At 41.3% G+C, this 144179-nt stretch overlaps 1 protein-coding gene across 8 annotated transcripts; it reads left to right on the top strand.

Moving 5' to 3' along the window:
* Positions 1 to 24974: 24974 nt before the first annotated feature.
* Positions 24975 to 108142, top strand: LOC148021701 (SEC-C motif-containing protein / OTU-like cysteine protease family protein). 8 transcript variants are annotated; one of them, XM_087697199.1, is made up of 13 exons: positions 24975 to 25088; positions 45764 to 45853; positions 46021 to 46121; positions 46222 to 46297; positions 79465 to 79566; positions 79660 to 79809; positions 79897 to 79958; positions 81924 to 82008; positions 82093 to 82206; positions 82435 to 82501; positions 107192 to 107307; positions 107392 to 107486; positions 107614 to 108142. In XM_087697199.1, exons 2-13 carry the CDS (start codon positions 45812 to 45814, stop codon positions 107735 to 107737), a joined length of 1134 nt encoding a protein of 377 aa, XP_087553325.1. In that variant the 5' UTR covers positions 24975 to 25088; positions 45764 to 45811; the 3' UTR covers positions 107738 to 108142. The 8 variants fall into 8 exon arrangements, with proteins under 8 accessions (XP_087553325.1, XP_087553319.1, XP_087553326.1 ...); XM_087697194.1 differs by adding an exon at positions 25192 to 25685 and having other exon boundaries at positions 24988 to 25088; positions 81924 to 82206; XM_087697195.1 differs by adding an exon at positions 25192 to 25669 and having other exon boundaries at positions 24988 to 25088; positions 81924 to 82206.
* Positions 108143 to 144179: the final 36037 nt, after the last annotated feature.

Genomic DNA, 144179 nt, shown 5'->3' on the forward strand with positions numbered 1-144179 from the left:
GATAAAGGCACAATTGGATGAGTTGAAGATCAATGGTAAGTTGATATATAAGTACAAATGAAAGAGTGTAACATCCCCCATGCCCGCGTGCCCCATACGAATCACCCCCTTTAAATTTTTAACTTTTTTTAAAAAAAATTCTCCCTCTCTCTCCCCTTGCCGTCTGCATGGTGGGGAGAGAGAGTGTGTGTGTGAGTAAAGGGGGAGAAGGGGGCATGCAGCCCCCCCAAATGGAGGGTGGCGCCACCTCCCCCAACCTTATAAGAAGTCCTCCCCCCCCTCGTTAGGGAGAGTGCAACCTTCCCCTCCCTCCTGCATCATCACATCCCCCCCTCTGTTTACGGTAGTGGCAGCGCCCCCCTCCCTGTGGTCTCGACAGGCAACAAGCCCCCCCTCGTCATCCTGGACACCCCCCCCCCCCCAAAAATATATATATTATGATAGAATACTAGTCATTGATTTTTTTTTAAAATTCTTGGGAAAGGTTATTATAAGAAGGTAAAAGTAGGATTTACACGATAAGCTCTTTGCATTGAAAGGAAAACCAGGACTATGATGAATGACCTTTATATGGTACATGTATGAGAATAGAAAAGATGGGAACTTGCATGCATAAAATGATAGATTTTGCATGGTTTTTCACACACATAAAATAATAGGTTTTACTCACAAGGAATGATGAATGGAAGTTAGGTTTTGTTACATGAAATAGTAGCTTTCATCTTAGAGGTTTAGTCGCATGATCATTAACAAAGGTTAATAGGTTCCATGTTGAAATTTGCATGCATTGTCATGTATAGACCTGCATGATGAAACTATATTTAAGCCACATCGCATATATTGAAAAGCAAGAAAAGATAGGGTCGCGTTGGAGGTTGCATTGTAATGCATCCTATTACATAGAGGTTCACTAAAGGCTTAATTTTTGCCATCAAACTTGGATCTTGTTCGCAATATCATAAAAAAACATAGGAATGATATAGGTAAAACTCGTTATGTAGATTTATGTCAAGAAGTTAAACAAATATGGCTTTTAGATTTCATACATAGAATAGGGGTCATGATACCCTTAGGACCCCACATGATATTAAAAGGGGGGAATGCATATCTCAAGGAATGTGTTATTGCTTTAAGTGCTCCATGTGGAAGAGTGTTGAGTCTAGCAAAAAAATTCTGCATAGTACCGCACTAAGAGAGATGGAAGGCATGCATGCATCTCGACTATATCCTGAAGGCCTAGGTGAAAAGTCTTGCGTTGCCAAGTGTGTTAACTTTACTTGGTTAGAGAGAGATGAGTAAAGAACTGGAAGAATAAAAGGCTCTTGGATGGGTTGCGAATAAGGCTTGTCCGTTGCCTTGGTTGACCAGTCAATGCTTTGAGTTAGGACTAAAGTTATCCCAAGAAAATGCCCAAGGGGAAGAGAGCTTCAAAAGAAGTTAAGAGGTCAAGTATAATTGCCTGCGAATTGTTTTATCGATCTTGCTGTAGACTATCGTAAATGGATATGTTCCTAGCTTAATAGAAGCTGATGACCTAACTCTAAATGGATTGTTGACCCAAGTTATGCTTGGTTGTTTGAAAAGGGTATCTCCAAGTGAATATTGACTGGTTGTGTTGGTAAGAGAATGAGGTAATGTATCAAGGCTTGTAAGGTTGGCTCAAAATGAAAACCTAAAAGAGGTTGAGCTTGGATCATCCATTCTTAGATTGTTGGAGGCAAGTGCATTGGAAAATGTTTTGAGCAACCCAAAGTTTAATGCCATGAAGAATAAGGTGATCGAGTCCACATTAAAAGATGTCTCTAATGAGTTTTTGACAAAAACAACTTGACAAAAACAACCCATGAAACTTTAGTATTCAATCAGGGCATCATGTATGGTGGCTTGTTCCATTTAAAGTTCCCAAGGAAACATTTGAGGTGCTATATCTTTCTTCATGTCCATAAGTATTCGAGACATCATCGGTCACTAAGAATATAGCAAGATGTTCTCAATCAAAGGGTATAGTGAATATATATTGAATGGCACCTTGTGGGAGACTTAAAGACTTTGAAGTGCATTTGTGGAATCTATAGTTGTGCAAATACAAGATTTCCATACCTTATATTGCTTAACCAAGAGGGTGGAAGGAAAGGATGGAAAGTAGAATTAGCAAAGAGTGACAAGTGTTACACATGCATGTGAGATAAAGAGTGAAAGTGCTACACAAACATGTGATAAAGAATATCCCACATGGAAGCCTATCCTTAACATTTCATTTGATCATGTTCATATATGTTCATTGCATATTTTTGTTAGGATTATGGAGAAGATTATGTTTGAATATGTTTTCCTTGTATATAGAATGCAATTGGAGAAAGAAACCATTTCAACGTATAAGAATGTGGAGTGATTGTTATCAAAGATCACGATACACAAGCATCAATTAACAATTGAAAAGGATGAGAAGAGATCAAAAAAATTTGGTAACTTTCCAAAGAAACCTTGCTTTCAAGAAGCCAAAGCCATGAAGTTTCTTTCAACACCTATTGATGAGGAAGGAAATGTTATAGTTCATAGGCCGCAAGACTATAATGGGTGGAAAATATTGTATGATGCGGTTCCTTATCGAAGTAATGAAGGAAAAAGAAGGCCTAGAACAAGTCAAGTCTTAAATTAGTCTCAATAAATTGCCTCTTACTTTGAAAGATGGTGTTCAATGATCAAGATAAGAAAGAGTTTATTGATATTGTATATAGTTTCTACAAAAATATGGTGCATGCATGGGGTAAACGTTCTATCACACATCACATGGTACATAGTAAGTCAATATTTCAGAAGCATACAAGTTGTATAAGTTATTTTAAATATTTTTATTCATATGTGACATATACCTTTGAAGCATATTTTGAAGGTATATTGGCAATATCTTATAGAAAAGGGAAGCATTAGAGTTTGTTCCACACAAAGGACAAAAATTTCATAATGGATACCAAAGAAAAATTGATCAAGATGGAGGGGTGAATGGATACAATCCAATGATCCAATTACTATCCTTGTGATATAGGATCATAGTGGCAGATGAAAGCAAATGAGAGTGTTGATGGATTGGTTACATATATTATTGAATCACTGTGTACTACTACAAGAGTGTGTTATGATGCATTAAGTACTAAAGAGAACCATGCTAAATGGATAGAAATAAGGTTTTGATAGGGCAACAAATGGGTTCAAAAAGAACTAAGATTTTCATATGAAAGAGTATTCAATGTACACACAATTTAGAGAGAGAGAGAGAGAGAGAGAGAGTATGTGTGTGCATGTGTTTATTTTTTGAATTAGTATCAAAGTCTAAGCACTATATATTAAGATTTCACTTTTTATCTTATCCCTTTAATTTTTAAATCTATTGCTATACATGAAAGATGACTAGGCCTTAGGTAGCTGCAAAGAAGCTTCTCCTGAGAGACCCATATTATGTTTATCTTAGTGAGGCATCTACTAACTCAAATGCAATATTTGACAATGGTACTTCTTAGCTTGATAGCAAAACACCCCCTTCTCAACCTAACCCATCAAGAAATATAGATAAAGGCCAAGTATAGTGGCCTCTAGAGAAATCAAGAAGTATTGATACTCTTTTGATGTTCCAAAGGCTAGCTTGTTAAGACTCATTTGTGAGATTGTGCAAAATCTCTGCTGACCAAAAAGAAAGTAGTAGATGGTTTTTATGACATGGTTAGGATAGACCCAGTCGCTTCATAAAAGAATGTTTTCATTTTTTGCAAGGGGCTATAGAGGCTTTTTGGGTAGACTTAATGGGTGATGCTCAGTGTAGTGCAATTTATGCGAAATGTGTTTCTGTAACCCCCAATGACTTTCAACTTATAAGAAATCTTTAGGGAATGAAGAATGCCTTTACTCCAATGAAAAAAATATTGTTTGTAAAGTTACATTTTTTGAATGTGTCCTCCATGTGCATAGAACATATGCCTTATTCTAACTAAAAACTATTGTACTAATTTAAATGTATAAACAAAGTTTTTGCTTTTGGACTTCACTCTCAACTTTAATGTGAGTCTTCTTGATGCATTTTTGCTACTTAATGATAATATTTGTTATGATTGTTGATTTTAACATGTAAGATATATGAAAAGTCACCATATCTTGTTAGACACTTTATTATTGATGCTTATGATCATAAATTGCAATGTCAATTCTTTGATTATTAAACCATCCATAATTTTCAATAGCATAATTTTAAAATATATAACCATATTGGAATGCAATGAAACTCTAGATGTATAGCCCTTAGGTGGCCAAGACCACACCGCCTTTTTGGTTTTTAAAAATGCCAGGAGGGCCCTAATCTAAAGTTTGGCATTTCGAGCCATTTTTCGTGCAAGACCTTGCTATCATCTTGAGCCATTGTCATGGTAACAAAAATAACTCTAGACACCATAATTTGAACCAACACCCTCCCAATATTTTTTTAAACAAAAAAGAAGTGATCTTGACTACCTAATAGGTGCATTATGAAGTTTCGTCACATTTCAATGAAGGATTATGTATTTATGATCACACATGAACTATGTGTATAAAGTTGCATTTACTCAATTTATAGTTTTAATGGGTTAAAATTCAATCTTCTTCTCATTCTTACATCTTACTTTCATTCTTTTCTCCATTCTCACATCCCCAACTTTCATCTCTCCTCCATCCCACCATCCTTGATCTTGCATGGTGCATACCAAGCAAGCCACTTGCCGTTTCACAATGAAGAATGGATGCATGGTCCTGCCTAGAGCATATGTGGAGCCTCTTTTAAGGAAGTAGATGCTCCCCCTATGACACAAAGATTGAAAAGATGGAGGTGAAAGGTGGAGTGGAAGGTGAAAGCATGAGTAGAAGCAAGAAGAGAGCAAGAGCTATGAAGGTTCAAGCAAGAATAAGGAGACTAATGTGTGGGAACTCCAACAGTTACAATGTATGACCTACCTTCACTTATTCTATTGCCACTAAAATAAAGAATAATGTAACAACAGTAGGCATTCGCCACCTACAGTGTACTCATATGTAGATGCTATATACAAGTAAATGTAGGTGGCTAGGCATAGATGGCCTTTAACCCACAACAAACTCCTACTTAAAGGCAAATGTGCCTTAGTGAGGAGTTTAAAAAAGAGAGGAAAGTAAAACACACATATATAATGCAATAGGATGAGGAAAGATGTCATCTCATCCTATGCCTATCATCTTCCTAACGAATCATAGCATTCCAATGGGACTTTTACTAAGTAGATCTACAAGATTCATATATGTAGGGATTTTGACGAGCTCAACAAACTTGTTCTTTACCACCTCTTTTGGTGAAGTGATAGTGTGCCTCAATGTGCTTTGTCTTCACATGGAAGACTAGATTATTGGTCAACTGAATGGCACTCATCGAATTTGAATGCAATGTAGGAGTCATAGTCATATCAAGTTCCGCAACAACCAAGCCTAAACATTGGGCCTCCTTATAAGCCTTAGTGGATGCAATGTGTATTTGCACCTTGGACATCCAAGAGACAACACCTCGAACATAGATAAAGACATAACCAGAGGTGGACTTCCTTCTATCTACATGTCTTGCATAATTCGAGTCAATGTAGCCCATGACTCCTATATCATGGCTACCATACCAATTACACATATTTGCAATGTTTTTAAGTTATCTCATGATACTTTTCATGGCATTCCAATGTTACCTGCTAAGTGTAGCCAGATAGCATGCCATAACTCCCACTACAAATGCTATGTCAAGGAGGCTAGTGGCTATCATAGAATACATCAAACCACCCACTATAGATGTATAGAGAACCTTGTCCATCTTGGCTCTTCGATCATCCTGACTGTTAACAATTGGCTTGATTAACCTTCACATGAGAAGGTAAAGGACAATAAATAGACTTACCATTCTGTATATGGAATCACTCAACTACTCCTTGAATGTGTTCTTTCTTAGAGCAATTGTGCATAATGCGCATACCAAGTATGTGTGAGGCCTGCTCCATGTCCTTCATCTTAAAGCTCTTCTTGAGTTGAGTCTTTAAAGCATCCAACTCAGCATCAACATTACCAGAAAATAAGTGTTCAATCAATATAAAGTACCAAGACAATAAGGCTACCATCATGTACCTTCTTCATGTATAGACACAGATCCATATCATTGCAAGAATACCCATGTGAATGCATAAAAACATCAAACTTATAGTACCATTCTCTAGGTGCTTGCTTAAGCCCATAAATACTCTTCTTCAATTTACATGCTAGATGTTCCTTTCCTTTTTTCATAAAGCCCTTTGGCTACTATATATAAATATCCTCGTGCAGATCTCCATGTTAAAAAGGCATCTTAACATCCATTTGATAAATATCTAAGTCCAATTGAACAACCAAGGCTATGACCAAGTGTAGAGTAGCATCTTGACCACATGAGAGAATATCTCATTAAAATCAACTCTCTTTTCCTGCTTAAAACCCTTAGCAACCAAACTAGTCTTATATGCAAGCTTAGGGTGACCAGGGCTACTGTTCAACTTATACACTCACTTGCATGGTAATGCATGCTTTCCATCAAGTAAGGAAACTAAGTCCCATATATGGTTCTTCTGCAAGGAATTAAACTCGGACTACATAGCTCTCCCAAGAATGAGAATCATCTCTATGTATAGCCTCCTCATAGGTAAGTGGCTCAGTATAGTATGTGACCATGACATAATCCTTCAAGGGGGCTTATAATAAATAGGAGGTCATGAAGCTCTAATAGAGCATCTCAAAACTAGTTGTGGGGCATGTATATTATGTACTCTCTGTCCAATATCATGATGTTGTACAACACACAAATCTTGGGCCATTATATCATCAAAAACTCTAGTAAGATGCCTCATTGAGATTGGTTGTACTATAACAAGAGTCTCCTCCCGAAAGATCACCCTACATATCTCAATCACCTGCTTTGGTCGCATATGCATCTTCTTCTCATGAAAAATAACATCATGGCTGTGGATAACCTTCCAAGCCTATGGATCCCAAAGATGATAGCCTAGATCACTTATATCACCATATCTAAGAAAGATGCATTTGATGGACAATGGATCCAACTTATTGCGTTTGTCTTTGAGAATATGACAAAATGCCTCACATCTAAAGACTTGTAAGTGTACATATAAGGGAGATTTACCAGACCATACCTCCTTTGCAACTCTATCACCAAAAGCATTGCATGCAGATCTATTAATGAGATGCATGGCACTAATAACTATCTCAGCCCAAAAGTGCTGTAGTAAGCTTGCATGACTAAGCATCTTACTTTTTCTTGAATATACTTGTTCATGCTCTACAATACCATTCTAGAGTGGGGTGTATGGGGCATTCAATTGATGCTACTTGATAGCCTTCTCATCATAGAGCTACTCAAAAGCCTTAGAGACATATTTACACCCATTAGGTCCAAATCTTATGTGAATAATTATCTATAAATGTAACAAATTATTGCATGCCACCCAAGGACTAATAGGACATAAGCCCATAAACATCAAAATACAAAAGAGCTAAATGTAACAAAATATTGCATGTCACCCAAGGACTAATAGGACATAAGCACATAAACATCAAAATAAACAAGAGCTAAAGGCTTATCCGTACACATAGAATCAGACTTCTTATGTGAGTTACAAGTCTGCTTGCCATACAAACCATGATCGCATGAATCAAAACAAGAATAATCCAAGGGTGAGAGGTACTGCAAACAGATCAATCCTTCATTCCTTGACATGCGCCCAAGGTGATGATGCCATAGATATACATGTGAAAGATTGGTCATAGGAAAAACACAGTCAACAGACCCATAGACAAGAAAAGGTTAACATTTACATATGCTTCTATTCTATGTAGATTCTACATTGTAGTATGAGTGACAAGACTTAACCAAAGTCTCTCTCACCAAATGGAGGACTTGCACATCCTAGAACATGACGACATGCTAAGTACTACAATATTAGTAATATGTGTAGAAGGATTAGTGGGATAATGATAGTGAGATTGATCATTATTGGCAGTAGGATCATATGTAGTAGGATCGATAGTGGAATGAGATTGAGTACAATAAGCAAGGGGTTTCATGAGAAGGTGTCGATGGAGCTAGGACCACACGTCTCTAGTTTGGTGATGTGGATGCCGCAAATGGATAAGGCTCCCAAGCCCTTGTACAAATTGCTAACATTATCAAATAGCTCTAAAGTGAGGGTCATCTTGTAGGTGGTGTCCTCTCATGATATGGTAGATATTTGGGCATACCTAGATATCATCCAAAATTACCTACTAAAGGCACATGATGAGCAACTCCTGACATTGACTCTTACAATTTCTTTATTCATGCATAGGTATGATGACTTGGAGATTGTATTGCATGAAAGATTTGATGATAGAGAGCACTAAATGAGTTACTGGCTGATCTCCTCCCTTGATTCAACCAAAGGAAGCATGGCCCAATCCACCATCCATGACTCACTTGTTGGAGTTGAGAGTTGAGGCCATCATGATGGTCACTACTTACTCACGAGCCAAGGTTTGTATTAGATTTTGATGAAAATGTAGGAGGAGAGAGAGGGAGCTTGAGCTCTTATAGGACACACAACACACAAGGAATGTACACAAGATAGGAATATGAAAATCCTAGTCTTTCTTTGTTTGCTTCTTCTTCTTCTTCTTCTCTATAACATTCTACCAAGAATAAAGACAGAATACACTACACATAATATACAAGTGGTCCATAGTCTAAACATGCTAATTACAAAAATGACTAGATATATATCTTGTAACTCAGGTAGGTGGACTAGGTGTAAAGTATAATTAGAATGATATGTCAATGTAGGTACCAACCAAGTCAATGATATGAATGCAGAACCTAGGTACATGAGTATCAACTCGTGTTGATCTTTACATCTCAACATTCCTTCTCAAGCTCAAGTCCACGACCTGTACTCCAAGTAAGCTTCAAAATTGTTGAAGCTTTTCTACTCCTAGGGCCTTAGTGAAAATATCTACAATCTCCTCCTCTATGCTCACATATATGAGAACAATGTCACTTGCTAAGACCAAGTCCTTGATATAAAAGTAATATTTGGTTCCTACTTAATGCTACTCATGTTGTCACAATAAATGATAACCCTCTTGTTTATATATATATCCCCAAATCATCAACTAGATTTTTTATCCATGCTATCTCTCACATGTTGCCATAGCATCATCCCTATACTCACTATGAGCACAAGAAGCTATAAAAGGAGCAATAAATAATTATTGTGTTTCTCTTCTCTTCCTTTGCTTGCTTTCTCTTCTTCTCCCTTCCCTTGGTTCTCCATTGGGTTTCCAAGCTTACCATGCTCTGAGGTAACCTTGCATTCTTTCATTCATTTTGTATTGTTGCATCCATGATTGCCTAGCTTTTTGTCATGTATGTACCCTGAGATGTTACCCTTGGGATGTACCTCATGCTCTAAGCTAGTTGTCAAACAATTAAATACATTACTAGAATATATTAGCATCTCTTGTCTTTTGATAAGTATTGTCTTGATGATACACTTGGTAGTCTTGTTTTGGTTAGGTTGTGACTATCATATATGCAATGCTAGCATACCCTTGTGTCAAGCTCAAGTGTGCTGAAACTCAACTATTCTGTAGAGTTGGTGCATTCTACTTGCACCTTGTGACCACAACCAAAACTTGGACCCAATTACAATGGGTGAGATATTGAAGAATCCCATGATGTACAAGAAAATGGTGGGAAGTCTAATCTTCACACTGTCACCACGCCAAATTGTAACTATACACTTGTCTTGAAGAGTCAGTTTATACAAGTGTCTCACAAGCCTCATTTGGATAATGTGAGATGTACCTTGTAGTACCTTGAGGCTACATTGAATTATAATATCTTTTATCCTCTCCCCTTTCTTTTGTTCTTCTGGTTTGCTTGCTTGTGTAGGCGGCACCTCCTGTTCTCCCTTGTTACTCATCATTCTTTCGCTTGATTCTTCTCCTTTGTGGTGAGGTGGGCTTTGATGCGGTGGGCTTTGATGTGCAGCTTGCTCTTTCCTGACTCCAGCATCCTTCATTGCTTCATCTATGATGGCTGTCAAAACACCACCATATCTAATTGTGGCTGCCTTTGCAGCAGGTTTCTTCCTTGTGCAGCATGCAGTTGAGGCAAGGGATTCTGCTCCTGCTGGTGCTTCCGCTGGAGTGAGAAGGGCAGCTGAGCTTTGAATGGTTTTCTGCACGAACATGAAGTCCCTCTACCACGACCTATGGCTAATCTGTCACCTTCCATTACTACATCACTGCTATCAGCATTGATTGTCTCTTTTAGCCAGAAAATCTATGAATGCTACTTTTGGGCTAGAAAATGGGGCCGTCATACACGTGTCTGAAACATGGCACACGTGGAGGACTCAAACCCACACAAGTCACTCTTTAATAGTTCAGTACCATCATTATGCACAGTCACTATAATTATTTCTTCAATCTTTACTTTTCCTTCACCTTCTTTCCAATCAACATCCTTATACTCCTTATCTTTTCAAACTCGCTTCCATTTGTAATAGTCCTTCTTGATATGACATATTTTACCACAAAGGAGGCATTCAATGTCTTTCTTGGACCTGGATTTTCTTCATTTGGTTGTCGTACATTTTAGTTCTTACTATACATATTTCTTCCTAAGTTGCCAATGCTTGATCGTTTCTTCCTTGTCCATGGATTCTTGTGTATCTCTTCAATCAATAAACTATCCATAACATCACTAAATTTCAACTCACCTTTTGGAAATGAATTACTAAAGGTGTCTCATGATGCAAGTAAGGAGCATAGCAAAGAGATTGCCTTAACCTCATCTTTGAGCTTCAACATTTTGAGCTTGCATCTAATTAAATATTATTCAATTTATTAAGGTGGAAGGTGATCATAGAGCTCTCACAAGTTAAATAACTTTTTTCTAAGATATACCATATTAGAGGTAATTTCCTTCTCATAAGTGTCAAATATCTTTTTCCATAAGTCATGTGTAGTGGTCTCATTCATAGCTTTAAAATGCATAGATTCTACGAATTGCAACCTAATAGTGGATTTGGCTAATGCATCGAGCTTTGATCACTCATCTTCAAACATATCTGTTGGTTTTGCATATATGCCTCTTATGGGCCTCAATTGCTTCTTCTAAAAAAGGATATAGGGTCCTATCCATTGTAGATTATGAAGCCATTTGTGCAAAATAGTAACTAACTATCAAGTGACAACCACAAAAAAATCAACATATTTCACCACCACAAAACCAATAGAAATTTTGCAATACCTATTTGGTATAACCAAAAGTAAGAGAAGATAGAAAATGAGCCAGTCCTAGCAATAGTGCATATATCATTATCCAAATATTCTGAAAATCACTATATACAGTCAAAACATTGTATTATTGCATCAATACTTCCTCAAAGCTATAGCAATATAATAGTATCCAATTATTCAAAAGTACATCAATAGACTGATCCCCTTGAAACCACTGTAGTATATCAAAGAATAATATTTTTGCTTATTCACGAGCAAATATGCATGGACAGTATAATAATATACATAGCTTATGAATTGTTACAATATATACATCAAAGTCTCTACTCTAGTAATGCTTGCTATATACAATAGCAGCCAATAACAAACTCCAAAATTATGGATTTTGTAATCTACAACTTGTATTAAGCCACTTGCAGCTTGAAACTACTTATTTCTAATAGTCTTTCAACTAGTTGTGAATGCCCAATAACCTATATACAACATCTCTATAGTGGAGACTATAAGCCTTGACCTATTTTATAGGTTCTAAACGACCTATGCAAAATTGTTGGAAAAGATGAAACCTCGAATAGCCTCAAATCAAAAAATGAAGTAGACTAGGCCCTTGTAGACCATCTCAATGACTTCTTTGTGTATGCCGAATCTCATGCAAAGCAAAGATTGTGGATACCAATGTTGGAGATGTAAGGAGAATAGAGATCACACACACACACACACACACACACACACACACACACACACACACACACACAAAAGACATTATGTTTGTGGTGCCTCCCAATAGCTCTCTTATGAGCAACACCTTATTGTCTTATTACTCAAAGAATAAAGAATAAATAGGCTAAGTAAGATGGGCAACCAACCACATTGGGCTTTACCCCGATATCAAGATCGATTTTTCTGTAGTGAATCAAATTCAAATTGCATAGCCCTCTCCCAAGAGTGACTATCACCTCTACGCATAGCCTCCTCATAAGAAAGGGGCTCATAAGAATTTGTCACCAATACATAATGTATAGAGGACTCAAAATGATTAGGAGGACATGAGGCTCTAGTAGAGCATCTCAAAATTGACTATTAGAGCCTATATTACCGGTCTTCTCTATCTAGCATCATAATCCTGCTCATCTGGCCACTACATAATTAGCAGTTGTAAGTTGCCTAACCGGGGCTGGCTATATTGTAATAGGAGGCTCCTCTCGAAAGTGAAGGGGATGCAATGGCAGTGGAGAAGGAGAAGAGGAAGATGCGGGAGAGAAGAGCACACACAATGTAGGTGTTGCCAAGAATGATATGACAGCCTTATTGCTATCTCATATATATGAATAAAGAATATGGGCTATCACTGTACACGGGCAAGCCCAAGGACCTTTTACCCCAACAACCATTGAAGGGGATGCAATGGCAGTGGAGAAGGAGAAGAGGAAGATGCGAGAGAGAAGAGCATACGCAATGTAGGTGTTGTCAAGAATGATATGATAGCCTTATTGCACTATCTCATATATATGAATAAAGAATATGGGCGATCACTGTGCAGGGGCAGGCCCAAGGGCCTTTTACCCCAATAGCCTCCCACTAAAAGGCCAATGGGCCAAGGAGTGAAAAAAAAAAAGGAAAAAAAAAGAGACAAGGTGAGGAATAATGACATTTCACCCAACACCCAATCGGAAAGCGAGCTGTGCAATAAGCATGAACCTCTGTGAAAGAAGAGTCAAGCATCCCCAAGTCCATGACATCCAGGAGACAAGCGACCCCACAGCTCCATACAGTAGAGCAATCCAAGAATGCTTCTCATGAAGCAAGCACAACTCATGAGTGCAAGGCTGTAATGCATCACCATCAGAGTAGCACATAGCATTAGCGCGGCGCATAGGACATAGCTGAGACCACATAGACTCTCCAAAGTCAATCATAAAAGAAGGGCCAGCATCCCGGACACATGTCAAACAGGGTCTCAAGAGAGTATGTGGCCTCAGTGAAGCAGAAGACTGACATACAGCTGTAGCATCAACTATAAAGCGCAATGAACGTGCATCAAGAGGCTTAAGAGATGTTTGTGTCTCATAAAAGGCAGCATGACGGTTGCGTATAACCTGCTGGGCATCCAAATCCCATAACTTGTATGCTTGAAAGTCACTGTCTCCATAACCAAGGAGGATACATCTACGTGACATAGGCATATCTGGCATACATACAAATGCATGGCAGCCAAACATCCTCAAGTAGTCATAGGAGGGTCTCATGCCACTCCATGCCTCGTGTGGTGTAATACCATCCAAACTCTGACATGGCATCCTATGAAGCAAGTAGACTGCCGTCATAAGGGCCTCAGCCCAAAAGCCATAAGATAACCCAGCTGTGGTAAGCATAGAAGAAACCTTTGACTGTAAAGTTAGGCACATGCCATGAGCAATCCCATAATACCATGGGCATAAGAAATCAATGCCACATAGCTGACAATAGGACTGAAAGTTGGGAGAGATAGCATGACTCTCATAATCCATCTGCAACAAGCACCTAGACTTGAAACCAACAAAACACAAGGGGTAGCATGATCCACGAAGGTCACAAAATGTGACACTCCACCGAGTGACTAGGAAGGCATAGGTCCATATACTGCAACATGGACAAGATCTAGAGGAGCATGCCTCACACGATCGCCATAAGCCAAGGGGGCTCTGCAAGGACCACAAGAAGAATCAAGGCAAGCATCAAGATTTGCATGTGACATAGGAGGCAGCAATTATTCTAAAGGAGACAAGATCTCCATCTCTCTGTGGTGCATATGGCCTAGGCGATAATGCCATAACAATGCATGTGGTATCTGGATAACTACAACCATAGAATCTCTCACATGAGAGACATGCACTGGGTAATGAGAACCAACTCTAGAACCTTTGGCCAAAACCAAGCAACCACGATAGATCTTCCATGACCTATCTTGAAGAGAAACAATATATCCTGCATTATGCAACTAACTGACATAAATCAAGCTCTTACTGAGCATGGGAACATGTAAAACAACCTTGAGCATAAGAGAAGTCCCATCAAGCAAAGCTAGGTATATATCCCCTGTACCAAGAATAGCATAAGTCTACTCAAAAGACCCAAAAAAATGCATCCATCAAACTCCCTGTAAGTAGAGAATCATGCTCTATGTGGAGTAACATGACAAGATGCCATAGAATCCAATAGCCAATCTGAGGCGTAGGCCGTATCACTGAGCAAGAAAGTTATAGGGAAACTAGATGACATGAGTACATGTTCAACTACATCATCATGGGTAACAACATGTACCTCACCACTAGTAATAGTGGTAACAACCGTTGCATCTCCTATATCTCTGACTCTCTGCTCATGTCGAGTCCGTCTCTGTCACTACTGCTCTCTAATCCATCTAAAACATTTTCTTTTAGCATGCCCAAGCTTCCCACAATGGAAGCACACATCTGTAGAAGAAGAAGAAGAAGGTGAAGCATCTGAAGCCTCATCAATAGGTCTATCCAAGACATCTGAAGATCTCAAGGAGTGTAGGGCTATTCCAATAGAGAGAACCTACTCATCAAGACAATTGTCTGCAAGTACATCAGTGGTAGAAGCATGTTGCTGCAAGGACTCATCCATCTGTAACAGAAAAGGGAATACAGAGGTATCAAGCAAAGATGCAGAAGCTCCCATATGAACAAACCTCGTAGGTAACTGCATGGCATAACCAACCACAATAGTGTAAAAGCCAAGACATTTGTCAAAAGAGCATATGGTATTCAGCCATGAAATCAACCCATAATCATAATGGCAAACATGACTCTACAGTACATCAGACCACATAGTAGCATCCAAGTCAATGCAAGACCGGTAAGTGGCATAAGATCCTGCAATGGTCAAGCTCTAGGAGAAGCCCAAGTATCTGTACAACAACATCCAAATAAGTGGCTCTATAAAGTACATGTCAGTAGACAAAGTGCATAGCCATGTAAGCATCAAGAGCGACTGTTCTCTAACTTGTATGGCAAAAGCAACCCAACTAGCATAGAAGGTAGGCAACACAGAAGCAACAAAGCCATAACTGCTAAACCCAAGCATTGTCAAGAAGTCCACTGATCAAGGAGTAACCCGAAAATAACCAAGCATCAATGAGCAATGAAAGCTCAATAATTAATTGCCAAGACAATGGACCAAGCACTGCTCAAACATGTACCCATCCAAGTAAATCCAAGATCCATAATCAGGGCATTAAGAGCCAAATAGCATCCAAGCTGCATAAGTGATAAGCTGACCAAATACAAATTGCTCCACAAAATTCTCAAATGCAAGTCGATTCAAGCCCAAACATCTACCATACTATAGCCGAACCCAAAAGCATCCACATCAGCATCAGTCCCATAATAGGTAGCATGGGGCATAAACCTTATCAAGTGAAATGCCAGTTGCAAAGAAAATGACAGTGAACCAAAAATCGAGCTCTATTCTTTGCTCAAGAAGCATCCGGGAGCATAAACATCAAAGTGGTATCATCTAAATACATCAGCATATCATCCCAAGTAGTCGGGAGCACCTGTAGACCATAGGCATAACCAAACTGGAGGTAAAATAACCTATCAACCAAGGTAGCATAAATTCCAACCAACAATGAAGTTTTCGCATCCAAATCAAGGCTCAATAGCTCTCAAATAGCATATCCGAGCATAAACCATGATGACCAAGCATCAATACATCCAACAGGACACCCAAATGTCAACAAAGAGCATTATGCATAAGCCGTCCCTGATAAAACCTTGTTGCTGCCCAAACAATGTACAATAGTAAATCCCTGCATAAATCAAGCTATAGAAGCTCAAACCAAGTCCCAAAGCATCTCAAAACATTGGGCAAACATTCCCAAAGCATCTGGGCATCAAATACCAAGCCTCGAGAGCATTACATAAGTTAAGAGCATGACATTTTCTTGCTGTAAATCAAACTCAGATCTGTTGCAAAAAATTCTATGATCGGAATTTGGAAGATCTGACATCACCATTGTGTCCAAAGCGTGCCAAAAGCCCAAGTTAGACTCTTATCTTGCCTAAATGGAGTTCCAGATGCCTAATATATGAGAAAAAATGGGATTTTTGAGCCAGATTTTGAAACAGGCGCAAAAAAATGTGAGCTGCTACTGTGGGGCTTGCTGGTTATCCTGAGGATAAGGGAAAAAATGGGGCATACAAGGTGCCCAATGAAGCCAAGGAACACTTGCAAAGAGCCTATGAGGGCTAGGGAGAGGCTGGAGATGAAATCTTACCTCTGGGGGAAGAAGCCATGGCTGGCATTGAAGCTCCAAGCTATAGGTCTTCAATCCGGGCAGAAGTAATGTCGAGCCAAGCTCCATGTTCAAGCTTTGATCCAAAGCTCTGATACCAGTTGAAGGGGATGCAATGGCAGTGGGAGAGGCAAATGCAGGAGAGAAGAGCACACACAATGTAGGTGTTGTCAATAATGATATGACAGCCTTATTGCACTATCTCATATATATGAATAAAGGATATGGGTGGTATCACCCTACATACATCAACCACATGCTCTGGTCCCATATGCATCTTATCCTCATGAAATACAATATCATGGCTATGGATAACCTTTAAGATCCCAAAAGCGATAGCTCATCTTACTTGCATCACCATATCCAAGCAAGATGCATTTGAGGGACTTTGCATTTGTATTTGGAAATACGACAAAAAGTCTCACATCCAAAGACTCACAAGTGTGCATATGAGGAGGATTTACTAGACCATACCTCCTCTACAACTCTACCACCAAGAGCAATGCACCTAGATTTATTAATCAAATGAACTGCAGTACTTACTATCACATCCCAAAAATGATGTGGTAGGCCTGCCTAACTAAGCATACTCTAGACTCTTTACTGAATAGTTCTATTCATGCATTCTACAATGCCATTCCGAGGTGGGGTGTAAGGTGTGGTCAACTAACACTTAATACCCCTTTCATCATAAAACTACTAAAATATCAAAGAGACATATTTACCACCATTGTCAGATCGTAGGCATTTCATCCTATGTCCAGAATGATTCTCAATAATAGTAAGAAAGCATTGAAATGTAGGCAAAACTCCTCACTTTTGCTTTATGGATCAGGCCCAAACTTTATGTGAATAATCATCAATAAACATGGAAAAATATTTAGCAACACCCAAGGACTAACAGAGCATGGGACCACAAACATTTGAATGCACAAGAGCTAATGGCTCACCTTGCATGTAGAACTGGAACTTTTATGTGTATTAGGAGTTTGCTCGCCATATAAACAATAATCACATGAATCAAAACATGAATAATCCAAGGGTGGGAGATACTCTAAACAAGTCAAGGCTATCATTCCTTTAAGGGATATATGCCCAAGACAATGATGCTAACGAGATACATGTGGAAGATCAGTCATGACCAAAACATGATCAACAGATCTAGATACAAGTAAGGGATACATATTGCCAAACCTGGCACCTTTAGCAAAAATGAGATTGCCACATATAATCTTCCAGGCAAAATCACCAAACAATACATAATACTAATCATCATGCAGCTATCCAACTAAGATAATACTTTTAATCAAAGTCGTGACATGAATTCTATCATGCAAAACAAATGAAGTACCAATACCAAATTGTAGTCTCACATCACCTATGCCAAAAATTTCGCATACATGATCATCACCCATCCCATGATTGCCAAGCACCACCCTCAATCTCAATGACATTGAAATAAACCTTCTTAGATAAAGACAAGATAATAATGGATTTGCATAGCTTATCAAGCTCATCCCAATCATCTCTATGCCAATCTTTTGACTTTATTCCCTTGGTTTTCAATGGCCTAACTTGTTTCTTTTGCACCAATACCTACCAATTTTGGGTCTTCCAACACTCGAAGTTATTGTCATCCAACTTTTCTATGCTAAAGATACCATTGTCATAGGAAATATTTGAAACACTTGCCATTATATTTGCCAACCAAAGAGAGTACAGGCTATTATAATAATAGTAAATCAGTCCCAAAACTAAGCCAAAAGGCATAAAATAGGAGGAAGAGTGAGCAGTACATAGTTATTCATAAGTAGGAGGTAGTAGAGTGTGCAATGCAAGTATTTGCTCTCAAAGAAACTACTCACAACTGAATTTCAGCATGGTTGTCCATAAAACTATAGTGAACAAGTGTAAAATTATAGGCAAAATATCAAAATGCAAAGCTTCCACTACCAAGGATATCCGACTAGTAATCGGGATATACAATGCAACTAGCAGTGCAAGAAAGAGCAAAAAAACACGAAGGTACCATATGTCATCAGACCCAAATATATTAGATATATAGATGAAATCCCAAGCAAAAGAGTAGCATGTACATAAGACATCTCCAAACAACAACAGAGATCCACCAATCATCAACTCACTCATTGCATATGAATAGTGAAGCTCAAGTACATAACCAAGCATGCATCCAAAGTTGACAAACCCTTTTGACAGAAGCAAGTATTGAGTGTACAAACCAAAGCAAAGCCAGTCCACAATCATCAATGTGTACAATGATAGCATAAACTAAAACCAATTGAGCATATATTCATAGGCAAGTGACTTCCACTATCTCGAATAAACCAAGCTCTACAATGAAAAATATCATAGTACTCCCATAAAAATAAATCCGGGATTTCCAAGAGCAATGCAAAGCTCAATACATGTGTCTCATAACATTCAAGTGCCCAAAGTTGGAAATCAATACATTCGAGAGCATATACACATAATAGGCCTTCAAGCTCGTAAATGGGAAACAACTAAAGCAAATAGCCATTGCAAATATGTATCCAATGGAGCTCAAATTCAAAGCTTAGAGAGCTTAATATGAGCATATCCAAGCATAATAATCAATACAAAGCATCAAGACATCCATGTAGTATCCCCAAACTACTTGTAGGCATTCAATACATAAGCTTTCAACCTGTAGGCTTGCTATCCATAGGGTATAATAGCAAAGAACCCTTCAATGATGGAACTATTTGAGCTCTAATGGATCTAAAAACCTTTCCCAACCATCAAATCATCAAGCAAGCATTAAAATAGCACCATATAAGCATCAAAAGCATTCAAATACATGCTTCTTAAATAGTATATAGCAAGTCTATCCTCAACAATAGGTCAATGACTAACCTTAATCTCTTCAAAACAGTGCTCAAATGGAAGCCTTTAAGGTCAGGGAGGATACCAACTAAATGATCAACGATCATGTAGCTCAAGTAGGAGCCATAGAAGCTAGAGCAAGTCAAGAACTGTCTTGTTCAAACTAATGCAAATCATATTGGCTATCAAGGGGCCCATTGTTGCTATGCTTAAAGCTCACTTAACAAGGCTCAAATGGTCTAAGGAAAGGCCTTGATCAATGCTAGAAGGCGTGGAGCTGATCCAAGGAGAGATTGAATTGATGCATACCTCATTTAGTGGCTATCATGAAAGCTGAAAATGAAGCTCTCTTCTCGAGCTAAAGTGAATGTCGGTGAAGCTCCTTGAATGCTTATTTTGATTCCAGTTGAAAGGTGGAGCATGAGTGAGAGCACAACAAAAGTAAGAGCATGCAAGAGCTATGGAGGTTTCAGCAAGAGAGAGCAAGACTATGTGTGAAAAACTCTAATGTTAGAATGTGTGACCTGGCTTCTCTTATTCTACTGTCATAGAAAGAATAAAGAATAAAGTGACAGTGATGGGTGGCTGTCACCTGCTATGTGTATAGGTGTGCAAGCACTATGTACAAAGTAAATGTAGGTGGCTAGGCATAGGTGACCTTTAAAACCCAACAAATTTATTCATGTTAATGGTTTGTTCCATGAATAAAACAAAGTCTAAAGAGTTATATTGAGAGTAACAATGAGAGCAAAAAGATCGAGAACACTTTTACTTATAATATTATGGTAACAAAGAACACACATGCTTATATGAAAGAACCATTGGAAAGTCAGATAGAATTTAGCACATCTACATACATTGAAAAGTATTTACGAAAGGGCAAAGATATCATACCCCCTTGAATGACACAAAGAAAGCAAGTGCCATAAATATCTTGTTGCTACATCATCTTTCATTTTGTGCATCTTCATCTCATTTTGAGATGTGGCAAGTACAATAGTTGGACTCTTCAACATTGAGATGTTCAAGACAAAGGATTGATCACATTCCATTGCCATAAGAAGGTTTATCCATGACATAAAAAATGTGCAATTATATGTGTTCAACATAGAATCATGAAAAAACATAATTGAAGCATAGTGTCGAGAAGTGCATAGTACATTTTTGAGTGGCATGCAAACAAGCACACAAACACACGATTCCTATTATAGAGGATTGGGGTTGCATTTATCCTATTGTGCAAAATAAATTCATCTATTTGAACAATGCAACATGTCACCATCATAGTGTAATGGCAAATTTATAAAAATAAGAAATAAGCAATACAACAAAACAAATGAAGAAGAAACTCATCTTGCTCTTTGTAAAACTTTATGGCATACAATGTTTGTGATGGTATGTGTGTCTATAATCTTGTTTGTCAAGAAAACTTTAACGCAAAGGGGAGACCACCCAAGAGAATGCAACATATAATTGACTGTTAGAGAATATTAGTCTCCCAAACTACAACCCAAATAGCCCAATGCCTATCCTTGAGAGTTGTTGATAGCTGTAGCAAAAGCAAATCAAACAGAGCATTATCTTCTTATCATGCTGAATGGTAGACCTACTAACGTAGGAATAAAAGTGATCCTAGATATGAAAATTTTATTGCGAGTAACAATTGCTACTTCTAAGATTTTTATATGGAATTGTCATGATATAAACTAAGGACCATTGCATGGTTCCATAAAAGGATTAAGATTTCTCAAGAGTATGATAGGGACAATCTGTTTGAGCACTCTATAATATTCCACATCTGTAATCAACAGATTAAAGGTACTCAATAGTGTAAAGGAAGGAATTAGCATCACTCATCACTTACGAAGTCATCAATAGAGTACGCATGAACATCCCTAGTGATTTGCACAAGGCAATAGCATTCAAGACGTCAACATCTTTGTTACATGAAGCTAGGATATCACTATAATTTATATCACTATAAATATGCAAAATGAGATCATCCATATCAACATTCTATAAAATCATTTGTAAAGGAATGGGCACCTGGTTAGCAACATTTGAAGAATTCCAACTAGTCCCAAAAGCAAGGAGCCAATCAATGAAGTGTTGTATCTATGGTTAACACATTGTAGTGTTACTTGCATATTCTAATTAAACTACAAAACATGGATTTGATCCCAAAGAGGAGAAGAGAGAAGTGTTGCATCTATTTTCTGCTCATAGCTCCCTTTGGAATAACTGACAAAATTTTTCAAAATTTACCATCTAAATTATATTATGTTTCCTCACAATGGCATACTATATCCCATCATATTTCTCAAAACCCCATCTAGTGCCTCAAAAGTGTGATAACGCATCATTGTTGGCTCATTCTAGATAATAAGGGACGCAACTCTTGGCAACTTCATGAGGTACCCTCGTCTTAGAGTTTTGCAGGCAAGTAATTGTATAATACATGTTTTGCACAACCCACTTGGATTATCTAAAAATAACCATACTTGCCTTTGAGAGCTCATAACCTCGAGCATAATTGAACATGAGCTCTTTTGATACCATTCAAATTGGACTTCATTGAAGAGCCTACATTCTATTGATGCATCATGTCAATATTCATCTCCTTGTGGGCTAAATGATTATCAAAGGCCAAAACAAATTATCTATCTATTTAAGGCATTTCTCAAAATTGTCTAAGATTTACCCATATTGTCACAAGACGTTTTCCAAATGCAGTAATCCCACGTTAAAGGCTTTTTTCTAAGCACAAAAAACTTCTCCTCAAGTGAGTATCAATCCATGGATAATATCATCTATCAAGTCCACCTTCAACTAGCCTAGGCCATAGGCTTGAAAAACATCAACAAAGTTACAAAGGATGCATGAAAGTGTCATTATATCTCAATCATTACAACTTCCTCCATGTACATATGTCATTCACAATCACTCTCTAACAAACCATTGGCTACACAAGCCACTTTAAAAGACGGATCCACACCACATCAACCACATGCATGTCTTCAAGAGATTTACATCCCTCATAGACAACGAGGAGCATAAACATGTAATAAAGTTGACCTATGAAAGGGGGAACAAAATAAATATGACCACATGTATTATCCTTTTTTGGTCAAAATCTCCCTTGTTGCACCCCAAACCCATTGGACACAAAACTCCTAGTACAACAATCCATTTGCCTCAGGGTCTTCTTGATTCTAAACAAACCAAAGTGCAAGGGTTGTTCATTGAATTTTTTTCATTGCCAAATAGTTGTCTAATGTCTTCATTGTCATGTTCTCCCTTTGCAAGTGTATTTGCAAATGTTGGACATATAGTTTTCATTGTGAAGCTAGTAGTCATAGATGGTTGAGAATGCCTTCAAAGCAAAGCATACATTGCATCAATATATATCTAAATAATCAACAATAACACTTTCAAAACCATTTGAAGGACTCAATGAATTGTCATCCGCATACTTATTGTTGCCAAGCTAATGGAAGCTTTATGGGCTTATCAAATAGCCTATAAGACACATATGAGATTATTGCCACCATTTATGTTGAGTTCTTAATCTCTAGCCTATGAATAGCAATGCAATAATAGTGCTAAGTTGCATTGGTACTAACCAAAAGTATATTTTGTAGCTTCAATACAACCATTTATAATGTATAACACCTTAGTTATCGTAGAATTACTAATCTTTTAAATGAAAGAAGTCTTTTGTACAAAATGTTATTTCATATGAAAGATATGCTTTCCCTATATAAATAGGAGCTCAGAGCTCAAAGCTTTAAGTAACCAATATTATCTTCTAGGGTAGCATCTGAAAAGCTTCATGGATAAGGTATGCACATTTCCCCTCCACCATGCACATACTATTTGTTGTGAGATAACCACATGGACCATCCAAACTACCACATGGACTAGCAGTTCTGTCTTGTTTGATGAGATGGCTATATCTATTTTTTATCTCATAACCTCTCTCTGTCTCTATCTCTCTCTCTCTCTCCCCCCTTTAAAAAAAACACACACAATTTAGACTATGAGCAACCATAGTCAATCATAATTCACAATACCCCTACTATAAAAGGAATGTGCCACAGAGAGAGAGAGAGAGAGAGAGAGAGAGAGAGAGAGAGAGAGAGAGAGAGAGAGAGAGAGAGAGAGAGAGAGAGAGAGAGAGAGAGAGAGAGAGAGAGCTTCCATATTTGAATTTATGTTGTACTAATTTGCTTGGACACTAATGTGAATGTTTTTGTATGAATGAACCATGGATCATAAAGGATCACAAAAAGGATAAAATCTTAGATTGCAAGATTAGAGGGCTTTTGAACAACTCCTCCTAGCATCTATAGAAGCAATTAATTCCTATTTAGCCTTCTATACTTGTGCCTTGTGTCTATGTTGATATGTTGGATGAAAAACAAGGCAAAGGCAAACATGTCTTCTCTATCTATTGCATCCCAAAGCTTGCTACACCACATATTATTATTAATTGTTCAAAACACATTGCCTAGGACATAATGAATTCAATTCTTTTGAAGGAGAACTAACCTGGGTTAACAACTATCCGAGTAAGAGCAATTGATATTGCTTGCATGATTGGGCCGATAGTGGCCAAAACTACAAATTAAATGGCCACACATAAATAAATTTTAACTTTGATCAATCATCAAATCAATGTGAAGTTCGATTTGAACACGACACAAATCCATCACTTGTAAGTGAGGAAGGAGATCCAAAGCAAGCACACACATTCTCTCTTCCTTTTGTATATGAAGCAATCAAGCCATGCAAGCTATGCCTCACACATGTTGCTCCTTTGAGTTGATGATGGCAGTGCCATCAACCTCCTCCCCCTATTTAAACTATTATTCTAGATTGGTTTTAGATTGGACTCTCTCTCTCTCTCTCTCTCCCCTAGTAGAATTCTAAATCTGCTTGTGTAATTACTAACACATGCATGTTACGTAAATGTAAGCCTGTCTTCATCTAAATACTGCACATGTTGTAGTCCCATTTCCTCATTGTATTACATTCGATTTTCAATGAAAAAAATTTGAGCTTTTCAAAGAGAGTGCAATTCAACCAAATCTAAATCTTCTCTTCCTCTCATTCTATTTTTGGGTTTTAGCAAAAAAGATTCAAAACATCATGAACAAGATGTGGTTTGGGGTCATCCTTGTTATGGCACATAGAGGTATTGTCTTTTCTCAAAGTGTAATAAGAGTGTAGATTTGAGAGGTTTGGGAGGCTCTAATCTAATATTGGCTTAAAGCTTAGGAGTCATAACAATATGTAAGATATAATAAATATGATTTAAAAACATGTACGGTAGCAACACTATTTAATACGATATTACATATATGATAAAATAAAATGAAATGAAATAATATATAAAATCACTAATATAATCCTAAATATAGAATTAGGTAGATAAGACAGAAGAACACATTTTCAAAGTACACTGATCAAACTGGCCTATGTAAAATACATATTACGTGATGATTGGAATGGAATGGACTGAAAGGATGTCTCCTGTAGCAAAATCAAGACTGTCGCAAGGGTAAGCTCTCTACATGATCTCTCGCATTTCTCTAAGATTGTGGCGCTCTACATCTTCTTGCACAGCAACGCTCCAAGTCACGTTGTCTGTCTTGACGACGCAGTTTCGGTTTCTGGCACCTCTGTCGTACATCTTATGGTCGTGTAGGTGAATTGATCATCCTGAAGATGGCTCTTCAGAAGAGCTGCTAGCGACAAGCCTCTAGACCTGGCTCTGATGCGAGAGATAATTCGACAGATGGATGAAATGGCAACATCAAAGAGTGGAAGATCAAAGTAGACTTAGCAAGCAAGTCAGTTTGATATAACAATACTCAAATGGAGCAAGATGCAAGGACAGGATGGTAGTGTTATCAGTATAAGACTCAATTGGAGCCGGCAAGATAGTGGTACTGGAATAACGCTCAAATGGAGCAAGATGAAATGAGAGCGAGACACATTACTTCCGTGAAGGGCCAAGAATGATTCCATTTCCAGCAGCCTCTTGGTTCTCTCCACCTATTTTAACTTATGTTGTTGCTCGAAGGACCCCGGCCTCGATTGTTTCCATGACCCGTTGCTATGGCATTTGGGTTGTGTCAAGTGAGTTTCTGCTAGGGTACGTTGCCTCATCTTAAGTTTAAAGAGTTTTTGTCGGGAGGCCATACACCGGTCTGAACTCTGTACAATACTACAAGGTGACCAAGTGGGAACCATTCTTCATCCGCATGGTGCCACATCATTCATCACCACCCTATTCTGCAGCAACCAGCCTTCATGCCACCTTTGTGCTACCATGACATCTCCATCGCTCTACAATTCCAGCCCTGTTGCAGCCTGTTCTGAAAGCTGGCAACATCTGTATCAGCTGCCATGGCATTTCATCATTCACTGCAGTTGTTGTTGTGGTTCCATCCTGAAACTCAGGATTTTCTGTCTTCTGCTGCTGCTATGTGATCATTATCAGCTGGCAGGACTGCTCCCAACATCAGTAATATCACCTACAACATCCAGCTCTCAGCAGCATTCACTGCCCTGTCTGCTGCCAAAATGCAAGTCTTTATGACCTGGACTGTTGCTGCTAGCCAAAACACAAGAAGAACACGGTGACGATGCACTGAATCATGCTATGAGAAGAAAAGTTGATACAATGGAGCCGAAGCTCAAAAGATGACTGCACTGTCCTGTCTGAATCAGGTGGCAGCACCTGTGGGAATTTGCACAGTGAAGGGAGTGAAATACAGTCCTCTAGGCAATGGGCTATTAAAGTAATCACTAAGTAATCACCGGAAGGTAAAGGACAGCTGTTAAGGGAGTGAACCGAAGTCCAATGTCATCGGAGATGAGGGAGATGATCACTAGTTCTCGAGGGAGCGAATTGCAGTCCTTAGATACCGGGAAGTGAGCCAAGATGCGAAATGCAAATGCTAGATGCCTTCTGACCGCCAAACGCAATGGTGGATGATGATGTTAGCTGGTGGAGATTGATGCTTGGGCAAGGAAAGTTGATGTCTGATGTCCTTGATCAGTAAATGCAAGCTGCATAAGTGCCACTAGGTAGTAGCAGTGATGTCACCAGGTACAAAAAGTACCTCCAAGCTGCCAAACACAAGATAGAGATGACGCTTGATGGGTGGAGGTTGCTGCCTTGCAGAAGATTGATGCCAGATGATGGTGAAGATGTTCCTAGTAAGGGAGGAAGGTTGCTAGTTGTAGAAGACCTCCAAACGTAGATTTGATGATGAGGGAACAAGGTGCTTGAAGAAGAAGGTGAAAGGTGGTGTGAGGCAGCCGTGAGCCTTGAACTGTAATGCCCTTTAGAAGGGGTGGAGAAGCTAGAGAAAGAAGGGAAGGGTATTTGAGTGATAGAAGAAGAGGGTTGAAGAATGATTAAAGTGGATAAAGAATGAATGAAGTGACAGCCTATTTATAGGCATAAGCTGTCTAGGGTGGCACACTACCGAGTGGGTGCCCACTGAAAAAGTGATCAAATGAGGACACCAGCTCTTTTCGGAGCTATTAGTGCGAAACCCTTAATGAACTGTGTAAATTGAAGAAGTGGTTTCTCAAGACTCTCTCTCAAGCCCAAAAAGGGATGAAAAAAGAGGAGGGAAGAGAGATATGAAGAAGATATAGAGGATCTCGGAGATCCAAGATTTCCACCTGAAAGGTAACTTGTAGTAAGGAATAGTAGATGAGATGAATTGTGGAACTTGACTCCACCTCAGGAGGAGAGAAGCCACTAGCTCTGTAACTCCATGTTGAAATGAATTCAAAGGCCTCGTTACAAAGTCGCAGAAAGAGTAAATGGTGGGGAAGAACTTCATAATGAGTAGTTACCCCCTCTAAGGGTGTAGATGTAGGGGCTCCCTTTGAAGTCGACGAAGTAGGCGCCCCTCTTTGAGGATAAAAAGAGTATATCCCCCTTCGAATTCCCTTCTATGAAAGATAGGGAATCTAAATCATGGACTCTGAATCAACTGATGACAAAGGAAGTGCTGTCGGTAAAGGGTGGGCTTATGTGGAGCCAAGGGTAGGCAACAATTGGTGTCTCTCAATGGAGTGGATTGCTGGAGCCGAAGTAATGGAAGGTGTTGAACATCCATCGTCTCTCGAAGGAGTAGACTAACATGTAGATGGTAGCCAACAATCATTGACTCTCAGTGAAACGGATTGTAGAACCGTGGGTTGTCAAGGTGGCATTCTTGAAACCCTAGAAAAAGTAGAAGCAACCTCTGTAGTGCATTGCAGTAGTTGCGAGGAAGCCATGGCATCGGATGATCTTCCTTTTACTCGATAGGACTTAGTGCATATCGGATGTGTCTTATTGCTTGAAGCATAAAAATTTGAAAGCCAGTGTAGAATAAACTTTGAAGGGAAAGGTGGCACGAGTGCTTAGGGAAAGGCACATATACTTTGGCAGTGTAGGGAGCAAAGGTCCATGTTAGCAAGCGTCGGTGGGAGGTTTGTTAATACCAGAAGAGAAGCACCTAGTGCTTTGTCCATTTGCTCGTGGAGAAGTCATAGCATTGGAGTGTCAACCCGTAAAAGGGAGGGTGGATGGAAGAGGAAGAGAAGGGTATCTTTGTCTTCCGTTGATGCAACGGAAGTGAAAAGGAAAATCAGTAGATGATGCCAAACCGGCAATCTATCTTTGCCTTCTACGATGAATAGGGTCTTTAGCTCTCTGAGCTCTTGCGCTTTGATACCATGTTAAGATGTGTGATGGTGTAGAGAGACAATAGGGTTTGCAGGGAGAAACACAAAGTGTGTATGGCAAACACAGAGAGAAGAGAAACTCAGAAACACAAGAACACGATGATGATGCACTGAATCATGCTATGAGAAGAAAAGTTGATACAGTGGAGCCGAAGCTTAAAAGATGATTGCATTGTTATGTCTGAATCAAGCGGCAGCACTTGTGGGAATTTGTATAATGAAGGGAGCAGAATGCAGTCCTTTGGGCAGTGGGCTATTGGAATAATCACTAGAAGGTAAAGGACAACTATGGAGGGAGTGAATTGCAGTCCTTTGATGCCATCGAAGATGATCATGTCTAAAATAACAAGCATGCTCTAATACCATGTCAAAATAAGCAGCAATGTAGAGAGACAATAGGGTTTGTGGGGAGTAACACCACACAGAGTGTGTACGGCAAACACTGAGAGAGGAGAGACTTAGAAACACAAGAAGAACATGGTGATGATGCATTGAATCATACTATGAAAAGAAAAGGTGATACAATGGAGCCGAAGCTTAGAAGATTACACTGCCTTGTTTGAATTAGGCGGTAGCACCTGTGTGAATTTGCACAGTGAAGGGAGTGAAATGCAGTTCTTTGGGCAATGGGCTATCGAAGTAATCAATAGAAGGTGAAAGATAGCCATTGAGGGAGCGGACCGTAGTTTTCCAATGCCATCGAAGATATGGAAGATGATCACTAGTTGTTGAGGGAGCGAACTGCAGTCCTTTGATGTGGGGAAGTGACTTGGGCAGCGAAACACAAATTCTAGAGTTGGCAAACACAGGGAGAGCAGTCCAAATGCTGACGCAAGGTGGATAATGATGACGTTAGATGATGGAGGATGAGCCGGGCTGCAAAAACGCAAGTCCCAATAGCCTCTGTGAGACAGACAAGTGACGCTAGGTGACGGAGGAGAAGCTAGGTTGCAAAAACGCAAGTCCCAACAACCCCTATGATAGACAAATGATGCCAAGTGATGGAGGAGAAGCCAGGCTGCAAAAACGCAGATTCTAGCAGCCCCTATGATCAATGAGTGATGAAATTACAAACGCTTGATGACGGAGAGTGTTGCTAGAGGCTAGGATACGACGCCAACTTGGAGATGGTGGCGCCAAGCAAGGAGAAGGCCTCCAACTTGAAAAACATAGGTGAAGGTGGAGCCTGATGGAGAAGGGTGCTAACGTCAAGTAGATGATGGTGACGCTAGGTGGAAGATGCTCCAAACGCAAGGCCTGATGTTGGAAGAGGGAGCCTGAAGCAGAAGAGGAAGAGTGAAGGCAACCATGACCCACGAACCACAATGTCCTTTTGAAGGGGTGTGAGGGAGTGGAAGGGGTTGGTGAAGGGAAGGGTGTCTGAAGACGGAGGAAGAGGGGTAAAGAATGATTGAAGCATGGTGAGAGTGGTAGAAGTATGAATGAAGTGATTGTCTATTTATAAGCATAAGCTGTCTAGGGCGGCACACCACTGCATGGGTGCCCACTGAAAAAGTAACCAAAATGTGAATACTAGTTCTTTTTGGGATTATCAATGAAAAACCCTAAATGAAGTATGTGTGAGAGTGCGCAACGGAAGAGGAAATACGAACACGGAGGGAGAGAGACAGAGAAAGCAGAAAATAAGGAAGAGAAATCTGCACTGACTGAAATGAATGCTGAATACACTGAAATGGACTGATCAGTCCCTGCACGCAGCCCACAGCGTCAGTGAGGGCACCAGATCAGGCTGATGACGATGGCAGCACCACCACGGGGGAGAAGGAGTGTCGGAATCTACAAGAAGACAACTGACCAAGTGGGGAGGGGGGCTGCCAATATATAGGCAACGGACAAACCCTAACCCTAACCCTAAAATGGGCGCAAACCCTAAAAGTGCCCTAAAATGGGCGCCCCATAACAGTGACCAAAACGGTGGCCGGGCAGCCAGTGGCTGCCCACTAAAAGAGGCCAAAAAGAAATACACAACCTAAGACAGGCAGTCAAGAGTGACTAGCCTCCCCCATCATAACACATGATAGACATGTCAGAGCTCCTAATGTCCTCGTCTGACTCAGACTGAGGCTCACAGGCAGGAGATGACAAGGCATGACAAACATGACTGCTAACAGTATGTGAATTGAAGAAGTGGTTTCTCAACACCCTCTCTCAGGCCCAAAAAGGGATGAAGAAAGAGGAGCGAAGAGAGATACGATGAAGAAGAAGAGGATCCCTGAGATCCAAGATTTCCACATGAAAGATAACCTGTAGTAAGGAATAGTAGATGGGATGAACTATAGAACCTGACTCCACCTTGGGAGAGAAGCCACTAGCTTCGTAACTCCATGCTAGAAGGAATTCGAAGGCCTTGTCCTCACCAAGTTGTAATTGAACCTCCAAGGCCCTGATCTAGGCGGTCTGTGAAGATCCTGGATATCAGAAGGAGAAATGGCTGCTTGAGACAACTATCCCAAAAGAGTAAAGGATAGGCAACGAGCTTCATGATGAGTAGGTGTTCCCCTTGAGGGTGGAGTTGCAAGGTCCCCCTCTGAAGCCAAACAAGTAGAAGCCCCCTTTGAGGGTAAAGAGAGTATAGCCCCCTGTGAATCCTCCTCTACGAACATGGATTACGGACTTTGAATCATCTGATGACGAAAGAAGCGGCACCCGTGCCAAAGAAGGTATCTGGGGTATCGAAGATATCCAAGAACTCCTAGAGGTGGTCTCTCGAACCTGAGTAGTTGAGGGTAGGAAAAAGGGAGGCTTAGGTTAAGCCAAGGGTAGGCAATAGTTGCTGTCTCTCAATGGAGCGGACTGCAGAGCCGAAGTAATAGGTGTCGAACAATCACGGTCTCTCAAAGGAGCGAATGTGGAGGGGACGATAGCCAATAATCATTCTCTCAGTGGAGCCGATTGCAGAATTGCGGGTTGTCGAGGTGGCATTCTTGAAACCCTAGAAGAAGTAGAAGCAACCTTTGTAGTGCATTGTGGCGGTCTCAAGGTCGTGGTACCAGTCGATCCTCTTGTGGCTCGAAAGGGCTTAGCGCACATTGGATGCATCTTATTGCCTTGAATATAAAAATCTGAAAGCCAGTGCAAAATAAACTCTGTGGCCCAGAAGGGAGAGGTGGCACAACGAGTGCTGGGGGGTAGACGCATATACTTCGGCCGGGTAGGGAGCAAAGGTCCATGGTGGCAAGCATCGGTGGGGGTTTGGGTGATTTCGGAAGAGGAGCACCTAGTGGTTTGTCTATTTGCTTGGGGAGAAGTCATGGCACCAGAGTGTTAATCTGTAAAAGCGTGGGTGGGTGGGAGAGGAAGAATCTCTGTCTTCTATTGATGTAGCGGAAGTGAAGGGCAAAATCAATAGATAATGCCAAACCTGTAACTTGTCTTTGCCTTCTCTGATGAACAGTGTCTTTAGCTCTTTGAGCTCTTGCCCTCTGATACCATGTCAAAATAACAGGTATGCTCTGATACCATATCAAAATAAGTAACAATACAAGGAGAGAGCAGGGTTTGTAGGGAGTAACACAGAGTGTGTATGCCAAACACAGAGAGAAGAGAAACTCATAAACACAAGAATATACTGAGGATGTATTGAATCATGCTATGAGAAAAAAAGCTGATACAGCAAAGTTGAAGCCCAGAAGATAACTACATTGTCCTGTTTGAATCAGGCGGTAGTACATGTGGAAATTTGCACAGTGAAAGGAGCGAAACGTAGTCCTTTGGGCAGTGGGCTATTGAAGTAATCACTAGAAGGTGAAAGACAGGTATCGAGGGAGTGGACCGTAGTTCTCTAATATTGTCAAAAATGTGGAAGATGATCACCAATTGTTGAGGGAGCGAACCGTAGTCCTTTGATGCAGGGGAGTGACCTGGGCAGCAAAATGCAAATCCCAGAGTGTTGGAGCTCTTAAACACAGGGAGAGCAGCCTAGATGCTGACGCCAGGTCGATAATGATGACTTCAAATGATGGAGGATGAGTTGGGTTGCAAAAACGCAGGTCCAAGCAGCCTCTGTGACAGACGAGTGATGCCAAGTGATGGAGAAGAAGCCAAGCTGTAAAAATGCAGGTCCCAACAACCCCTGTGATAGACGAGTGATGCCAACAAGTGATGGAGGAGGAGCTAGGTCGCAAAAACGCAGGTCCCAATAGCCCTTGTGATGGATGAGTGATGAAATCATTGATGCTTGATGATGGAGACTGTCGCTAGAGACTGGGATGCTGGCGCCAACCTGGAGATGATGATACCAGGTAAGGAGAAGGCCTCCAATCTGAAAAACGCAAGTAAAGGTGGAGCCTGATAGAGAAGGGTGTTGACGCCAAGCAGATGATGGTGATGCGAGGTGGAAGATGCGCCAAACGCAAGGCTTGATGTTGGAACAGGGTGCTTGAAGCAGAAGAGAAAGGGTGAAGGCAGCCATGAGCCACAAACCGCAATGTCCTCTTGAAGGGGTGTGAAGGCAGTGAGGGGTTGGTGAAGGGAAGGGTGTCTAATGACGGAGAAAGAGGGGTGAAGAATGATTGAAGAGTGGTAGAAGTATGAATGAAGTGATTGCCTATTTTTAGGCATAAGCTGTCTAAGATAGTGCACCACTATGTGGGTACCCACAGAAAAAGTGGCCGAAATGTGGATACCAACCCTTTTTGGGGTTGTCAGTGCGAAACCCTAAATGAAGTGTGGGAACTGAAGAAGTGGTTTCTCAACAGATCACCACTTGTTAAGGGAGCAAACCGCAGTCCTCAGATGCTGGCTAGTGGGCTAGGATACAAAATGCAAATGCTAGATGTCTCTTGATTGCCAAACACAATGGTGGATGATGACGTCAGCTGGTGGAGATTGACGCGTGGGTGAGGAAAGTTGATGTGCCTGATGCCCCTGATTAGCAAACGTAAACTGCAAAAGTGTCGCAATGTAAAAAAAAAAACACCTTCAGGCTGCCAAACGCAAGATATAGATGACACTTGATGGGTGGAGCTTGTGGCCAGTGGTGGAAGACTGCCACTGGAAGATGGAGGAGATGTCGCCAACAAGGGAGGAAGGTCGCCAGCTGTAGATGACCTCCAAACGCAGACCTAATGATAAAGGAACAGGGTACTTGCAAATGAAGGTGAAAAGTGGTGTGAGCTAGTTGCGAGTCTCAAATTGCAATGTCCTCTGAAAGGGGTGTGAGTAGCAGAGGAGAGACTAGAGAGAGAAGGGAAGGGTGTTTGAGTGACGGAAGAAGAGGGTTGAAGAATGACTGAATTGGGTAAAGAATGAATGAAGTGACAGCCTATTATAGATACAAGCTGTCTAGGGTGGTGCACCACTGAGTGGGCCTCCACTGAAAAAGTGACCAAAATGAGGACAACCACCCTTTTTGGGGCTATCAATGCGAAACCCTAAATGAAGGGTATAAATTGAAGAAGTGGTTTCTCAACAAGTGTGATCCTACTACTATCTTGCATGAACTATGGCATCTTCATCATTGCGCCTTGTACCATATTGTAGAATTTCTACACCTTAGTAGCGGTTCATTGTACAAGTTACTTTATTTCCATCTTCATTACACATTTCCCTTTATCTATACAGCCAAGTATTCTATTCGAATAGTTTGTTTTTTGTTTGCATGATAAGTTCACTTTTCTTGGCATTGTATCCGAGCTAGGTGCTCACTTGTCATTGAGCTACCATTAGCATTGAGCCAATACGTGCACATGAACCAACTCTTGCTATCTCAACTCTTCGCCATGATGGAGAATTGTCCATAGCATTCTTTATCATCCGAGTGATTATCACTGCTATTGAGTAATGGGGGCACTTGCAGTGTTGGATCTTCTCTAGCTTACCACATGAGCAGGCCCATGTCTCCTACAACTTTCTGCACAAGGCCTACTACATGTATTCCTCCATTTTCTTCTTCCTATCCTCATCGTCTAGCATCTTTGACCTATTTGTTCTTACAAGGCCAGAGGGACATGCACTTCAGTTGAAGAAGCCAGCTGATGAGAATCCAAAGCTCTCAATTGGGGGAGGAAAAACTGTTTTTGGGATGATTGGCAATTGGATGACTTTACCTCAGCCAAGCCCAGTGGCAGGTCCTCATAGGGCTTTGTTTTGTATGGGCCGCATTCTTCCTTGTTGCTCCATTGATATACATGTGCAAGCTGTAAGCCACCGTATAGACCTAGATCTGTACCAATATGTAACCTATAATGGATAGATGTGGAGGCACAAGATCTTGATCAGGTATATTTCCTGCTGCTTAAATATTAAATTCTTCTTCAAATGATCATACTTTTGGTGCATCACATTCTTAATTCTCACTATACACATCTGTGTGGTGATGGCACCATTATCTTCTCTATTTTGTATCTCACCCTTTACCTACCTATTTGTACTTGGACTCTCATCTCCATATGACATATATTTGGCTCAAGTATTAAGTTCTTGTAAAACTCAAATATTAAATGTCCCAAAGTGTCCAGGCATCCACATTTAATGCACCCAACGTGTTTGGGTGCCACGTGAGAGTGCCTGGGTGCCGCTTTAGACAAATGGTTGACTCATGGGTCTATAAGTAAGGATCTATCCAGCCACTTTGCATGTCTTGCAACCATCATTCTACAGTTGATGCTATAAAGAAATACGCAAACACAGAATACAAACGCAATTGTATGGAAAAGCATATCGATAAAAGAGCTCAGTACAGTTAGTGTAACTTAGAGATAGTAAATATTGAAGATGAATGAATAAATACAATGCTCAATGCAACAAACACACTATGCAAGGTGAATAGTGAACATTGAACTCGTGTCTTTGAAGGACTCGGGCAGAGGGTGTGAGTTGGAAAGAGTGTCATACTCTCTATGGATCCTGAAACGCAGCAGATAGCCTCCGAAAGTGTACAGCAGCAGCTAATGCAGATTTGGAGAGTCTGGAACAGGCCAGAACATGACTGAAACAGCTCGAACAGTGGGCAATAGCAGGAGGGAACAGTTTGGAAGTGGTAGACCACTGCTAAAACTGAAAATGCAGCTGAATGCAATGATGTGACAGGCTGATAATAGCAGGTGGACACAGCAAATGCAGGCTGTATGATGACATCAACAGACAGGCAATAGCAACATATTTGAAAACACAGCCTGGGCTGATCTGCAACAGCAAAACACATTATTTTGAAGGCTGCCTTGCTGGAGGAGAAGGCTGGGAACTGTTGCCTGATGGCTGATCAGCAAATGGCAGCTGAAAACACAGGCCTGGACAGCAGCAAATTGACGCCAACTGATAAAGAAGGGCTGGATGTACGTGCCAAATGATGGACAATAACCTTGAATTGAGATATTTGCTAGAAAGAGGTGTGGACGACAGAGAATAGGAGCCATTAATTTGCAAAACAAGGATTGGGGCTGAGTGGTGGGCAACCTGTCTACTGGATGTACGTGCCAAATGATGGACAATAACCTTGAATTGAGATATCTGCTGGAAAGAGGTGTGGACGATAGAGAACAGGAGCCATCAGTTTGCAAAACAAGGATTGGGGCTTAGTGGTGGGCAACCTGTCTATTTATAGAGGAGTAAATCCCCCCAACTTAGGGTTTGGCGTATGGGACATAGTGGCCATTTAATAAATCTTCTAGTAATAAGCATGTTTTGTGAAACCGGCCTTCCTTCTCAGATAGGGTGGTAAATAACCTAATTTAACACTAATTACAATAAGTAATTAAATCACATAAACTGAAATGCACACTTTACTACTTTAATCTTGGACAATGGACAGCCTGTTGGCCCCGAAATTCGCGCTCCTTGTGGAATTTCTTATCTTCAATTGTGAATGGATGGAGTACAATTGAGATTCTTTGATCTTCTTTGCTAATCCAAGTGCCTCTTGCTATCAAAACTGATAAGCAAACCTTCAAATTAATTTGCCCCTTGGTTTGCTTGGGGATTGGCATTCACCTTGCTTCTTGAAAGACAGATTAAGCCCCAATCTGATATGGGTTGGTTGGTCTCTTGAATCTCATTGAAATTTTTTAATTTTAATTGATGGAATTCAAGTCTTAGGCCGTCAATTTCAAGCATGTATCTCGAGATGACTGCCAAATCTTCTTGTTGTAAATTAGAGTTTACATTAGAGATTGACTGAGATCTCTACCTTTGAGGACTTAAACGGTTGGATTTTCCTGAGATAGCTTGAGAGATGGCTGTGGGATGAGAGAGAATGCTGTAGAGGGAGAAATTTCAAAGTTTCAGTGTCAGAAAGGTTGAAAAACTGCTATTGCCGTGCTCAAACAGCCATGGAAGATGTCATCTATAGCTTAGGACTACCAAAAAGATTACTGCCTGTCCCCATCTGCACTAGAAGGACCTTGGACTGTTGTCTTCTGCACATGGAAGGCTCCAAATTGTTGTCACCTATTGTAGAACTCGTCCTTGGTGATTGCAAATCACATTAGTAGCATCTCCTTGCGCTCTAACATTCTCCTTCTCTCTTATAATGGTTGGAGTAGACTTTTGCCAGCCCCCAAAACGTTTTTTCCACTTGCACGGGCAAGTTTTGCCAAGTGGTAGTCTTCTAATTCCATTTTTCAACATTATCCGACTTATTAAATTTATTTTTAAAATATCAATATTAAAAATTAATATAATAATAATTCTAATATCTAAAAAAATAATTGCATAATCCAATAATTAAATTTGCCGGGCTAATTTGTCGTCCAAGTATCCCTAAGCAGTTATTAGATCTTAGATTGACATTAATTAATTAATTAATGTCCAGCATCTAATGTCACCATTGATATTAGTGGCCAATAAATTGGTCTAAGCCAAAATTTGACATCGGGTACCACCTAGTATTTGTCACATATAACTTATTGTAACTTTTGCCTTTAGTCACCAATGAATATTTTGGGATCCTAGGTTCCACAATGTGAAATAATTAACTTGCACCTCACATGTGCTGTAAAGAAAAATACCCTAATACAGAAACATAAACAGAAACCGTACGACAAAGCACAGACTGATAAAAAGAACACAGTTAGGGTTAGGGTTAGAGTAACTCAAAGACAATGAACACAATGAATAAATGAAATGATATGACTACTAATAATACGATATTTATGCAGCAAACACACTATGCAGTGAATGAATACTGAACCTCAAACTCGTGTATCTCTAGGATCAGGGCAGGGGTAATGAGCTGGAGAGTGTGCCATACTCCGAATAGATTCCGAATCGCAGCAAGGCAGCCTTCGGATGTCGAACACCAGCAAACGCAGCAGTGAGAAGCTAGATCTGATGTAGACAGCAGTGAGGAGAGAGAAAGAATAAAAACGGAGCCTACAGGAGAGAGAGATTGAAAACGCAGGCAGGACAGCCTACAAGAGAGAGAGACTAAAAACGGAGCTTGTAGGAGAGAGAAAGGCTGAAAATGCAGGCAGGACAGCCTGTAGGAGAAAGAAAGACTGCAGCGACTGCAGACAGGAGAGAGAAAACTGTCAAGGTGGCAGCTGGAGCCTGCAAACGCAACAGTTTGGTGGCGTGGCAGGCTGTAGGACAGCAGTGGAGATGAACAACAGTCAGTTGCCAGACAGAAACAACAGCAATCAGCATGTGGAGGGCTGGAAACAGGCGCTTGACTATAGGGAACAGTGATGGACAGCAAGGACTGAGATGTCCTCCGTGATCGGGGTGTGGGCAGCAAGCTGGTAACACATGAAACCTGCAAAAACGAGATAGTGAAAGAGTGGAGGGTTGGCTGCCAATTTATAGAAAATTAGGGTTCTAGATCCTCTCCCACTTAACTTTCTCGATCCGCTCCCCGTTTTAGGGTTTTGGCTAAAATAAGCCTAGAATAAGCATGTTTTGGGACTGTTTACGTGGCTAAGTGCATTTCTTAGTACAACACCCCCTCTTAGGCCCAAAATAGAGCAAGAAAAGTAGGCTAGCCTAAATTTTGATTTACCCGAAGATGTCCCATCCCAAAGCAGCTAAGGCATCGGACAAAAGGTACACGTTGGCTGCCCAGTGACCTACCAAGACTACAGAGGCAATGAATATCTTACCAAGGGAGCCCAAGTGATCACCTCAGAGAGGTCAAGGCATCGGACCAAGGGTGCTCGTCAGCTGCCCAAGGGCCTACCAAGGCCTACAAAGGCGGATGGAATCAACAATGGACTTGTTTGTATTGTATTGTATTGTTTTTTTTTTTTTGAAAATAATTTTGAAAACACATAAGTAATATAGAGGCAGCAGCCGAGTAAGTGATAGATAGAAAAAGATAAAGAGAGTTTTAAACCCAAGTTATTCACAAAACTAGCAAGCCAATCCCTTGCACTGACGAGGATAAGTGCTTAAGGATGATAAAAGTGAGTGTATGTGCCAATCATGTGTTGAATATGTGAGAGGTGAAAAAAACGGTGGGCTTAGCAAGACAAGCAAGTAAGCAAGGGTAGGGAAACTGCCTTTAGGAGAACTGCCATGTGTTACCTTGAGCCTGAATCTTGACCGAGGAGTTGTTTCCTATACGGACCTGCTCGACTGCAGGGGCTCGGATACGGAAAATGTCCTCTATAGGAGTCATGTGATGTATAGCTCCATTGTCCACAATCCAAACTGGAGCTGAAGTGCTCGGCTGTGACGAGTGGGCCTCTGTTAGTAAACTCGTCGGGAGGCAACTCACAGATGTGGGCGAGACTCGCATCTGATGTCTCTATGGAGACGATATGGGCCTTTGTAGACCAGTCAGACAAGCCCTCTGGAGTTGAGAACGTTGTCGACTGAGATGATGTGCGATGGCAGTGTGAGTCTGACCTTTAAACTGCCCCTTGCCATCACCCTGCTTCCCTTGCTAGGGGTTGCCCGACTGAGGGGCGGGGGTCTAAGACTTAGGTTTTGGTGCTGTGCCTTGTGCCTTTGATTGACACTCGTCGTCAAAATGGCCAGCCTTTTGACAATGTTGACAATACCTATTCTTTTTAGGTACATTCTGCCACCCAGGTTTGAGTTGTGACTGGGAGTTTCCTTGAGAATCCCCAGATTGATTTAGCTTTTAAGTTTGATTTTGATTTTGAGTGGAGGTTTGGTTTAGTTTGCCCTTCCCTTGTTGCCCTTTCTGAGAATGAGCAAGAAGAGTCCTCTTTGAAGAGGAATTCATATGAAACTGATCGAACAACCGTGCGTAACGCAACAACTGACACTCAAATTCATAGAATGTAGGCATGGTAGGCTTTGAAACTATCCCTTTACAAAATTGAAGTATTTCTTGGGGAGTTTATTTAGGAACAATGTGACCTGATCGTCAGAGGACTTAGGAGTCCCCGTAGTGGAGAATTCAGCCGAGGAGACACCGATACTCAGCCAACTTGACTTTTAAGTCATTCCGGTTAGTGATTTTGAAAAGGTGAAGCTCATGGTCAAGATTAATACGACGGGTCCTATCGCGACCTGCATAGTAGTCAATCAAGTGTGCCCATCGCTCTGACGCTAAGTCAAAATGCTGAAGCTGAGAATGAAACTTTGGCAATAAGCCTTGCATCAGCTTGACAATAGCGGAGGCATTCCTAGCTTTCCATGAGCAAATGACCTCGTATGAAACAAATGCGGGATCAGGTTGGGGTTCCAACCCTTGCACTAGATCCCATAGGTTTTGTGAATCAAGGACATGTCTCATCAAATTCGATCAAGTAGTAAAGTTTGACGCGTTAAAACGAGTCTTGTCATTAAATGCATTCTTGGCAGAAGATGAGCTAGAACCAGGAGGCGTCAGGTGGGTGGAGTAAGATGATGGTGGAAAAGATGGTGGAGGTGAGAGTATCTGATAAGAGTAAGGAGGGGAAAGAGGTGGGTAGATAGAAGTAGGCTGTGAGTGTCCAATGAGTGCCGATTGATGTGGAGGCACTGGAACATGAATGTTTCCATACGGTGCCGGTGTAGGTGGAGGCACTGAGACACAATAGCCTTGTTCAAAGTAAGGCTGGGACACAACATTATGACTAGAAGGTCCACTAGGCAATGCCATGGAGGCAAACTGTGGAGGCAACTGATCCACACTCGAGAGAGACTGAGTGGGATACCCAGGCTGTAATGATCCCGAAAGTGTGTATGAGGTAGGTGGAACACCACCCGACTAAGGGAAGGATGAGGTCCTAAAGGATGTCCCCATGTTTCCATAACTCCCCGGTGTGATGTGCGGTGCGACATGAGGTATCAAATGGAAATGTAAATGGTGTACATGGAAGTGGTGAAGTAGCGGAAGAATGTGGTGGGATGGGTGGGTTTTGAAAGTGAGGTATATGAGGTACAGATTCTTTTTGTTCATTTTTATCATTTAAAGACTGACAATGAAACTGTGAAGATGATGATACACCATGTAATGAAGTGAAAGGAACACCAAATTCAATCTGATTATGTGAAGTAGACGGAAAAGAAGAAAGGACAGAAGAAGAGTTACCTGGCTTTTTCTTATAATCTCCACGACGTGTGTTAACATACAAGAATTGGTCCTCTAGAGGACCTTTTCCGTAGTCAACAGAATGGACTCTTTCTTCCATATGATCTCTACGAGTATATTGCAAAACAGAAGAGGTAAAAGAAGAAGGCACAAAAGACAAATCAAAAGTACTTTGCACCGGAGAGGACGGAAGAGTGTGGAAAAAATGGAACATACTCCGGAACTTGCTCTCCAAGAGGGGGGCCTATCCCTGATGGAGGTCTCAACGGCCCTGCAACATCATAAGACTTACGGCAACATTTGAAGAGTGAAATCCATGCATACCTTCATTTAGAAGCTTTTCTTGAAGGGCAATCCTTCGGTCGAGCTTCTTAATCTTCTTTTGTCGATAGGCTATGATCAATTTATATTCCTCAAAGGTCAGCTTGCCTATCTTTTCTTCCATGCACTAAGATGTTTCTCCCACCATGTCGGAACTTTGTGGAGCAAGCTGATCGGCTCACTCTCGCTCGGTTCTCGGCATAGGTTGATCTGGAAACTGAATCGGTGTTGATATGTTCAAAGTCATTTGAACCTATTGTTGTTCTTGCTTCTTGCGAAGAGCTTTTAGATCAAAGGCCTAGGTTTCTCAGAGAGTACCACGCTTTGATACCATGTAAAGAAAAATACCCTAACTTAGAAACATAAATAGAAACCGTACGACAAAGCACAGACTGATAAAAAGAACACAGTTAGGGTTAGAGTTAGAGTAACTTAGAGACAATGAACACAGTGAATAAATGAAATGATATGACTACTAATCATATGATGCTCATGCAACAAACACACTATGCAGTGAATGAATACTGAACCTCGAACTCCTGTATCTCTAGGATCAGGGCAGGGGTAGTGAGTTGGAGAGTGTGTCGTACTCCGAACGGATCCCGAATTGCAGCAAGGCAGCCTCCGGATGTCGAACACCAGCAAACGCAGCAATGAGAAGCTGGATCTGATGCAGACAACAGTGAGGAGAGAGAAAGAATGAAAACGGAGTCTGTAGGAGAGAGAAAGACTGAAAACGCAGGCGGGACAGCCTGCAAGAGAGAGAAAGACTAAAAACGGAGCCTATAGGAGAGAGAAAGACTGAAAATGCAGGTAGGACAGCTTGCGGGAGAGAGAAATACTGCAGTGACTGCAGACAGGAGAGAGAAAACTGTCAGGGCGGCAGCTGGAGCCTGCAAATGCAGCAGTTTGCTGGCGTGGCAGGTTGTACGACAATGGTGCAGATGAACAATAGTCAGTCCCCAGGCAGAAACAACAGCAATTAGCATGTGGAGGGCTGGAAACAGGCGCCAGACTGTAGGAAACAGTGATGGACAGCAAGGGTTGAGATGTCCTCCGTGACAGGGGTGTGGGCAGCAAGCTGGTAACACCTGAAATCTGCAAAAACGAGATAGTGAAAGAGTGGAGGACTGGCTGCCAATTTATAGAAAATTAGGGTTCTAGATCCTCTCCCACTTAATTTTCTCGATCCGCTCCCCGTTTTAGGGTTTTGGCTAAAATAAGCCTAGAATAAGCACTTGTGACATTTTGGGGTTGTAATAAAGATCTAATCAAGATATAATGCATTGTTAAGCTCAACAACTGCATCCTCACCCTTGATGTCCACTTGTTGCCGGTTGCTTCATATGCTACCAACCTAGCTGCTGTTGCCCCTTATGACATATGTGTCTTGCTCTCCAGCAATCTATCCAATTGCCACTTAATTGTTGCCTTGTTGCTTTGACTTGTGCTGGTTGTTGGTGACTAGTCTTTAGTTGACCGTGTGGCATTTTCAGCATTAGAATAACTGCATTTTACAGCTATTGACCGCCCTGGCTTATGTCATCATTTAGATTCTGGATAGTCAGCTGCCTACATTTTCACCTGTTCATACTACTGCCTACATTTTCTCCTCTAGAGGCTGTGTTTGCTGCTGCTGCCAACTTCTCCAGGACTGCTATAGATGCATTTTCGTCTCCTCTTGTTGCAGTGGCATCCTCCAACTTTGAGCTTTGGTGCTGTGTTGTGTCAAGATCATTTGGAGGCTTTTTCCATCAACTCTTTATTAGTATGCCTTATTTTGGTCTATCATGTCTTGATTGTGAGCTCTGTTAGAGTCTGATGGAGACATTGGAGCTCTAATTGTGTTCTGCCCATTCTAGAGTATGCATTTTTGGGCTTACCCTTCTTGTTACTTTTTAAGTCTATTCACACTGGCTATACCAATTATCTAGTTTAGGGCGTTTCTTTTTAGTGACCCAAGGTTGGTTTCACATTGTTGTTCAAGGGTGGCCCGTATGCAGATTGCGATTAGCATTTTTATTGCCTCTTCGGCCTTTCATTGTTTGGATTAGGTCAGTCAACATTTATGGCCTCTAAAAATAGTAATTAGCCAGCTTTTTGCGTTCATTGCTATTTACAATAGTCCCTCCAATGGTTGGTCATTCATTCTTTTGTAGATTGTTGCATACTCCAAAATCTGGCGGCATTTCTCTATCATTTGGTGCTTCCATCTGTTGTCAGCCTGATTTGGTGCCCTCACTAATGCTTTGGGCCATGTGCAAAGACAGATCAATTCACATTATGTGCTCTCTAGCTGAGGTGTGGAGATACAATTGGGGATTGATAGAGGAGCATTGATATCCTAACTTCCCTCTGAGGAACGAGTCTATCTTCTTGTTTCAAGCAGGTGGCACCTATTTGAGGCTATAAAGGCACTTCTTCAACCTGTACACTTTGCTATTTGATGAGGAAAAACCATGAGGATTCTTAAAATAGATCTCTTCCTTCAAATCTCCATTAAGGAATGCAAACTTCACATCAAGTTGAATCCTAATAAACCGGCCATCTCCTATGGCTGGCTAAGGCAAGAATGGCCCTAATGGTAGCTTTTTGAGCTATAGGTGCAAAGGTATCATGGAAATCCATTCCTGGCCATTCACACGAATCCTTTTGCAATGAGCTGTGCCTTGTGCTTATCCAAAGTGCCATCACTATGGTACTTGGTCTTAAAGACCCACTTGACTTCAATCACCTTTCAATGAACATGCCGAGGCACAAGATCCCAAGTGCCATTCCACTCAATCGCATCCAATTCCTCCTCCATAGCCTTCTTCCCATGCTATGATTGTAAAGTCTCCTTCATGGAGAGATAACTACAAAAGAAGAGTTACCGCCATGTCCTCTGAAGTAATCACCTTCCTTGCGATCTAGACTTGCAATTGCAATTATAGAAGCTTATTGACATGCTCCCGCATGGAAGAGGACTTGGACAGGTTCAATATCTGCATCTGTATCTCTGGAGATATCTATTTCATAACAGTCATTCGATTGTAGAACTAGTCTTATTCTAGCCATATCTCTCGAGCAACTATCAAATTCTTGATATGAGCTATCAAGGTAGAAGTGCAAGAGAGTGAGAGGAAAGAGTGGGTGTAGGCATTCAGTTTATCCCAATGTGTTTGTACCTTGATCAACTCAACTTTCTCATTAGTAGAAAGCTTGGAGGCATCATGAGCTGTAGGACAATCTATAGTCTTGGTCATGAGCTCCACCAAGTAGGACTCCAAGATGGCAAGCATATGATCTGCTAGATGCGGTAATTCTCCCCATTGAGCTTTTGATCGGAAGGAAGATCCGGTAACACGAGGACCTAATGGCCCATAATAGCTTGAAACTCCATGTCGATCTCAGAAGACATTGCCACTTGAATAACTTGCACAAAAACAAGGGCAGCCCCTTTGACTTCACAAATAGTGCATGCTAGGGCTTGCTCCGCTGTGAACTTGTTTCAATTGCTGAATGTGATGAAAATTCAAAGTCCAAAAGGTGGAAGACACAGCCTTTTCTCCTTTATGGACAGCAAAAACCTGCAAAAAACAGCAACTTCGCTCCTTTGTTGTGCTTCACTTGTTCGCCTCAGCCTTCGAACACTTTTGTTATGTTGAAATCTCTCTGGACCTACTAGTGCCAATATCTCTACTCCTTTGGAGTTCGTTGGAGCTTCTAGTTCCATTATCCCTCCTTTGAGACCCCTAGAATCCTTGGGGTCTAGTCTTCCTTCTTGTTGTGGCTCATAGGGTATTCTAGAGTTTCACTCTCAGCTTTAACACTTCTCTCTTGCATTAGATTGCTAGGCTCACCTTCCCAACCACTATGCAGCTTAGGATAGGACACACCAAATTTATCTTGATTATGAGCTCCAACAATTTTCTATTACAAAGGGGGATGACTTGAAAGTCAAGTTGGCTGAATAATAGCGATCACTTGCCGAATTTGTGACCACTGGGACACCAAAGCCAAAAGATGATCATGTTTCTTTATTTTTAAACAAGTTGCCTCCAAAATACTTTACTTCTCATACGACTTTGAATCCCGCCTCTTACATTTTGTAAGGCTGCATGATCAAGTCCATAAGAAAACTACACATGCTTTGGAAGGTACCTTGGTTCTACCTCATAGAAGGAAAAATCGGGAAATTGATCTAAGTCGCTTTCCTTTGTACTCCAAGAAGTGGTGGCATAATATGCCTAATGAAAAACTGCTTTTGTACTCATTGCTAGAAGGCAAGCCATGTGGACAAGGAGTGTTGTGGCAAGGCCAAAGGGATCACCCCTAGAGAGCAAGCAGAAAGTAAGGGTAGAGAGCTTGTATACGAGCACGTGGGGAGGAGAGAAGGTTGCACTATAGGCATGTGACAGGCGGAGAATGGATCAACCACTATCATCTATTAATGTGTGTGTGTGTGTGTGTGTGTGTGTGTGTTTGCATGCATGCATGTGCATGTGTGTGTGAGTGGTGGTGTGTATATGTAATGTAATGTAATGTGTGTATGTATAAACTATACAAGTGCAAGCAATTCTCTTTCCCAAACTACAGACATTGCAAGGCTCCCATGTTTTGAACTGATCAATGTTTACAACATCATTCTTAAGGTGGCTGCCACTTGTAATCATTTTCTTGAAATTTGATATGTTGTGAGTTGTAGAAAATGCTTCAATTGAATCATTTGGCAGGCTGAGTGCTGTAAGTACTAGATGATTGGGTTTGGCATTTGATACGACATGGTACAGAAAAAAAACCACAAGAATAAGGCCAAAACACAGGTATAAAATGCTTTCAAGTTACTATTTCAAACCGCATAAAGGTGTCAAAAAGCTAGTTGTTTTCCATTGGTGCTCTTCTTTTTTTGTATTTTTGAATGCTCTATATTCTGGGGAATATCAGTATCAACAAATACTGGTATGAAATTTATTTTGTGCATTCTTTGCAGAGAAGTAACAAGATTATAGATGGAACAAAATTAAATGCCCAGTTGGGAGCTATTGGTTTGAAGATTATACCTGTGACAGCTGATGGTAATTGCTTGTTCAGGTATGTTTTGAGCCATTTTAAAGTGGTTTTAATGGTTATTCAATGTAGTGATAATGTTTCATGTGTGCATAATTTTACTATTTGTTGTGTATACAATCAGAGCGGTTGCTGATCAGCTTGAAGGAAATGAGGAGGAGCATTTAAAGTATCGTGAAATGGTTGTCGATTACATCAAGGTATTCTATAACTTTCAACTCCTCCTAGATGATGTTTTTTAAAAGCTATATGAGGGTTGATTTTCTCTAATATTTAAGGATTATGTCAAGGTATATATTGGCATGTAGAGCCAAACTTAATAGATGAGTTGATTTGCAGGTCCCATATGCCTATAAATTATATTGCATCCTTTAAAGTTATGCATCCAACACAACACCCCTAGAGTGTATCTGCATTTTCTCCATTGCAAAGCATAGGTTGATTCTCATTTGTCTAGCACCTCGGGATGGCTACAAAACGCTCTTCTCTTGTTATTCATCGTTGAAAATTAGCAAGCATGCATCTCCTTTTGCTACTACAACTCTCCAAACCTTGGGTTCCTCAGAAAATGACAAAGAGAGCTCCAAATAGCCAAGGTCAAGTTTGCAAATAAATAACCATACTGCTCCTTAATTGGATTACTTTTTTGATTAAGGGCTAATTAATGACTTGATCATCAATCATAAGTGCTTGCTCATTGGACTAAACTTTAGCTTAAGGCCTTGCTAATAACTTAAGTGCTTTAACTGAGCTCCTTTTGGGTCTATGTAACTCAATTCTAAGGTGCAAACTTTCAATTCTATGAAGGTTTCACATTGCACCTTGTTTCTTTTGCCCTATCCTTTTGTCCACCGCAAGCCTTGGTATAATATCTTTTAGTACTGGTGCAATGGATAGCATGTTGAGAGCTAGGGATACTAGAATTAAGAGTCTATTTTAATTGATTCATTAAGTCTATTTTAAATTTTGATGATACATGCTACTAAGAAAGCAAACTAAAACTTGTTTTTGCTAACTTTGAGACAAGAGATAGATGCTTTTGTAAGGAATTTACATTGTATGAATGAAACTATTGGGCTTATTGTACCCTTTTGTTTTGGTAGATAGTGAGAGGCCAACCATAAGGAGGAGATGGTGGCAGCTTCCACGATGGAGGCTGACTATAGGGCTTTCTTTCATGATACTTATATTTATGTAGCTCTGCTTGGTTATTCACTAGTGCAGGGTACTACTTTGATAGCCATGAATTTGTATAGCTGTGATGGCTTCTTTATTGGTGTAGTGATTACAATCTTGCACAATTGTACATGGGTAGTACTTGAACTAATAGTTGTGGGCTCGATTACTTAGAACCATGTGTATGGGTAAGTGTACATTGAGAATACATGTAGTAATGATAGTATACTTGGTTACTAGGAAACATGTATTGTTAATTGGTCATTTTGTATGTGGTGTTGGATTTTAACTATGTGTAATCGGGGTTGTTTGTAGGTTTTAAGAGGGGGGTATGTCGCTAAAATGACAAGTGGGCTTAATGATTTGTTTAAAATAAACTCTAATTGTGATACACCTAGCTCTTGACATAGTGATCATTGCACTGGTAGTGAAAGATTTGATGTCGAGGCATGTGGTAGACATGTATATAGGCTATGTGGTACAATGATAGGGCCAAAGGAATAAGGTGCAATGTGAAACTTCCATTAAATTGAAAGTTTGCACCTTAGAATTGAGTTATATTGAAAGTTTCACCCAATAAGCAGTAGTTAGGGCACTTAGGTTATTAAGCAGACCTTGAGCTTAAGTTTGGTCAAGTGACTGGATCACTTATGATCAATGGTTAATGAATTAATTAGTTCTTAATAGAAAACATGATTTGATTAAGGGGTAGTTGGTTCATTTGGAAACTTGACCTTGGCTATTTGGGGCTTTGTCTCTCTCTCTCTCTCTCTCACACACACACACACACATACACACATTTTTTAGGAGTAGCCCAAAGTTTGGAGAGTTGTAGCAACAAAAGGAGATGCATGCTTGCTGATTTTGTGAGTGTTTTGCAGCCATCTTGAGGAGCTAAACAGAAGGGAAGCAATTTCTTTCTTCTCCTTTCTCTCTCGGGTATGCAAGTGTTGAGAAGTAAGCATGGGAACTCTCCTTATACTGAAGAGGATAAGAATAGCTAGGTGTAAATGGACTAGAGGACAGGAAAGCAAGGGAAAACCCTAACCCTAACTTCTCGAGAGGCTATATTAACAATCTAAAGTACACACTCAATGATGAGGAGAGTATACTAGTTGTACCTTGAACAACTGACTAAGCAAGGTCTTATTCTTGTACTTGAGCTCTCTCTCTTTCTCTTGTGCACACTCTCTCATGCTTCCAACTCTGATCTTCAATATGGTATTGTCAGAGTGCAGCGATGTGGAAGCGTAGGACAAAGACTGAGAGAGAGAGAACACAGAGAGAAGAGAGAGAGAGAAAATGAGGTAGTGTAAACGCAGAAAATCTGCGGTGTAGTATGCTGTATAAGAGTGTAGAAATACACAAGGGGGCAGAGGAAATATCTGCGTATGTCTCCGACTTGATGACCTTGATCTCTGTTAGCCCAAGCACAGTCTGTCTCAGCCAACAGATCTTCAAGTTCAGAATTTGAAATCACTAAAGAGTGAATGATAAAGTGTGCCACAAGAACCGGCTATTAAATAGCTAGGAAATAATAAAAAAAAGCATCAGGTCGACTGCATTAAATGCAGCCGACAGCAGAATTCTGACCGATTGTGCAGTCCGACTGTACTGCTGATGTGGCACTGATGACGTGGCACCTTCTTTGCCATATTGCACTGACTGTCAAGGAAATGATTGGCTCACATCCCCTCTCAGGTCCTGGATGGGTAAAAAGACTGAGGGATCTGGAATGCTGCCGAAGAAGAGCTTGGGGAAGCGCCTTCGTAAACAAATTTGCAAGATTATCCTCCGTCTTGCAATACTCCACATCAATGGTCCCATCCAGAAGCTTCTCTCGAATGAAGTGATACTGGATCTCAATGTGCTTCGTCTGGGCATGGAATACTGGATTCCGTACCAAGGCAATGCAACTCTCATTGTCGCACTGCAAAAGAGTAGGATGAGTCTGGGGGCAGTCAAGCTCCTCCAACAATCTCCGAAGCCACACAACCTCACATGTGGTGGAAGACGCAGCTCAATACTCTGCCTCAGTAGAAGAAAGGGCTACCGTGGGCTGCTTCTTGCTACTCCAAGAGATAACACCTGTACCCAAGATAAAACAATAGCCTGTAGTAGACCATCGGTGGTTCACATCTCTAGCCTAATCCGAGTCACTCCAACCTGCAAGAACCAGATCTGTAGCATCTGTACCTGCGGGATAAGAAATCCCTAAGTCAGAGATCCCTCTCAAATACCAAAGAATCCTCAGGGTAGCTTGCCAATGCACCTGTTTGGGTTCCGTCATGAACCTTGGTAAAAGACCCACAGCAAAACAAAGATCAACCGGAGTGTTGAGAAGCCAAATCAAGGATCCAATCAATTGTCGGTAGCGTGAAGCATCCATCACGGGAGAATCAGAGCCTTTCAATTCGGATCCATAGGAGTAGTAATGGGCCGACAAGTCTCCATCTCAAAAGTTACCAAGAGCTCCTGAATATACCTCTGTTGAGAGATGAAAATCCCCCTTTGAGACTGATAAATCCCGTGACCCAAGAAGAAATGAAGAAGCCCCAAATCCGTCATCTCGAATGCCTGATGTAAAGCTGTCTTGGTCTCTCGGACCTTCTTTGCATGATCCCTTGTCAAAATTAAATCATCAACATATAACACAAACAACACACGAACAACCTTGGAAGTGTGCACATAAAGCTGCGGATCGGCCTTGGAGCGCCGATATCTCAACTTCGACTGAAGAAACGAGTCACTCTTCTTGTTCTATGCACGTGGAGCCTGCTCGAGGCCATACAAGGCCTTCTTCAACCTGTAAACTTTCCCATTCGAGGATCCAAAGCTAGGAGGTTGCTCAACATAGATCTCCTCTTGCAAGTCACCACTCAGAAAGGCCGACTTTGTTAGATATGATCAATGCCCCACCCTCATTAGGTGCTACCAATGATCCATGGTGCTCAAAGTTGTAAGGCCCCCATTATGAGGAGAAGCCAAATGTGAGCCCGGACATTGGTTGAGTCCCGACTTGTATATCAGATGAGGTCTATGTGACCGGATGGCAAAAAGGTGACTGTTGTGGGTCTAATCTTTGGGTTAGACGGAGTGGTTAAGCTGGTAGCAACTCGAGGCACATTGCATTGAGTTGCGTGGTAAGGGAGTTAAAAGGGGCCCCTATTGTGGGGTCCGGGGGCCGCGGAAGCGGCCCCTGGCTGGGGGGGTCCCAGGGGGGCCAGCGGCCCCCCTGGCGGGGGTCCGAGGGCAGCGCCCCCGGCCCGATGATAAAGGGAATATTCCCTGGAATATTTCCTGGCCGACTAGTGGAGGCTCATATGGTAGGTCGGTCAGCAGGCCGACCTAACGACCTTCGCGGGCTATAAAAGCAAAACCCCTTCGCAGCCATCATACACTCATCTTTCACCCAGTCAGAGTTGTTGTTCCAGCTAGCCTTAAGCTCTTCACCTATCTTCTGTCTAGATCGCCATCTAAGCTTCACTCAGTGGAAGTGCACGGGTGGACAGAGCCATCTTTGTATCAGTTGTTTGAAGTTAAAGAATTTACTGATTCTCCTCTTATCTGTTGTGTACTCTCTATCTCTTTCTCAGATTCTGTTCGCTGCGCCGTGTAATATTTTACAGACTTCACATCCAATTGATAAACAGGCCATCTCCTATGGCCAGCCAAGGCAAGAATAGCTCGAATAGTTGCCATACGAGCAGTGGGGGCAAAAGTATCATGGAAATCAATGCCTGGGCGCTGAGCAAAACCTTTAGCAACAAGGCAAGCCTTGTGCTTGTCCAAAGAACCATCGCTAAGGTACTTGGTCGTGAAGATCCACTTGACACGAATCAGCTTCTTATGAGAGGGACGAGGCACAAGAGACCAAGTGTCATTCCTCTCAATAGCCTCCAACTCGGCTTCCATGGCCTTCCGCCAATGATCAGACTGCAAAGCCTCCTTTACTGAAGTGGGCTCTCGATCCTGCATAACACGGGTCAGCAAACAATAGTTGGAGCAAACAAGCTCCGAAGAATGTGCCTGGTTTCTCCGTGACCTTCGCGTTCCATCCTGCGGTGTCCACTCCTCAGGGACCCCCTCGATCCCTAAATATTGGAGGGTGTCACGGGCCCAACAAGGAGGAGGACGAACCTCTCCCCGTCGCTCTCCATCTACTGAAGACTCAGGAACTTCCACTCGGGGGTGGCCGGTGGAAGAGAAGACTCTGAATCCGAAGAAGAATCTCCATCAAGAGGCTCTGGCTCCAAAGGAACTGTCTCGGGAGCCCAACTCTCCCCTGGATCTCCAAGGACGGGGTGCTCCTCACCCCCCTCTGTGGCTGGTACTTCCACGAACCGCACATCTCGGCTCGTGTAGACATCCCGCTTCGGGATCTAACAAACGATAACTTTGGGATTGGGAGCTATAGCCAACAAAAACTCGTCATTGGGAAGCCGCCTCGAACTTATCACGCTGCGTCTTCGGAATGTGCACATAAGTGTCACACCCAAAGATCGTGAAATAAGAGACATCAAGCTTAGTTCCGAAGGTACTCGTAGTTCAGGTGGCCAAACCGAGCATGCCATAGCTCTGACTGTGTCTGAGAAGTAAGAAGAAGAGAAGTAAGAGCTGAAGAAGACTTCAATTTGTAGACTCCATTCTCCTCATACCTTGCAGAGAGAACCTTCCTCGATCCACGATCAAGGACTCGAATAGTATCACTGTCAAACTCCACCAAGAGGCCAAGAGCATGAATCTTATGAACCAAAAGTAAATGATACCCCAATCCTGGCACATTCAACACCTTAGAGGTGTGGATATTACCATGTCCATTTGGAATAAGCTGCATCTCACCCCGCGCAGCAATAGACACAGAAGAGTTGTCTCTAATGAGAATCTGCCCACGCGAAGGTCGCAAATGGGCAATACCAACAGGAGGAGTCATGTGACGTGAGGCACCGTTGTTCACAATCCACTCTCGAGCCTGGAGAGCTATCATCGCAGCATCAGAAGTTGTCGGTGTAGGGTCCTTAATGACTGCGAAGTGTAGAAAAGCAGCTGATGAGGGTGCAGCCACCGCTCCAGAGTCCTTCGTGTCCTTCTTGGTATCCTTCTTGTCTTTGTCAGGGCAATCCTTCTTCCAGTGACCGGTCTTGCCACAAATATGGCAAGTTGATTCCTTCTCCTTGTCCTTCTTAGATTTGTTGTCCTCCTTCTTCTTCTTTTGGTCCTTTCCCTTCTTCTGAGAGGCTTGACCAACCAATGCCTCCGATTTGGAAGCATTCTATCCCTTCAATTGTTCCTCCTAGTCCAAGACCATAGGAACCAACTCTTCCCACCGAAGAGTCGACTCCCGCCTTGAAGCAATAAGAGCGGAATAAAAAGTACCAAATTGTGGCGGCAACTGGGATAGTAAGGTGATCGCCATGTCTTCAGAGGAAATAAGTTTCCTCGCATTTTGAACCTGTATCTGAAGTTGCTGAAGCTTATTTATGTGTTCCCGATTCACCGATTAGACTCCTTTCCCACACGCCCACGCTCGCTTCAGCCTTGATCCGATGCGCAGCCCTCCCGCTCGCCCTCGAAACCTGGAAACGCAGCCTTATGTCGCGCTGAAATTGCCTCTTCAGATAGGTTCAGCCCTCAGTCAGTCCATCTTCACCCCTCTGATACCATGTGAGAGTGCAGCGATGTGGAAGCGTAGGACAAAGATTGAGAGAGAGAGAACACAGAGAGAAGAGAGAGAGAGAGGAGACAGTGTAAACGTAGAAAATCTGTGGTGTAGTATGCTATATAAGAGTGCAGAAATACACAAGGGAGTAGAGGAAATATCTGCGTATGTCTCCGACTTGATGACCTCAATCTCCGTCAGCTCGAGCACAGTCTGTCTCAGCCAATAGATCTTCAAGATCAGAATATGAAATCATTGAAGAGTGAATGATAAAGTGTGCCACAAGAACCGGCTATTAAATAGCCAGGAAATTTTTTAAAAAAAGTATAAGGTCGGTTGCATTAAATGTAGCTGACAGCAGAAATTTGGCCGACTGTGCAGTCTGACTGCATTGCTGATGTGGCACTGATGACGTGGCACCTCCTCTGCCATACTGCAGTGACTGTCCAGGAAATGATTGGCTAACAGGTATCAGAGCCATCTCTGATCCCTCAGCTTCCTTCAGCCTTTCTACAGACCTAAGCGCATAAGAAGAAATCTTGTCTTCTCATTTTCCCTCATTTCCACCATAGCCAGCTTGACCCACCTATGTTGGAGGACCTGGGGAGAGCATCTCAGCTCTTGGCTTCTTCTAGAGATATTCTCCTCAGCTCAGGGCGACTTGGCGTGGCACATCAGAGGCCAACATAAGTCGTCGTAGAGGGCAACATTGCATAAATTGTGAAATCTGGCGCAAATTTGCAGGTGGCCTGATACGAGCTGAAGCACGACCTGTAGGAGGTGCAATCATGGGGGCCACCATAGGGCTTTCAAAGCCCCCTAGTGGGCCAACTCCCTCTAAGAGGGTTTGAAGAAATTCCTCCTCTGCTGGCTGCTGTGAGCAAAACCCTAACTATGGGTTTCTAGTAGCCATAGTCAGAAAGCTTCAAGCTTTCCCATTTTTCAAAATTTTCAATCTCTAAGCATTAGTAGTGATTCTAATCACTGAAGCATATACTTTGAAGTGTGTTCCTGGTCTGTGAGTAGCTCCAACACTCGGGGGACATCATAAGTTCACCGAGAAGTGTGACTTCAATCCCGATAATAAGTCAAGTGTCTCACCAAGCCTGACAAGGTAATACCTAAACATCTCAATCTTGAGATAAGTGCTTCTAAGCACTAAAAAGGCATTCAGTGACATCAATACTACTGCCCTATGAATATTGATGCGATTGAAATCTCCTCAGACTCTTCACTGAGTGTTGAGGTCATTAATCGACCTTGCTCAACCAAATACTCGTATACTAAACTGCAAGGAGGGGAAAAACTTGAAGTCTAGTCAAAGCTCACCTCATTGAAACCTAGGAAAACAGTAAAGCTTAAATCAAGGGTTGTTCGAAGAACAGGATCTTCTAAATCCTATCTTGAGATGTTGCATATATACGATTTCCTACCTTTTTCAACTCTACAACTTCAAAAGTTGGTTATAATTTGAAAGTTCTACTATTCGGTTGTACTTGGTCACCTGTAAAGGATTAGACACTGCCATTGCTTAAGGCAATAGGTAAGACCTTCCTATAATGGCCATGGCCTATGCAGATGTAAGGCCTCAAATTCGCAAGTTCAATGGAAAAGATTTCCATCCCTGGCAAGTTTTGGTAAAATATAAAATGATGGAACGAGGCTACTGGCCCTTCATAAAAGGGACCAAAGTGATTGACCCATCCAATCTCCTTGATGTAGAAGATGATGAAAGATCTCAGGCCATCATCATGCTTCATTTAGATGAATCTTTAATTAATTGTATTGGCCAACTCTCCACTGCCAAGGAGAAGTGGGATGAACTTGAAAGGCTCTACGGCGTTACAGGGAAGAACTCCAAGATCTTTCTAAAGATTGAGTTTTTAAGCTTGGAGTATAAACAGGGAGAAGATCTTAGCAAGTTTATTTCACATATAAAGGGGCTTATGGCACAGCTGGCTGCCCGTTCAAGCACCCATTCATGATGAAGATGCCATTGCCATCCTTTTGAAGTCTGTGAAGGAGGTCTTTCCAACCCTTGTGACTACCCTAACTAATATCCCAAACCCAACCTTGGCAAGTACCATCCAATCATGCCTGGATGAAGAGAAGAGAAACCATACTGAAGGGACTTCAACATTTACTTCCTGTGAGCAAGTGTTAGTTCATACAGCTTCTACTAAGTGTTCTTTCTATCATAGAAAAGGGCATATTGTAAGCAATTGCTGGAAGAAATATCTTGACAAAATGAAGTGCAATAAATGCAAAAAGACCGGGCATATCACCAGGAAGTGTCCCAGTGTTTCAGAAGTACCTAAGGAATTGGAGGCCAACTTTGCCTCCCAATCCACAGATGACCGACTCTTTTGAGTCTTGTAACACTCTCTACCTATAACCTTCTTTTGTGGCCTGATTTATAAAGGCATCTCATTGTGGATTAAGGGGAGGTATCCTATTATGCTTTATCCAATGCCACCTGGCATTGAGGGGGGGTGTTGAGAAGTAAGCATGGGAACTCTCCTTATACTGGAGAGGATAAGGGTAGCTAGGTGTAAATGGATTGGAGGACAGGGGAGCAAGGGGAAACCCTAACCCTAACTTCTCCAGAGGCTATATAATCAGCCTAAAGTACACACTCAATGATGAGGAGAGTGTACTAGTTGTACCTTAAACTACTGACTAAGCAAGATCTTATTCTTGTACTTGAGCTCTCTCTCTCCCTCTTGTGCACACTCTCATGCTTCCAATTCAAATCTTCAACAGCAAGCTCAGTTTTACAGCTGATCAGAATTAGGGTTTACTGTTCACAGCAAATCGATGCCCAAGGTTTGCAGAAATCGGCCATTTTGGGTGTGCAATTGCTTGCTGAAGACATTCCAACCAAAATCCCCAATTTGCCTCTTGTTTTGGGTTGCTAAATCATTGAAGATTTGGGGGAAACATCAGGGTAGATGCAGTTAGGCATGGAAATCTAATTGTCTAGTCACTGCAAGCATTCAATTCAACATCCAATCTCAAGGCAAACACATGCTATAGATTAAAGTTTATGAACAAGAAGTTTATAGTTGAATTACTTCAATTTGATATTGAGGGTGCATTGGTTAGGCCAAAGCTCTAAGACTATTGAACAATTAAGGGTGAGGCCTCATTGGACAAATGAGATCTAATACTTATGATTTCGTCATTGATTGGAGTGTGGCAGCAGTGAGAGACAATGGATACATTTCTCGATGTTACGTTGGTCAACATTGAAGTGATTGCAACTTTGTATGCTTGAAGACACATTGGTTTGAGTATGTAATTGAGATAGATTCAAGGCTCTTGGTCAAGGTTGGTGAGAGCAATTGAAGTGAATCTGGTGGTCCATTGAAGAACCAGGTATGCAAGGAATCATTTAGCAAAAAGAATATTGGTCTGTAAGATAGTCGTGTTGATTGCAAAGGTAGGCCACAAGTGTTTCCTGTAAAGGCTCGTCTTCTATATTAAAAAAATGGGGTAGGGAGTGCTAGGCTTGAGGGCCAATTTGGTGTCGTGCACTATGCAAGAGTGCTCTAGCTTAGGTTCTTTATGTGATTTATTTTCTTGGCTGAATTGAATGGTATATGTACTGTAAGTTTATTTTTACTACCCTATAGATCAGATCTATAGTTTGGTTTCAGTGTGTAGATTTAGGGTTAGGGTTTGGGAGTATCCCTAGGATATAAAATAAACCCCTAGCCTTGTACTCTCAAATCAATCATATGTCATATCAACTATCCAATTTGTTGTGTACTTGCAAGACTCTTTTCCTCTCCCCTTGCCCCCCCTTCCCTTGCCCAAGAAAAAAAAGAGGAAAAACTTGCCATCGAGTTCCATATGCCTTAGGCATTGGTCCATCCTTGAGAGCTCATTCACCCAAAAGTGATATTAGAGCAGGTTCGATTGTGCCTAAGTCAACTCGCCACACCACTTCTACTAGCAATTGTACCAAGTCCACCCTTTGAAGCCATTGCCATATGTGTATAGTGCCACTAGCTTTGAGAAGCGCTATTATTGCCTGCTGCCAAGGTGTAGCTACTTTCTCACAATGCTTGCTGAAGAAGAAGATATTTGTTGTGTGATACGTGATGTACCTTCAGACATAGTGTTGCTCACCACTTTATTGTAGCTATCTTGCAGGCTTTAGGCTGTCACTTGTTTGACCTAGCACAAAAGTTCACCACGTGCCACAATAACATCTTGTTAGCTATTGCGCATGTTGATTTGCCTTCTTGCTTATTGACACCCTCCACATACGCTTCCCATGTTGCTTAGCTATGCCATGGCGATATTTGTGTTGCTTGTTGACGTATGCCTTATTTGTGATATCTCGCCTCCAACTGGCATACCTCCACCTACCAACTCTCGATACCTCTAGTTCGCCTGTACCTATTGAGCCTACTTGCCTACCTACTGTGTCACATTTGCCACTTGTACTTATTATTTCGAATTGCTAGAGCTGCACACTGTACGCTGCCCTTCGTGGGTGCCACCCAATTGCCCCAGTTGTCTTCTATAGAAATGCAAGCACCACTTGTCACCACCTTGCTTGCAAGTTTCTCACTTGCCCCTCCTAGTTGTCTTAAGTCTTGCCACCACTGTCTATCATGTTGCCACCACCCCTAATGTCTATCATGCTTTCACCTTTGCCTAGACAATGGCTGCCTTCACCTCTTATTATTTGCCTACCTTGCACATTTGCTTCTTCTACACAGCCTTGAGCCATCATTTAGTGCCCTTCCTAGTTGCTGTGTAGGTGCTACCACATCCTCGCTTGTCACTCCGCTTGCCATCACTTGCACACACTGGCTTGTGGCTGCTATTGCTAATGTTGCTCTCTAGTAGTGAGCCGTTGGCTTGCTTGATAATTCCACCATTGACACTATCATCTTCTGTAATGACACTATTGAGTAGCTTTCAACTTCAGATGGGAGCTCTCTATGCAAAATGGTGTCCTCTATCGACATGTTGAAGTATGGCATCACAATTGAGAATCTCTTCAATGTTGACTTCTCAATTTGAAAGACCAAATTCAGCTTATCCTCAGGAGGGAATGTGGATGGAAGGTCATATTATCATGAGGACATGAAATTTTATTGCTTTGCTTAGCATTTGATTAAAAGTTAATAAAATGTGCCAATGTGACTTGTACGTGAGGTGTAAGTTAATTATTTCACACCGTGGGACCCAGGACCTTGAGATATCTGTTGATGCCAAAGCCTAAAGTTGTAATAAGTTATGTCTGGTAGGTACTAGGTGGTACTTGGTGTTAGATTTTGGCCTAGACCAAATTATTGGCTACTAATGTCAATGGTGACTTTAGAGACTAGGTAGTAATTAATTAATTAATGCCAGTCTAAGGGCTAATAACAACTCAAGGTTACTTGGAAGACAAATTGGCCTAGCCAATTTAATTATTGACTGGGCACTAGAATAATTATTAAATTATTTTTTAGATTTAATATTTTAAAAGCTAATTTAATAAGTTGGATAATGCAAGAAAATGGGATTAGAAGTCTCCCACTCAGCAAAATTGCTCATGCAATTGGGAAAACGTTTTTGGGGGCTGGTGGAAGTCTATTCTAGCCATTGTGAGAGAGGAGGAGGTTGTTAGAGAGCAAGAGATGCTGTTGATGTGATTTGTAGCCACTAGGGACTAGTCCTACAGCACATGCAACAACAGTTTGGAGCCCTCCACATGCAGGTGACAGCAACTCAAGGTCCTTGTGCAGATGATGGTATATAGGAGGGCAACAGCCTTTTTGGGGGTCCTCAACTATAGGTGATAGCTTCTATAGCTGTTTGTGCAGGGAAACATTAGTTTTTCAGCCTTTCTCGTGATGAAACATTGAAATTTCTCTCTTTACAGCATTTTTGCTCATCCTCCAATCATTTCTCAAGCTATCTTAGTAAAATCCAGCCATTTGAGCCATTAGAGGTGGAGATATTGTAAAATCTCTATTTGAAATCCTAATTTGTAGCAAAAATTAGGGTTTGATAGCCACCTTGGGTTGCACACTCAAAATTGAGGGCTTAGGGTTTGAATTCCATCAGCTGAAATTAAATAATTTCAGGGATATTCAAGAGGCCAGCCAGCCCATATCAGATTTGGGGATTAATTTGTCTTTCAAGGAGTAGGGTGAAGGAGGCCAATCCCTAAGTAAACCAAGGACCAAATTAGTTTGAAGGCTTGGTAGTCAATTTTGACAGCAAGAGGCACTTGGATTGGCGGAGGAGATCAGAGAATCTCAATTGTACTACATAAATTTGCTATAAAAGCTAAAGAAATATTGCAAGGGGTGCTAGTTTTGGGGCCAACAAGCTTATCCATTGTCCGAGATTAAAGTGGTAAAGTGTGCATTTCAATTTATGTGAATTAACTAGTTGTTGTAATTAGTGTTAAATCAAGTTAGTACCACCCTATCCGAGAAGGAAGGCTGGTTTTAGGTATCCATCTAAGAATTCGAAGATGTTTGAGGGAATCCTAGATCTCATCAAGATTGGCTTGAGGAGAACGAGAGAATGTTGGCCATCATTAGGCTGGGCCTCTTTGATAATTTGGTCTGTCATGTCGACCTCACCAAAACATCCAAAAAGTATGGAACAATCTTGCTACAGCTTTTGAGTGGTAACATATATAAATCCAAATTGTTCATGAAAATACAATCATATAGCCTTCTATATAATCCCATCGACTCTCTCAAGCAACATCTAGATAATCTCAATCTTCTTTTCCAACAATGGACAACTATTAAAAGTCTTCTAGATAGCGATGATAAGAAGGCCGATCTTCTTAATAGTCTCATAAAAGAAGATGAAATCAGAGAGACTATCATAGCCTTTAAGATTGCATGGGAGATGAGCTACAAAGAAATAGTTATTGTTCTTCTAGATGAAGAACAATGCAACAAATCTACAGATTTGGACTGAGTACCTTCTAAATCAAAAACGAGTGCCGACGTGTACTTCTTGCAAATGCATTGGTCATATCATTGACCAATGCTTCAAAAAGAAAGGGAAGTAGGAGGAGAAGCAACATGCCAATTGTGTAGCTACAAATTCCTACCTTGACAATGATAGTGATGTAGATGAGCCTTCTTCTACTTGCAACAAAGCCTTGACTGTCTTTGTTCAATCATTGTTTGTAGATAATGGTGAATAAAAATTTAAATATGCTTTTAAAATTTATTAAAAAAAGTAATAAAAATACAACTAGAATTAGACATTGTATGTGCTAAGATATTTCCATCACATTATTAAATAGTTGTGTGATGTACTTTGCATTGACTTAAATTCAAAAAGGTTTGTACTTCCTTTTCTTTAAGATTCTATCACGAGTTGTATATTTTGAGGAGGTGTTTGTAATAATGAGTTCATGTGGCCTTTGGGTTGAGCTCTAGAGCCATATTTGAGGCTAGGCTCTTGGTCACATGCTGGCTTTTAATCAACCTGCATCTCTGCACCATACCCTACTAGAGGTTCTTGAGATTGTCAATAGACCACATCATGTTCTAGCACCATTCGGCAGATACGTCTGACCGGACTGAAAGAAGGAAGTGAACATGGAGAGAGAGAGAGAGAGAGAGAGAGAGAGAGAGAGAGAGAGAGTAGAATGCTGACGAATGTAGAGTATGAATGCTGAATACTGAAGGCAGATATGTACAACGGGCTGTTATCACCAGCCAGAGCTCTCTCTCAACCTGCAGAAAACTGAAGTGACTGTGACTGGAGGGCAAGGCTGCCTATAAAGGTAGAAAATAATGTAATAAAATAATCAGGTCGGCCAGTCAAAACTGGCCGACTGCATGCTGAAAATGGCTGACTGCATAAAACAATAAAATAATAAAGAAAATGCAGCAATCAGCTGCTTGCCATGTGGCATAAACTGGCCACCCTGTGTGGCCTGGCTGAAATCGTGTCCAAAGTGCTGGTGACCTACTCCTAGACATGATACGACTGCATAAACTACCGTAAGTTGTCCTATACATGCTTGTGCCTTGGGGATGACAAAATTTCTAACACTCCCTCTTTCGCTGTTTTGCGGACTTTCGTAAGGCCTTTGACATAGTGCCACGTGCTAGACTCATGAGAAGAATGCAAGACATTGATGTGCCCATAGAGATACAGTGGAGTGTCTATGCCTTATATGAGACAGTGACAGGCAGAGTAGGGACACTTGAGGGCATCTCAGATACAGTCAATAGCACCATTGAGGTGAAACAAGGCTGCCCACTTTCACCGACACTATTTGGGCTGTACATAGATGAAATTTCAGAATATGTGGACAGAATTGGTGGGGCTGGAGCTACCATTATTACTTTATGCTGACGATATTGTTCTTATATCTGACTCACCTAAGGGACTTAATATATTAACATTTGGATGCATTATCAGCTTTTTGCAGGGATAGAGACCTTAAGTGAACCTTGGGAAAACTAAAGTTATGGTATTTAACACTTCAGCTGCTTGGGTGATGAGAGTTGAGCACTGGTTTACTTTTGATAGAGAGCCAGTGGAGATGGTGAAGCAATATGTTTATTTGGTGGTCATATTGAAGGGACCATAGTTCTCTTGGAGAGAGGCATCAGAGGCTCGTTTGGCAAAAGCATATGCAGCCTTAGGTGCATTGGAAAGGCAATGTGCTCACATATAGTTTCGTGAACCGTGCACCAAACTATGGATTTTTCACATCTTGGTTACACCCACACTCCTATATGGGGCAGCTATTTGGGGTCTAAGTCTCTTCCACACGAGGAGACAGCCTTTGGGAGACTAGGATGGACCAGAGAAGGAATACTATGACGGGTGGGACCATATGGAAAGACCACTAGTCATGATGATCTCACGTATGATACGAGTGAAGAGCTTTACCCCACATGAGATTATTAGAGCTAAGTTGGGAGCATCACCCATGATGGTTGAGGCCTTGGTCCAGGCAGTGACTTTCATACATAGACTATGGGAGCTCCCACAAGATAGATACCCACGGCTAGTCCAAGCCTCTTCTAGATAGCTAGCAATAGATGGTGACAGATATCGTTGGTATGCTCAGATGAGTACATGGATGAGTTTACATGGGCTGCAGATTGAGAGACTACCCCCCTTTGACTATAGCCTGGACTGCCCTAGAGTTGACCTAAGCCTATTGGAGCTGAACCATGTGCCCTACACTTGACCTAAGCCGATCAAAGCTGAACCATGTGATCACATTTGGGCTTTAACCTTCTGTTTGTTTATGGTCTTACTTAGCTAGGCATCGGGGTCATCTTCACCTAGGATGCAGTTACAGTGGAGGATGCATCTTCTGAAGCTACTCTTTGGACAGGTACATAGGAGGGTGGACTCTACACACTCACAACCCTTGCTATGCGGTCTTTACATGAGCTTGGATTGCTTTGGCATGCTTGTTATGGGCATTTGAATCATGATGCTAAGAAAGATAGTTGAGGGACTTCCAAAATTTCCTCTTGCTCACATGCTATACCCTAGTTGCTTGAGGGGCAAGCAGCATAGCAGTCTCATCCATAGGTTGCTCCTTGGAGGGCATCTACATTGCTTGAGTTAGTTCATAGTGACCTTTGCGAACCTATGGGTACCGCCTCCCTTGGAAACTGGGGGGGGATTGAGCCGTCAGAGAGGGAGTCTTCTTCATTGGGTGAGGAGGATCCACCTTCCCTTAGTGAGGGGGAGTCCCTTCCATAGATAGACGTTTTACAGGGATTTGAGGCTTCTCAGTCTCCTTTGCAACGGGATGAGTCTATCACCATTCCTCGGTGATATCAACAATTCATGTAGGATTTAGGGATTGGTCAGATCCTCGAGGCATCTCTCGGCCCATGTAGGTCAGCTAGGTTATAGGCTTAGTGGGATAGTTCACTCTGTGTGAACTATGCCCTTATGTCTCAAATTCTTCAGGGCCATGAGCCTTCTATAGTTGATGAGGCTCTTGCATAGGATATTTGGTGTAGTGCTATGCAGGCTGAGCTCGATTCTATCGAGTAGAACCAGACTTGGAAGTCGGTTTCTCATTTGAAGAAGTGGAAGGTGATTGGTTTGAAGTAGGTCTTCAAGACTAAGTATCTTGCAGATGGGACCTTGGACAAGCATAAGGAATGGCTTGTTACCAAGGGATTCTCTCAGCTGGTAGGTTTGGATTATTTTGAGACTTTTGCACCAATAGCTTAGATGTCCACTATTCGAGCTATCTTGCCTTTTGCCACCCATCACCATTTGCATGTTTATTAGATGGACGTGAAGTCGGCCTTTCTAAATGGCATCTTGGCAGAGGAGATTTATTTCACAACCTCCTGGTTTTCTTGTGTAGGGGAAGCAGGACCATGTTTACAGCTCGCAGAAGGGCCTTTATGGTTTGAAGTAGGCTCCAAGGGCTTGGTATCAGCGGATTGATTGATATTTCTTGGACAGTGGCTTCCATCGATCCGATCATGATCTCAACCTTTATTACAAGGTTGCGAAGGACAGGTATGTCTTGGTCATCTTATATGTTGATGATCTCATTATTGTAGGGAGTGATACACATGTTGATCATACTCCATAGATATTGGATCAGCATGTTGGATGTTGGGATCCTCCACTTCTTCCTAGGATTGGAGATCTATTAGATGGCACGTGGTATTTTTTTTTTCTAGCATAGGTATATCTCCGAGCTTCTTTCAGAGTTTGGTATGGCCGTGTCAGCTTATTTCTTTCCCCATGGACCCAAAGTCCAACCCTTCAGTGATGCCATGCGTTACAGGTGCCTCGTTGGCTCTTTGATCTAGTTGATTCACACTCAGTTGGGGACATCTTCTTTGTGGTGGATTTGTTGACTTTTTTCATTTGAAGACTTCTACTTAGGCTCACTGGTGGGCTACTTTGTGCCTTTTGTGCTATCTATAGGGGACTCGATCCTATGGAATCGGGTATGGAGAGGGGGCCTCTCTTTCAGGATGGAGTGACTTCGATTAGGCAAGTGATGTGGACTCACGGCGGTCCACTACTGGTTATGCCTTCTCCCTTGGATTAGGAGCTATCTCTTGGAGCAATAAGAAGCAGCCTATTGTGGCTCTTTCATCTACAAAGATTGAGTATCGTGCCCTTTGTTCTACAGCTATGGAGGCAGGTTGGCTCCGTCACTTATTGGTGGAGATTGGCTTTCCATAGACAGCATCTATGGAGCTACGTGTATAATTAGAGTGCCCTCTATCTGGCAAAGAACTTGGTGTTTCATGCTCGCACGAAGTACATCGAGGTTTAGTATCACTGTGTTCGGGAGCAGATCGTGGATTCTAAGTTAGCAGTGGCCCACTATCCTACTGAGGACAATATAGCAAATCTCTTCACAAAGCCTTTGCCCAAGGCTTCTATGCTTCATCACATGAGATTGTTGGGCCTTTAGACATCCTAGTATCTGAGAGGGGGTGTTAGCTTGTCCCTTTTAGTGTTGTCAGTCTGTCATCTCCCGATTGTGAGCTCTTGTCAGAGTTTGACAGAGATAGGTGAGCTCTAACATTGTAGCATACATTTCTCCTGTTTTAGGCCCTTTCCCTATGTCTGTAAGTCAATTTACACCTCTTGCCAGTCACAGATTGTTTGGGATGCCATGACATTATTTGTGGCATTTTTCCATGCAGTCAGACTGCAATATTGCAATCCTATGGCCTATTTCAGCTGGTCAGCCATATTTATGGCCCATTTATGTAGGTCAGCCAGATTTGGGGGACTTCAGCTATTTATAGCTGGTCCCTCCCCACTTTGGCCATCATCTTTTGCAGGCTGCTCCTTCGACTCTGGGCACACGCCTCCGTCTTTGGTGCTGCTGCTATTGTCATGGTTTGTAGCCAGATCTGGTGCTCTCACTGACACCTCAGGCTGCGTGCAGGGACTGATCAGTCCTGTTTGTATTCAGCATTTATTTTAGTCAGTGCAGATTTCTTACTTCCTTCATCTTCCTGGTGTCTTCTCTTTGTGCTCTTGTTCATTCTTCTGTTGCACACTCTCACAAGAGTATGAGCGAAAGAGTGTTGTGTACTCTTAACAGATCCTGAAACATCACATGCATGCCTGTGAAGATGTCTGGCAGCAGCAAACATAGCTCTACGATGGCTGGATCAGTGAACAGATCGACAATTAGAGTAGACGGACAACAAACATGGGGGAGAGTATGAGTGAAAGAGAGTGTTGTACTTTTGACGGCTCCCAAAACATCACAGGTAGCCTTTGAAGATGTCTGGCAGCAGCAAACACAGGCCTACGATGGTTGGATTTGTGAATAGACGGACAATTGGAGCATATGGACTGCAAATGCAGAAAAAGTTCATGATATGGCAGCTTGGCGATGCAATAAATTTGGTAAATGCAGCTTTGTGGATGACATGGCAGATCAGCTCTAGGAACAGCAAAATGTAGATGGTATGATGACGTGCGAGTTCTGGCAGCTCCATGAACAGCAAAACACAAATTCACGCTGGCTGTACAGGGTGCAAATGTAGTATCAGGCGATGTGGCAGTAGGCGGTAGTGTACCAGGTGTAGACAGCAGTTGCCTGGCTAGATAGCAAGCTCCAAGGCTGAAAACAGTCACGAATAGCAATAGATAGGCTGGACAGGTCATAAGAGGCACGTGATGATAGGAAGCAATGGGTAGCAACTTGAACTGAGATATCCTCTGCAAACGGGATGTGGACAAAAGAGAGAAGGCACTTGGAAGCTGCAATAACAAGATTGAGGCTGAGTAGTGGGCAGCCTATAGATGGCTGGGCCCTCCCAAATTATGGGTTTGGCTTATGGGACACAAACACGCTCTAGGAATATATTTCTTTTAATGAGATATCCTTTGCAAACACGATGTGGAGAGTAGAGAGAAGGCACCTGCAATGAGATTGAGGTTGAGTGGTGGGTAGCCTCTCTACTTATAGATAGCTGGGTCCTCCCAAATTAGTGGTTTGGCTTATGGGACACAGACACTCTCTAGGAATACATTTCTTTTAATGAAAGTTTTGGTAATTTGATTAGTTAAGCTTGTTTTGGGGCTTGTTTAATGTGGCTAATCAGCATGTAATGCATTTATTTCTCAACACCCTTCGTAGTCATACATGTAGACCAATTGTTGCACTCAAATAAGTACACAATAATTCTTTTTTTCGTAGTGGGTAGTTATATTGTATGAAATCACATAAGAATCCAAAAGTCACGGCAAAGGAGCAGAAGAAATTGGCTTATGCTAAGGAACCAAGTTCTCCCTAAGGCAGCTGTGAGCATACTAAATGAGATGTAATTGCTAATGTAGAAGACCCTTGAGCCTAGATATGTCTCCTTGAACTCCAGAGGCTATGCATCTTGGATGACCCAGTTATGCCAATAGCCCCAAAATTTGACAAATTTCAGACCCTTCCAGACGTCCTTTTCCTGTCCTGCGCGCACTCTGTCCTAGCACCCCCGTGATCGCATCTACCACAGGTGAGGGAGGGAATCAGCTAGCGGGAGCAGTATAAACGGGAGGCGGCTGCACTGCAGACTTGACCATCAGTCCCCTGTCTGTTCTGGCCTTCAAATCCCCTGTAGTAAGAGTGAACGGCACACAGTCATGCAGGTTTCTGACACAGCAGAAAGAATTCTGTGATACAGCAGAGGAGTGGCTTCAGCAGTGTGAGAAACCAGCTGACAGAGATCTCTGATACAGCAGACACACACAGAGAGAGAGAGAGAGAGAGAGAGAGAGAGAGAGAGAGAGAGAGAGAGAGAGAGAGCTGTGCTGTTTCTGTCTTCCGTGAGCTCCTGGTGTTGCATCCGACCTGCACAAGTAGTGGTTCAATATGGCTGGTCTGGATATGGCTTTATCGACCAAACGGTGGCAGCCCTTGGTCTAGATTCTGATACAGAGGAACCAGAGGATATGGTTCCTTGTACGGAGGAGATGCCCCCTGGTCCGGACTTCCAGCCTGTGGGCAAACACTCCAAGCATACGTCATAAGAGACAATGGGTCACCAGGAACGTTCTTATGCTCAGGTTGCCTCGGACTCTGTGGATTTTGAGGATATTGACTGGGAGCATTTACTGGAGTTTGCCAACACTCTGCTTGGCGAGTATGTCCAACATAATCATGAAGCTTTTTCTAACTTTGGAACTGAAGATGTTTTGGAAGCCACGGTGGACCCAAAAAGTGTATTGCGCTCTTTTTCGGTGTTTTACGACCGTGCTGTTATACTCTTTTTCACTGGCAGGATTCCAGTGCTTTCCCATATTTGCCAGTGGCTGCACCATTTACTACAGGGGGAGTGTGTTGAGGAGATTTTTGTTGGGCCCCGAGGCTTCTATGAGGTGCTGTTGAAATCTGAGACGCATCGGGCTGATCTTCTGTCTAAACTGCCATTGTTCTTTGATTGCCGTTTGGTCCATGTTGTGCCATGGCGCCCTATGGCAGACTTTCGGCGCCTACTTCAACATGAATGCCCGATGTGGGTTGAAGTGGAAAATTGCCCGGCTGTCTATTGGCCGTTGTTAAAGGATGCCATGGCCGTTGTGGGAACTGTTCTAGTCCCCTCGAGCCTAAGGGCCATGAATCGCAACTGTTTGTGTATGTTATGGGACACTGCTAGGAAAAGGCTTGCATGGCTTCGTATTAATTGCTCTGGCATGCATCCTTTGTACTTTCGTTTGAAATGGGGCAACTTTGCAGGACATTGCTTTTCGTGTGGAAAATTGGGGCATTTTATGGCTGAATGCCCAGAGAAGCAACCATCTTCAGATGATGAGCATGTTGTGCTGCCTATGGAAGACATGGTACTTGATGCTCCGTCACAGGATGCAACCCAACCACTTAAAGTTCTGGATAAAGGTAAACAACTTGTTTCTGGTTTGGATTCCCGTGGCAATGATTGGGTAGAGGCACGTCCCAAAAAAGGTAAAAAGGTTGATGCTGGCCTGGTGGCTACTGGGCCTAATGTTTCACAAGATTCCATGCGCACGTATATGCGCAGGGAATAAATGTTTTCTTCCGAGCATGCTGCGCGTACTATGGTTCCTTCTGCTCCCCGTAATCAGTCTACCAGGAAAGTATATACTGACGGTCCAAAGGGCCCACCCGTTAAGTTGGCTTTTGATACTCGAGGGAATGTGATTACACCATGGGATCGTCGTTATCCCCGTTCCATCCCCAAGACACTGGATATTCCATCTACCTCTAAAGCTGGCCGTCAGAACTCTTTTGCCGTGTTAGTTGATTTTTTGGATGAGGGTGTCCTTGATATTCTAGCAGAAAAGGTTAAATCGAGGCAAGTGGTGCCTCGTTCCTGATTTTCTTTTCGAATACACATGAAGATAGCCACGTGGAATGTGCGAGGCATTTGTTCTCGCCATAAGCAACATGCCATGTGGACTGTATTGCATGAGAATCAGTGGGATGTCTTGTGTGCGGTAGAGCACAAGAGTCATGGTGAAGCAAGAAAAGTTGTGGATTGCCATGGGTTTCGCTTGTTTTATGCAAGGACATACGCCGGGCATTATTCTGGTGCGCTTATGATTGTACATGAGAAATATCAGCCGGTTCTTATTAAAAATGATGTACATGGCCGCTTTGTGGTAGTTGAAGTTTTATTTGAAGGAGAAATCTTATGGTTGCTGGGCCTATATGCTCCGAATGACCCTTTATCCCGCCGAGATCTTTGGAATACCTTGAAGACCTCCTTGTCACTTGGTAGACGGGGTTTTTTGATGGGGAATTTTAATATGTGTGTTGATTCTTCAGAGTCCACTTCAGGGCATTTGGTGATGGACGCTCTAGAAAGTCGGGTGTGGAATGTGTTTGCTCTTGTTGTACTTAAGCAAGATCTATGGTCCTGGCTATACTCTTCTTCTACAGGTTTTACTTTCCATTCGGCGCAGTATGCAACTACATGGTCGCGGTTGGACCGAATGTACATCATGTAGGATGATGATTTTCTTTCTGAGATGCTGGAAGTGACAGTCTTGCAGCAATATGCCTTGTCGGACCATTTCCCTCTCCAACTTGAGATACTTGCACAACCCATTGCACCTTTTATGCAATTGCTGGATAGACTCCCTTCACGTTTCAACTCCTCTTATTTGAAGCATTCGCTCTTTCGGGGCTATATGCAGCAATTGATTGATAGATTTTTATTGGACTTCGCCTCTGAGGGCACTGCTTTCTTTGAACGATTGCTCTCTAATGTGTAGCGGATAGCTCGGCAGTATGGGATCCACCATGCCTCTCTTTGTCGGCGGCGTCGACACGCAGTAGAGGACTTACTGGCTTTGGTTCGTTCTCTGCTGGTGGACACTCTAGATGATGAATTTCTGCTGTCATTGGCGATGCGTTTGGCTGATTTTATTAAAGAGTTTCAGTTGAAATCTTATCAGCAGGCCAAATTGCAAAATTTGACAGAGAATTTGCAAGATAGTGCTTGTCAAACTCATAAGTTCTTTCGCGCTCTACATGCCTCTCCTGCTCGAGAAAATATGACTCGACTCCAGAATTTAGAGGGTCAAATGGTCATGGACTCTTAGACTATTGTTAATATGTGCAGGAATTATTTTCTAGATCTTCTTGGTTGTTCTCAGTCACCTTCTGACCAAGTTAAGCATGCACGTTCAGTCTTCTATGATCTGGTCCGACATCAAGTTCCACTTGATATGCAAACTACTTTGGAGACAGATATTTGTGAGGAGGAGGTTATGGATGTTTTGTTGCGTCTGCCTAAGGATAAAAGTCCCGGTTGGGATGGTATCATCAATGAATTCTTTGAGAGTTTTGCTACCCAACTGGTGAAGCCACTGACGCCTATGTTTCAACAGGTTTGGGAAACAGGGTTCATGCCTTCCTCCTGGAAATAAGGGCTTATCAAATTGCTTCCAAAGGTTCCTTCGCCGTCAATGTTGCAACATTGGAGACCTATCTCTTTGATGGGTTTGATGTATAAAATCTTTTCCAAAGTGCTGGCGAATCGGCTCCACAAACATCTTCTGGCCATTGTGCATCCTCTTCAATATGGTTTCATTAAGGGCCACAACATTCTGCATAATATCTTAAATGTGCAAATGGCTATTGACTATGCAAGGCACTCTAGTCAGGAAGTGTTATTGATCCAATTGGATCTGGAAAAGGCTTTTGACTATTTAGACTGGTCTTTCATTGCAGAACTTATGTCTACTATGGGCTTTTGCACTCGAATGTCCGGCTTGATCTACACCATTAGTGCGGCGGCTTCTTCGCGAGTTATGCTAAATGGTGGTGTTACAGAGCCCTTCGTCCTTGCATGCTCTGTGAGACAGGGTTGTTCTTCTAGTCCTCTCTTCTTTGCCCTGGCGACTCATCCGGTTCTTTCGATGTTATCTTTCATGGCAGCTTTTGCTCAGTTGGCCGGATTGTCTCTTCCTTTTGGTCAGCACTTCATTAGTCAATCTTTGGCGGATGACAGCTTTATGATTTTACGTGCAGACAAGGACAATATTCGCAAGGCATTAGATGTTTGGACGCTCTTTGGTTATGCTTTTGGTCTTCGTATCAATACTTTCAAATCAGCCATTCTCAGTTGTACGGAGTCCGATTTACAGTCATTGGGCTGGCAGGGATAGGTTGTGTCCCATGGTTCCATTGTCAGGCATCTTGGGTACCCTTTGGGTGTTGATGTTTGGCCAAAACAACTACTACAGTGGATTTCACAGAAACTGGCAGCAAAGTTTAAGTATTGGAAGTCGCAAGCTTGGCCCTTTCATGTTCGCCTCAAAGTGGCTGAAACAATTTTGCTGCCAATGCTCACATATTTCTTGCCATTGCTGCCTTGGAGTCCTACTACTTTGAATGCTCTCACTCGGCCCATTTGTTTCATGTTATGGAAGAAGGATTCATTTCATGCAGGTATTTCGTGGATTTCGTGGTCGCATACATGTATCCCAAACGCCTGGGTGGTGGGGCTATTTTGGATGCCGAAACTCATATGTTGGCACTTCGTTGGTCTCTTTTTTGTGCCATGTGTGTGGAGCATCACCCGTGGGCCGTTATAGCCTGTTATTTTCTTAAGGACCGCGGGCTTCTGCATGGGAATACACAAATTCGAGGTTCCTGGTGGCATGTTCTTAATGCATACTCTCGGTTTTCGAGTCCTTCCTCATCCCTGCTTGTTCAATTGGTCGGCTCTTGGCAATTGGTTCTCCAGAAGGCGCATTGGTATCCAGCGGAGGACCTCGTAAATACTAACTCTTTTCAACTGGAATTGTTGACAGCCTCTAGATTACTTTCATGGGAAGGCAAACAGGAGCTTAGACCAAAATTTAACCGCATGGCCCGTTTGGGCTTGACTTCAGTTGTTGCAGATGCCACCCTTGCCAGTCGTAATGTCTTCATATCGTTTCTATTGCCAGGAGGCTTTTCCGAAGACCTCGTGGATACCAGGATTTATGGGAACAGCTTTTGTTAGTGCTCCAGAGCAGGCAACCCTTTCCTGCCCTTGCTATGGATCGCCCTTGGCAGGACTGGGTCCTTGTAGGCCGGTTGAATTTGGAAAAGGCCTAGGCTAACTAGGTGTACCATCTTCTAATTAAAGATCATCAATGACTGGTTACTAAAGCTAATACTGTATGGGGGTTGCGGAAATCTCAGTCATGGTGGAAGGCAACTGTGATGGAGGGATGGGTGAACAAGACACCTTTCAAATGCAAGGTCTTTCTTTGGAGGGTAATGATTGGTGGTCTTCCTCTTGCCTCAGCCCTTTCCAAGCATCGAATCTCTAATAGCAATTGTTTCTTCTGCACCACTACTGTGGAATCGGCCTATCACCGATTTATCTCTTGCCCTCTCGCTAAGAAAATTTGGTCGCTTTTATCAGCAGTTTGGCGAGCTGTGGTTGGTTTCTCGATGAGTCCTTTCGATTGGGTTTTTGTATGCCCAAAATACCCCACACCGGCACAGTTGCATATGAAGGTCTTGTTCCATTTTCTTAGATACTGGGGATGCTGGCACAATTGGACTACTCGGAATGCCTTTCTTTTTGATTCGGCTTCTAATGTTCCAGGACACATTGCCAAGCTTAAAGGCCTCTTGCTTTGGCAGATAGATCTCATTCGACACTGAGACTTGCTTCCTCGGGAAGACTTACTTCCTTGGTATCTGGCAATTTCCTCTGTCTTTGCCATGACTTGTGTATCTTTGTCGGCGTTTTGTACTGACAGTTTACACACGGTGGCTTAGAGCCATCGTGTATCTTGTAATCATGTAAACTTGTACTTTTTTTCGTAATTAATACAATTACCTTTTACAAAAAAGAGAGAGAGAGAGAGAGGGAGGGAGGGAGGGAGGGAGGGAGGGAGGGAGGGAGGGAGGGAGGGAGAGAGAGAGAGAGAGAGAGAGAGAGAGAGAGAGAGAGAGAGAGAGAGAGAGAGAGAGAGAGAGCCGTCTTCCCTACCCGACACGTTGAATCCTGCCCTTGCCTTCCAAAGGTCCCTTTTCGGTCCTGTGCGCACTCTGTCCCAGCACATCTGTGTATCATCATCGACCTGATCTACATCCTGACATTCCTCTGGCACACTGCCCTGTGTTTGACTCCGAGGATCTATCTATGACGGCCTGCTCTAATCCTAGAAGGAGATAGATTGTGTTAAAGTCTGTACAAACAATACCGTAGAATATAGATTTGTGCAGAGGACCTAAGGTACAACGTCCTACACAGAGAGAGAGAGAGCGCCCTGTAAATAGCTTCAGATCTCGGGTTAAAGTGGTGATACAATATGGCTGGTCTGGACTTGGCCTTTATTGACCAAACGGTGGCAGCCCTTGGTCCGGATTCTGAAACAAAGGAACCAGAGGATATGGTTCCTTGCACAGAGGAGATGCCACCTGATCCTGACTTCCAGCTTGCGGGCAAATGCACCAAGCATACTTCGGAAGACACAATGGATCATCAGGAACGTTCTTATGCTCAGGTTGCTTCTGATTCTGTGGATTCTCAGGATGTTGACTGGGAGCATTTGTTGGAGTTTGCCAACACTCTGCTTGGTGATTATATTCAACATAATCATGAAGCGTTTTTTGGCTTTGAAACTGAAGATGTTCTGGAAGCCGCTGTGGATCCTAAAAATGTGTTTCGCTCATTCTTAGTGTTTTATGAACGTGCGGTTATACTCTTCTTCACTGGTAGGATCATTGTGCTTTCCTATATTCGCCAATGGCTGCAAAGTCTACTACAAGGGGAGTGTGTTGAAGAGATTTTTGTTGGGCCCCGAGGCTTTTATGAGGTGCTGTTGAAATCCGAGCAACATCGTGCCGATCTGCTGACTAAACTGCCACTGTTCTTTGATCGCCATTTGGTCCATGTTGTGCCATGGCGCCTAATGGCAGATTTTCAGCGTTTACTTCGACGCGAATGCCCGGTGTGGGTTGAAGTGGAAAACTGTCCGGCTGTCTCCTGGCTACTGTTAAAGGATGCCATGGCCGTTGTGGGCACTGTTTTGGTTCCTCCGAGTCTAAGGTCCACGAATCGTAACCGTTTGTGTACGCAGGAAAGACATGTTGTCTTCAAAGCACACTACTCATGCTATAGTTTCTTCTGTTCCTCGCAATCAGCCCACTAGGAAAGTATATACGGATGGTTCGAAGGGCCCACCTGCTAAGTTGGCTTTTGATGCTAGAGGTAACGTGATTACCCCATGGGATCGTCGTTATCCCCGTTCCATCCCCAAGACAGTGGATACACCATCTACTTCTAAATTTGCTCATCGGAATTCTTTTGCCGTGTTAGCTGATTTTTTGGATGAGGGAGTTCTTGACATTCTAGCAGAAAATGTTAAATCGGGGCAAGCTTTGCCTCGTTCCTGATTTTCTTTTTTCAATACACATGAAGATAGGCACGTGTGCGAGGCATTTGTTCTCGCAATAAGCAACATGCCATGTGGAGTTTATTGCATGAGAATTAGTGGGATGTCTTGTGCGCTGTTGAGCACAAGAGTCACGGTGAAGTAGGAAAAGTTGTGGATTGCCATGGGTTTCACTTGTTTTATGCAGGGACACATGCCATGCATTATTTTGGTGTGCTTATGATTGTACATGAGAAATATCAGCGTGTTCTTATTAAAAATGATGTACATGGTCGTTTTGTGGTGATTGAAGCTTTATTTGAAGGAGAGATCTTATGGTTACTTGGGCTCTATGCTCCAAATGACCCCTTATTCTGCTGGGATCTTTGGAATACTTTGCAGACCTCCTTGTCACTTGGCAGATGGGGTTTTTTGATTGGGGATTTTAATATGTGTGTTGATTCTTCACAGTCCACATCAAAGCATTCGGTGATGGACGCTCCGGAAAGCCGTGTGTGGAATGCATTTGCTCTTGCCGTACTTAAGCAAGATCTCTGGTCATAACTACACCCTTCTTCTACAGGGTTTACTTTTCATTCTGCACAGTATAAAACTACATGGTCGCGGTTGAACCGCATGTACATCATGCAGGATGATGCTTTTCTTCTTGAGATGCTGGAAATGAAAGTGTTGCAGTAATATACCTTGTCGGACCATTTTTCTCTACAGCTTGAGATGCTTGCGCAACCCATTGCACCTTTTAAGTAATTTCTGGATAGACTCCCTTTGCGTTTCAACTTGTCTTATTTGAAGCACTCAATCTTTCAGGGTTATATGCAGCAATTGATTGATAGATTTTTATTGGACTTTTCCTCTGAGGGCAATGCTTCTTTTGAACGATTGCTCTCTAATGTGCAGCGGGTTGTTCGGCAGCATGGGATTCATAATGCCTCTCTTTGTTGGTGGCGCCGACAAGCAGCAGAGGAATTACTGGCTTTGGTTCGTTCTCTACTGGTGGAGACTCCAGATGATGCATTTCTGTTGCCATTGGCTATGCATTTGGCTGATCTTATTAAAGAGTTTCAGTTGAAATCTTATCAGCAGGCCAAATTGCAAAATTTGACTGAGAATTTGCAAGATAGTGCTTGTCAGACTCATAAGTTCTTTTGAGCTCTCCATGCATCCCCTGCTCGAGAGAATATGACTAGACTCCAGGATGCAAACGGTCAAATGGTCATTGATCCTCAGACTATTGTGAATATGTGCAGGAATTATTTTCTAGACCTGCTTGGTTCTGCTCCTTCACCTTCTGACCAAATTACTCATGCTTGCTCAGTTTTCTATGATTTGGTCCGCAATCAGGTTTCTCATGACATGCAAACTACATTGGAGACCGATATTTGTGAGGAGGAGGTTATGGATGTTTTGTTACACTTGCCCAAGGATAAAAGTCCCGGTTGGGATGGTCTCACCAATGAATTCTTTGAGGTTTTTGCTACTCGATTGGTGAAACCATTGACGGCTATGTTTCAGCAGGTTTGAGAAATGGGGTTCATACCTTCCTCATGGAAAGGACTTATCAAACTGCTTCCAAAAGTTCCTTCACCATCTATGTTGAAACATTGGTGTCCAATTTCTTTGATGGGTTCTATGTATAAAATCTTTTCCAAAGTGATGGTGAATCGGCTCCATAAGCATCTTTCTGCCATTGTGCATCCGCTTCAATATGGTTTCATTAAGGGCCGAAACATTCTGCATAATGTCTTAAATGTGCAAATGGCTATTGACTATGCAAGGCACTCTAATTAGGAGGTGGTATTGATCCAATTGGACCTGGAAAAGGCTTTTGATTATTTAGACTGGTTGTTCATTGCAGAACTTATGTCTACTATGGGCTTTGGCACTCGGATGTCTCGTTTGATCCACACCATTAGTGCTGCGGCTTCTTTGCGAGTTATGCTGAATGGTGGCGTTACCAAGCCATTTGTCCTTGCATGCTTTATGAGACAGGGTTGCCCTTTGAGTCCTGTCTTTTTTGCCATTGTGACTCATCTGGTTCTTTTGATATTATCCCATATGGCAGCTTCTGATCAGTTGGCTGGATTGTCTCTTCCTTTTGGACAGCACTTTATTAGTCAATCCTTGGCTGATGTGACAGCTTTATGATTTTGCGTGCGGACAAGGATAATCTTCGCAAAGCATTAGATGCTTGGACTCTCTTTGGTCAGGCTTCTGGTCTTCATATCAATGCTTTGAAATCAACCATTCTCAGTTGCACGGAGTCCGATTTGCAGTCATTGGACTGGCAGGGAATGGTTGTTCCTCGTGGTTCCATTGTTAGGCAACTTGGGTACCCTCTGGGTGTTGATGTTCGGCCAAAGCAACTACTAGAGTGGGTTTCACAGAAACTAGCAGCTAAGTTTCTGTGTTGGAAGTCACAGGCGTGGCCCTTCCATGTTCGCCTCAAAGTGGCTCAGACAATTTTGTTGCCAATGCTCACATATTTCTTGCTGTTGCTACCTTGGACTACTACTGCATTGAATGCTCTTACTCAGTACATTCGTTTCATGTTATGGAAGAAGGATTCCTTGCATGCAGGCATTTCATGGATTTCTCGGTCGCATGCATGTACCCCCAAACGCATGGGTGGCGGGGCTATTTTGGATGCCGAAATTCATATGCTGGCACTCCGTTGGTCTCTTTGTCGTGCCATGTGCTTGGATCATCATGCGTGGGTCTTTATAGCCCGTTATTTTCTTGAGGATCATGGGCTTGTGCATGGTAATGCCCAAATTCGGAGCTCCTGGTGGCATATTCTTAATGCAGACTGTCAGTTTTCTAGTCCTTCATCATCCTTGCTTGCTCATTTGGTCTGCTCCTAGAAATTGTTTCTCCAGAAGGCTCAGTGGCATCTTGTGGAGGACTGCTTAGCTACTAACTCTTTTCAATTGGAATTGTTGGCAGCCTCGCGATTACTTTCTTGGGAAGGCAAACGTGAGCCCAGACCAAAATTTAACTGTATGGCATGCTTGGGCTTGACTTCAGTTGCAGATGCCACCCTTGCCACTCGCAATGTGTTGATATCGTTTCGTACAGCTAGGAGGCTTTTCGGGATCCCTCGTGGATACCGTGATTTATGGGGACAGCTTTTGATGGTGCTCCAGAGCAGACAACCCTTTCCCGCCCTTGCTTCGGATCGTCCCTGGCAGGACTGGGACCTTGTAGGCCAGCTGAATTTGGAAAAGGCCTCAGCTAACGAGGTGTATCATCTTCTGATTAAAGATCATCAATGGCTGGTTACTAAAGCTAATACTGTATGGCGATTGTGTAAATCTCAGTCATGGTGGAAGGTAACTGTGATGGAGGGCTGGTTGAACAAGACACCGTTCAAATGCAAGGTCTTTCTTTGGAGGGTGATGATTGGTAGTCTTCCTCTTGCTTCAGCCCTTTCCAAGCATCGAATCTCCAACGGCAATTGTTTCTTTTGCACCACCAGTGTGGAATTGGCCCGTCGTCGATTTATTTCTTGCCCTCTCGCTAAGAAAATCTGGTCACTCTTGTCAGTGGTTTGGCAAACAGTGGTTGGCTTCTTGCTAAGCCCTTTTGATTGGGTTTTTGTGCGTCCCAAATACCCCACACCGGCACAATCACATATGAAGATCTTGTTTCACTTTCTTCGATACCGGGGCTGTTGGCACAATTGGACCATTCGGAATGCTTTTCTTTTTGATTCAGCCTCTAATGTTCAAGGACATATTTCTAGGCTTAAAGGACTCTTGCATTGGCAGATAGATCTTATTCGGCACTCTGACATACTCCCTCGGGAGGACTTACTTCCCTGGCATATGGCAATTTCCTCTGCGTCTTTGCCATGAATTTTGTAACTCTTTTGTTGTTTAGTACTTTATAAATATAACATCCATTACGGAAAAAAAAAAGAGAGCGAGAGAGATCTATTACGAAAAAAAGGAGAGAGAAAGATCTCAAATAGCTTTTTACATGTAAAACAAATCTCTCTCTCTCTCTCTCTCTCTCTCTCATAGCTTGTGCCACTTTCATCTATCTTGATGCTTCTTGATTCTTACATCTAGTTTGATCTTAGATTATAATTTATTTTGGGTCTTAGGTTCCATTTCTATGCAACTGATGTGTCACCCATGGAGTACATTATCATGTTTTGTAAATTGTATATGTTTCTTTTGAAGAGCTTTTGTAAGATATATGAATGAATAAATTTAGACCTATATGTATTATGTATACAATAGAAGTCGTTCCTCCTCATGTTCCCGTTCCCCCTAGGGCCTTGTTCCGGTTCCATCAAGACCTTTTGTTTCTGTTCTTGTTCCGTTTCCCTCGCTACTATGCCTTTAAGGCATGCTTGTAGTACAATACCCCTTAATTGTCCTAGAGTTATGACAAGGGTTTAAAAGTTGAAGTGGCGATCACACAAGTGAGCCATTGAGTCCTTTTTATAGGACTTCTTAACCACCTTGGCCTTTTAACGTGCATTTGCACTACATGAATTAGGGCAGGTCCACATTGAGTGACCTAATGGTTAGTGTCCAATGGCAGATATTGTGGATGCTCATCCAAGATGTCCAAGGCTCCTCCATGAATGATTGCTGCCCTTATCAATATCCTGAGGAAGAAAGCAACCCTTACGCTAGCATACTGGCTCTCATGCAACCTTCGACTCTCGTCAATTAATCTATTTGACAAGCTTTTGGTATAAGGTTCCAATAGGCATCCCAGGCATTGTTTTAAATGTGTTGCATGTGCATCACTTCAAAGTCCTTTAGTATCTTCAGATATGTCCACATGCCTTCGGGAAGTCATGAGGATTATGGTGATGGCTACCAATCATCAACATATCCTGCATATTATGCAGAAAAGTTGATTGCGGATTGCATTTTCAATGCTTTGAGTCCCATGGGAATGTGGGTTTGGCTCACTATTGTACATCTGTGAGTATAGACTGTATTCGATAGCCAAGTGTCTAGTACTGCTATAAGCATTGTCCATGGAAGACAACAATCCCAACTAGATTCACAACTAGGGACATATGCACAATGCATGTTCTCCAAGGTTTGATAATTTCATCAGGTATATCTATCAGTCTAATGGATGCTTGGAGGACATCGGAAATAAGTGGGCCTACACCCATGAAGTCCATTTGCTAGAAATGGCCAGTCAGCTTAAGAGGATGGTCACTGACCATTTAACTGAGTAAACCTCGTATGTAAGTAGGTCTTAGTTCTCTACTGAAGAATGCTTATCTAGGAGCATATCTAAGATTGGTGTGGCCAGCGGTCAAGGAGCCTTTGAACAAGGCAGTTGTCATTGAGACCAAGTAGGGTGAGATGGTCTGATGGACTGCCAAGATGGTGGAATAACATGAAAGAATGAATGCTTCAGAGGTGTATCTGATGGAGCAACATAGGACTGGTAACAACAACGACCATCAGCTCATCCACCTTCCTGTCCATGATAGGATCCTCTCTGAGACTAGGAAACATCAAGTGCTGCTTCATCATCCCACCTTGATCACTGTTTCTGTAACAATTGATATGATAGAGCAGAATTGCTGTTTGGAAAAGGGTAAAGAATTCTCAATCACTGATGCATGCTGCACAGCCAGACCATATGCAATCTTGCACACCATTGCGCTTTGCATCCACTATAATATTCCTGCTGCCTTGTCCAGGACAGAGTTGCAATCAGCCTCTAGCAGTCCCGAGCTGCAAACATCTGAATACTCAAATTGTTACAAAACATGATTTGAACACAGTCAGATCAGGAGGCCTCGATATGGTCAAGTGTTGTCGATATTTTGAAACTGCTTTTGGTTTTTCATGTCATCCAACCTTTAAGTCTTTCTTAAAACCTCTTATTTGCATTTTGCAGGCACACCGAGAGGAGTATGAGCCATTTATTGAGGATGGAATCCCTTTTGATGAATATTGTAAGAGCATGAGAGAGTTGGGAACCTGGGCAGGGCATATGGAATTACAAGCAATCTCATTAGTTACTCATACCAACATTTGCATACATCGGGTAGCTGTCAAGTTTTAAAACATCTTATCATATGATATACCTTAGTTTTTTGGACTTAACATCTTATTTCTATAACTATCTGGGCAGATATTATCTCCACGTTGGCACATTCATAATTTCAAAAGCACAGAAGCTCATTGTATCCACTTGTGAGTTCCTTATTTTTTTGCAAAGACCAATTGTTATTGTGATTTGAACCAAGCTCACTGTCATTATGACTATTTAATGCTTTTCTGTTGTTGTTTAAATGACTTGGCAAATTTCTGTGTGAAAGAGCATAATTACTTGTAACCGTTTAATGAATTATAGGACTGCCAATTTCTTCATTTCAGCACACAGATGACCAACTTAAGGTAAGGACACAACAACAATAACAGATTACTGGTGTAGGTTCAGGGTTTTCTGATGCGGCTTGTTCTGTGTAAAAACGTGGCTGTGTAAGCCAAAATGTGCTCTTTATTGACAGCACAAGTCTCGGTAGCATTTGAGTTTCAATCGTGATGTGTGGTTGTAAGAAACCCAAAAGCAGTTCAATGTTCGCTACAAATGTTCAAATAAAGTGATTCGCGAAACTCTAAAAGGGCATGAGAAGGTTGTTACCATGGCTGTCTTACCTACTGTCGTAACGTGTCTAACCTAAACTCCAAAGTCAATCTTCTGGATATGAATTCAGCAAGCGTGAAAGATAAGAAAAAAGGTAATCTTTGCAACTCAGGTAGATCTTTTCCTCTCTTAATGCATTTCTCAGCAAGCAGTTGCCTTTTTAATCAGCCCCTGAAATATCTGCTCTCTTTGAACACCCTTGCATACCTTCAAACAGCCACAACCCTTACCATTACAATCTCTTACACAGTGTTTCCATTAGTATTGTACTCCCTGAGCAGCTTTTTTAGCCATACTCTAGGTGTAAAACATAGGTTCATTCAAGAAAGGAAAGACTTGATTTCAAGTTAAAAGTCTTTACATTTTCCCAGTGCTCTTCCACAACATCATCTGCAGCTCAATACATAATGTAAATTATTCTAAATGCAACTAATTTCAGCACCTTTGGTCCAGTCATCTACTTAGATATGCCTGTAATTTTCATCAAGGAGCAACAAGTTATTCTAAATGTAATATACAACATGTTAATTACTCTAAATACATCAGGCCATTGCTCTTTGTCTAAATTTATAGCCTGTCAACATGGCTGCCTAGACAAAGACAGCGGTACCATTGATTCAGCAGTTGCAGACATGCCTAAGGAAAGCTTCATTCGCCATTCTTCTAGGCTATGGGCTGTAGGGCTCTATTTAGCGAGGAAGGATAATAAAAGAATAGGGATTGAACAGAACTGGGTGTGAAATATAGATTTGCATTGGACCTAGATATATACAGAGTCTTTAAATACTGAATGATGTTAATCAGAATGTTTTGATTCTATTGGTTCCAGATTCATAGCTTGTTTCATTTCATATTACTATCTAGCAATCCATGGTAAACATTGGTCCTCAAAGTTGCATGCTCTTTGGTTGTTTTCAAGGATCTGTCAACTCACAATTGCACTGCCTTCCTATTATCTGCATTTTACTGAGAAAGCATGGCACATACATTAATGTATCCTTGTGTTTATCAGTTTTTTTCAAGGACCTGTCAACTCACAATCGCACAACCTTCTATTATCTGCATTTCACCAAGAAATACCAAAATGAAAAAAGGCGGAAAGAACAAATAATCTGCTAATGCTTTCTTTGTGGCAATGGCAATTAATGTATCCTTGTGTTCATAGTTATTTTCAAGCATCTGTCAACTTGCAATCACACAGCCTTCTATTATCTGCATTTCACCAAGAAACACCAAAATAAAAAAGGTGGAAAGAATAAATGATCTGCTAATGCTTTCTTTGTGGCAAATAAATGTCATTGCATAGTACATGCATTTACTATTGACGTATCCTTGAAGTGAGTGGAGAGAGTTAATGGTGAGTTTTGGTGGTCTGTGTTTCCATAAGCGTGCCAATCATTTTCTAAAAGATCATACCATAATGAAGAGCATCACAATAGTGAGTTTTGGTGAGTTAATGGTGAGTTTTGTTGGTCTGTGTTTCCATAAGCGTGCCAATCATTTTCTAATAGATCATACCATAATGAAGAGCATTACAATAGTGTGCGTGCTAAGGATGACAAAGAAGAAGGACCAGCCAAAACAATCTTGCTTGAGGTACCTGCTCTTATAGAGTGTGGCAGTGGTTTGTGTTTTGATAGTACTAAAAATGTTATCAAGTCTTATGACCCTTTCATGAAGTCACCTACAGAGGAGCAAGTAGAAAGGAAAATCAATCAAGGACACTCTGCTAAGCATACAGGAGTCTCCTCTCAAAGAAGACAAGTTTATCTTGATTTTGAAAATCCTTGTGAGGTATATGACTGTCGTTCCTACAGTCTATTATTTCTAGATAAGCAGAAACTTACTAGAGATTGATTGTTCAAGCTCACTACTGATGCAACAGAAAGGGTATTTATGCTCTACAACCTCCCCCAGATAAAGCAATGTGGAGCCTTACATTCTGTGTCATTTTTGTTCTTAGATTCTGATCATGTATGGTATGTGTGTGTGATAATTTACAATGCTTTTTGACTCTTACAGAAGGGGGCTTCTGGTGATTGCATTGAAGATGATGATCAAGGAGACATTGACGAACGTTCAACATATGGTAATCTCCAATCATAGTTTGCCAAGTGAAGTTAAAAACTTACAGGACGATGCTATATGTAGCAAAACCACCGTTTCATTTTTTTGCAATTATTGTTAGAACAATGTAGAAAGACACACACTTTCCAGGTACTTCTCACAGTCAGCATTTTATGAGCATTCAAAGGGAAAGGGCACAACTCAAGGGATTTATGCTTAGTATAGGGGAGGCATGGAACGAACTAAGAGAAACTCCCTATCTGCAGATCATGTTGGACTAATATGATCCGATAACCTTTATTGGACTTAATGGTCCCCTCATCTAAAATCTATACAATATACTCCTAAGAAGGTTTGTGATGTCTTATTGTTTCAATACAGTATTGACATTACATAAATGCATATGGTACATTGAAGCTTATTATCTCGATGTGCTATGATAATTCAGATTACATAGATGCATATGGTATACAAGTATTTAAAAGTACAGAACAGAGAACTGATAAATTGTACATGCTGCCTATGAAAAGATAAAACTCATGAAAATGGCCTGACCTGGAATATGGCCAACCTGTAGGCGAGAACTGACAGATCATACATGCTGCCTATAAAAAGACAAAACCCTGAAAATGGTCCAACCCTGTAGGCAGGTTGGACCAATTTGGCAAAAAATGGACCAAAATACGGCCCCAAGACAGGTTAGCTTCGCAGCAAAACCTGAAATTCCCGAGGGTGGAGCTCGACAAGAAATCTTTCAACACCTTTCTTGGAGATAGTATTGGGGAACAATAACTCAAATGAGCTGAGAGGCTAAAACATACATGTTCAAGTGATATGCAGGGAAAATGACAGCCCCATCTCAAATGAACAAAGAAATCATGGAAAATGACAGCCCCATTTCAAATGAACAAAGAAATCATGGTAGGTCCAACTCGTATTCCATACAGTGGGTCTCCAAGGCGTTGAGAGGTAAAGCCTTGGTGAAAACATCTGCTATATTGTCTTGCATAGGGAGAAACTCCACTCTTGAGTGTTGCCAGCTTGGTCTCCTCATTAATAAGGTGGTAATAAACCCCAATGTGTTTGGTCCTCAGATAGTAGACTAAATTCTGGGCTACAGCAATGGTGCTGACTATTGGAGTAGAAGATGGTGTGTTGCTTCTGTACATGCTCTAACTCCAGATGTTTATAAAGATAAAAAAACTCCAAAGTAGCATCACTAGCAAGCCTATCCTTCATTTGATTGCCTGGTGTCTATTCTTCTGGCCCAATATGAACTTAAATAGCCCTACAAATTGTTGACTAGGTAAAGAAGGAAACCAACCAACTGCTAATATCAGGTAACAAATCACAATTAGCTCTGAACTATCTTCAAGCGAAAGCTTGCTGTTCAGATCCATGGGAGTAGAGACAAGGATATATTTTCTCATGCCATAGATAAAAAGGATTTGAAGAAAATAGTTCCACTTGGAGAGACAGATCCATCATTCCATGCTCATCATGTAGAACTCCATGCCAAGGAAATAGTGAAGCTGACCTAAGTCAATCATCCCAAGTGTGGTAGGTTGAAACCAGCCTTCCTCCTCAAATAGGGTGGTAAATAACCTGATTAAGCACTAATTACAACAAGCATAAAATTCACGTAAACTGAAAATGCACACTTTACCACATTAATCTTGGACATTGGATACCATGTCGGCCCCAAAATTTGTGCCCTTCTAGGTATTTCTTTATCTTGTATTGCAAATGGAGGAGTACAATTGAGATCCTCTGATCTCCACCGCTAATCCAAGTGCCTCTTGCTATTAAAACTGACCAGCAAGCCTCCAAACCAATTTGCCCCTTGGTTTGCTTGGGGATTGGGCCTTCACCTTCCTCCTTGAAAGACAAATTCAGCCCCAAATCTGATATTGGCTAGTTGGCCTCTTGAATCTCCTTGAAATTCCTCAATTTTAGCTGTTGGAATTCAAATCATAGGCCCTCAATTTTTAGCATGCGTCTCGAGGTGGCTGACAAAGCCTAATTTTTTCTGTAAGTTAGGATTTACAGTAGAGGTTGATCGAAATCTATTTCTTTGATGACTCAAACTGCTGGAAAATGTTGAGTTAAGATGGGAGATGGTTAGGGCATGAGAGAGAATATTGTTGTGAGAGAAATTTTAGAGTTTCATCGCGAGAAAGATTGAAAAACTACTGCTACCTTGCTCAAACAGCCATTGAAGCTATCTCCTACAGCTTAGGACCGCTAGAAAGGCTGGTGTCTCCTCTTGTATGCTGTCACCTGCACCAGATGAACCTTGGGCTGCTATCACGTGCTCTTGTAGGGCTCCAAACTATTGCTGTCATCTGCTGTAGGAATGGTCCCTAGTGGTTGCAAATCACATCAACCACCTCTCCTTGCTCTCTAATAGCCTCCTCTCTTACAATGGTTGGAATAGACTTCCACCAACCCCCAAAAACGTTTTTTTCACTTGCATGGGTAAGTTTTGCCAAGTGATAACCTTCTAATATCATTTTTCAGTATTATCCATCTTATTAAATTAAATTTTAAAATATTAATTTAATAATTATTCTATTGCTAAAAAATTGATTTAATAATTATTCTAGTGCTCCAAAAATTAGTTCTACCAGCCAATAATTAAGTTGGCTAGGCCAATTGGTCTACGAAGTATCCCCGGTCAGTTATTGACCCTTAGACTAGTATTAATTAATTAAATAAATAATTACTGCCTAGTCTCTAATGTCACCATTGACATTAGCCAATAAATTGGTCTAGATCAAAATCTAACACCGGGTATCACCTAGTACTTATCAGACATAACTTATTACAACTTTTGCCTTTGGTACCAACAACTAATATCTTGGGGTCATGGGTCTACACTATTAACTCGCACCTCACATATGCAAGTCATATTAGCATATTTGATTAACTTTTAATCAAATGCTAAGCAAAGCAATAAAATTTAATGTCCTTGTGATAGACTATCCTCTTGAAATCTTTGTAATCGTTCTCGATTGCATTACATTGTACCAAAGGAAAAGTATACTGCATTGGAATTTCCATAAGGCATCATAGTCACAATATTGGTCACTGTTGTCCAACCATGCCATATGCCCCAAATCTGTTGAAAATTTCCAATCAACATATACATAACATAAAATTGAAAATTAGTCCAGAATTGTTGCTAGAAACCCATTGGATGCATCCATAACTCATGTTTCTCACAATTGTTCTGACCATCAACCATAAAAAAGCATTAATTCAGTATAAACCATGGCTGAACTTGTCAATGGCATTTACTGACATGTTGTTGTCTATAGAACCAGTTGTAGACTATTGGAAACTGAGTATAAACTGACCTTGAACTGATTGCTTGCTGATCTGCCAACCGATCATAAACTGCTACAAATGTGATTTCAAACGGATCGCAAGTTGATTGCAAAATTAATTAGTAACAAATGCAAAACTGATCCCAAAGGTGACCATAAATGGTCCTCAAATTGATAAAAAATTGATCATAATTTTTGTCTTAAAATTGAGGCAAAACCTCATGCCAAACTGATCTATAATTGATGCAAAAGTATAATTTCAGTGTCCGGTTAAAACTCATACTTATCTGCATATATCTTACAGTGACTAGTATATCGAGTAGTGACCTCATAGCAAACATACTGTCATCACAGTACCTTGGATGTACGCTAAGTAAATCTAAGATCCATCACATATGAGAGTTGTCCACAACTGGCGGAGTGGAAGTGCTACCTCCCCTTTGAGCATCAGGCAATGCTTTGGACCCTTGCTCTATTGAGCCTAATTGAGCCCGAACCAAAGTCAGCTCTAATTAGAAGGCATCTCGGTAAAGTTGCAACAATTGAGGATGGTCTGCAAGTTATCCTCTTCCATCCACTTTGCATCTATTGGTGAAGCAATGCTAAAGTTTCATGAAGAAACATATGGAAACTTTACATCTAACTTACCTTGAAACCTCAACTTGGTTGTAGGTCTTTCTTTCCCTTAAGCATTGCGATACCTTATACTTTGACATTGCTGCAATTCCAACTTAAACTAATATGCAACATTGCATCTAGTTGACGAATTTGCATACTACCAACCATACCAAGATACCATAGAAACAGGGAACGCCCGTTCCGGCGCATAGGAACGGATTAACGCGTTTCGGGAGGTACGAGCCGAGGAAACGCTGGCGAAACGTTCCAGCCGATTCCTTGGCCCGTTCCAGTTCGTTCCATCTCGTTCCCTGGCCGTTCCCTGTTTGGAACGGTCGTTCCAGCTCAGCCATGTAATTTTTTAATTTAAAAAAAAAAAGTCCTGTTTGACGTTTCGCTCCCGCCTGTCGCCTGTCGCGTGTCGCCTGTCCCCTGTCCCCTGTGCCTGCGCCTGTCCCCTGTCGCTTGTCGCCTACGCCTGTCCCCTGCGCCTGCGTCTGTCCCCTGCGCCTGTCGCCTGCGCCTAACCCCTGTTCCCTGCGCCTGCGCCTGCGCCTGTCCCCTGCGCCTGCGGCCGCCTGCCCGCCTGCCCCGCCTGCTCGTGCTCCTTCGCCTGCTCGTGCTCCTCCGCCTGCTTCGTGCACCTGCCTCGCCTGCTCCTGCTCCTGCTCCCCCGCTTGCTCCCTCGCTTGCGTCTGCTCCTCCGCTTGCAGGCTGCTCGGCCTGCCACACCTACCTCGCCAAGGCCGTGGGCGTGCGCCGTGCCTACTTCTGCGCATCTGACTCTCCCACCTGCCTCTGAGTCTTCCGCCTACGTCGCGTGCGGCACACGGTACACTTTGGACCTTGGTTGAAATTTTTGCAATTTCATTGAACTTTGACGCATGGATGTTGAAATGTTGGCTGCAAATTTTTGTAATTACTAATTTCATTGAAGTTTACAGTTTACTGATTATTTGTCACTTCTATATAGATGGCATCATTGACATCTATGGGATCTTCATCATCCTCAGCAGGTACTTCGTCAACAACTGGACGAAGTCGAAGCACTACTTGGTCATGGTGGGATGAGGTAGATGCAGGGGTGCCATTGAGAGGTGGAGGGGCTCGCCCTTGGAAATGCAAACTTTGCCCTTATGCTCGCACTAGTGGGGCTGATAAAGTGAGAGCCCATCTTCTACATGAGGAGGGGAAAGAGGTGTGTTTTTGCACCAATGTATCAATTGAGAAAAGGCAGGAGTTACTTGACCACATAGCCACTTCTATGGGGAATTCGCATGCCAAGAGGACGCCAAATATAGCAGTGGATCCAACGACATGGACTCCAAGGCCAGCAGGGCATGGTGCTTCATGCAGAAGACCACCAGGATTAGTGGCTACGCAGCCTTCTCGTGGGCCATCAATGGCAACAGGTCGTGGTGTTAAACAGAGTTCATTGCATACTTCATGGGAACCAAAGAAAAAAGAGGAAACAGATGTAGCAGTGGCACGCTTTTTTTTACCATGACCATATTGCATTCAAATCAGCCAGGTCACCTTATTTTTTAAATATGGTGACAAAGATTGCAGAGTGTGGACCCACATATAAGCCCCCTTCATCAGAAACTATTAGGACTACATTGCTTCAAAAGGAGAAAGTGGCCATAGAGATTGCAACAGCAAATATTCGCAATCAATGGGCAAGAAATGGAGTGACATTGATAGCAGATGGATGGAGTGACACACGCCATAGGTCCATACATGGTGTTGTTGCATATTCTCGTGGAGATGTATACTTCATTGGTAGTCATGATGCTTCAGAGACTGGAAAGAGTGCAGATGTATTGGCATCCGAGTGGTGCGAGGCAGTGCAGGCTGTTGGGGCAGAAAATGTAGGGCAGTTTGTGGCAGATGGTGAATCTACAAATAGGGCAGCAGGAAACATTTTAATGGCAATGTATCCACATATCACCTTTAGTCCATGCATGGTGCATTGCTTGAATAACTTGTTGAAGGATATTGGAGACTTGCCATGGATTGCATCTCTTGTTGCGAAAGGCAACAAGATTATCACTTTTATATGTAATCATCAGTACTTGCATGCTGAGTTTCGCAAGAGAAGTGACAAAGAACTTCTTAAATACTCGGATACACGATTTGCATATAACTTTCTTATGCTTGGTCGATTGCACTATTGCAAAGGTGCAATTCGGGAGCTATTTGCTAGTGATGAGTATGAAAATTGGACTGGGGCTGCCACTGCTACTACTGTGTTACGTAATGCATATGTTTCTGATAGAGATTTTTGGGATGAGGTTAATCGCACCAACCAAATGGTTGATCCTATTATGCACATGTTGAGGCTTGCAGATGGCATGGATCCATGCATTGGGAAGATCTATGAAGGTATGGATCGCATGATTGAGAGGGTGGAGAGTTTGGAACCAAATGCAGATAGGTATGAGTAGATCAAGGAGTTATGCATCAGTAGATGGAATGAGTATGACTCTCCTATGCATGCTGCAGCATATGTGCTTGATCCTGAGTTTCAAGGAAAGATGCAAGAAAGAGACCTTGAGGTGGTCAAGGCTTGGAACACATTGCTTGCAAGGCTTTATCCCAGCCGTGAAATGCAACGCAAAATTAAAAATCAGCTCTCTGTATATCGGCAAACATTAGGAATGTTTGGTACAGAGGATGCACTAGAGGATAGGATAAATATTGGGGCGGCTTTATGGTGGGAGGACTACGGGGTAGAAGCTCCAGAGTTGCAGAGTTTGGCTATTCGTATTCTTAGCCAAACAGTTAGCTCTTCTTGTTTAGAGCAACTATGGAGCTCATTCAATCACATTCACTCAAAGAAGAGAAATCGTCTTGGTACAATGAAGACGAATGACCTAGTTTATGTAAGCTCCAATCTTCGCTTGCTAGCTCGTACATCAGTTGCAAAGGCTGATTCTTTTATATGTTGGGAAAAAGATGACGATGATGATGATGGTGATGATGATGGGCAGGATGTTGTTCAGCAAGATGAGCATTCAGGCACAGTGGAGCCATCTTCCATGAATCAGAGCACTTAGTAGCTAGACTTTTGGAACTTTAGAGTATTGACTTGGAAATTGGAGCTCTTGTAACTTGGATCTTTACTATTTAGGCTTTAAAGTTTAGTGCATATTTTGTGTTTTTGCAATGCACACTTGTTGCCAGTTGGACTTATGCAACATTGTTGATTAGAATGTTGAATTATGAATGCGACAATCCATTGCTAGTTACAATGTTTTGAATCTTTATTATTGTTGAAACTTGATTATTATGTCTCTAGAGTCTAATTTCATGAATTATGGTTGATATGATCTCTCTCTCTAGATTCTAAGACAAGTGTTGACTCTCTCTCTCTCTCTCTCTCTCTCTCTTATATATATATATATATACCGTTCCCTCCGTTCCCGTTCCCTCACTTTGGACGTTCCCCCCGTTCCCGTTCCCGTTCCCCGTTCCTGGTAACTATGCAAGATACATTTTCCCATACATTGCATGTATTACTAGCTGCATTTTTCCTCATGACCAACACTATATTGAGGATTTGCATGACCAGCATTAATACCATGAGTCCCAAACATAGTGGGTTGCATACATGCATTGCCAAACTTGCCACTTTGTGCCCCAACATCATGCTGACATTGTTATACATGGGTTTGTGCATATTACCAACTATACCTAGCTACATTGGGCCTTGCACACCATGCATTAGTTGCTGTATATGATAAGAAGTTGTGTTATACATCCCCGTCTGCGGTCCCTAATCCACCATAGCATGGAAACTAGTACAACCACCAAAGTAACTTGGCTACCCTATAATTGCATGCATGCCTTGCCATCCAAAAAACATTGGATTGGCACTTTCAAGTTGGTCTTGCATATGTATCAATTGCCCCACTAGCATCATGTTGCTTATGCTCACTATCCACGTTTGGAACATCATGCTGTTGTATTGGCTTTTCTTTTGGTGCATCTTGCTGTCTCCAAGCTGCCTTTATTGCCCTCCTTTAAGGGGTTCAAAAAGTGCATGAACTGAGGATCATTTGCCAATTGCATACACATTTCAGTTGTTGTTCTTAGCCGATCTTTAAAATGGTCATTAAATTCCTCTTTCTCTTGCTGATCATCAGCTTCTAAAGGCCTAGAAGGACCTACATTTTGGTTTAAACCAACATTATCAGCTTGCTGTCCATGCTGCGTGCCTTGTCCAAGATCAAGCATTGCATTTTTCCCAACACTATTTGAATTTTCAGATCAAGAGGCACTATCCTTGCTCTTAAATTCCTCTTTCTCTTGCTGATCATTAGCTTCTAAAGGCCTAGAAGGACCTACATTTTGGTTTAAACCAACATTATCAGCTTGCTGTCCATACTGCGTGCCTTGTCCAAGATCAAGCATTGCATTTTTCCCAACACTTTTTGAATTTTCAGATCAAGAGGCACTATCCTTGCTTGATCCCATCTCACTATCTGAAGACATTCTTGCTGTAGTGCTGAGCTGAATACAATTTCAACACTAGAGCATTGGACACCTTGTTGGCCCCAAAATTGACGCTCCTTTTGGTATTTCTTTGTCTTATATTGCAAATGAAAGGAGTACAATTGAGATCCTTAAATCTCCTGCACTAATCCAAGTGCCTCTTGTTTGTCAAAAGTGATTAGCAAGCCTCCAACTGATTTTCCCCTTGGTTTGCTTAGGGATTGGTTTTCACCTTGCTCATTGAAAGACAAATTTAGCCCCAAATCTGATATTGGTTGGTTGGCCTCTAGAATCTCCTTGAAATTCTTGAATTGTAGTTGTTGGAATTCAAATCCTAGGCCCGCAATTCTAAGCACCCATCCTGAGGTGGCTATCACATCCTAATTTCTACTATAAATTAGGGTTTACAATGGAGATTCAATGAAATCTGTGTGAAGATATACTAGGGTTTGCATTGACGAAACACAATATGTACGACCAAGATTGAACACAAAGACTCAATCAGAGACAAGCAAAACTCAAACCCTAAACGCAAAACGCAAAATGCAAAGGCAAAAACTCAAAACTCAAAACTCAAATATGGAGACAAATATAGAGAGTAGAAACTCTAAAGTGAATGCATGCTGTAAATGAATGTAAGAGTGTAACAGAGTGAAAGAAACATTAAACACTGATCACTAGAGTGTGAGGAGATTGAGGTGATTGCAAAGGATGATGCCTGATGATGTGGGTGAAGCAGCTAAACTTAGCAGTAAAACGCCGTAGTAAAATGCTGCAGTAAAACGCGGTAGTAAAATGTTGTAGTAGGACGCCACGGTAGAACATTACAATAAAATGGGATGGTAAAACACAACCGTAGGATGTTGTAGTAGAGGAGCAAACGAGATGGTGGCAGTAGTTGCGAAGGGTGGACCGCCATGTGGTGGGAAATTGATGACTGAGATCTTCACACAAGGGTGATAAACTTGCATGGAAGAGATAAGAGTGAATGGTGGATAGCCTGTCTATTTATAGATGTTGAAGGGTGCTAAAAAAAAAAAGGTTTTTGAGGGACCACCGAAACTCTCTTGAACCGCGCAACATATTTGCGTTCTTCATTACTTAAGTATGTTTTGGAAATGTTAAAGAATGACAATTAGCTATAAAGCGTGTTTTAGCTCAATACCCCCTCTTAGGCCTAAAATTGAGCCTAAAAGGGAAGTCTTGTAATGTCTACCCCAAGTCATCCCATCCCAAAATAGCTAGAGCATCGGACAAAGGGTGCACATTGGTTGTGCAGTGGCCTACCAAGACTACAGAGGCGATGGTTATCTTATCAAGGGCGTCTAAGTAGTCACCCAAGAGAGGACAAGGTATCGGACAAAGGGTGCTCTTCGGCTGCTCAGTGGCCTACCAAGCCCTATAAAGGCGGATGGAATCACATTGAACTTTTTTTTTGTGTCTTGGTGGTGGAAAGTTAATTTTAGGGGTGGTGGCCGATTAAGTAATAATGACCTAGAAGACGGGAGTAGGGATGGTACACCTAATACATGACAAAATAGTACAAGTTTACCTAACTACTCTAGAATATTGATCATGAGAGAAAGGGTGATGAAGTATCATGGAAAGAAGGATGGTGGTGTAATTGGTGTGTGGAATAGCTTAGGATCCATCCAGTGGTGCTCTGCACAACTTCAAGTAGATGGAATCATGAAAGGAACAACACACATCTCCTTTCTCTAGCTGAGGAAGGATTGGTGCAAGCTTGTCTGTTTGCTCTACAGTGAAATACAAAACCTTGCAAGAGAGAGAAAAAAATCTGCAAGCACAGAGGGGAGTAGTGAGATGCTCCAAAAAACAAATCTAAAAATAAAAGAAAGCAAAGCTAAGTGTAATGCAATGAATATATAAGTATGCGGCGGGAGTGTAAAAAGGGAAAGGCCAAGTGTGTGGCCACCATTGTGTACAGCAAGGTAGGGAAGTGGTCCTAGAAGGTGCAGTGGATTTCTTAGGAATGGATGCGTAAAGTACAATAGGTGAGCTACTAGCAGACCAATCAGCGAATCCTTTAGGAGTAGTGAAGAAGATAGGTTGTTGAGGTTGTTCACATGCACATGTCTAGTAGCCATTGGGGTAGATGGAGCAGATGGTGTAGCAATGGGAGGTGTAGCCACACTGGATTGGCCAACTGGAGTAGAGGCAGTCGTAGCAGTCTGTGGTGGTTTTCTAGGAGAAAGGCCTTGGACTTTGGTATGACACTCCTTGTCTACATGGCCCGACCTCTAGCAGTGTGTGCAAAACCTATTCTTCTTAGGAATTTGTTGCCAAAGGGGTTGTGTCACTTTGGTTCCGTTGGAGAAAGTGGTGTCATCCTTGTTTTAGCTTACCTTCATATCTTGCGAGTTCTTGCTACTATTGGTTTTTCCTCGAGGAGAAGAGGCAATCAACCCTCACTCCTTTGAATGGATGTGTGTAGAGGACTTCTTGTGGACTTGATTGTGTAGCCTCGGGTAACGCAAGAACTAGTACTCAAACTCGTAGAAGGTTGGCGATTGGGGTAGTGAGGTAATATACTAGATAAAATGGAAGTATTTGTCAGGCAATTTATTCAAGAACTATGTGATCATCATCTGACCTTGGGGAGCCAGTAGTAGCAAACTTGGGAGTAATCGCCGATATTTGGCCAACTTGACTTTTAGATCATCTCCTTTCTTAATGGAAAACTCTTGAAGCTCAAAATTGAGATTGATACGTTGAGTGCGATCTCGAGCCACATAGCAGTCAATGAGATGACTCCAACGCTCAGATGCGAGGGAAAAATGCTGTAACTGAGAGTGGAATTTAGGAAGCAACCCCTGCATTAACTTAACATTGGCTATGGCATTGCAGGCTCTGTATTGACAGATGTGATCAGGGTGAGCTAATTGAGGGTCCAGGCTTGGTACCAACGAGGAGGTCCCAAAGTCCCTGAGATTCAAGCACTTGTTGCATGAAGTTTGACCAAGTGGTGAAATTAGATCTATTAAAACACGTGTCTTATCCGTGAAGGCATTCTTGGCCGTTGAAACATGAGTGGTAGTGCTAGGAGATGGAGAAGATATGTAATGGTGGTAGGGTGAATAGCGGTGATAAGGTTGGGGAGCAAAGTACACTTGGGAAGGAATCCCAAAGTGCCCACCATGCATACGAGAAGTGCATAGTGGCTCCAAAAGTGGTCATGGGTAGACTGGGTATGGGTATAGTAACCATAGGAGGAGCTTAAGGTGGAGGGATAGGGACATGGGGAGTGGAAGATGGAAATTCCTGCATAGCAGTGACCCAAGGGAGATGTGATGACAGTCCACAAGCAGAGGATGGATAGCGTTGTGCCTGAAAGGCCGTGTGGGGGGTTTACAAGTATTCGAGGGTAGTGAGGGGGATGCCCTTAAATGAGTAGAGATATATGTGATAAGGGTATCTGTTCGAGAGCCTCCTCTATTAAAGTTAACATACTGAAAATCATCTGGATCTTGCACAACAAAAGAAGAAATAGGAGAGGATTTTGGCTCACACGACTCAAAAGGGTTATACAAACCTGATACAAGGCTTGGTGGAGATAAAGAAGATAGATTGCCAAACGTGCCGAATGTAATAATTCCTCCAAGATGAGAGAGAGAGCCAGTCTCACCAATCAATTCGGACGGAGCAGTAGCACTCGTTGGCGGAGTGTAAATCAAACTATACGTGATGCACAACTCCTTAAACTCTTCATCTGTAAGATGATCAAAACGGGAAGAAGAAGATGGTAAAGGTGAAGTTGTATCTACCTCCTCGTCGATACCATAATGCCTTCTCAAAGCCTCCAGTGATGGAGAAGCGTGATAGGGCGTTATAGGATCGCTAGAAAAAGGTGCTTGAGACATTATGAGTTAGAATTGAGTACGTGTGAGTCTTGCACAAAGACTAGCCTCCACAATCACTGCATGATACTCTTTAGAAGAGCATTGGCTCTGATACCATATGAAGATATGGTAGGGTTTGTATAAACATAGCATGTGCAACTAAGACTAAACACAAGGACTCAAACAGAGAGAAGCAAAACCCAAGCCCCAAATGCAAAATGCAAACACAAAAACTCAAAACTAGAACACGGAGACAAACACAAAGAGAAGAAACTCTGAAGTGAATAAATGTTGTAAATGAATGTAAGAGTGTACAGAATGCCTAAGGGCAGAGCAATGAAGTGTCGGAGAGTGACGTCCATTGATGACAGATCCCAAGTGCTATGACTACCATTTGAAGTGACGAGTGAGAGAAACACCAAACATTGATCATTAGAGTATGAGGAGACTGAGGCCATTACAGAGGATGATGCCTGATGATGTGGGTGGAGCAATAAAATGTAGTAGTAGAATGTCACAGTAGAACGTGGTAGTAAAATGTGGCAATAAAAGGTAGTAGTAGAATGCCGTAGTAGAACATTGTAACAGTAAAATGCAGCAGTAGAACACTTTAGTAGAGGAGCAGATGAGGTGATGGCAGCAGTTGCGAAGGTTGGGACAGCTACTACATGGTGGGAGATTGATGGCTGAGATTTGCATACAAGGGTGAGAAACTTGCATGCAAGAGATAAGGGTGAATGGTGGGCAGTATATCTATTTATAGATGTTGAAGGGTACCTCAAAAAATTAAGGTTTTGGGGGACCACTGAAACTCTAATCGCGCGCCATATTTGTATTTTTAATTAATTAATTATGTTTTGGGCCTGCTAAAAAATGCTAATCCGCTATAAAGCGTGTTTTAGCTCAACAATCTCTTCCTCTGATGGCTCAAAATGCTGAAAATTGTTGAGTTAACTTAAGAGATGGCTGGGGGATGAGAGAGAATGCTATAGAGAGAGAAATTTCAGAGTTTCATTGTAAGAAAGAGTGAAAAACTGTTGCTATCCTGCTCAAACAGCCATGGAAGATGTCAACTATAGCTTAGGACCACCAGAAAGGGTGTTGTTCCCCTCTTGTATGTTGTCACTTGCACCAGACGGATCTCAAGCTGTTGTCATGTGCTCCTGTACGGCTCCAAACTGCTGTCGCTTGTTGTAGGAATGGTCCCTAGTGGTTGCAAATCACATCAACAGTCTCTTCTTGCTCTCTAACAACTGCCTTCTCTCTCACAATGACTCGAATAGACTTCCATGAGTCTCTAAAAACGTTTTTTCCACTTGTATGGGTAAGTTTTGCCAAGTGGTAGCCTTCTAATCCTATTTTCTAGTATTATCCAGCTTATTAAAATAATTTTAACAATATTACTTTTGAGAATCAATTTAATAATTATTCTAGTGCTCAGAAAATTAGTTTCACTAGCCAATAATTAAATTAGCTAGGCCAATTTGTCTTCCAAGTATCCTTCAGCAGTTATTGATCCTTAGATTGTTATTAATCAATTAAATAATGCCTAGTCTCTAATGTTACCACTGACATTAGTGGCTAATAAATTGGTCTAGGCCCAAATCTGACATCGAGTACCACCTACTACTTGTCAGCCATAACTTATTACAACTTTTGCCTTCAAAAATCGCTACATCCTTGGGGTCCTTGGCCTATTACCATGAAATAATTGGCATGTGCATTACATGTGCTAAACAACCTTGCGCATTTGATTAATATCTTAATCAAATGTTATCGGTGTACCAAACATCCCTAATGTTTGCTGATACACAAAGAGTTGATTTTTAATTTTGCGTTGCATTTTACGGCTAGGATAAAGCCTTGCAAGCAATGTGTTCCAAGCCTTGACCACCTCAAGGTCTCTTTCTTGTATCTTTCCTTGAAACTCAGGATCAAGCATATATGTTGCAGCATGCATAGGAGAGTTATACTCATTCCATCTGCTGATGCATAACTCCTTGATCTGCTCATACCTGTCCGCATTTGGTTCCAAACTCTTCAACTTCTCAATTATGCGATCCATACCTTCATAGATCTTCCCAATGCATGGATCCATGCCATCTGCAAGCCTCAACATGTGCATGATAGGATCAACCATTTGATTGGTGCGATTTACCTCATCCCAAAAATCTCTATTAGAGACATATGCATTACATAACATAGCAGTAGCAATGGCAGCCCCAGTTCAATTTTCATACTCATCACTAGCAAATAGCTCCCTAATTGCACCTTTGCAATAGTGCAATTGACCAAGCATAAGAAAGTTATGTGCAAATCGTGTATCCAAGTATTTGAGAAGTTCTTTGCTACTTCTCTTGCAAAACTCAGCATGCAAGTACTGATGATTACATATAAATGTGACAATCTTGTGGCCTTTCGCAACAAGAGATGCAATCCATGACAAGTCCTCAATATCCTTCAACAAGTTACTCAAGCAATGCACTATGCATGGACTAAAGGTGATACATGGATACATTGCCATTAAAATGTTTCCTGGTGCCTTGTTTATAAGTTCACCATCTGCCACTCTGCCACAAAGTGCACTACATTTTTTGCCCCAACAACTTGCACTGCCTCACACCACTCGGATGCCAATACATTTGCACTCTTTCCAGTCTCTGAAGCATCATAACTACCAATGAAGTATACATCCCCACGAGAATATGTGACAACACCATGTATGAACCTATAGCGTGCCACTCCATCCATCTGCTATCAATGTCACTCCATTTTTTGCCCATTGATTGCGAATATTTGCTGTTGCAATCTCTATGGCTGCTTTCTCCTTCTGAAGCAATGTAGTCTTGATAGTTTCTGATGAAGGGGGCTTATATGAGGGTACATACTCTGCAATATTTGTCACCATATTTAAAAAATAAGGTGACCTAGCTGATTTGAATGCAGTATGTCGGAGCCACTAATCTTGGTGGTCTTCTGCATGAAGCACCATGCCCTGCTAGCCTTGGAGTCCATGTTGTTGGATCCATTGCTATGTTTGGCGTCCTCTTGGCATGTGAATTCCCCATAGAAGTGGCTATGTGGTCAAATAACTCCTGCCTTTTTTCAATTGATACATTGGTGCAAAAACACATGGTTACAAGTCATAACATAAAGAACCCATAGTTAAATGTGGTCATTATTAATAATCTAAAGCCTGAAGTGCAGTCTTTAAGTGGAAAAAAATGTTTTTTTTTGTTTCAGATGGAAAAACCATGTTCACATGGAACAAAATGAAAGACAATGATGAATCTTGGTAATCCTAACCAATTTAAATTTAAAAATAGTAAATTATTAATAAATACTTTTTTTAAATAAAGAAAAATAAATTTTAAATGGAAAAAAATAGTTTCTATGTGCCAAAAAACTGTAGAAATTTATAAATGTTTGTGGATATATGGTGTGTTTAAGGCATGAGGTTTAGCCTCAGCTTAGCCGCATTTTTATATTATAGTGTGTGATTTATTGCTTTTCGAATAAGAAAATGAGATGTAAATATTCTCTACACCTATCACTGCAAGCATAACATTAAATAGTAGGGTGAGGAGGGATCATGTGAGTGCTGAATATAAGCTGAAAGTTGATTTTTTTTTGATGCACTTTACATATAGGACACACTTATTTTAGGGATTAAAGGATTCATTAGCATGAATATACTCGGTGTGTTGTCCCTATATGCAATGACACAAGTGTGCTAGAAGTATGAAAGTATGAAGAGAATTGTTTATGCATTGCCACAACATTGTTTTAAATAAATAAATTGTTTGTACACTTGCGGGCATTCATCTTTGCATTGCATCTTGTATACATGGTATCAAGTGAGTATCACTCTTGGATTGCATAGCACTTGGTTGCCTAAATGTTGACCCATGTTGAGAGGGTGAGGAGTCCCAGGCTATAGGGGTAGTGCATTCGTTTCTTTCGAGACTAATAAAGTGAGAATACAAACTATCTCTTGGAATGATCAATTAAAAGAGAGGAATATGTATCTTTGTGTTATATGTTTGAACGGTGTATCTTGGGGCCAAAAGTATAGGAGAGCCGAAGTTGGCCATTGCAGTTAGCTGAGGGGTGCTTCTTGTGTACGTGCTATGTGGTGCTAGTAGACACCAATTTGTTGGGGTACTTGTTGTGAGGAGTTGGGAAGGAATTTGTTGGACTATAAACAATACAAATGCGTATTTAAGTTAATATGGTTAGCCTCCATACGCTCTTGGCCGCAAGGCCGTGGGGTGTTTTGGTTGAGCATAAAAGCATGGCTAGAGCCCTAAGCTAGTGTTGTCGGGTGTATTTTTGGTCCCAACAATCAATTCACCACAACCACATGGAAGAAAAACAAATATATTTTAGTCTATATCAACTATATGACGAAGTGGTGTGAAGCCAAAGCTCTGAAACGGGATGATGGCAACATCATGACCATGTTCTTGTATGAGAATATCATTACTCATTTTGGCACTCCCTAAAAGCTAGTAAGTGACAAAGGTACTCACTTTCTCAACAAGATTATGGAAGAACTGATAGAGATTTATAAGATTTGCCATTATAAGTCCACATCCTACTATCCCAAAGCTAATGGCCAAGTTGAAGTTACCAATTGCATCCTCTATTCAATCCTAACAAAGGACGATTTCCAAGGGTGAGCCCCTCCACCCCTCAATGGCACCCTTGCATCTACCTCATCCCACCATGACCAAGTAGTGCTTCGACTTCGTCCAGTTGTTGACGAAGTACCTGTTGAGGATGATGAAGACCCCATAGATATCAATGCTGCCATCTATATAAAAGTGACAAATAATTAGTAAAGTTCAATGAAATTGCAGAAATGTGCAGCCAAAATTTCAACATGCATGTGCTAAATGTTTGCTAAAAATGCCCGAACTTTGGTGCTACTTCAGCATGCATTCCTTTTACTGAAAATGCCACAAATTTGGGGCATTCCAGCTTGCATTCCCTTGCTGAAAATGCCCCAAAATTTGGCGCATTTTCAGCTCCCAAATTTGGGGCAATGACTGATTCAAAATGCCCCAAATTTGGGGACATTGCAGCCAAATTTGGGCTCGAATCCTTGTTGAGAAGGCCCCAAATTTTGGGGCAATTGCCAACAATTGATCCAAAATGCCCCATATTTGGGGAAGATTGCATCCTGAACCATAGATGCTTTAAATTGGGGCAAAATTGCAAATCCTTGTTGAATCACCTCTAAATTTGGGGCAAGCCTCAAGGAGTCAAGAGTCAAGACAAATCTGGATTCTGAAGTGCGAGAGAGAGAGAGAGAGAGAGAGAGAGAGAGAGAGAGAGAGAGAGAGAGAGAGAGAGATGATAGCCTGTTGGCTTCATTATAGTTGTATCCATCCTATTTGGTTGGCATGAAGGCGTGATGTAAACATCTCCATACATTAATATACTCTTGTTTACGAGAGAGAGAGAGAGAGAGAGAGAGAGAGAGAGAGAGAGAGAGAGAGAGAGAGAGAGAGAGAGAGAGAGAGAGAGAGAGAGAGAGAGAGAGAGAGAGAGAGAGAGAGAGAGAGAGAGAGAGAGAGAGAGAGAGTCTGATCGCAGGCGATAGGGACGGACCATGCGGCGTGGACTATAGGTGCGACCGTGGACGATAGGCAGGAGGCCAGGCAGGGCGGAGTCAAGGCGAGAGTTGGGCAGGGCGGGACTCGTGAGGTGGCTGTCAAGACGGACAAGTCACGATAGGTAGGAGCGGCGGGAGTCGAGGCGGCAGTCGGGGTAGACAAGTCACGACCGCAGGTGGGAGTCGCGACACGGGGTAGGAATGACTAGCTAAGATCCAAGTTTCCAAATGAATAACTAGCTGTTCCTTAATTAGATTATGTTTTTGATTAAAGGCTAATTAATGACTTGATCATTTCTCATGAGTGAATTTCTCGTTGGACTAAACTTAAGCTCAAGGATTTCTTAATAACTTAAGTGACCTAAGTTAGTTGGTTACTTCGGGCACTTACTAACTTCAAGTGCCCTAAGTGAACTTCTTATTGGGTGAAACTTTCAGTATAACTCAATTCTAAGGTGGAAACTTTCAATTTAATGAAAGTTTTACATTGCACCTTGTTCATTTCCCCTTGCTTTTGTACCACATAGCCTATACACTTGTCCATTTCATGCCCAGTGTCAAATCCTTCACTATGTATGCAATGGTCACCATGCCAAGAGCTAGGCCAATGAATGCGATTTAATAATAAAAATGAGGCCACCCAAGAATGACATCATGTATTGTTTGCAATCCCAATCTAGCCATCTTATTAAATTTCTCTCTCTACAAGTCTTTATTAGGCCAATCTAGCAACTTAGAAGTGGCCAACACTTTTGCTTGTAATGAATTAGTCTCCTTTTAATGACTAGGAGGATGCCAAATTGTAAAGTGGAGAATCATCTGCTAGGAGCCAATCAAATGAGTAGAGAGACTTCTTGGAAGTAAGTGCAAAAAATATGAGGCCATACCGATCGTGATGTATTGAGCCACTTTCAACTGCACACAAAGAGGCCAGCCTTGAGATTTCCAATACATGAACCTGTCATGAACTCAAGAGGACATCCAATCAAGCATGGCATGAGAAGCCACATCCACACCAATGGAATATCCCAAGTGCCGGGTAATTTTGCCTTCAGAGACAACTGCTCTATGCCAACCCAAAATTTGCAAGTCTGTCTCTGTACAAGAAATTAGTGTAGATCTCTTAGCATTGATAGGAAGCCTCGAAGCTGAACCAAACATACTTTAAATAGCCATTGCCCTATTCACATTGGTCCGGTCAGGCTTAAGAAACAAAAAGGAATCGTTTGCCAAGGATTGACCCAAAAGTTTGTGAAGATATGCTAGGGTTTGCGCTAAGGAAACATAGAAAGTACGATCAAGACAAACACAAAGACTCAGACTTTGATGTGCAAAATTCAAAACTCAAACACAAAAACAAACACAAACAGAGAGAGAGGAAAACTTTGAAGTGAATGCTATAAATGAATGTGAGAGTGTGCAAAAGAGCTCAAGGCAGAGCTAAAGAATGCTGGAGTGTCACGTCCACCGAAGACAGGTCTTGAGTGCTGTAACCACTAGTTGGAGATGTCGGAGTGTGAGAAACTTCAAAATGCTGATTACCAAGGTAGTAGGAGAGCAGGTGGCAGTAGAGGAAGTGGAGGAGGATGCAACGACCACACTGGTTGTAAAAATGCAGGTTGATAGAATCGCCATGTGGAGATCAGCTTGTCGCTACAAGTATGGAGCTATAAATGCAAGATGATCTAGGTATTGATGATGAGGAAATTACAGGCGACAGCTACAATTGAGTGTTGATCAAGGTGTGCAGTAAATGCACAATTAATTCATAGAGAATGAAAGATAATGAGTGAATTAGTCGATGCACAATAACTCAATCACAAAACGAGAGGTGGTGTGAAACGTCCCCCTAGGATCCAACTTGCACATGAGACATGATGCAAGCCATTCTCACCACGAAAAGAACTAGACATCAGACTCACCTCCCAGTCATAGAGCCAAAATGGCTCACCCTTGACTCTTGAGTCTAGGAGCTAGCAGTACTTTGGGTCACGATCGTATCCTAAAGGTTGGTGTCCCATACCACCAGCCCACACCATCCGGGTGATCACACAATAATGTGCACAATAGGGCCTTGAGTCCTATAAATAGGACTTTGATTGCCCTAGCCCCAAAGTGCTCTTAATGCATTTGCACTAGGTCACTTCATGACCACTGTGACCAATGCTACTAGTGCCATCCGGATGTCCAAGGATGTAACATGATGTATTAATGAATTAGAGAGAGTACAACGCTCAAGGTGATCACAATGAATAATGCTGCACTTATGTGCTAATGCACAAAGTGTCTTTTTATAATAAAAAGAAACCCTAATGGCTTAACCATCATAGGAAACCCTAAATAAAACCCTAACCCTAGCTTCACTTAGTGCCTAGGACATTAGAGGCAACGATAATATTTGATGATAGTTTAAATGCCTAGGGAGCCTTAATCATAGATCACAAGGCATCAATGCATAGCCCATGAGGTGGCCTACAAACCCCCCCTTCATGAAATGGGTGGATTGATCTAGGAACAATAACAAAATCCTAGAAAATGAAAGAAAATATAGGGTCATGGTTGCACAAGTTTATCCAAGTGAATATAGCAAACGATGACAATACATAGTACGACAGCGAATGAATGGAATCAAGTTCAAGGCTTTTCGAAAAGCGTGGAACTTAGGTCGAGGAAGAGCCTTTGTGCAAAAATATGCCAAGTTGTCTTTGGTGGGTATGTAAGACAGCTCTATATCTCTAGCTAACATCCACTCACGAACATAATGGTAATGAACTTCTATAGAAGACTTCAGACTTAGACTTCAGCCCATATATCCAAGTGAATCGGGATTTGTCATCAATAAATGTGACAAAATATAGGAATCCACCAATGGATTTGATCCGCATAGGACCACAAACATCAATGTAAAGATGTAAACTAGATGGAGAATGAACATGAGATTCCTTAGGAAAGGAAAATCGATGCATCTTACTAAGTAAATAGCCTTCACAAATGTGATATGATTGCAAGTGAATTTTTGGAAGGTCTCTGACCATGTCCTCTAATTGGAGCTTCATCAATGCTCGATAGTTAATGTGGTCAAGCATCTGATGCTATAAATGTGTATTGTGGAAGGATTCCTTTGTTAATAAGGCACAATCAATAGGATTTTCAGCAAGCTGCTGATCATATGTATCAAGATAATAGAGACCTTTAGTGAGGGTTCCTGTCAAGGCAATGGAAGAAACAACTTGATCATCATATACCGCACATCGGGGGCTATCGAGAATGACATGAAACCCTAAAGTTGCAATGGCTGAAATGGGAAGAAGATTCTTCTTGGTGCTTGTCACATAGAGGAGAAGAACATCGTGCAATGTCAAAGGGGTGCTTGAAACAAAGACAACATGCATATGACCGATGCCGTTAACTACATAAGAGGCATTGTTAGCATACATGACTATGCCCCCCTTAGGTACATGAGAGAAAGAAAAATAATGCTCGACAAGAGGTGATGTGCTTGGATGCTCTAGGTCTAAACTAACACCAAGCACCACCTAATACTTGACTTGTGCAACTCCTTAGAACTTTTGCCCCTTGGCTCAACATCGCAAAACAGTTAACTTGCACATCACATGTGCATCTCACATTTTGCACATTTTTTTAAGGACCTAAGCAAAGCATCGAAATTTCACGTCCTCTCTCAAATGCAGATAAAGAATGGTGGTCCAACTCCAACTCTATGCAGAGTCTCCCCATGGCTGCTAAGGGTTAAAGACTTGGTAAAAACGTTTGCTACATCAGCCCAATTTAGGGAGATTCTCCAATCTAAGCATTGCTAGCTCAATCTTCTATTCAATAACAACTATGACGTTTGGAAAAGATACATCAGACCCTTATTGGAGATGCACGAAGTCCCAACATAGAGAACATGATCAAAGTTGTTGTACCAATTCCGTAGCATGATGATGAACTCCACAAAGGTGGCATTTTGCTATGATGGTCAGCACAGACATATCCAAAATATTCTTTATGTTTCGAAGGTTGCTATGAATCTTCTTTTCATGCATTAACAGGGGGCCACTTTTAATCTATATGTTTGTGTACCTCCTTTAGCAAACCCATTCCCTTGTACTCACATGATATGGCAAGAGTTTATCCCCTCACATGAGCAATAGAAATTGCAGTAAGAGAGTGGGGGCCTTTTCTTGCAACCCCTTTTGTGCTTTCCAGCTTACGGCGAAGAGAACATATAAACAATTTTGATTTCAAGCTTGTGACATGTACATATAATTATGTGCTGACTGTTCTAAAATTACCATCCTGAAATTGAAGCTATAGTATTAAATATATAAGGGGCTTCTTCCTGCATAGCCCATTGAGTGTCTGGCAGAGCTTATGATAGGTGTTGCAGCAAAGACCACCGGATTGCTAGTCAGAGTGAAGAGACATCTAGAGACTACCCGATCAGGTAGTGGCTTGGAGCATTGCTGATGGGTTGGGGGTGACTTTGCCAGTGGGCATCTGAATTCTCTCTGAGTTGGGTCCCAGTTCAGGTAGTAACTTGCTTCATTAACAACTCGTGTATCTATTTTTCATTGTTCAAGAGGATGGTAGGCTAGTGGTGGGCAGAGAGCACCCTACCTTCATGGTCCTTGGATGCACACATCACTTTGCAAGACATCCATGAGTGGAGGCTATGGATCTAGGAGGGATGTGCCTTGGATGAGTTTGATTCAGACCCTGGGAAGTGGTCTTGACCTGCTTCATCAATTTCACGGATGATGTGGCGCATCCTAATGCACATAGTGGTGGATTGGACCCTCACTTGCTGCCATCATTAGGCTGTGCAGAGGAGCATCACTGAGCCTTTGAGACATACATTCTAGAAACACCTTTGGAACAGCTGGCAGCCAAGGAGGGTCTCATTCTTTGGCTAGTTGCTTACAGCAGACTAGCAGTGGGGAACTGGTTATCACAAAATGCAACAGGAGGGGTCCTGTCAGTATTGCCAATGATAGTGGTGATCACCAAGCACCATCCCTAGTTGTGCGTAGAGGCCCACTTGGTGTGGAGAGATGCCTAAAGGATTTTGCAATTGCTAGAGCCAAGCCGAGGTTGCATTACTTGAGTGCTTTCTGATTGTAGGCAACCATTCCAGGCTGTCATCAATTGCACGAGGTAGAGGTGCAAGACTTTATCTTCATAATCGAGGCTTTATCCTGCATTGTGATAGGCCTTCAGGTGCTTCCGACTATGTACTAGAGCGGTTTGCAGCGAGATGAGAGGTTTGGAAGCTCATTTGACATTGGGGGTCTTACGAGATGTGATGAGCCAAGGCATGATATGCTGATGATGATGGCATGGAAGATGATGACAGTGCTTGGGTGAGAAGGTGTCCCTTGGTATCAATAATAACATCCTAACTTACTTGGTGATGCTGTTCTTGTTTACATAGTGTACAATATTGATTACCACACTTGTCAAGTTGTCTGAAAGCTTTCACAGTAATATATAACGATGGTACCTTTTGATTTTACTAGTGTTTGGAAGGAAGGCCTCAACTTACACAGCCAAGAGGTACATCATACTAACACATTGGCCTGAAATGCCATGAACCCCTTCTAGATGGAGAGAGAACAATTCAAGAGTAAAGTTAATCCCATGTTGGAAATGGAATCAACTCCAAAACTCAAGTGTGATTGAGTTAGAAATAATACCTTGATGAGATCAACTTTGACACCATGTTAGAGCCTGAGCTACTGTATAGATTAAGTTAGAATAAGAATTTGAACCCATGATTTGGATAAATTAAGCGAGGCCCACTATTTTATTGGTTTGGAACCCAGCTCAGGTCTAAGCGAAACTTAGTTCAAGTTCATATGATGAACTAGTTTGTAAATTTTGAACGGTGATCAACAGAGGCCTAGTATATTAATTGAAGAGGTAGGGTTTAGATGATACCAGACACCGAATGGCTGGATTAGGCACAACACATGCATCCATAAAATTTTAGTGGTCTGTGAATTCATTTGTGGACACCTATCAAATCAGACCTTAATGGCAATGATGGAAGTGCCTCACAAAGCTAACTTTCAGCTCCTTCTCTTTTAGTAACATACAAGTTTTGAACATAAAAAGAATATTAGAAGAGTAAAAGAAATTGTAGACTAAAAGCCAGATGTTCTACCCTTGTAAGAAATCTCTATCTTGGCCATGAAAATTCACATCTAGTACCAAGCAATAATGCTGGACCAAATACCTGAATTAAATAATAAAATTGCCAAAGTGGGTCCCTGTTTTCCCCTCTGTTCCCCAGCTAACCTATATCACATTGCCTTGATACCCTGCTGACATCATAGGTGTCCAACTGCATAACTTTGCAATCAGAGGAATATATAGTGTCTCCAGAAAGTGATACTTTACCACTGTTAACATAGACTAACCTGCAGGCTTGCAAATGGCTTGCAGGAAGTCCAGGTTGACTGCTAGATTTGAGTTCTTCTCTCGTAAGAATCACCTGCATTTCATTGAGAATTGAAGTGTGCGAGCATGAGGCCTTCTAGTGGCATTGTCTGTTCTCAAGGAACAAGATCATGAACTTAGGTGATGGGGGCCTTTCCCTACCTAGTATTCATGTCTAGTCAGTTGCTCTTGTTAGTCAAGTTGTGATTTAAGTGTGATTACTTCTGCATGCTGACCCCTGCCGACTTACATCAGCTTTGGAATATATGTTATGAACTTCCTCAAAGGTATCATTCACTTTTAAGCTGCTTTTTATGCTCCTTATTCTTAACATGGCTAATCAGAGGAAGGGGAGGATATTGGCCTTCAGCAAAATCTTCAGAAATGCACATCTTCTAACCAGGCAGGCTCTTCAAGCAATGGAACCAGGGCCTCAAATCAGGATAATACAGCACAAAAGGTGAAGTGACTACGTTTCAGTTCTCTTGGCTCCTCACCTTGTTGAAAAACCATATTAACATCAAGTTTGCTGGCTTTTCTGCAGAAAATATCTAGAAACAAGGCATGCCCATGTGGCTCAAAGAAGAAGTACAAAGTGTGCTGTGGTGCTGTAACCCGCACTTCCCGGGTTGTTACAAAGTACTAAATTATATGCTGTCTTTGGGATTTTTGCATTGTGGATTCCATGTGGACTTGTCTACATGAATTCTTCCTTTCTGATGCGGTGAATAGAATTGAGATTAGTTTCACTCGTTCATCTGTGCAGCCACACAGAGCCATTGAGCAACAAGGCACGGAAGGAGAAATTAAGGAACTCAAAAGTTGTAGCCAAGATCAATTTAGAAACAACACAGGTGGATGTGCTAGACATGGGGTATCTGTGTATCTGATCATGTCCTGCAACTGGCCTTGGAGGTATATTGACAAACAATTGCAGCATTTTGTAATTCCTTGTCATGTCCTGAAACTTGGCCTTGGAGGTATATTGACCAAAAATTGAAGCATCTTGTAATTCCTTGTCCTCATCCATGATTCGATACAGGAGCGTACCATGATTGAACATAAGCTTGCCATGTGTTGACTATGAAGCATTACATTACCTGTGGAGCATAGGCTTTGTATAATTTGAGATAGCATTACTGCCAACACATTTTATAACCTGCCCAGCCAAGACTTGTATAATTTGAGATCTTTCAAAACAAGAGTTGAGCACACAGCTATGCTCTCACTTCTAAGTAGCTTTACATTTTTAATGAATAATTAGCACATCTTCAGCGAGGGTTGTCATGCAGCTATAGCATGTGCATCTGATTGTGGCTTTTCTAGAAAAGGCACGTGTTGTGAGCCCAGGTGCATGCACCAGAATGATCAACTGATGCAGCTCTCATGCACTAAGTCCACTACGACAAATCTTCCCACCTCCAAGTGGGCGTATTTTGGTAGGTTGAGCCAAATGAGTCACGTCCTACACATGTGAATCCCTGTAGTATCGGGATGAGCTTACCATAAAGAAACTTGTGATTATGGTTGCAAACTAAACTCAGCTCAGATGAATATAGTGAATGCTTGGGCTTGAACAGTACTTTGATCGGCCTTCATATCCTGTAGGCCCATGTCTGGGTATCCAGGTACCTTTCTCCAAAAAGCTTTCCTTGACAGCCAGCAAAAGGATTGTGTGATGGGTTTACTGTTGGGAGGTTATGTTTACTCAATATCAGTTTCAAAGCTTCAGTGATGCATATCCTGCCCATCTTAGCATGAAGAAATTATGAGGTCAACTGTCTCTTTTGACACATTTCTACCCCTGAAAGTACGAGTGTTGGCCAATGAGACTGAAGGAGATGCCTGCAGCAATAATGGTGAGTCCCATTTTTTAATGCCTTTGTTGATGGTGAGATGATAATAGAACAAAAGGATCTCATTTGCTGGAAGGGCATATGGGTCTCCAAACAGGCAGGAAAAGGGCAAGGCTGATCAATTCTCGAGGGAGTGACACGGGCATCTCACAAACGCTTGACTAAATGCACAACTTTGTGCAGGTCATTAAGGCTGAAAAGGTAACTTTCTGATGAGCTATTCTTTAGAGGAAGGAGGTCTTCTTGCATAAGAAGAATGGCATATGATGGGGGATGGGGATGGCCAAAACCATGGGCTGGGGAAGTTGGGTGGTGTATGGAAAATGCAATTTACAGTGCTGAGATGTGCGGAAATAAGGAATGGCCTCATCAGACTGAGAGATGAGTAAGGGCTGAAATTCTAAGGATGGGCTGAGATGGAAGAAGTTTCCCATACCAAAGTAAGGTTGCAGGTTGTTGCCCAAGGTTAGAGAAGCTGCACATAAGAAACATGCAAATTGGGCTATGCCCCATGACTAATAAATAATGGCCCTAGAAGAAACCATTAATGGGCCAAAGCCAAAGCTTCACCCATAATTTGTTCCTTACCATGCGTTCCCTCTTGAGAAGTTACTAGACCCAAATTGCTATGGGCCAGCATTGCTGCATCCTAGAGGCCGCTCATGAGCTCCCTTGATCCGTGTTTGATTTGTGATATCAGGTCCAGTTTTTTGAGTCTTCTTGTGCTGGTAGTGTGCAAAGCATCTCAATCGAGGCAAGGTAATGCAACATTAGCATTCTGAACACTAGGCCTGCTTCGTGCGTGAAGCTGCCATAAAGAGCATTGCTAGGAAAACAACATTGCTGCACAGTACTAGCCTCACTTCTACTTCCCCACATAGTGGGATTGGGGCACGTTAGGATTCCCTCTCTCTCTCTCTCTCTCTCTCTCTCATCTTTTTTTCCTTGCATTGTTGTGTGTGTGTGTGTGTGGAGTAGCCATTTCTTCAAGGATCACACCAGTTGAGACCGTGGAACTAACTTGCCATAAAAACAATCCTCAAACATGGCCCATATGATCACGGATAGTGGAGCCCAAATAAAAAATAAATGCATTTTGCGCTTGGTAGATATGCCAAAGACCATGCCAATGCAAAAATGAAAAGGACAAGGTTGATTCTGTGCAGGCTTTTTTGTATGTAGGTCACTCTTGTGTCTAGTACAATCAATGTCCATGGCTGGTAATGACAATGTATTTCGATGTTGCGTGTTGAGGGCAAGTTGAATAAAGGCAACTATTCACTATGGGGTTGTATGATGGATAGTTGGTTGCAAAAGGACTAGAACATTGTGCATGGAATTGAAGTATGTCCTAGTTTGGGTTTAGGTACTGCAAGTGCTGTGGATTTTGGTCGTGTTGTGGATGTTGCAATTTTTGGTTTTGCTCTAGTTAATGCTAGAGCACCACCACCATCTCCTTATGAGTAGATTCGATGAGATGGTAGAGATGCAGAGATTAATACCTTGATTGTACTATTTGTTAAATGTACAACTTGATCAAAGATATTAAGGAGCTTCTGATTAAATTCAATGGGATTGCATAGATAGAAAGGCTCATGCCTTGATTATACTGCTATTAAATGTACAACTTGATCAAAGATATCAAGAAGCAATTGATTGGTGTGAACCATATTTTACCAAACAATGCAATTGTGTAAATTGTTCTCAATGGCCTTCTCGACTCTTATTAGAGTTTTACATCTCCTTTTCATTTGATGATGAAAATACAAGTTGAATGCTTTGTCATTTGATGAGTTGGTTTTTGTTTTGTTGAAAGAACAAAATCAGCAAAACAGGTTCATTATTTGCATTATAGATCAAGCTTTTGTGGTTAGTTAGAAAAGTAAAGAAAAAGCTATCTTTTTGGCTAGTAAGTAGAATTTTTGCTAGTAAGCAAATGTTGTCTAGATAAGGAATGCTTATAAGGATGAAAAGAAAAATGATAGTAAATTGTATTGCATATGTTGTGAGATAGAATATCATGTTGTTAAGAACTATCTCAATGGCACAATTGAATCAAGTTTCCATTCCTAGCCAAATACGTATTGGAAATGTTGATAATAGACTAACGAATGTAGTCCCATTGCTAATTTTTAAGGGAGAATATAGTGCTGATCTTAATCTTCATGTACTAAAGTTTATGGTAGTGTGTGTGGCCAACAATGCTTGAATCCTAGAGCATTGGTTGGTGACATTTCCTACTACTTTGAAGGTTGCAATGTTTTAGTGGTATAAATGACAAGTAGTTGATATTTTTTACACATGGGATAATCTAAAGTAGGATTTTTTAACCAAGTTTAGGAGTGAAGGTTTTGAAGTGAGAATGTACAATCTAAATGATGAAATTAAAAAGTGAGTATTTCTTAGAGGATTGCAATAATTAGTTTGAAAGTCCATAGAACTTAGACGGCTAGCAAATTTGCAGACCGCAGTGGAAGGTGCTAGATTGTATGATGAAGTAGAAGCAAGATTGGCCATGAATCACTGATGAGGTATTCTATCTCTGTTATTGCTAGGAGCAATCTACTAGCCTAACCTAGTTCTCAAGACTCTACCCTATTTTTATCCACAAATGCCTACAATGTCCCAATATGATGCTCCAATTCCAACAATGGCCATAGACGGTGCCTCTAATGATGGCTCAGCTACAGCAACAATGGCCTTAGACAATTCTTTCAATGGCAAGTCTGCAACAATAGTGAAACTCTACTAACTTGAATCAATAGCCAACAATCTAAATAGAAACTCTACCAGAATCAAAATAAAGCTCTTTTGCATCAACCCAACTAGTCTATGTCGTAATTATGGAGACACCTCAAAATTTCACAAGTGTATCAAGAGTATAAATTTTGAAGGACTATTGGTCTAATTTAGTTGTAAATATCAAGAAAAAATTAATAGATATGATAACAAAGCATTTATAGATTCGAAAAGTAAATATTGGTAGCATCTCTAATCCAATGGGAGTGACCCAAGATACCATAAGGTCTAATACCTTAGTGACATTTAGCCACACAATGTACCAAAAAACCCACAATTTTTGGAGCTTTCTATTTATATTACCTAAGGAAGAACACCATTGAGGATATCTACTCTTTGAACGAGATGCATGAAAGAAAGAATAAAGACAAGGAAGCAAGATTCAATTTGTTGGAGTCCAAAACCCAAGATATTGGACCAAAGCCTAGAGAGTTTGGACCTAATTTTAGTCCAAGAGGTCTGCCTCTCAAAGGTACAAAGGAATACAATTAAGAGGATATCAAAGGTTAGAAGTGGATATCTACATATATAGAGAGAAGGGTCATATTTCCCCAAATTGTCAAAACCTTAGAAGGTCCATGGATTACAAGCCCCTATACACAGTAGATGCAAAGGTGAAGGCCATATTACTAAAGACTGTCCTAGCCATGTCCTCGTGAAGGCTAACACCATTGATAATCAGTCTAAGGCTCAAGAACCTGCTTTCAATTCAGTGGAATTAAACATTGTTGCAATTATGTATGCCAAGGAAAGAGAATCATTAGTTCCAAAAGAAAATAGTCCACATGCCAGAGTTGTATAATTTAAGCTCCAAATAGAGCCATATAGTAGTACAATACATGATAATGTATTGCAGAGCACTCTAGTGCCACCAAGAGATAGAAGAGGTGGAGATGCTTCTAGCCTTGGGTTAAGCAATTATACAACCTGCTCTTGAAAAAAGAGGAAAAACAAAAAAGGGTGTCGCCCATTTTCAAGGCGACTAGAAAAGTTGGTGAAACCAATTAAAGGGTATGACCTTATTAAAAACTTGGATATATTCCATCTTAATTTGACATTTCAATTGTTGTGGTTGATGCTGTTCCCTAGTTGCCGCAAAATGTTCAAAAGTATTCCAAGTAGAGGACATGGGCTAAGAATTGCTAATCTCGCATTCATATCAAAAGCCAATAAATCTTTAGAGTGTATGAAAGAAGTGGGTGTGGCCAACGCCTTCTTGGATCTCGCCATCCTAGAGACATGTGTATGGATTGAAGGTTGCTTGATTGCAAATGTGTTGATAGACGGAGGTTCTTTAGTGAATATTATGGTAGGTGTGACAATGAAGGATTTGGGCCTACAAGGCATGCAACTTGATGGCTCATTTGGTTGGTGGATCAAAGTAGAATAAAGCCTCTACGCATTCTTATAATAACCCCCCCTATAATTTTTACAAAAATTATTGAAATTTTTTTAAACTTCCCCCCTGTCGACGCCGCCAATTGGCGAGAGGGACGAGAAGCTGACGTCATGGAAGCAGTAGATGATGACGACGGAGTGGATGACGATGATAACCACAATGACGAGGGTGGAGGCCACGTGGCCTACCATCACCCCCTTGGCCATACTGCCCAGTCCGCGGGCCAACGAGGAGGCCCAAAGCTCCTTGCCGCCATGCAATCGATGACAGGTGGTGGGTAGGGAAGGATACCACCACCACCACCCCATATTACCTCCCCCATTAAAAATTCCTTTCCCGCCCCCCCCCCCCCCCCCCCCCCCCCCCAATGGAAGGAGAAAAAGGATGCCTTGGCACGTTGCACGGGCACACAAAGAGAGAGAGAGAGAGAGAGAGAGAGAGAGAGAGAGAGAGAGAGAGAGAGAGAGAGAGAGAGAGAGAGAGAGAGAGAGAGAGAGAGAGAGAGAGAGAGAGAGAGAGAGAGAGAGAGAGAGAACATCTAGAAGGTTTCTATTTTTATTCCCCTTCTTAGAGGGTGACCACACACACTTTCCCTTTTTCTCTTTCCCATGAGCTTATTCCCTAATCCGCAAGCTTATTTTCCCCAATTGCCCCTCTATTCGAGCAAGAGGATGTTGAAGTTCTTGCTGGAGTTGCCCCAAAAAGAAAGGAAGATCAAGAATGGCCCCCAAACAGAGAATGTCACGTGCAGGTGGCAATCCAACAACTAGCAAGGAAGCTTCGGGCGAGGGCATCACTGTCAATCCAAGTACGGTACCGGACATGAGTATACATTTCTAAATTGATAGATTCTTGCTTTGATTTTCACATGAGACACATCGAACCGTACTATGCCGCACGAGAATAGGTAATTGAAAAGGATAAATTTCATCTCAAATATTCGAAAGATGGAGTTTTCGAAGTGCACGTATCAAGAAAAGTTAATCGCATCTAGATGTTATGCGACAAATTCATATGTAGCATGAAAAGTATATAAGGTTGTTGACTCTTTCTTCTTGCAAATTAGTAGTTATGTTTTCGCCACATTGAAGATATATGTTGCAGCTTGCACGCTTGATGGATTGCATGGTAGGCAACCTAGTCTAAATTCATCTTAGAAACTTTAGGTCTTTGCCCAAGCTTTTGCTAACATCATGAACTCATAGCTCAAGTTTGATAGTTTGGGATCTTGATGAAGTGCATAGTTAGTACAAACAATGACCATAAGGATTAAAACTAAGATGCTTGAGATCCATGTGTTAATTACTAGTTTTATCAATCCAATTCGGAGTGAGACTAGATACAAACAGCAACCCCAAGCCTCAAGGGCAAGTGGAGAGCTCAAGGATTAGGAAACCCTAAGTCAAAGGAAAGATGAATACTTGCATATCCTTGCATTGTTTGGAAAAATGCAATTGGTTTTGTGGGTTGATCTAACAACATCCTAAATGCTTTTACATTCATCTGATTGTTGGATTGCCGTTTAGATGATTATTCCAAGTGCTTGTGATTGATGGTAATTCATGGTAGGGGGTCTGTGTGATGACAAATTGCCATGGGGATAAAGGAATGTTTTCTTGGACGATGATATTAGGATAGACTGCCTTGACTATACTTGATTCTTAAATGAATTAATTAAGGAAAGGTTCTTTTGCACGGGTGGATCACCTCCAAGATTGCACCACAGATCAACCCGAAAAGGGCACTACTCGATTCACAGGCGAAAGGTCGAGTGGTGAAAAGGCCAACCACGGGAATAATGTTTCACTCCTAGCCAACTTGCGAGTCAGGTGGAGCTCTGGACACCCCTTGCCAAGTCCGGAATGGAGTTGAAGACCTCCGTGGCCCCAATGTCTGTGGCGTTGGAAGATCTTATTCTAGATAAAGGATGGAAATTGTGGTGCCATGTGATTTGGACCAGTTACTTCTGTAGGGCACGAGGGATATATAATTTTTCCTGTATGGGCAGGAGACAAAGATTAACTTGAAGATAAGTTAAGGAACTTGTTTGTCAAAGAGATTGCTTGCTCTGTATTCATGTCTGCGCTCTAAATTATGCAAACGAACCCATTTCCTAAAAGGCCTAATTAAGTAAGCTAATTTTAAATATCACATATAAATGTGGTAAGACCTAATTAAATAACTAAATAATGTATATTGAGGGAAGTGGGTGGGCGGAACCCCCGATGGGACTGCCTTATGGTAGAGTGGTCCCAGAGAACTGGGAGGCTTCTCAGAAGGTTTTATCAACATCTGATCCTTAGAAATTGTTAGGTTAAAATTCCGATTCATGTGGTTTTAGGGGACCGAAATGGGACTATGCCCTACGGGTAGAGAGGTTGAGCGGTGCATCCCTCTCGTTTCCCATTCTCTTTGAACCAAGTGCAGCACGGATCTGCTTCAGCTTGGATATCTCTGCGTAAAGTAGGATGTCCAAGACCGACACTAGAATGCTGTTAGGAGACCTTGACCACTAGGAACCCAAATTTCAGATCAATCCTAGTGGTTTTGCACGCGAACGTTTCGTTGCGAGGCAGACTTGAAAGAACCTAGGTGACAAACCTCGTAACATTCCATGGGAGTACCGAGCAACGCCGCTTAGATTCATCTCTCGATGGACCGCTAAAAAATTCATAGATAGCTGATAGGTTGGCACGTTACAGTTGGTATTAGAGCAAAACTTCGTAATGAGGTGTGATTAATTAATGTATGGTTCGTGGACATATCCGAAACATAATCATCTAAGTGGTATGGCTTGATTGTTAGGTACCTTCTACACCCACGAATGCTAACATGCAAGAGAAGAAATTCATTCTCAAGTAGATTAAGGCACTCGAGTTTGATGAAAAAGGAATAGACATCGTAGTGGAGGCGGAGATATGGATTGAGTCGATGAATGATTATTTCTCTGCTGCAGGAATTGCTTTTGCCAATCAAGCAACGATAGCCAAACTTATGTTAATTGGCCAAGCTCGGATATGGTGGAAGCAATGGTTTAAAGATCAAGGTATTTCTGAAGCCACTGTCACTTGGGTTCAACTGAAAGATGCTATACGCGGACGATACCTTCCAGCAACCTACTAGACTTTGAGGATGAATGAATTCTTCAAGCTAAAGTAGTTGGAATTATCCTTAGAAGCTTACTACTCAAAGTTTGTAACCTTACTAAAATATGCACAGCCTATGCATATCGCACAACAAGTATCCAAGTTTTACCATGGCCTGAACACTCCTCTGAACCACCGTCTTGAAGCAATGCGTCCAACAGACTTGCAAGATGCATTAGTTCGAGTAAAGCCAATCATCCAAGAACTTAAATCGGGCAATTGTGACAAAGGTGATTCCTAAGATCAGGACGAGAGATGCCACACATGGGGAGAGATAGGGCACATCCGTAGGAGATATCCCTACCGTCGATACTTCCATTGCAATGAGCCAGGCCATGTCCAAGCAGACTGCCTTGACTTAAGTCCAAAAGATATTGAGCCTCTAAGAAAATGAAGCTACACAAATGCAATCTTTGGATATATAGAGGAATGAGATGAAGACGAAGACCTAGAACCTACTACACCTCTTTAGGATGATTAGAAATCCTAGGAATCTTATCAACATGTAATACAACTTGTATTGAAATAAACCTTACTCTTGTAACTACAGTTAACTCGAGTAATATGAGTTGCATCAATGTTGAGCCTAGAACTTACAAGTGATCAGAGATACTTTAGCAAGAAATGACAGTTATAACTTGCAATGAATTTCTCTTAAGTTGTTTCTTCTCAACTAATATAGATTGGGTCTTACCAAAATGTTAAAGCTTGGGAGTATTCTTTAGTATTAAAAGCAAAGCCGATTGTCCATGGATCTCAGTCCAGATCTAAAAAGAGGACAATTCGAAAACAGAGTTTTCGAGATAAAGGACCACTTCGGTCTACCAAAAGGATCCTAGGGAAATTTGGTCTAAAGAAGAAAATCCCATTGAAGACAACCAAGAATCTTGTAACCACAAGTGATAAAATTCCACCCTGTTTCTATTGCAAGGAGCTAGGTCATTTCAAAAAGGAATGTCCAAAGCACCCTAAACAACGATGCCCCTAGTGTCACAACATTGGGCATATCCATGTCAAGTGTCCCAATAGGATTCAAAGAGAACCTGAACATACAAGAAATGAAGTTGTATAAGCTTCAATGATCCAGAACCTACTAGGAAATTATCATATACTTAGGAAAAACATAGAAGATATTCATGAGAAGGAACTATAATAAACTCTCCTCTTGTAATAGACTCGGATATATTGAATTCAATAAGTTGTTGTTTTAAAAGACTGCATGCTTATGCGTGGTCAGAGTATCGCAACGAATGCATGATGGGTCCTACCCCACAGGTTCCAAAATGCAAACCCCAATTTTTTCTGAGATGAGGACATCTCAAGTTTTCTAAGGGAGGGAGGATGTAATAAACCCTCCCTTTGCATAGGAACCCCCCTATAATTTTTATAAAAATTATTGCTAAGTTTTTTTACTCACTCCCTGTTGACATCGCCAACTGGTGGGAGGGAGGGGAAGCTGACGTGGAAGAAGTAGATGATGACGTTGAAGAAGGAGTGGATGACAATGATAATGACGACGATGAGGGGGGAGGCCATGTGGCCTACTACCACCACCCCCTTGGCCATATTTCCCAATCCGTAGGCCAACTGGGAGGCCCAAACCTCCCCACCGCCATGCAATTGATGACAGGTGGTGGGTGGGGAAGGATACCACCACCACCACCCCATATTACCTCCCCCTCCCACACCCCCCCCCCCCCCCCCCCCCCCCCCCCCCCCATGGAAGGAGAAAAAGGATGCCTTGGCACATTGCACGGGTAGAGAGAGAGAGAGAGAGAGAGAGAGAGAGAGAGAGAGAGAGAGAGAGAGAGAGAGAGAGAGAGAGAGAGAGAGAGAGAGAACATTCTAGATGGCTCCTATTTTTATTCCCCTTCTTAGAGGATGACCACACGCACTTTCCCTTTTCCTCTTTCCTGCAAGCTTATTCCCTACCATGCGAGCTTATTTTCCCCCAATTGCCCCTCTATTTGAGCAAGAGGATGCTGAAGTTCTTGCTAGGGTTGCCCCAAAAACAAAGGAAGATTGAGAATGGCCCCCAACCAGATAATGTCACATGTAGGTGGCAATCCCACAACCAACAACGAAGCTTCGAGCGAGGGCATCACTATCAATCCAACTACGGTACCGGACATAAGTAATATATTTTTAAATTGATAGATGCTTGCTTTGATTTTCACATGAGACACATTAGGCCGTACTATGTTGCATAAGAATAGGTAATTGAAAATGATAAATTTCATCTCAAATTTTCGAAAGATGGAGTTTTCGAAGTGCATATATCAAGGTAAGTTAATTGCATCTCGATGTTATGCAACAAATTCATACGTAGCATGAAAAGCATATAAGGTTGTCGATTCCCTCTTCTTGCAAATTAGTAGTTATGTTTTCGCCACATTGAAAGTATATGTTGTAGCTTTCACGCTTGATGGATTGCATGGTAGGCAACCTAGTCTAAAAGAAATTCATCTTAGAAACTTTAGATCTTTCCCAAGCTTTGGCTAACATCATGAATTGATATCTCAAGTTTGATAGTTTGGGATCTTGATGAAGTGCATAGTTAGTACAAACAATGACCATAAGGATAAAAAATAAGATGCCTTGAGATTCGTCTCTTAATTACTAGTTTCATCAATCCAATTCGGAGTGAGGCTAGATACAAACAACAACTTCAGGCCTCAAGGGAAAGTGGAGAGCTCAAGGATTAGGAAACTCTAAGTCAAAGGAAAGACCGATGCTTTTATACTTGTCAGAAAGAATGTGGGGTTGTCGATCAATGTAAGTGATCAATAGATCTTACATCTTGTATAGTTGTATGAGACCTTAACATATGCCTTAGCCGAAGGAACGGAGTGTTAAGTAAAAACTTACATAGTATCACTCTTAGATCCCAAGGGGGCGGGGAGCGAATACACAGATGGAAATGTTATCATGCCTATTCTTGCATTGTTTGGAAAAATGCAATTGGTTTTGTGGGTTGATCTAACAACATCTTGAATGCTTTTACATTCATCTGATTGTTGGATTGTTGTTTGGATGATTATTCCAAGTGCTCGTGATTGATGGTAAATTCATGGCAGGGGTCTGTGATGACAAATTACGATGGGGATAAATGAATTAATTAAGAAAAGGTTCAAGATCGCACCGCGGATCAACCTGAAAAGGGCATTGCTTGACCGAAGGTCGAGTAGTGAAAAGGCCAACCACGCAAATAATGTTTCACTCTAGGCAGGTTATGGGTCAGGTGGAGCTCTGGACACCCCTTGCCAAGTCTAGAATGGAGGTGAAGACCTCCGTGGCCCCAATTTCTGTGGCGTTGGAAGATCCTATTCTAGACAAAGGATGGAAATTGTGGTGTCATGTGATTTGGACCAGTTACTTCCGGAGGGAAGAAGGGATGTATAATTTTTCTTGTATGGGCAAGAGACAAAGATTAAATTGAAGATAAGTTAAGGAATTTTTTAAACTTGTTTCTCAAAGGGACTACTTAGTCTGTATTCGTGTCTGTGCTATAAATTATGCAAATGAACCCCGTTTCCTAAAAGGCCTAATTAAGGAAGCTGATTTTAAATGTCATACATAAATATGAGGGATATCATCCATCATATTCATAGATGACCTAAAGCTCTTGTGTTCATCTCCAAGTCCATCTAATCATTTACGCAAACATCATCATCCATCAACCACCACATTGATAGATCCAAGAGCTTCCATAATACTCTTGATCTTCAAGGCATACTCATTAATAGATATGTTCTCTCTTTTTAGTTGGTTCATCTTTGACTTGACCTACAACTTTCTAGCCCTTGTATTATTTCAAACATCATTGTCAAATTCTTCCATGTAATAGTGGAGGTTTTAAATTCTTACAAATAGCCCATGATGCTATCTATGATACTGACAAATAGCTAATACATGACTTTACTTTGTGTTTACTCCCAATCTTTCTTAGCCTTTAACTATTCTATAATAGCATTTCATGCAAGAACTTTAGGTGCTACTACCATGTCTCCTTCAAATGTAATTCCTCCAAACACCTTTGTCCTTCAAGAAATTTATCATTTTGAAGTTCCATGTAGGATAATTTTTATTATCAATCTTCTCACTGACAATTTGATTGAAGTTTTCATCTATTGCAATTTGGGTCTTATGCTTTTGTTGTGCATTGTTTCTTGTAAGATCCTTCTCATTGAAGTATATATAAGCTTCTCGCTGACAAATCTAGTCCAAAATGGAGGCTGGAATGACCTCAAATGCCAAAAATTGGAGTGAGCAAGTGCTAAAGGGCTTACTTGTAGTATATACACTATTTTTCCTACTCATAAGTTTCATTGGAATCAAAGACTACAGCCCTACGAGCCTCAAAAGCCTCTTGCGGCTATAACCTAAGGCAAATTGAGTAAGGTGGAAGAGCTTCTTACCCCTTGCTTGCTTTCATGCTCCAATGCCTTCACTTCAACCTTTAATTAAGCTCCACACAACGGTGGGACGGCTTTGATACCATGAAAATAGACAAGAGGGGAGAGAGGTGAAGCATCCAATAGTACACATACACAAAAGAAATGGAGACTTGAGAACATAGAGAAATAGGGCTAAAATCTTCTTCTTCTACACAAAAGAACTAAGTTTACAATATGATAAAATACTAACATGAAAATACCACAATATATGTACATGTGATTACTAAGTGTGAATCCACTAGGAAAAAAGAGGTGGCACAATAATTGTACCATAACCAAGAATGGACTATGTGGATGTGATCCAATTGTAGAATCATTGGCATATCCTCATGTTGGTCACCCAACACAACATGGAATAATATTGTGCCACATCACTGAGGCACGTAGTGGATCCTGACTCATGTAGAGTTTGATATCTCAACATTACCTTTAGTCAACACATTTCGAGTTTTATGTTGATTGTGAAGCTCTATTCTTACTGATTAATAAAGTTGATGTGAAAGCTCACATAATGAGATGGTTATTCTTGTTCCAAGAGTTTGATTTTGAAGTGGTGACAAAGCCTAGTCACTCATATATTTTGGTTGATCATCTATCATAGATCCCTTAAGGGAAAGAGGAGGAGCAAGTTGATCCTGATCTCCTTGACGTGTCTTTGTTTTTAGTAAAAATTGTAACACCTTGGTATGCATATATTGCCAATCTCTTGGCTACTCAACAATATCCTCATGGCATCTCTAGTTGAGAAAATAAGAAACTTCTAATTAGAATCAACCCTCTAGGCGGTGGTGTATAGAAAATGCAAAGATGAAATACTACAAGGATGTGTCATACACAGAAGACGAGGTTGGAATTGTCCTAAAAGCTTGCCAGGATGAGCCGTATGGCAAACAATTCATAGGAGAAGCGATAGCTAGAAAAGCTTTGCTCCCAGTTTATTTGCTGACATTGTACAAAGATGCTTATGAATATTGCAAGCATTATGGCACATGCCAACGAATGGAGAAGCCCACCAAAATGAGTGCCATGTCATTGAAACCCATCCTTCCCTTAAACCTAGTCGCGAAATGGAGCATTGACTTCGTTGGACCTATTGACCTTCCCAAAAAAAGGAAGCATGATAGATATATCTTGGTATATATGTACTATATAAGAAAATGGTGTAAAGCTAAAGCTCTCAAGCAAGATGATGAAAATAGAATGGATTTATTCCTGTATGAGAATATTATCACTCACTTTGGTAGTTTCCTAGAATTTATAAATGATTGTGGCATGCACTTCCTGAAGAAGATCATGGAAGAGCTAATAGAGATCTTCAAGATCAAGCATTTCAAGTCCACATCCTATTATCCAAGAGCCGATGGTCAAGTCCAAGTCATCAATCGTATTTCATTGTCGATCTTGATAAGGATGATTCTTGCATATCATCATGATTGGGATGATCGACTTACAAAGGCCCTCTAGGCATATAGAACCTCTCACAAAACCACAATAGAACATATATCCTTTTAGTTCGTGTATAGCATAGAGGTTGTCTTTCCACTCAAGCTTGAACTACCATCTCTACAAGTGGCCATCCAATAGCATTTAGGAGATGATAAATCCCTATAGTGTTGCCTACTGCACTTGGAATGTGTAGTCGAGATTCGATGGATGGACTTATAATGCATGGAAGCCATGTAGGCACGTTGCAAAGCTTACCATGATAACTTCATCAAGCATAAAGAATTTAGGAAAGGAGATCTTGTTCTTGCATATGATTCACGCTTTGGAAAGTTCCTTGGCAAACTTTATTGGTTATTGTTTTGAATGACGAACTTTTTGTTATTATTATTACTATTTCTACGTTTACATGTTTTTGTCTTGCTTTTTGAGTTTTTTCCATGCAGATATACATTTTTTATGTTGAAACTGGAATCTAATGTGGCTGCTCATTTGTTCCTTCAAAGTAGCATTTTTTACTTTTATTCATCTAGCCATTCGAGCTATGGATTATTCATAATTAATTTTTGTTTGAGGCTTCATACCATTTCATATTTTTATCCCTGTGTTCCTGTGCATAACACTCCCTCTTTTATGTTTTCATGTGTCCTATTTTCCTCTATCCCATTTGCCATCTAGTCACGATATCTCCCTATGTGGTTGGTGCACTTTCACGTCTCGCCAAGTCAAATTTTTTTACTCCTCAACCCATGCTCACCCATTAATGGGATGGGATGCACAGAGGTGCTTAATTTCCTTTTCCATTTCAAAAAACAAAAAGTGTGTTTGCATTTTCCTTACATTGCATTTGTACATATTTGTTTTAATTGCATTGTGCTATATTTTGTGGGTATGATCGCCATTTAGTCTCTTTCATCGTGCTATTAGATTTAGGGTGCATTCACACATCCTCAACGTTTCTATCCTTGGCTTTTTCCTTGCACATATAGCCACACCAGAAAATTTGTAAATACATAAAAACAAACCCATTGATTGACTTTTGCACATCCGCACCTAACATTCACCAATTAATTCAAATAAAATTTAATCGACTAGTCACGATTGCATGCACTTTGTGCGGTAAACACACTATTTAATTTGTAAAAAATAAATCCACTGTTACACATTCATGTGTAAATAAAAATCCCTCAACACACTTTAAATTTTATTTAAATTAAGAAACTTACATTTAGCGGCCATAAGAGTTTTTTGCAAACTCTGGGATAGTTAATACACCGCGTGAATATAATAATGGATTAAGGGTATTAATAAGGAACCACCCTCTTCTTTTTCAAGGTTGATCATATAATACAAATTCTCACCTATTGATAATAATTTTTCTTAAAATAAACTCATCATTAAATTTTAATACATTGGCATTGCACCTTCAACATTTAATCCATGAATGCGATTCATGGATTTTGGTGTGCAATCCATTCGTGGGTCTCTATGAAAGCCTTTTTCTTTGTTGGTAGTCCATTTGTATGTTTGGTTCAATTTTATTATATTCTTTTAGTTTGCGGAGTTTTTGTGGTAGTCACATCTATGTTGTAAGGGATATGGTGTGCTTGCGATTTTTGTTCTTTTGCATGCTTGATGACAATGTATTGAGTGCCTAATTGTATGCATTTCACGAAGCTATCGATCATATACATGCATAGGTCATGTCTAATTTTTTCCATAAGTTGTGGATCACCTAGGGGTTGTCTATTGTGTTGACAACACTATGTCTTTTATGGAGATCTTATCAAGCATTTGTCATCTATTTTGCAAACATCCCGTGGTGTGCGTGTGTATTTGTGGTATAGTTTGAATGGCTCCCCAACCCCCCATCTAATATGTTCCCTTGGTGTCTAGTGTGACTATTCATTCCTTCTCCAAATGAACCTTATCCATAAAGGATAGATTGTATGAATTTGTGGGTAAGTTGTTAACACCCATTCGTGAAGATCAAATGCTTTGTGACATCTTTTTATCCTCCTACAACAAATATACAGCTCATATACATGCTGTGTTCTCATGATACCACACTCACAATGACCTCCAAGGGTCTGATGAAGGTTTTTGTTGTTCCTTATAGAGGTGACACTTTTTGAGTTGCTCATTAATTATTAGCTTTTGGTGTTATCTTGAAGATATCACAAAAACAAACCGGTGAGCCCTTAATTCCTAATCAGGTTCTCAACACATATGGTGTGTCAGTATCTATGATCTCTAATCCCTTTTGGAAGTAACTTTGTTAGTTCCTCCATGATAGATCCATGCCAAGAAAAACTCCTACCAACTATCTACCCAATGAGTTGTTCATTGCTTCCTGTATAATGCTTCAAGGCTTTGTGATTAACTAGAGTGATTACCGTTATGCCAAAATGGACCAAAATTTCCTCAAAGTGACTAGGGGTAATGCCCCAATATTACTTATGCCTTCCTTTGGTAGTGGCTCATATCTTCCAAAGTTACCCTTCCTTAAAGAAGATGATGACAATGCACCTTGCCAACAACCCCCAAACCTGCAGCTCAAATAGAACGTAGGAAGTTCATGTTATGTGATGCTCTTAGATGCATCTTCAGAAGAAAAATCCTCGAACCAAGAAGAAAATCATCCCCAACCCAAACCCAAAACCTCAATGATACCCTTTTAGCCTCCCAAAGAGTGAGCTAGGCCTCCATTAAAAGAGGATATCAGTTCCAGTGCATCATCAGAAGATGAGATCACTCCTTTGAAGGAGTCGGATCTTTAACCAGAAGCAATCCGTGGGACATTTATATGTGAAGTGGAAGGTGAAAAGAAATTGACATTTGTGGATGTTGAAACGGTACTGAACGTCACCTGAAGGTTGGTCTAAATCTTCTAGATAAGGAACCACTGGTCCTGCAAGACCTACTAAAGGATAACTTAGATGTGTTTGCATGGTTGTACAAAGATCCAAAGGGGATTGATCCCATAGTATGCCAACACCGCATCAACTTAGAGCCTGGTGCCAAATGTGGGAGGCAAAGATAGAGGCGTATGAATCCCAATTATTTTGCTATGGTGAAAGCCAAACTATTGAAGCTCAAAGTTCATTTATCTAGTGGTTAACAGTGAATGGGTTTTGCCCATTGTGGTAGTACATAAGAAGAACGGAAAACTTCAAATGTGTGTGGACTTTTGAAAGCTAAATTCCAAGACAAAGAAGGATCATTGCCTGCCACTGTTGGACACACTGGCAGGTCATGAGCTCTATTCCCTCTTGGATGGATTCAACAGATACAATCAAGTCCAAATTGCAAAAGAGGACCAATCCAAAACGACCTTCACAACATAATGGGGAACCTATGCTTACAGAGTGATGTTGTTTGGGTTTTGTAATGCTCATGCTACCTTCCAACGAATGATAATGGTTGCCTTCTAGAACCATCTACATGATTTCATTGAGGTGTATCTTGATGACTTTTGTGTCTATAACCTAATCAGCGAGCATTGGGGATATCTAGAGTAGTGTTTTGATAGATGTCAAGAGTATGGGATTTCTCTCACACCCTAACAAATGTGTCTTTGGCATCTCATTAGGAGTTCTTCTAGGCCACATTCTCTCTGCGCAAGGGATAACAACAGATCCTACTAAGATTGAGAAGATTTCTACCTTAACAACCCCAACCAAATTTAAGCAATTGAGGGGATTTCTTGGCCATGTGGGCTATTATAGAAAATTCATTACACACTTTGCGACAAAGGTAGCCCCTTTGCATAAACTCTTGAGGAAAGATGGCGAGTTTACATGGACCACTAATTGTGATGAGGCGTTCAACACCTTGAAGTAGTGTTTGATTGAAGCACCTATCATGCAACCTCTTGATTGGATGAAGGAGTTCCATGTGCACACTAATGCATCAGTTGAAGGCCTAGGTGCAGTCTTATGCAAAAAGGGCCCCTCTAAGTTAGATCAACCAATCTATTATGCAAACCGCCGAAAAGTAAGCGACAGAGAGCAAAACTACACAATGACGGAGCTTGAGTATCTAGCAATGGTGTTTGCTTTGGAAAAGTTTTGACATTATCTACTGTCGACGCATTTCAAATTCTATGTGGACCATGAAGCCTTGTCCATCCTGATGAACAAGGTTGATGTGAAGGGAAGAATGATGAGATGGCTCCTTCTGTTTTAAGAGTTCAACTTTGAAGTGGTTACCAAACCCATTCGCTCTCATGTTCTGGCTGATCACCTTTTGTGAATCCCTCAAAGTGATGAAGAAGAAGAGCAAGATGCTCTAGATCTTTCTATGCTTTCTTGTTTCTTGTTGAAACAGTTAACCCATGGTACATAGACATAGCCAACCTCTTGGCAACCCAACAATATCCCCCTGGCATCTCAAGTCGTAAGAAGAAGAAGCTTCTATTGGAATCAACCCCCTACACCTTGTTAGGAGGTGCTTTATACAAGAAAGACAAGGATGAAGTCTTGCGAAGATGTGTTGCACGGGAAGAGATTGGCATAGTATTGAAAGCATGCCATGATGAGCCCTGTGGTGGACACTTTGCAGGAGAAGGGAAAGCCAAAAAGGCCTTACTTGTAAGATATTGGTGGCCAACCTTCTATAAGGATGCCTATGATTGCTGCAAATGGTGTGATGCTTGTTAGCGAATGGGAAATCCTACCAAATCCAGTGCTGTGCCATTGCAACCTATTCTTCCCCTAAAGCTGTTCGAGAAGTGGGGAATTGATTTTGTTGCCCTATTGATTTGCCAACTAGAAGAAAGCAGAATAGATACATCTTGGTCTGTACTCACTACATAACAAAGTAGTGTGAATCTAAAGCTCCAAAGTGGGACGATGGTAATAGGGTGGCCTTGTTCTTGTACGAAAATATCATCACCCATTTTGGCGGCCCCTTAGAGCTCGTTAGTGACCAAGGTACTCATTTCCTTAACAAGATTATGGAAGAGTTGACAAGACTATACAAGATTCGTCACTAGAACTCCACACCCTATTACCCCAGAGCCAATGGCCAAGTCGAAGTTAGCAATTGCATCCTCTGATCGATTTTGACCACAATGATAGCTGCACATCATCATGATTGGGATGATCGGCTTATAGAGGCCCTCTGGGTATATAGAACCTCCCATAAGGCAACTACAAGACAAACTCCTTTCTAGTTGGTGTATGGAAAAAAAGTCATCTTTCCTGTTGAACTCCAGCTACCCTCTCTACGCGTGGCCATCAATGAACACTTGGGAGATGCCAAGTCCCTACAATGTCGTCTCTTGCACTTGGAGTGTCTCGATGAGATCTGCAAGATGGCCCTGCAGTGCATGGAAGCCACACAAGCTTGTAGAAAGGTCTATCATGATAGCTTCATCAAGCAGGAGTTCAAGGAAGGCGACTTAGTCCTCGCTTATGATTCCCGATTTGGCAAGTTTCCAGGCAAGCTTCAACAATGCTTGATGGGTCCTTATAAGGTACTTGCTATCAATCCAAATGGCGACAGTTGATGCTTCGGATGATCTCTTTCTTATCAATGGCTATTGCCTCAAGAAGTATCACCCCCCCTTGGGGATCCTGACAATCACCATCGATAGCTTTCTCATTCCTTGCACAATGGTTGAGATAGTTTTACTTAATGCTCTTGATAATCCTCTTGCTGATCCGGATGATATGGTTTTGGTCTGATAGCCCCTTGCTGCCACCTACCCCTCCTCCTTGGCTTCCTTTCTGTCTAATGCAACAGAGGTGGCGAGGATGGTTCTGATACATGGCGTTCTTGCCATTCGACGCTTTAAAAACAATAAGAAAAAGGATGAAATTAAAAAATAAAAATATATCAATCATGGGAGAAAATGACTTCGGTCCCTGTCATACTGACCTATTCTTCGAGAAAAGGTGGAAACACCCTTAGGAGTAGGGTAAAAGAAAAGAAAAACAAAATAAAAGAAAACAAAAACTGTTATAGGAGAAAAGGAAGCAATTGCGTGTTATAGCAGGCCTCATTCCAAGACAAGGTGGTAAACATCCTTGGGTGGGAAGCTGGCTGTGGAAAAGGAAGTAACACCCAGTAGTCCAGATAGTTGATTCTTCAAGTTGAAATCTCTAGGATTCAGTTCCAAAGCCACCTCCCTTGGTGCGCTGTGTCCTGTACCCCTATAACATCTCTGATTCCCTCCTCCCGAACAGACGCAAGTTCCCTTCCTTCCAACCAAAGTTCCTGATTTTTTGGATATCTCAGTGAGTACGCCTTGTCATCAGTAGACATGTGTGATGTCATCAACCAATCAATACATGCATCTTCATCGATAAATATTGAGTGTCGTGAGGTTTCATCCTAACCGGATGGGGATGTGAGTATGGGATGCCCTCTGTATCTATCAACAAAGCGTGAGACATAGAGGGTGGGGTGAGTGACCCGTCCTTACCTTTGATATTCAATAGTGAGGTGAGATGTGTGAATGGAGCATTGCACACATGGGAGATGGGCCTCTCAATGTACAAAGCACAAACTTGTTTTTCTATGCACGGCACTATAAGGCTCCCTGCCTTCCTTCTTGCATCGTATGCTGGCACATGGTGGGATGCACAATTGCACCATCAATTGTGCATAAGGCATACGCCCTCTACACAAGCAAAAGTGAAGATAACATCAATGGGTTTCAAGGATGGGTTCTCCTCTATCTATCAATAGAGAGTGAGACAGAGGGGGGGTTGAGCATGACTGGTCTTTCCTCAATCAATTATCGAGAGGTGCGGATTGAGGGACGTTACGATAATTGGAGTCAGGTATGTTTCTTTTTTCCTATGCACACACGGGATGGGTCTCTGCCACCATCACAGGAGACATTGCTGAGTGAAAATGAGCGACCGGGGACATGATGCTGTGTGAAGTCAAGTGGGATAACACACATAAATATCATTTTTTTGTCTTCCTAACACTTACCCGTAGTGGGATTTGGGTTGATAAATGGAAATCCTAAGTGGTACCATGCATGCTCGACACGTGGTTGTGATATTTTAGTTTTGAGGCATGCGCCTCATGCAGGAAGGGAAGGAAAGGTGTTCTCACTTCTAATTTTGAGTCCTTGAGTGGAATTTTACATGGCAAGGGGCATGTTTGCCATCTAACAACTAACAGGAAGTAAGGGGTAACTTAGAAAAATAAAAGAAAAAGCAAAAACGTGAGGAGTTATCTTAAAAAAAGAGGAGAAGAGAAGTGTTCGACACAACACGACAAATGAGAGAGAGAGAGAGAGAGAGAGAGAGAGAGAGAGAGAGAGAGAGAGAGAGAGAGAGAGAGAGAGAGAGAGAGAGAGAGAGAGAGAGAGAGAGAGAGAGGGCAGGGAGGGAGGGAGGGAGGGAGGGAGAGGAAGAATCTTGCAGTCTCAAGAAGGGAGAAATCTAAAGCTAAGAAGAAGATGAAAAATTTGTCAGAACGAAGACCATGAAGCTAAAGTTATTGGAGCTGAGGAGCAAGATGGCAGGGCTGTTGAAGTCAATGGGCTAATGTGAGTTCTCAGTTTTCAGATGATGGTAATACGAGTCTTCTTTTTCTCTTGTTTTCTTCTATTGCTTTGGGGTAGAGAGTTCACAGATAAGTTTTGATGTATAGATATGAGTGAAAGATAATAGAGGGTTGTTCTTCATCATGTTGAGAGTTATGTATGTTAGTTGTTGTGTGTGAGGCTTTCCATTAGCAGAGAAGAATGGAAGTAAAGGATCTCTACATCCGAAAATGTATATATGGCCGGGAATATGTGTTATGGGTAGATGTTGAATACATGAGTTCGAGTTAGAGGAAATTTGAAAGGATTTGCATCCAAGAAAATAATGGATTAGAGTTCATAAAGTTTGAAGCTCCCCCAATTCTTCATCAATGAAATATATGTTGAGATGTATCTGTTGGTATGTTGAAATGACAATCGGAAGTCAAAGAATGTGTCTTCCCATTTGCAAGTTTGTGCTTTTGGAACAGAGTAGTTGTGTTTGCTGTATAGAGCATGTAGGAATTTAAAACTACAGACTGTGCAGAACTGTTTTAGGGCAACAAATCAAGGAATTCGACTCTAAGTTGTTCTAAAGAGTTATAGATTGGAAAGAGAGCTACAACTTTCCTTTTTGAAACTTGGCTATCTGACGTCTAGTTAGAAAGTCATGAACTGTTCTGTGTAATGCTCTATGAGGCTATTTCTATGCTCTATGAGAGGAAACATTTGAATTTAGCAGTATCTACATCACCAACTTGGTTTCCCATGAAATTCATCATGATTTTCCATTGCTATATCAGTGCAAACTTTGTTTTGATGCAATAATGGAATGTCTACAATAGTGAAATGCTTGTAGCCCTTGAATTAGCATGAAAATTTGCTATATAAAGCTTTGGTTTCTTGTGTATTTGGATTGTATTTATGTGTGATTTGAGAAAAGAAGAACAGAAAGGATCTACAACAGGTTTTACACTGATTGAGGAAACCACACTTTATGGGGCAGTTTGTTGCGTGGGGTGGGGTTGAAAACCCTAAAAAATAAGAGTTGTGCGAATCTAAAAGCTTGTGTTGTCAAAGTCTTAGCCATGGTTGTTTCAGTGTCACATTCTCTCTAAAAGTAGTAAAATCTGAGCTTGAAGGTTTGAACAGTTTAAGTGTTGAGTTGAAGTCTCAGTGAGGAGTGAGCGATTAGGAATTTTTGATCATGTGTTCAATGGTGTTGTTTCATGGGTTTTGTTGAGGGGAGAACCTTGGTATTTATCCTGTGGTGTTTTCTTGGGAGTTGTTAGAGGCCGACTACCCAATTCACCTACCATAGATTAGTGCCCCCACTAAAGATCTCCTATGTTGAAGATCTCTTGATGATCTTATCACTTGGGAAGTGTAAGATTTGGAAACAAACTTGTACACAAACTCAAGCATGACGGATTTTGGATATGAACCCTTCTTTGGTACTAAAAATGACGATGCTAATCGGTTTATCAAGAGATTGGAGTGGATGGCTTACCAAGATAGAAGAGACACTGATGTAGATAAGCTTTGAATGATCAGCATGTTGCTTGAAGGCTTTGCAAGATTATGGTGGAACTTATTGAATGAAGAGACAAGGGCGAATTGAAATGAAGTAAAAAATGAGTTCCTTACAAAGTTTGCAACTAAGCAAACTCCTGAGAGTTTATGGAAAACTTTGGAAAAGATGCTTCAAGGAGACAATGAGGAAGTGTCTAAATTTGATGTGAGATTTGAAGCAAAATGGATAGAAATTGCACAAAGTATGGAGCAACCTCCGATGATGTTCTTGAAAAAGGAAAAGTTTGTTTTAGTGCTCAAACCTGAAATTAGAGAAAAGATTTTGATCAAAGACCCTACTATATATGAAGATGCAATCGAAATAGCCAAAGAAAAGCAAAGGAAAATATAATTGAGGTTGGATCAATCAAGAGGTATTGCTGTGTATGCATTTTTACGGCCTAATCAAGTTGACAATGTGGCAGGAAATGCAGGACATCAAGTTGTGAATATTCATGGGGCATTTGAAAGAGCAGAGAATGGGACTTAAAAAGGACATAGGAAATCAGATGATGATGTGATTAGTAAAATGTAGGAACAATTGGCAAATCTGAATTTGAATATGAGCCTATTGCAAGCAAGTTAGCCTCGAATGCAACCTAGATTTAAAGGACCTCTAAGAAATAGATGGGAAAAATTTGAATGCTTTAATTGCAAGGAGAGAGATCATATTGCTCCTAATTTCCCTTATCCAAGAAGAACATGAGGGAAGATGTATCCCATGCCTCAAGGGAATGCTAGGAAGATGCTAGACCTCAATAGGAACAAAGGCCACTTGAACCAGCTAGGCAACAATTGGAAAGAAGACCCAATGAAGGCAAATCGGGTATGAATTTGATCGAAACCAATGTGTTTGATGATGGGGAAAATGAAAATGTTTTTGCTAACAAGAGAGTTAGAGAGAGGGATACTGAAGCTAAAACTCAAAGGGCAGCAAGGATTAAAAAGGGAAAATAGGTTGCAGACGATCCAGAAACCAACATGAAAGCTAGACAACAAAGGAAGATTCAAATGGGGGACTTTGCTTTGGGAATCAATCAAGTTCCTTACAACTTGCTTGAGGATTTAAAAGGTAAGAAGGCTAATGTTACATATGGTCAGCTATTGCAGATGAACTCATCTCTGAGGAGGCAATGGCATGGTTTGGTTAGCATCAGGAAAGGAAAAACCCAAACTGGGCATGTTGGAGTGGTATATCTATCAGATGTGAAAGACATTATACCTATCATGGACGCATGGATACATGGAAGGAAACTTGATCAAGTTTATGTTGATGGTGGTGCGCAAGTTTGTGTAATCACTGAAGAAGCAATATTGCAAATGCATCTTAAAATGATAGGGAAGTCATTATTTAAGGTTAAAATGGCAAATAGCTCAAAAGTGAAATGTTTAGGAGTCATCGAGAACTTGGAAATCAACATGGGAGGCCAAAGAGCATGTTTTGATTTCCATGTTATGCCTACAAAAACTTAGGGCATATCCTCTCATTTTGGGATGACTGTGGTTGATTGGTATGAGGTCCAGAAAAGATTGGTATAGAGGTCAATTAGAACTCTATCTAGAGAAGCCAATTCATAAGAGGGTGATCTTTGACATGAAAACAGGGTCTGTCATTCAAAATGGTCATGAAAGTGATGTTGGAGGTGATGAAAGTAGTGATTCAGAAAATTCCAGCCTAGATGAGGAAGATAGAGAATGGGAAGCTAGCCTACTCTCTAGGGATGTTCACCTCTTCGGGTTGTCAATCCAGGGTTCAAAAAGAAGGGAAAAAGTGATAAATATTGCTGTAGGAAGTATAGACCTCATGTAGGAAACATGTGATCAGCAACTTAGCATGAATGTTGGATTGCCTAATCTTATGAATATGCTGGGAAATGACTTGACTAATGATGAAAGAGATGAACATTCATCCATTTTTCAGAAATACCCAAAAGTATTTGCTAGAAAATATCACTAATTGAGGGGTACTAACAACATTATGCACCATATCAAATTGAAAGAAGGGTATAAACCAGTGGCTCAAAAACTTAGGAGACTTGGTACAATTCAGGAAAATGTACTTAAACATAATATTCAGAAGTTTCTTGATGCTAAATTTAACTATCTTGTTGATGATTCAGAGTGGGTGTCTCCTATTGTAATCAGACCAAAGAAAAATGGAAAGTGGAGAGTATGTGTTGATTTCAAGCCCCTTAATGTAGCTACTAAGAGGGACTACTATCCTCTTCTGTTTCGGGATGAGATCTTGGATCAAGTGGTTGGTCATGAATTTTATAGTGTGTGCGATGGATACTCTGGATATTTTCAAATTAGAATAGTGGAAGAAGATAAAAAGAAAACAACATTCATTACCCCATGGGGTTGCTTCTGTTATAGAGTGATGCCTTTTGGTCTGATGAATGCATATGCTAGCTTTTCAAGATGGGTTGGTTGGGTATTTGTCCCTTCCATTGGGAAATCTTTGCGAGTATTTATGGACGAATTTTGTGTATACAGCCCAAGGGCATTACATTCTAAAAAACTTGATGAAGTTTTTTGCAAACTTGATGAGGATGGTGGTCAGTTGAACCTTGATAAATGTACGATAGCAAGAGCTAGAGTGATACTCTTGGGTCATGAAGTGTCTGCTAATGGTATTTCACCTGAGCCTAGTAAAGTTGAGGCTTTACTTCTTATGGATTCTCTAAAAATTGTAAAAGAAATGATAGCTTTGTTTAAAAGTTGAGGTTTCTATCAAGGTCATTCCATATGCTGGCTGAATATGTATATCCTTTACAGAAAGCAACTCAAAGGGATCCCTTAATTTGGGCATAAGTTGAAGAGGATACATTCTTGCAGATTAAAGAAAAGCTAAGTACTTTGCCACTTCTTATGCCTCCAAGCTGGGATGAACCTTTCTTTGTTAGTATCAGTGTTGGGAAAAATGCAGTGGGAGCCATAAGGAAAGGGGTTGTCTTATATGAGGTCGGTGTTTTATATAAGCAGATCCATTGGAGCGACTGAAAAAGCTTGGGTGGAAGAAGAATTGTTGGTATGGGGGCTGGTATATGTAGTTAAAAGATGGAAATCATACTTGATTCAAAAACCATTTGTAGTACTTACTAGTTCCCAACTGCTTCCACAGGTTTTGCAATGTGCTGAAAATGCTCCAAGAGTTACTAAGTGGCTATTGGCTTTGCAAGAATTTGAATTTACATGTTTGAAGGAGGATACTATAAGAGCTAGCTTGGCTGATATTTTGACTTATAAAGAACATGTTGAAAGTGAAGCTATTATAAGATGAAAATTGATTCCGCATCCACAAATTCATGAGGAGATGAAGTATAAATATGCTACCTTGTTTTTTTAATGGTAGTTACAGAAGAGTGTTGAAAAAGGGAGGACTGGGTTTTGTCATTATGGACACTAAAAATCGAGAAGTCTTTTTTGGAAGTCAAGAAAGTAAAGAGATACAAAGTAACAATGAAGTTAAATATGCGAGTTTACATGCTGGCCTAAAACAATGTATTCAGCTGGGATACAGGAAGATAGTTACAAAAGGAGATGCTATGTTGGTGGTCAGACAGGTTCAAAATGTTTGGAAAGCCAATAAAGATATTTTGAAGAACTGGCTATTTAAGATAAAAGGCCTCATGAGGTAGCTGCAAAAATTTGAAATTTGGCATATTGGCATGGAGAACAATCATAGAGCTCATGACTTGGCTGAAATGCTCTTTCCCAGTATGTTGCTACCATGAGGGTGGATAATCCTAGATATGAGGGCACTGAGAGCCTTCACTTGATTGAAGAGTTGCTAAAAACTGGAAAGTTAAAGTCATTGGCTCATAAATATAAAAGGTATGCCATTGTCAGAAAGGCCATGGCATATGTGCTCATAAGTGATTAGTTGTACATGAAGGGAATTGATAATGTACTGAGAAGGGTGCTGGATAGTTCTGAGATTCCTGCTTGTTTATCTTCCTGTCATGAGGAAGCATGTGGTGGTCATTTTGGTATTGAGCTTACCAAAAGGAAAATTATGCTAGCAGGACTTACTTGGAGATTGGGACAATTATCTACATCAAGCTTTATGGGCTTGTAGAACAATGCAGAAGACAAGTATAGGATTCACCCCTTTTTAGTCAGTATATGGTCAAGATGTTTTATTACCTATGAATGCCATGTTCCCTACGATGGAGTTTGGAAGAAAGCATCAATTAGATCAAATAGAATTGGGAGTTGACAGAGAACTAACATTGCATACCCTACAGTTGGATAGGCAACATGCAATGAATTGTTATGAAAAAAAAATTGTTAAGAGAAGGGAATGGTTTAACACACAGTTTAAGAAGAAGAATCTTGAAGAGGGAATGTTGGTTATGAGATATGACAGTAGCTTGGACTCTACTTTTCAAACCAAGTTTTGAGTTAGATGGGAAGGACCTTTCCTCATCAAGCGGAAGTTTGAAAATGGCACTTACTTGCTACAAGATTTAGATGGGACTGTTTACAACAATAGAATCAATGGGTTCAGTCTAAGGAAATATATATGTAGAATCCTATAAATAAAGAGGACGTAAGTAATGTACATACTATACATAAAGTAGGTTGCTTCTAGTTTACTGTTTGGGGTAGATTCAATTTTTTGAAATCCGGTGTTGATTAGGTGGTTGTAAATGATGGAAAGCATATTCAAAGTGTGCTTTGACACCTATTAAAGGTCTCTGTCAAGTTTGGTGTTGATCCGAGCAAGAATGTGAAAGCTATGATCTCTAATAGGTCGATGTTTGAGGTGGACTGCATGCAAAAATTTAGGACTATAGATTATGCAGAGCTGTTTCAGGACATCAGATCAAAGAATTTGGCTCTTAATTGTTCTGGAGAGTTATAGATTGGAAAGAAAGCTATAACTTGCCTTTTTGAAGCTTGGCATCTGAGATCTGGTTAGAAAGTTATGAGCTGTTCTATAATGTGCTCTATGAGGCATATTTTCAGAAAAAGGTGTTTGTGTTTGTCTAATGTTTCTGAAGCTTTTAATAAAGATTTGTTCACACTTTATGTTCCAAACCAGGGGGTGGCTAATCATGGCGAGTGAAAATGAGAGACCGGGGACATGATGTTGTGTGAAGTCAAGTGGGGTAACACATGCAAATATCATTTTTTGTCTTTCTAATGCTTACCCTTAGCAGGAGTCAAGTTGATAAATGGAAATCCCAAGAGGTACTATGCATGTTTGACACATGGTTGTGATATTTCAGTTTTGAGACGTACATCTTATGCAGGAAGAGAAGAAAATGTGTTCTCACTTCTAATTTTGAGTCCCTGAGTGGAATTTTATGTGGCAAGGGGCATGTTTGCCATTTAACAACTAAGGGGAGGCAAGGGGCAACTTGGAAAAATAAGGGCAAAAGCAAAAACGTGAGGAGTTTTTTTAACAGAAGAAGAGAAGTGTTTCAACACAACACAACAAACATGAGAGAGAGAGAGAGAGAGAGAGAGAGAGAGAGAGAGAGAGAGAGAGAGAGAGAGAGAGAGAGAGAGAGAGAGAGAGAGAGAGAGAGAGAGAGAGAGAGAGAGAGGGGGGGAGGGAGGGAGGGAGAAGAAGAATCTTATAGACTGAAGAAGTGAGAAATTTGAAGCTTAGAAGAAGAAGAACAAATTGTCAGAAGGAAGACCATGAAGCTAAAGTTATTGGAGCTGAGTAGCAGGATGGTAGAGCTGTTGAAGTCAATGGGCTGATGCGAGTTCTCAGTTTTCAGATGATGGTAATAAGAGTCTTCTTTTTGTCTTGTTTTCTTGTACTGCTTTGGGGTAGAGAGTTCACGGATAAGTTCTGATGTATAGATATGAGTGAAAGGCAATATAGGGTTGTTCTTCATCATGTTGAGAGTGATGTATGTCAGTTGTTGTGTGTGAGGCTTCCCATCAGCAAAGAAGAATGGAAGTAAAGGATCTCTACATCCGAAACTGTGTATATGGCCGGGAATATGTGTTATGGGTAGATGTTGAATGCATGAGTTTGAGTTAGAGGAAATTTGAAAGGATTTGCAGCCAAGAAAATAATGGATCAGAGTTCATAAAGTTTGAAGCTCCCCCAATTCTTCATCAATGCAATATATGTTGAGATGTATCTATTGGTATGTTGAAATGGCAATCTAAAGTCAAAGAATGTGTCTTCCCATTTGCAAGTTTGTGCTTTTGGAACAGAGGAGTTGTGTTTGCTGTATATAGCATGCATGAATTTAGGACTAGAGACTGTGCAAAGCTGTTTTAGGGCAACAAATCAAGGAATTCGACTCTGAGTTGTTCTGAAAAGTTATAGATCGGAAAGAGAGCTACAACTTTCATTTTTAAAACTTGGTGATCCAAGGTCTGGTTAGAAAGTTATGAACTGTTCTGTGTAATGCTCTATGAGGCAATTTTTATCTTCTATGAGGAAACACATGAATTTAGCAGTATCTAGATCACCAACTTGGTTTCCCATGAAAGTCATCATGATTTTCCATTGCTATATCAATGCAAACTCTGTTTTGATGCAGTAATGGAATGTCTACAATAGTGAAATGCTTATAGCCCTTGAATTAGCATAAAAATTTGCCATATAAAGCTTTGGTTGCCTGTGTATTTAGATTGTATTTATGTGTGCTTTGAGAAAAGAAGAACAGAAAGGATCTACAATTGGTTTTACACTAATTGAGCAAACCACGCTTTATGGGGCAGTTTGTTGCATGGGGTGGGGTTGCCAACCCTAAAAAATAGGAGCTGTGTGAATCTAAAAGCTCGTGTTGTCAAAGTCTTAGCCATGGTTGTTTCAATGTCACATTCTCTCTAAAAGTAGTAAAATCTGAGCTTGAAGGCTTGAACAGTTTAAGTGTTGAGTTGAAGTCTCAGTGAGGAGTGAGTGATCAGGAATTTTTGATCATGTGTTCAATGGTGTTGTTTCATGGGTTTTGTTGAGGGGAGAACCTTGGTATTTATCCTGTGGTGTTTTCTTGGGGGTTGTTAGAGGCCGACTACCCAATTCACCTACCAATGTCACTGTGTCTTGTGCACTGCACTATCAGGCTCCCTAGCTTGCCTTCTTGCACCTATGCCAAATGGGTTGGAATGCACTATTGCACCATTAACTTTACACGTTGGCATACTCCTTCTAAATCATTTCCCCCTTGTTGCATTCTAAATTGGGTGTGAATTCTGGGTTCCCATGATTATTCATTGAGCAATGTGAGAGTTGGGGAGAGCGACTGTTCTTTCCTCCTCCATGAGCGACAGTGAGCTGAATGTTAAGCCCTTCATCATCATCGATACACTTCACCACAGAGCTACCTCCTTGGGTGTTGTTGCATGGTCCCTGCCATGTTGGACATGTACTGTAACGATGCTCCTATATCTCCTGTAGACGATTGTGATACCGCCCGTGCTATCAACAATCACCTTTGACTATCTGCAAAATCGGGCCAAGTGTTTCTAACCCTATTCCTTTTTCTGTTTTCAAGTGATGGTCCTGTTTTAAGTGTGGGGACATCGTCATCACGTCGAAAGTCAAGCCCTAGGTCCCTATTAATTTGTACACCCTACCCCATTAAGGTCTTAAGTGTGGGGACGCATCCATGCATATCTACGAGGCATACTCACATGCACATCCCGATTTTGATCATGCATCTATGCCACGATTGGATTTTACCCTCATGGCTCCCTTCCCCACCCACCTATCCTCTGTCACCCCACTCCTGAGGATGTTCCTTCCTCGTTTCTTTTTATCCCTTGTTTTGATATTTTTATAGGTGAATGCACCCTACGTTCACCCAAACCCCCATCCAACCTTATATCCTTGTTCGTCCCTTTGAATGGTATACTTTTTCTTTTTACAGCCCCCTGTTGTGATCAATGGTTCAAAATTTATGAATTTTTGTAGAATTTTTCGTCACCTTGAAGTTTCCCATGTGAACGTGTCTTTTTTATTCAGAACCGCTAATGGATGTGACAACTCTGACCTCTACTTTCACTTGCCATTTTCCTTTTTACCACCAGTCATTCCGAGATACGGTTTGTCCGTTATTAATTTTTGTGGGTTTTCGTGATTTTTTCATGTGTTTGTCATTGTTCTTTTCCATGTGAACCTACCCTATTCTCCTCAGAACTTTCTTCTAATTTGATAGCCTTGTCCGAACCCCCTTCCTACCCATTATTCCTTTTTAGTTTGCTTTGTTCCACCCTTTGGATTTTTTGTTATTAAATTTTATATGTATTTTCAGGCATTATTTTATCGTTTTTTCCATGTGAACACCTCCTCATGAGCTGAAAATACGTTCTGCCCTATTCACCTTGTCATTCATGCTTGTCCTAACGTTTTTTCTTTTTATTGCCTTTTGTTTTGAGGTACGGATCTTCCCCAATTAATTTCCGAGTCCAGTTGCCAATCCGTTTTTCTTTTTTTTCCCATACGAATGCGCCTTTCCATCCTCGGAATCGCATTCGATGTTTTCCATCCTCGGAATCGCATTTCATCCTCGGAATGCGCCTTTCCATCCTCGGAATCGCATTCGATGTTTTCCATCCCGTTTGCCCTACCCCTTCGGACATTTTCCATTTTCCTTTGGTTGTGATTCACCTGCCAGATCGTTTTCTATTAATTTTTATGCCTCGTTTCGGATATGTTTTTTTGTTTTTTCCATGTGAATGGGTCCTCTCCCTGATGACACCCCGTTTTGACCCGATAGCCGGTTTGACACGTCGTCCTACTCATTTTTCCTCTTGTCCACCCTTCGTTCTAATGGATAAATTTTCTACAATTAATTTTTGTTTATTTTTGCATTTCGATGTTGCGCTGGTTTGCGCGCACACGTCCTCGTTTCCGTCTTTCGATGTGCGTGCCACATTCGTCCTGCTATCCACCCTCCTTGCACCTACCTGCATCCGGTCCGTATTCCCAGCATGGCAAATTTTTTTACCCCACCTGTGCATATGCACGGATTGAGGGGGATGTTTCTTTTCTCTATTATTCTTTTTCTTTTTTAAAACACCACTTCTTATTATTATTAGTTTTTCAAAAACAAAACCAAAATTATTTAATTAATATTTTTCTCCCCCCCAATTGTCTCTCCCGCGTCCTCTCCCCTCCCCCTTTCTCCTCCCTCTTCTCTCTCCATTTTTAATTAATCTTTTTCTCTCCCCCCAACTGTCTCCCGCGTCCCCTCCCCTCCCCCTCTCTCCTCCCTCTTCTCTCTCCATTTCTTTCTCTCTCACTCTCTTTCTTCTTCTCTCTCCCCGAACCCCCCCTCTCTCTTTCTCTCCCCCCTCTCTCTCCTCTGCTTCTTCCTCCTCCTCTCCTTATTCTTATTCTTATTCTTCTTCTCCCGCTTTCTTCTTCTTCTTCTTCCTTCTACTCCTCCTCCTCTCCTTCTTTTTCTTCTTCTTCTTCTCCCACTTCTCTTCTTCTTTTTTTCCCGCTAGTCTAAGTCCGCCGCCCAACGCATTTGTCACCGATGCCTCCTCTCCTTGCGCCACCCTGCTCAGTTCCTCCGCCTGCGGCCGCTAGTTGGCCGTCGTCACTTGTCCTAGTCATGCGCCCGTTGTTGGGCCACCCGCTGCCATTGTGGAGCCACTCGCCTCCTCTCCCTAAACCACCCCACGCACCCGCCTCACCAACCAACCCACCCCCAACCCCACCACCCCCATTCCCACTACATCCCCTCCCGCTAAACACCCCTCCCACCTAAGCCCCCTTTCCACTAAACCCCCCACCCTTACCCAAGCCCCCATTCCCCCAATTCCCCCTTTTCCCTTTGTTGCTTCGGTGTCTCCCAACCACATTTTTGGGTGCTTGCGAGTGTTTGTGGGCGCGCATGGGAGTCGTCGTGCCATGTTGGCAGTTGCTCGCAAGTGTTCACACGCTAGGGCGCGTGCTCAGCCTTCTCCGTGCGCTGGTGCGTATCCATCCGTTCACACGTCGCTGTTCACAAGTAACTGGGTAGCCACTTTTTTTTGCAAAACTGTCCAAAACCTTCAAAAACACATAAAACCACTAAAAAATCCTAAAAATGCTTTTAAATCAATAAAAATAGAAAAAAAATCTCCCTTAAATTGGGAGTTTTAAAAATATTTTTCCAAATTGAAATATTGGTAATTAATTTTTAAAATTAAAAAAAACTTAAAATTTAATTTTAAACATATTTTTAAATGAAAAAAATTCATAAAAATAGAAATTAATTTCAAAAATTTGTTGGAAAAAGTTTGACCCCTTTTCTCATGCTGATGAATGATAAATGGATATTTAATTTCTTAATTCATCACTTCATGATTTTTTTGATTCATTGAAAATCATTTTCAAATGCCAAAGCGCTTGACAATTTGTTGATAATTTTCAAAAATACCTAACAAACTCTAGAAAATTTTCAACAAGTTTCTTTTTAATATTTTCAATCTTTGAAGCTGTTTCAATCCCAATTCGACCCAAAATAAATAAAAATAAAAAAACAAAACAACAACAAAACAAAACAAAAATAAAAATACAAAATCCTAAATACAAAAAAACCAAAAAAATCAAAAACCAAAACCAAAACAACATAAAAATTCAACCATAAATATTAAATACATCCACACACTCCACGAACCAATTTTCCACCAACATATTTTAAAATAATGAAAACAAAACAAAACAAAAATAACCCAATGAGCAACTCCCACATTTAAACATTTTTCTTTTTTCGTTTTCCTTTCTTTTCTATTCTTTATTTTTTTAATTTTCCCATGTGGTGTTAGTATTGGTTTCTTTTGTGTTGGACCTATTTCCTAATCGTCGTGCTGGTGTCACCTGTGGATCTTTATGTTTCTTGGCATTAAGTGGACGAAGGATTTTTGCGTATCAGACCTTGCAAGTGCCCACACACCACCAGGTTTTTTCTTCTCCTCTTTCCCTCCTTCATGTCCATATCAACACACAAGTAACTGTAAATAAAAATCACCCGACTGTTGCGCCCACACAATTAACACAATGCACTTCCCTAAATTTATAATTAAAATGAACCCAACCATTAATTATAAAAGAAACCTCCGCCGTTGCACACACACTTTGGCGTCATAACCCACCTAATTTCTAAAATTCATCCACAGTGCACGCGCACTCGCGCTATTTAGACACCTTAATATTGTAATTAAAAATGAACCCTCCAAAGTCATGCATGCATGCACTTGGCGCCAAAGATCATGTAATTTATGAAAATGAATTGCATTAGTAGAGACCCCCGTCTAATCGAGTCAAAATGAGTGGGAATGGGCTACGCAAATGGCTCACCTTGCATGAGCGGATTAATTTAATAATCAACAGAGCTTAATTGATCATCTTTAAAAAAAAGAATTCGATAGTGCTCATCTGCTCACTTCACCACACCTTAGGTATACACCAACATTTACGGGGACTGGGATTTCTTAATTAAAGGTATCGGTCGTATTGGTCTGAGTTATTTTGGTGGTCCAAATCTGTGATTCTATTTTGAGTGGGATGGGGTGTGCTTGAATTTTTGTTCTTTTAGAATGCTTTACGGGGTTTCCAGGTGCCCGATTGTTTGCATCGCATGAAGCTTTCAGACGCATGAGTGCGTAGGTCATGTCAATTTTTTTGTGTAGGCTGTGGATTGCTTGAGCGGATATGATAGTGATATTCTTCGTTGAAGGCAATGGATGTTGCATGATTCTTTGATAGGACATGTATTTAACTGTGGCCTCTTATTCCAGGGTCCTGGGAGACATCTACTACATGTTTAGCTTCTTATCTTAATTTTGCTCTGGTGCATGTTCAATTTGAGGACACTTCTATACGTCTTACTGCTCATTTTTGTTGGTAACTTGCTTTCATGCATCAACAGTCTCATCTGAATACTCGAAAGAGTATCCTGCAACTAACCATAAACCCATATGAGGACGTGAGTATTGCTCAAATGGATGTCTTATATTACTTTGCACAGGCTTTTCCTACCAGGTTCCTTATTTTTTTGGAAAGGATATGTTGTTTACAATTCCTACAGAATGTACCTTGATTTTTTGTAGATGAGAGCAAAGCTCTTGAGTGTCTCAAGCTTAGCATGCAGTTTAAAGAGAAATATCATGGTCCTACTTCGAAGTGAAGCCTTTTCCTTGTTGTATCCTTTTTTTTTAATGAAAAAACTTTTTTTGTACTCTCCCTTTTTGGGGCATGTGCCATTCTCACTATCTGGTATTGTATCTGTGTGAGTTTTGTGTATGTCTTGTGATATATGTGGTGTGGTGTATTATCCTCTTATGAGGAGCTGAAGATGAAGATGGACCTGATTGCAAAGCTGATAGATAGTGGTTTGTGATTCTATTTGATTGATGGATGGAAGCAACCTTTTATATCCATTACAAATTTGTTATAATTTTCTATTGATTATAAGATTTGTTAATGGATAAAGGTGTTTTCCTTTCGTTATATGCTTTCTAAGATACATGGGATAAGTTGGGATTGTGGTTGGGTGGATTATTGAAGATACTAAAGAAGATCAAGTTGAGCTCTTTAATGAACTTATATTCCCTTTTTCTTAGGTCGTCACAAGGACGCTCCCTTATTAAGTGTGGGGATATGTTGAGTGCTGAACTGATTTGTTTTTTGGTTGATTTTTGTTGATTTTGAGGCTTGAATGGTTGATTTTTGATGGATTTTGAGTGATGACTGGTTATTTTGGAAGTGTTTGAGAGTGTTTTGGATGATATTGATTATGTTTTGGAAGCTCATGATTATTTTCAATAGAAATATGAGCCTTTGTGATGTTCTGATAGGTTCTGTTGAGGTTCTGATTGGTTGTGTTTAGCTTCTGTTTTGTTCTATTTTTCTTTTGTATGAAGCATGGATTAATGATTGTATGAAGCATGGATTAATGATTGATGGAAGTTGAGAATGTTTGAAATCTCATTGAATGGTTTTTGATAGTGTGGAATGGTTTAGTATGAGTTATGAGGTTCTAATGCTTTTTGTTGACCTTTTGTTGAGCTTCTGTAAAGCCTCTATTTCTGTTATGTTCTATTCTATATGCTTTTGTAAGTGTTCTGTGGAATGTATGTGTGAATTTTGGGAAAGTTTTTTAGCTTTGGAAAGAGGTGAATATAAGTTCAAAAGAGCTCAAGGAAGTGGAAGAACTAGCTGTTGAAGACTCAAGAGAAGACTGGAGTGAAGTGACAT

The sequence above is a fragment of the Lygodium microphyllum genome, chromosome 17, assembly GCF_053477565.2.
Source record: "Lygodium microphyllum isolate KBCC chromosome 17, Lygodium_microphyllum_v1.1.10, whole genome shotgun sequence".
NCBI classification, from domain to species: domain Eukaryota; kingdom Viridiplantae; phylum Streptophyta; class Polypodiopsida; order Schizaeales; family Lygodiaceae; genus Lygodium; species Lygodium microphyllum.

Bases quoted from the DNA above. Each gene is read 5' to 3' on its own strand.
- LOC148021701 (XM_087697193.1), top strand. From the start codon at position 45,812: ATGGTACAGAAAAAAAACCACAAGAATAAGGCCAAAACACAG. The intron at 46,298-79,464 runs GTATTCTATAAC...TGTCCAGGACAG, and splicing joins TGGTTGTCGATTACATCAAG to AGTTGCAATCAGCCTCTAGC. The intron at 79,810-79,896 runs GTAGCTGTCAAG...CTATCTGGGCAG, and splicing joins CCAACATTTGCATACATCGG to ATATTATCTCCACGTTGGCA.